Source organism: Bufo gargarizans, chromosome 3, assembly GCF_014858855.1.
Source record: "Bufo gargarizans isolate SCDJY-AF-19 chromosome 3, ASM1485885v1, whole genome shotgun sequence".
Lineage (NCBI taxonomy): Eukaryota > Metazoa > Chordata > Amphibia > Anura > Bufonidae > Bufo > Bufo gargarizans.
In genome coordinates, this window is record NC_058082.1 from 517,286,184 (window position 1) to 517,430,362 (window position 144,179).

Here is a 144,179-nt window from a genome sequence, read left to right on the forward strand (position 1 = left end):
TTAGTAAATATGATGGGGTTATATGGCTGCTGTGCTCCTCTGCTCCTTCTCTTGGTCGGTTGGTTCCAGAAGAGGAGCACACATCACTGTGAGTACCCACTACACCACACTTAGCCCCCAGATCACCCCCTTCTTGCCCCTGTCAATCACTAGTGAAAGGAAAAAAGTGATCAGTGCAAACTGTCACTTTTTTTTTTCACTGGTATTGACCGTTAGGTTTCAGTATAGTTTAGGCCCCTTGGTTAGGTAGTTTAGGGATCGGTTAGCGCCCAGCCCACCGCACCGCAGTCCGTTATTCGCTGATTAGCGTATCGCTAATCAGCATTTGTACTTTTATAGTATCTGGAAGTGATCAAAACTGATCACGGTCAGATCTATAATTGTATTAGTGTCACTTTAGTTCTCCCTCCACCCAAAACGCAGTGTTTGCCCGATCAGGCCTGATCGGTCGCCCACACGTGCGTTCGCCCACGCCCGCCCCACCGCAGTGACAAAAAAATAATTTTTTTTTGATCGCTGCACACTCACTTTACACGCACTGCGGCGATAAAAAAATCAGTTTTGATATTTTTTATCAACCGCAGCGGCCTCTGGTACTTCGCTAGTCTCCCCTTTGTAAGACAGGCTTGCTTTTTTTTTCTTGGGTAGTCTCAGGGAATACCCCTAAATTTAGTTGCCCACATGTCAAACAGGGGGTATTCCTCTGAAGAGGCCTACAGGCTTCTGACCCAGTCGGATGAGGAGTGGGAACCCTCATCTGATGAATCCAGCGGGTCAGAATACGAACCTGTAGAAAGCAGTGGCTCTCTGACACAAAGTTCGGACGAGGAGGCTGAGGTCCCTGATAGCAGCAGGCGTACCCGGCCCTGTGTCGCTAGACCGCAGGTTGCGCAGGATCCGCTTCAAGAGCAGCAGAGTGGGGCTGGTGCTGTCGGATTACGTGGTGAGGCATACACCAGCAGCCCAGCCCTTCCTGGACCTAGTACCAGCACTGCCGTACAACCTGGTGAAGTAGCGAGCACCAGAAGGGCAGTTGAAGCTGGTACGGTGGCACGTGCAGTAGTGACCCTGTCGCAGCCACCGCAAAGACGTGCCCGTAGAGCCCCTAGAATCCCAGAGGTGCTGGCAAACCCTGATTGGCAGTCCCCAACTTCAGCCGCACCTGTAGTTCCCCCTTTCACCGCCCAGTCTGGAGTTCGGGTTGAGACAGCTCAGATCGGTTCGGCCCTGGGATTTTTTGAGCTGTTCTTGACTGCGGAGCTCTTAGACTTAGTTGTGGCAGAGACAAACCGGTATGCCACACAATTTATAACCGCTAACCCGGGAAGCTATTATGCCCAGCCTTTCCGGTGGAAACCAGTCCAAGTTTCCGAAATTAAAACTTTTTTGGGCCTCCTCCTCAACATGGGTCTAACTAAAAAGCATGAATTGCGGTCATATTGGTCCACGAACCCGATTCATCACATGCCCATGTTCTCTGCTGCTATGTCCAGGACACGATTTGAGACCATCCTGCGTTTCCTGCACTTTAGTGATAACAGCACCTCCCGTCCCAGAGGCCACCCTGCTTTTGACTGACTCCACAAAATTCGGCCCCTCATAGACCATTTCAACCTGAAATTTGCAGATATGTATACCTCAGAGCAAAACATCTGCGTAGACGAGTCCCTTATACATTTTACCGGGCGCCTTGGCTTCAAACAATACATCCCAAGCAAGCGCACCCGGTATGGGGTCAAATTGTATAAGCTCTGTGAAAGGGCCACAGGCTATACACACAAATTTCGTGTCTATGAGGGAAAAGATCAGACCCTGGAGCCGGTCGGTTGCCCTGACTACCTGGGGAGCAGTGGGAAGATAGTCTGGGACTTGGTGTCACCCTTATTCGGCAAGGGGTACCATCTTTATGTGGACAATTTTTACACAAGTGTGGCCCTCTTTAGGCTTTTTTTTCTAGAACGGATTGGCGCCTGTGGTACCGCGCGAACTAGTCGCGCGGGCTTCCCCCAACGGCTCGTTAGCACCCGTCTTGCAAGGGGGCAGAGGGCCGCACTGTGTAACGAAGAACTGCTCGCGGTGAAATGGAGAGACAAGCGTGACGTTTACATGCTCTCCTCCATTCACGCAGACACGACAATCCAAATTGAGCGAGCAACCCATGTCATTGAAAAGCCCCTCTCAGTCCACGACTATAACCTTCACATGGGAGGGGTGGACTTCAATGACCAGATGTTGTCTCCGTATTTAGTTTCCCGCAGAACCAGACGCTGGTATAAGAAGGTGTCTGTATATTTAATTCAATTGGTTCTGTACAATAGTTTTGTTCTCTACAGTAAGGCTGGGAGAACTGAATCCTTCCTCAAATTTCAGGAAGAGATCATCGAGAACCTCCTGTATCCAGGAGGCTCCGTGGCCCCATCCACCAGTGTAGTTGGCCGTCTACATGAGCGACTTTTCCCCAATGTCGTTGCTGGTACCTCAACCCACCCGTCACCCCGAAAAAGATGTCGTGTCTGTAGCAGGAGTGGAATAAGGCGTGACACCCGCTATTTCTGTCCTGACCACCCTGCCCTATGCTTAGGGGAGTGTTTCCGGAAGTACCACACACAGGTACACCTAGCATAGGGATCATCTCACCAGGACAGGCACACAGGGCTATTAGGGCCCATTCACTCACAGCTGCTGCAAACGTCTCCTTTCACATGGGACAAAGTGCATAACGCACTTCGCCACATCTTTGGGCGATTTGCGCTTTGCACATTGACCCATGGGGAAGGAGAGGTAAAGGTAAAAAAGGTAAAAAAGGTAAAAAAAAAAAAAACACCAGTAAGCAAACACGTTAATGTTTAGTTCAAAAAGTTAAAGTTTACATCTTCTGTTCCAAAGTTAATAAAATTATTGCGTTGTGGCCTGTTTTTTTTTTTTTTTTTTCTTTTCTTTTTTTACCTTCCAGGTGGACCAACCGATCTACTAGCTGCAGCACCGATGTGCATTCTGACAGAAGCATTGCGCTGCTGTCAGATTACACGCAAGTCGGTGTATGCGGCGCTGCAAGACGAGATTTTCTCCTCTGCAGTGACAGATACGTTTGCCAAGGCATACGAGCTGAGGAGGAGGCGGCGGCGTTCCTATGCTTTGGCAAACACTATGAATATGTGTGTGTGTGTGTGTGTGTGTGTGTATATATATATATATATATATATATATATATATATATATATAATAAAAATCCCGGCAATGATTTATTCATCCACATCGATTGATGCGAATGGAGAAATCTGGTTTGCCAGGGCATACGAGCTAAGTGGGTATGGATGTTGGGCGGAGCTCCTATGTCCTGGCAGACGCCTTTCCCCTCCTCCTTTTTTTTTTTTTGGCAGAGATTTTTTCATCCACATTGATCGATGCGAATGAAGAAATCTGTGCCGTTCATTTTTTTCTTTCAGCCCAGAGGCTGAACGGAAAAAAAAATCTCATTACCTGTATGCTCAATATAAGGAGAATAGCAGAAACTCCTAATGCTGGCCAAACATGTAATGATTGCGGAGACCCTCAAATGCCAGGGCAGTACAAACACCCCACAACTGACCCCATTTTGGAAAGAAGACACCCCAAGGTATTTGCTGAGGGGCATATTGAGTCCATGACAGATTTAAATTTTTGTCCTAGGGGGGGCGCATGCGCGCGGCTTGCAGGGCAGACATGTCTTTGTGAGCTCCGCTCCGACCGCTGGCATTTTCCCTTCATTCGCGCCGTTCATTCGGCTCCACAAGCACTGAAAGCTCATGCAGGGGTCACAGAAGACTGCCCGAGGCAAAAGGGGAACGAAAATCCCGGGAACGCCGACCGCTTCACAGACAATACCGGAGATCTTCCGGACCACGAGGCAATCTATCATGGCCGACAAGGCAGCTTCCCCAGCGAGCCCGGCCTCATCTATTGACAGTGAACCCCGCGTGGAAGCGACACCACCGCAAGCAGGTCAGGCAGAACTATATACCAATATAGCAGCGCTTTTCAAGTCAGAGCTGTCACAGGCGGTCGCAGAATTCTCCCGCCAGATTAATGAGCTGGGGAGCAGAGTATCTTACCTGGAGACCAGGACAGACGAACTGGCTGATGCCATTGGGACTGATAGGGCGGACATTGACGCCCACTCCCTTCAGCTACAAGCTCTTGAGACAAATTGAAGACCTGGAGAACAGGTCTCGTAGGGGGAACCTACGCATAAAGGGCCTACCTGAAACCTTCCAAGACCTCTCAGGCACGATCGGCGCGCTGTTCAGCCCCTTGCTCCCACAGGCCCAACAGTCTCAATTACGGATGGACAGAATCCACAGGGCCCTGGGAAAGCCGCGCATCCCTGATACTCCTAGGGATGTGGTCCTTAAACTACACTATCCTGAGATGAGAGACTTGATCCTTAATGCCACGCAAAATTTGACGGCCATGCCGGATCTTCCACCTGAGGTACACATCTATGCGGATCTGGCTCCCACGACGCTTCGGAAGCGTAGGGAGATGAAGCCTGTGACTCAGGCCTTACAGCAAGCCCAGGTGCACTACAGATGGGGATTCCCCTTTGCCCTATCGTTCCAACTTAATTCGCGTTTGTATACGATCCATACTCCTGACGAGGGGATTGAAAAACTGCGACAAGCCGGCTTAAAGGTGGACCGCCTGGAGAAACCTGCTGCGCCTCCAAGGCCTCAGCGCCCTGCCAGAGTCTGGTCTCAGGTACCCACCACTTCCAAGTCCCCGGGAAATTGAAACAAGGGCCGGCTTTGCACACCCACGGACGGTGATGTTCAGATTCGTTTTCTACACAGTCCTCGGGAATGTTTATTCTTTATACCAGGGATGAAGTTTGATGTTGGGGCTGGTTACATGTGACTTTCTGTGTAGGGTCAATTCAGGACTTTCGCTAGGGATACAGCGAATCGGATGTAATTGTTGCCCTTCACTAACGGGTTAACGATTGTGGATCCAGGGATGATCGTTGCGTTCTTGGTTTCCCCACTAGACCCACTAATTACTGCGGGCCATGTTAGGCCTAGCCAGTTTTGCTGTCTAACAGTACTGTTGGATTTGTTTTTGTGTATGTTATTCCATTTTATTGTCTACATGGAGATCTATGCTTTCATTACTGTCTTTGCTAGGTGGTCCAGACGACCTGACATACTAAGCTTTACCTTATATTGTTGGGATAATGTGTAAGATATTATCACACAATGTACGAGGCCTGAATTCCCCAGGCAAACGTAAAACAGCATTCACGTCTTACGTTAGACATGACCCGGATGTAATATGTATTCAGGAGTCACATTTTACACCTTCCTCCCACCCCAAATATTTTCACCCCCGATATTCTAGATTCTTCTCCTCCACCTTTCGCACTAAATGCAGGGGGGGTCATTACTCTCCTACGGAACTCATTCCCGTTTCAGGTCGCTGACCAAATGACTGACCGAGAGGGACGTTATGTTATATTACTGGGGGAACATAAAGGGAAGGTTCTGTGCATAGTGAACGTGTATGCCCCAACCGAGGATTCAATTGTCTTCTTCACTGATATGTATCAGAGGCTTGAGGCATTACGGTATGATGAAATAGCTTGGGCAGGAGACTTCAATTTTGTAATGAACCCTTTACTAGACCGCTCCTCACAGCCTAATACGCCACGTCCAGCCATCTTGGGACATCAGATTTCGAGGGTTATGAAGTCCCTCTCTTTAGCTGATTCTTGGAGGGAATATAATGGGACTCAGAGAGGTTATACCTACTACTCCCCTGCCCATGGTCTGTACTCGAGCATTGATAGGATTTTAATCTCCACATCCCTTCTACCACACCTAGCCTATTGTAGACACCAAATTGCGCCATGGTCTGACCATGACATGGTTATTGCAGATGTTACCCCAGCCACCCCTACCAGCCGACTATTTACATGGAGGCTTAATGAGTCGCTATTGACCAGACCTGTGATTCGCGACCGACTTCAGGACGAATTAAAGCAATTCTTTCTGGATAATTCCGACCCAGATGTAGACCCGGTAGTAGTCTGGCTCTCTCACAAGGCCTACATGAGAGGTCAAATTATCAGAGAGGCCTCGCGTCTAAAAAAAGAGAGACATACAGCCCTACTAGATCTTGAATCTAAACTTAGCAGATTAGTTAAAGCTCATCAAAGATCACCCTCGTTATACCTACTTTTCTTTTTTTTGTTTTAAATATTTTTATTATTTCAATACAAAATTTTAAATCCTTATTACATACTCCATGAGTCCACCATTTCCAATCTGTAAGCATAATTAACAATGATTTCATACAATTATCCCTAACAGTGTTAACATTAAAAGGAAAAACAAAAAACAAAGGGGGTCTCCTAGAGGGGAGGGTACAAGGACCACCCAGCATCCATGGCTTAATAGAATAAATAAACTCTCAGCCCAAGTTCTATGTGGCTATAGGGATAGAGGTCCGAAGTCCAGACATCCACCAAGCAATGAGCGCCGCTCGCGCACGCCCTCACCCAGACACAGAAAAATACAAGCCAAGAGGTTGGCACCAGTATGACCAATCGCTTGATATTCCCATACTACCTGTAGGCGAACTTGCAGCGATCTTTGATCGCAAGCCTTTAATGAAGCAGAAACCAAGAAAAGGGGGTCCAGCAGTCTCACCACAGTGGTCGGAAACCCACTCATATATTTCACTGCCTCATCCCCGTATGATTAATCATATCAGAGCCATAGTTCGCCGTACCTTGCGTACATTAGCATAGATTTTTCATGCAGCAGGGAACTCAACTCAAATGTCAGATACTGGCAGCTGAAAAAGGAAATATAGACAGAGAACAGAGCCTAAAATCAGCTCTGTCTCCTTAAAAGAGCACACAATAGCGTGCTCGTCACGTATGATCCATCCCTGTATCCAACGGTAAGAGCCGTACCCCGAGCCGCGCCCGGCACCTGGGGACCCCCGGACTCCAAGCCGCGACCCCCCACTTACATATCGCTCGGTATTTTAAATAGCTGAGAGCTCCCAACATCATATAATGCCGGGAAGTCCCCCCTCCACCATCCTGGAGACCCGCCCGTGCTCGGATATACCTTCACATTCTTCCTCAATAAAGTACATAAGGAAACACCGGACAGATTGAATTTTCCCCAACTCACCCCTCCCACCCATCCCCCACCTCTCTACTTAAAGAGATTAAAACCGCCAAACTTCAAATTAACATGATCCTCTCGAATCAAACGGAAAAGGCACTGCGCTGGACCGCGTCCTATTACTATAAGTATGCTAACAAACCCGATAAGATGCTGGCCCGTCAACTTAAGGCTAAACAAAAAATCAACCAGGTGTTCCAGATTCGAACTAGTGCAGGCCAGGTTTCCTCCAATCCAGAAACCATATACCAGACCTTTCATACATTCTATCAAAAACTTTACACTACAGTGTCAGATAGTCAGGAACGAGTACGTAACAGCTTTATGGACTCTCTAAGTTTACCACAGGCCTCTCATGAGGCAGTGTGTGATCTTGGTAAAGAGATCGTGGGCGAGGAGGTGGAGCTGTCCATTAAAACATTAAAATTAGGCAAAGCACCGGGCCCGGACGGCCTGACAGCCCTGTACTATAAAAAATTTGCCCCCCTGCTGACCCCTCATATCACCAAATTTTGTAATCACATAATGCAAGGCAATACACCCCACCCTGATTTTTTGGCGGCCAACATAACCGTTATTCCCAAACCCAAAAAGGATCATTTATCCCCATCCAACTATAGACCAATTTCGCTTCTGAACTTAGATACGAAAATTCTCACGTCCATTCTTGCGCGTCGGTTAAACATTCTACTGCCCACCATTATAGGCAAGGATCAAGTGGGGTTCATTCCGGGTAGGGAAGCTCCGGACAATATACGTAAGATTCTTAATCTGATCCAGGTTGCAAATACTAAAAACACACAGTTAGCTGTCCTAGCCCTTGACATAGAAAAAGCTTTTGACTCTGTCACATGGGATTATCTGCACTTGGTCCTTCAATCTATGGGTATTAGGGGTCCATTTGCACAGGCCATCAGGGCTCTTTACTCCTCTCCAGTTGCATACCTTAAACTTCCGTCTATGAACCCTGCCCCCATCCAAATCCTTAGGGGTACTCATCAAGGATGTCCTCTATCTCCGGCGCTTTTTGCCCTGGCGATGGAACCTCTGGCCATTGCCATCAGGACTGACCTAAATATCTCAGGAGTCAAAGTTGGCAACACTGAGCATAAGCTAAGCTTGTTTGCAGATGACCTACTCCTTTCACTTACTAATCCCCTCATTTCTCTGCCGAACCTCCTTAAGTTGCTAAAGTCCTTTACAGAAATATCTGGGCTTCGTGTTAACCACCAAAAATCTGAGCTCATGTTATGTAACACTCCCCCTGCTTCATTACCCATATCATGGATAGGTCGGATTCATGTTATTAGAATGGTAGTTCTGCCCAGGCTGTTGTACTTATTTCGTACTATACCACTACCAGTCCCGAGTGGGGATCTCCACGACCTGCAGAGAGATGTGCTGAAGTTTATCTGGGGCGGTAAACGTGCTCGCATAGCTCGGACTACCATGTGTCGACATAAAACACAAGGGGGTCTCTCTGTTCCTGATTTCATAAAGTACTATAAAGCTGCTAGACTGGCCCAGCTTTTTTTGACACATACTAAGCCAGAGACACACCCCATATGGGTTTCAATAGAACAGTCCCTCCTCTCGCCTTGGTCGTGGAGGGCCCTACTATGGACCTCACTATCCCTACCGCTCAGGGTACGCTTTAACTCACCACTGTCCTACCAAGCCCTATTACTGTGGAGATCTGTCAGGTTTAAGCTGGCCCTACAATCAAGAATCTCTCCACTTCTTCACCTTATTGGTAATCCCGCCTTCCCTCCAGGAATGAAAGCCTCCGATTTTAGCTGGTGGATTGGCAACAAGTATGTGACTCTACACAGATTCTTGGTCAGAGGGAAATTGATTACCCTGAACGATTTTAAAGATAAATCTGCCCTCCCTAGGAGCGAATCGTTCAGGGCTAATCAAATATTCTCATTCTTCCACTCTTTAAGGATCAATAATGTGAATCTAGATTTCACTCCCTTTGAACGTTATGCTAACTTTTCTTTGTGTAGGCAAGGACTATTGTCTAGACTGTACGGATTGCTAGATCCCTCGCCGGATGGGGTTCGCCTCCCGTATATGGTGGAGTGGGGGAAGGATACACAGGTAGAATACCCTCTTTCAGATTGGTTTTTCCGTTCCCAAACCATAACCAAAAGTTCTTGGCAAACCACACTGGCAGAGACCTCTGTGAAAATTCTTCATAGAACCCATTTAGTGCCTTACAGGTTACATCACATCTATCCAGAGGTATCACCGCTCTGCTTTAGGGGATGTGCAGAGAATGGGACAGTCTATCATATCTGGTGAACATGCCCTCATGTCCAGCTATTATGGTCCAAAGTGTGTAGATTGCTTTCTTCAGTTCTGGATTGTAATTACCAACCAACCCCCACCTACTGTCTTTTAGGGGATAAGCCACCCTGGTTGACATTTGCCAAGTTCAGAGTGTCTCAGTACATCTTAATGGCTGCCAGAATCCATATAGCGTTTAAATGGAAGTCCAGTATTTTAAGCTATCAGGCAGTTTTGGATAGGATTAATAGGATTCTGTTGTATGAGAAGCTTTCAGCTATCTGCATGGACACTTTCAAAGCATTTGAAAAACTTTGGGAACCCTGGGTTTCTTCCTCCTACTCCGCCAATGTACAGCAAAGTCTGTCATTGTAAGGATGGCAATATTGTACGTGAATAATCTGGGCTTGTTGATATGTATGTTCGTATGTCGGACGCTTCTGACCTGCTCCTTATTTACCAGCTATAATAGCTATTGGATCTCCATTTGATGATTGATATTGTGCTTATTGTTTTATTTTTCTATGTTTTATGTGTGTCTACAATGTATATCATATCGCTTTGTCAAGGTGCTTTTACTTGATGATATTTTACTTTCTAATAAAGCTTTTGAAACATAAATTTTTCTCCTAAGTTAGCGGAAAGTGAGACTTTGTGAGAAGAAAAAAAATAATAATAATAATTTCCGCTAACTTATGCGAAAAAAAAAAATTCTATGAACTTGCCAGGCACCTCATTGGATACCTTGGGGTGTCTTCTTTCCAAAGTGGGGTCACATGTGGGGTATTTATACTGCCCTGGCTTTTTAGGGGCCCTAAAGCGTGAGAAGAAGTCTGGGATCCAAATGTCTAAAAATGCCCTCCTAAAAGGAATTTGGGCACCTTTGCGCATCTAGGCTGCAAAAAAGTGTCACACATCTGGTATCGCTGTACTCAGGAGAAGTTGGGGAATGTGTTTTGGGTTGTCATTTTACATATACCCATGCTGGGTGAGATAAATATCTTGGTCAAATGCCAACTTTGTATAAAAAATGGGAAAAGTTGTCTTTTGCCAAGATATTTCTCTCACCCAGCATGGGTATATGTAAAATGACACCCCAAAACACATTCCCCAACTTCTCCTGAGTACGGCGATACCAGATGTGGGACACTTTTTTGATGCCAAGGTGGGCAAAGGGGCACATATTCCAAAGTGCACCTTTCGGATTTCACCGGTCATTTTTTACAGATTTTGATTGCAAAGTACTTCTCACACATATGGGCCCCTAAATTGCCAGGGCAGTATAACTACGCCACAAGTGACCCCATTTTGGAAAGAAGACACCCCAAGGTATTCTGTGAGGGGCATGGTGAGTTCCTAGAATTTTTTATTTTTTGTCGCAAGTTAGTGGAATATGAGACTTTGTAAGAAAAAAAAAGAAAAAAAAATCATCATCATTTTCCGCTAACTTGTGACAAAAAATAAAAAGTTCTATGAACTCACTATGCCAATCAGCGAATACCTTGGGGTGTCTACTTTCCGAAATGGGGTCATTTGTGGGTTTTTTCTACTGTTTGGGCATTGTAGAACCTCAGGAATCATGACAGGAGCTCAGAAAATCAGAGCTGTTTCAAAAAGCGGAAATTCACATTTTTGTACCATAGTTTGTAAACGCTATAACTTTTACCCAAACCATTTTTTTTATCAAAGACATGTAGAACAATAAATTTGGCGAAAAATTTATATATGGATGTCGTTTTTTTTGCAAAATTTTACAGCTGAAAGTGAAAAATGTCATTTTTTTGCAAAAAAATCATTACATTTTGATTAATAACAAAAAAAGTAAAAATGTCAGCAGCAATAAAATACCACCAAATTAAAGCTCTATTAGTGAGAAGAAAAGGAGGTAAAATTCATTTGGGTGGTAAGTTGCATGACCGAGCGATAAACGGTGAAAGGAGTGTAGTGCCGAAGTGTAAAAAGTGCTCTGGTCATGAAGGGGATTTCAGCTAGCGGGGCTGAAGTGGTTAAGGAGAGCCAGTACCCTGTATTAATTCTGGTACCATTCCATATGACAACATCTAGCTATAGTACCTCTGCACATGGGAATTGTGCTGTTCCATCTTTTTCCATCACAATAGACCAAAGAGGAGCCAACAAGTTGTATCCTTTTTTGCATGAGACGGTTATAACAGCGTTGTTGTGACTTACATGAAGACTTCCATGTGCAATACCAGGCACGTGGCAACCACTTACTAGGAAAGTGATGAAATAAAAAGAGAAAACATTGAAAAAGCATCTTTTTAAAGGGATTCTGTCACCAAGTTTTAGGCTATAGAGCTGCGGACATGCACAGCTAGATCGCCGCTAGCATGTCCGCAATATACCTGTCCTATAGGGCTGTGTGCTTTTATTTTCTTTAAAAAAGGATTTTAGAGATATGTAAATTGGTCTTGTAAGGTGCCCAAGGGGCTGTACGAACCTTCCTGGTGCCCAGCCACGCCCGCCTGTGAAGGAGCCCAGCACCGCCTATGTCCTCCGAATCTCCTCTTTTCGTCACCGATAGATTGCCGTAATCTCGCGATGCGCAGTGCCGGTATAGTGTTCCTTCCCTGTGCTGCCATCAGCCTCAGGGAAGGAACTGCGCATGCGCGAGCTCGCGGCTATCTATCGTGACGAAAAGAGATTCGGAGGACATAGGCGGTGCTAGGCTCCTTTACAGGCGGGCACGGCTGGGCACCAGGAAGGTTCGTACAGCCCCTTGGGCACCTTACAAAACTAATTTACATATCTCTAAAATCCTTTTTTAAAGAAAATAAAAGCACACGGCCCTATAGGACAGGTATATTGCGGACACGCTAGCGGCGATCTAGCCGTGCATGTCGGCAGATCTAAAGCCTAAAACTTGGTGTTTCAGCCAAGGTAGCGTGCACCTGCGTTCTCATATTCACTTAGTATGGAGGTGCTGGTTCGTTTATTTTTCTTCACCATAAAACTGGTGACAGGTTCCCTTTAAATCCACTCTTGAATAAGCCTAAGATCCTTTTCTGGTAGCCTGATGTTCATATGCTGTCTCAATAACTGGCATTCTTCCACTACAAGTACCGTGCACTCGTTTAAATACTGGTGCTCTCATCCTACTGTAAGGAGACGTGTATAGTCCCCTGATTCTCGAACTTCTTCCTCATTTTGGCTCTTCAAGACACGATCTCACCCCCCTTCAACAGTGGATGGCCTTGATTAGTCCTTTACTCTTCTTCCATTACATGATTCAACTCAAACCATTCGCTTATATTTAATATGAGGACGGGACTTCATTTGCACATACACATATTAAAGAGGACCTTTATCATGCCACTTATGACATGTCTTAGTGACTAATTGCATCCCCCAATGTAATAACAATTCTGCAACATCTATTTTTATGAAGTTGTGCCATTCCTCTATTAGGGTACTTTCACACTAGCATTTAAGTTTTCCGGTATTGAGTCATAGGGGCTCAATACTGGAAAAAAAACGCTTCAGTTTTGTCCCAATTCATTGTCAATTGGGACAAAACTGAACCGAACAGAAGTCTCCAAAATGCATTCTGTTCCGTTCAGTTGCGTTCCCAGAACAGAGAGCAAACTGCAACATGTATTTTTCTTTCCGTCCTGGGATGCGGAACAAGACTGATCCAGCTTTACCCCCAATGCAAGTCAAAGGGGACGGATCCGTTTTCTCTGCCACAATAGAAAACTTATACGTCCCCCATTGATTTTCAATGGAGTTCATGACGGATCCGTCTTGGCAATGTTAGAATACAACTGGATCCGTTCATAACGTTTTTCAGTAATGGAATTATCGTATTATCAGTAACGGAAACGTTTTTGCCTTACTTCTACTAGAAGTTTCTGAATGAATTGCTAGAAGTCTGCAATAAAGGTCCATCTGGGTATTGCAAGTTGGGGGTGTGTCCCTCTCCAGTCCGCCACTGATTGGATATTGTCATACTGTGCAGTGACGCACCCCCACTGGTAACGCCCAGATGGACTTCTATTGCAGACAGTTGGCATTTCATCGATGAACTATAGTAGAGGAATGGCCCTACACAGAATGCTATTAAAGATGTACCAGAACTGTCATTGCTGCTTGGTTGTTTTTTTCAGTAAACTATAATTGATGTTGACATGTAGTATATTGACTTATTTCCATTTTTCACATAAAAGAATGTGCGGTGGCTCAGTGGTTAGCACTGGTGTCTAGCAGCTCTGGGGTTGTAGGTTTGAATTCGACCAAGGATAACATCTGCATGGAGTTTGTATGTTCTCCCTGTGTTTGCGTGGGTTTCCCCCTGGTACTTCGGTTTTCTCCCACACTCCAAAGACATACTTATCTTAGACTGTGAGCCCCATTGGGGACAGTTAGATACTAATGTCTGTAAAGTGCTGCGGAATATAATACCGCTATATAAGTGCATAAAATAAAAATAATGCTTACACTGTACTTTTGTCTGTGGCTTATTAACAATTAAAAAATATATTTTTTGAATTATTGCACTTAACTGAAAACTTTCTAAAAACATTTTCAACATAAATCTTACTATAGATAGGATACTGATTATATCTTTTTTACCAACAGAAAATTTTAAGTATGTAAAAAAAAAAAAAAAACACAATTGACAGAAATACTTACTGTACTTTATCCAGAATAAGCACAAAATTAGAAAGAAGTGTGATGCCTTCATAGAAAAGGTAAATTCCATCATTAGCAGTCTTCAAAAAAATAATGACTAGAACATAGAGGGCTTCAAATTGAGAATATAAAGATCTCGATACAGCATATTAAGGAGATGCATATATTCTTAGCTTCTTAGTATGGTTAGAAAGCATAAGCCTGGAGAGATTGTTGACTTGTGGCTCTATCCTAGAACTCTTAAGTATACAGTATGTTCTCAGGTATAATCTATGCTGAAATGTTCACATAGGAAATAACTGCAGCCTCCCCACCTGTGACAGCCTGCTAATAAACTGGAAAACCCCTCAGGGCATTATTTTTCCCCAGAATTTTTTTTTTAAATACACATTCCAAAGTAACTTTTTTATATTTTTATTTTTTTTATGTATAATTTTGCACTGTTTTCTCTGACCACTAAGCAGTCTGCTGAGATTACAGACAGCATAGACTGGAGCACAATTGCACTGGATGATTGACTAAAATTGTTGATGAAAAGAGGGCTACGTGAATTATTATTTTTTTTAGGCACTGTGGGGGCATTTGTGTGGGGAGACACTAAGGAGCCATCATGCAGTCTGGGGAGACACTAAACTATGGGGCATCATTTACCAACACTAGGGACACTATTTCTGTGTGGGGGACTCTAAGCATAAATCTTTACTGTGCGGTGGCACTAAAGAGACATCCCTTTGTGTGCTGCACAAAGGACACTGTGTGGGGAATCAAAGGGGCATTAAAGGGGGATCACACTAGTGTGAGAGCAATAAGGGAGCAACACTACTGTATGGAGGACAATAAGGAAACATTCCTACTATGTGATGGCACTAAAGGGCCATTCCTACTGTGTGGGGGTCACTAAGGAGGCATCCCTGCTATGTAGGGGCACAAAGGAGGAATTATCACAGTGTGAAGACACTAGTAATGTATGCAACACAAAAACACTAAGGGGCACCATTATTATGTGGGCACCCAAGGGGGACTGGGTATGGGCATGGATTGTCCATACACAATCCCTGTTACTTAATGTAAAAAGGAGATGTGACAATGTGAAAAATGAATTGCCATGGTGCACTGTGTGGTGCAGGAGTTGTGCCTCCTTACAAAGTTGGGAGGTATGGTGAATTAGTTGTTTCCTGTTTCTTATGTTCAGGTGTCTACTATAAAGCACATTTCAGGTAACATGGCTGCTCTCTGCTGCATAATCTAGTACATAAAATCAAATTAAAACAAGTACACCCAGAAGGTCAAAGCAACACAATTTGGTTGCAGTGTGGATTTTTATTCAGTAAGAAATAGTGTGATACATTCTCTTTAATAAAATATTTGAAAATAGTATAGAGAACACGTCTGCTCTGAAGTTTCTATTTACGTAAATACTTGTATTCTCCATGAAATAACAATTCTGTAGAATCTTTCATTAGAACTCTGAATTGTACCATTCCATTTCCTTTGTACCATTAAACCTGGGTGTTACCAATCCATTCCTCTTGTCACTGGCATGTAAGGACACAGGCTAGCACTGGCAGCATTAATTATACAATGTCAGAGTGTGTAGGGACAACCCTCATTGACAAGGGGAATGACAACACCGACTGAAATGTCATTTGTCATGACAAAAGGGGAGAAGTTCACCGCTGTGCTATTGACTGCAGTGGTCATGTGCCACACGTCAACAAGAAGTTGATATCAACGCACCAGGGAGATGAAGAGCCGGCCACGGAGCAATAGAGACCGAACCCTGCAGCGAGTATGATCACTAACATGGGTCAGCTAAGATCCACACAGAAATAACCCAATGCAGAATTCTTAACAGATATGCAGCAATTTTTCTATTTCCTGAAGGATACAAGTATTTACCTAAATACACATCTCAGAACCGCTGTCAAGTTTTTCACAACTTCAAATGTGCTATAAAGCCATGTTTAGTTATTAAAGTGCGTCTGTTATGAAACAAAGACACTTACAGCAAGGGCATCTATATAGCTTCCAAAACTAGAGTTTCAGGGCATGTATACTTTGCATGGAATCCAGCTGAAAAGGATATTTGGGAGAAGTATAAAAGGGGTTGTCCGGTTTCATGATATTGATGACCAATCCTCAGGGCAGGTCATCAATATCCGATCGATGCTGGTCTGATTCCCAGCACCACTGCCAATCAACTCTGTGAAGGGGCTGTGGCCCTCATGCAAGCACTGCATCCTTTTCACAGCGTTTACTTGCACGTTGTCCACTTTGTAGTTTCAGTGCAGGGTAATTAAAGCTGTCGGTCTCATTCAAGTGAATAGAGAGGAAGCTATAATTACATAGCACCTCTGCTACAAGGCAGACACCATGCAGGTAAACACTGAAGAAGATGCAGTGCTTGTCCAAGTCCCGCAGCCACTTCAAACAGTTGATCACTGGAGGTGCCAAGAGTCAGACTGCTACCGATCAGCCCCTTTAAGGAAGGTCCTGTCTACCAGTTACAGCTCTGATTGCTTAGAAGACTGACAAGCAGCACTCCACAATGCCTCTCGATTGCTTCTTTCAGCTTGATGCCATGCACAGTAAATATCTACTAAACACTATCTAAATATCAATAAACACTAGTGATACCTCAGTTCATGGTTAAATGGTCACTGTACTTTCACACAACTTTGCATATATCAATAATATAGGTGAATATAACAAACTGGGTAATATATCTTTTCAGAGAAAAAATGCCTTGTACTAGAGTTATCAGCTGTTTTCTGTCCGCCCACCTTTCTAAACTAACTTTTTCTAATTAGTAAGAAACTGTCTTGTGGGAATAGGACAGACTGCTTGCTCACTGAAGCATCAGATTACAACATCCTTTAGAATTCTATGGAGATGGGAGGGAAGAGGGGAAAGGGAAGGATATGCAGAGAGAAACAATCAGGCAGAAAAAAAAACATACATGATTCAGCAGCTAGCAGTTAGTTTTATATCTCACTTAAGTGTTTTATTCACATCTATACTGCGTAACACTTTTTTTATAATGTCCTATACAGTGATTCTGAGAGAGAATTAAGAAGAAAATGTGTATTCTATCAGCTCAGAGACAACTGAGAATAAGAGATGCAGCATGCAAAGGAGAAAACTGATAAATATGCCAGGTTCAAGTCATAAAATGGTCAACTATAGTGCTATCATTCATGTATACACAAATAGCAGCCTATTATGAAAAGTTATTTAAAACTTTAAGTACATGTATGCTTTCATTATTAGAAAATACAGTATTTTGAACTTGTGGATTATAGTGTGAAATGACTTATATTTTGGAGTCCATGACAAAAAAGACAAAGATTGTAAAATAAAGAACTTAACTATTGAAATCACAATTTCTGGAAAATTATGCATGATCTTCCAGGTTGCGAAAATGTGTTCAGAAGAAAAAGCACAAATCGTCTATAAAATATTTTCAAAGTTTTTCTGGAATTCTAAGGCCCTATTAGAACACATGATTTTCAGGCCAATAAGGGGAATAAGCATTCATAGGGGAGCTTGTTCCTGATAACTGGCCTATATCATATATCAGCCGATCAATGAATGAGTAAACACTCTTTTGTTGTCTGATGAGTATTTTTCATCAGGATGAAAGATGCATTATTATCGGCAGCACATTTCCCTGCATAATCAGGGGTGTGCTGTCGAAAATAAACAGAACTGGATGAGGAAAGATAGTGGTAGGAATCGTTCCTCCCAAATTCAGTTTGCATCAGGCTGGTGCAAATGAGCGTTGACAGACGTTTTAACATCCATCGGTGCTTGGACTACTCGAAACATCGGGTAGTTTAATACTACCTTAATTGACCTGGAGTCTTTAGAAGATCAGTGGGGTATATTTACTAACCCTGTAGAGTATACAAAAATTAGACGTCTATACGTCTGTCTACTTTACACCGTCTTGGTGGTGCAATTTTAGCATATGATGGCACATCTCAAGCCATGCCTTATCATACTAAACCACACTCCTTTGTAAAGTAAAGTTCAAAAGAATAAAAGCTATTCCTTTTTTATGGAAAGCTGGACGTCTCTTCTTATTTAAAGGGTTTTTGTCACTTCAATAAATAACATTTATCATGTAGAGAAAGTTAATACAAGGCACTAACTAATGTATTGTGATTGTCCATATTGCCTCCTTTGCTGGCTAGACTTATCATTTCCATTGTTACGACCACCCTGCATTCTAGCAGCGCTGGTCGTGCTTCCTGAAGTGGCAGAACCCCTTTAAAGGTTCAATGTTTAAAACACATATATGATGTAAATGTGGTACAAGCATATAGACTAGTTATTTTTGGGTGCGAATTATGCCAGAATTTTGTTGCATTTGGTGTGTTGAAGAATTACAATGGACACCTCACCAGTTTGAGTAATGCACAAGCAAGGTGGGGGTAAACCAGTAATAGTGTGGATAGCTATTATTAATTGGTTGGTTGTAGGGTTGCACTGGATGTTGGGTTGCTGATTATTCTTTTAAAGAAGAAATATCCTGGTGTACGAGTATGCATTTTATTAAAACATTTGGAAAATGTAACTAAATATAACCAAAATTATCAAAATATAACTAAATATAAATAAATATATAAAGAAACTTTATTTCATGGGAAAAATATTTAAATGATCTGACTCACCACAAGAGTTGGGTCCAAAGTTCCTGTAGAGCATGGCATACCATGTAAAGCCGCTGGATCTTGTCGGTTAACATACCTCTAGCTAAAAACAGTGCTGTACACTACATACGGTATTATTTATTATATGTTTCAATACATGCATATCTATTTAATATATCTACTGTATCTATCTATTATACAGTACAGTTTTCAGTCAGAGCTGAAACTTCTCAAGGCAACTTGCAGATTTACACTGTATGCCGCTAGTATGAAGGGAACTCATCTAATGGAAGCCGTGACCTGACTCCTGTGGTGAGTTGATCTTTTACATATTTTGCTCTTGTCATAAAAAGTTTTTTATTCTTTTTTACGTTATTTTTTCAGTGTGAAAAATACACTACACGTCCAAAGAACTGTAGGGCTGTAGCAATGCTTTAGCTAAATTGAGTTGCTCACAGGTTCCACGGATGTAAGGCTTGTGAAAGTTATTGAAAGAAGGATGGCTATTTTAGAAACATAATAGAGAGAATTTATCATGTGAAGTATATGTGAAGTGAATTTTTCTTGAGTCTGTTTCATTGCACTTTGTACCAAATTTATCAAGGCTGCATTTGATAAATTTGGTGCATCATTAAACCTATCATTTTCATCTAGGATTGCTGCTCCAGTTTTTTTAATACCTCTCCTTCAGAGTGATTTTGAACCTTTTAAAAAAAGTTGCAGTGATAAATTTAAAGGGGAAGCTAATTAACATAGCTTACCATGCCTACTTTCCCTCTCACTTTTAAAAACTGGAGGGAGTGGTGTATAAATGGAAAAAGTTGCAAAATTATGAGCAAGTAAGCCCAAAAAGTCTCAAACACCGATTTTGTAACTTTTTGAAGCCAGAATTCTGGAGTGCAGGACAAGATAAATTCTCCCCATAGTCTTAAAGGGCTTAAGTATTCATTAGGTTAAATGTTATTTCCTATTGCTATTTCACATGTAACTTTTTTGTAAAGGCTGAATAATTTGCAGTGTAGATGACCAAAATTGTACATATACAGTACTTATTAAACATTCAGTTTTTAAATAAAACAAACAGCATTAGTATAGTCCAAATGCATATTTTTGATATACAGCATATTACTTCTCTTTTCATAACTGTTAAAAGTACTACATTATCTTTGAATATATTTTAATTACACTAATATTCTATGTCTTAGTGTACGACCATATGGTCAGGTTTTTGCACCAGTTATGGAAGCCAAAACAAGAAGTGAATAAAAAAATAAAAAAAAGCAATTCATACCTGTCCTTTTCCTTTTATGATCCGCTCCAGATTTTGGTTTCCAAAACTGCATGCAGAAAACTGACTGTGTGGCCATACCCTAAGTACATTTCTTGCAGTGGTCTGCCCCTGATGCTGAGCCAAGCTAGTCCAGATATGACTAAAGGCTCCCGTTCGCTCATAAAGCCATCTGTCCAAGTCAAAGTAATAAAGTTAAGGATTATAATAATGTTTGTATCTAGATTTAAACCTGGGCCATACTCATACTTTGATTATAGAATAAGTTTATATTTAACATGTATATATGCCTTGCATTTATTGTTTTATTTTCAAAAGTCTAACATAGTGGTCCGCAGCTGAATATCTCAGTGCCATTTTTCAAAGTCCCCAAAGTTCAGTTACTGACTGCAGCTCCATGGTTGCATCTAATTTTCTTCTCCTTCGTACATGACTGACAAGCATACTTGGCCTCTGCTCTTGGCAGGACTTGCATCATTCAGAGAGAGCCCATCGACTTCAAGGTTTGGAAACAATCGACTGTCTTGAAGTGGTGATGACTGTGAAATTCTCCTTCATGAGTAACGGTTTTCATCTTCTGTTACTATCCTTTCTTTCAAATTTGTGAACCACTCGAAAAGCTTCCAAAAACTCATTAAAATCAATGCTACCATCCTTGTTGGAATCTATGCTGTGGGCCAAGTCATCTATAGTTGACTCATCTATATTGATTTGAAGGTGGGAGGTGAAAAGCTTCCATGTCTGACGGAATTCCTCAATAGATAGCAAACCTAAAGGAGATATGAAATTAGGGCTCTCTGATCTTTAAAATACAATAATTCATCTTCATAATGCTCTTTAACATTCAGCTCCTTAAAGGGATTATCCCATTATTAAAGTTAAAAAGGAAAATCAGACATACCGTAATTTAGATATCAATCTCTAACAAAACTAGAACCAGCCATGTATCTCACATGGATCCAGACATCTACCCATTCCTTGCTTCAACTGGTCTGCTAGTTTCCCTTCAGGCTGGAAGCTGAGATGGTGTGTCCTTTCTCAGAAGACATGTCCTTTCTGCTGCAGCTCTTTCCCTGTAACTAGCACAGCTAGCTTCTAGTAGTAGATACAGCTGGTAGCATTTGAAGGATGGAACTGAGCATGTGCGACCACCTCAGTGATGTTAGTGAGATGAACCGACAAATAAGGAAATGCACAAACAGCAGGTGGCACTGTACAGATACACCTACATCCATGATCATTGATACACCATTGATAAAAGATATCCTATGTTATATATATATCCACCATTGAAGGTATTAACAATTCAAGAAAAAATGTTGAGGAGCCATCTTTATAAATATATATATACATATATATTTATAAAGATATATATTATTTGTAGATTATTTTGGACATGCTCAAATGACTACATATAACCCACCTATCAAAGTATCCTCAGCACCATACATTATTTGCCGCATGCATTACTTAGAGTGAACGATTCTAAATTAATTTAATCCGATCCGAATTTTTCAAAAATTCTAGTAAAATCTAAATATTTGGCAATTCAATTTAGGTGAATTTCTCAAATTAGCCTACACCGTTTTCCAGTCAGAAGGCAGGAGAGATGGAGGTGGATCACATGACCCCAAGCAGTGTGTGTATACACACCGGCAAGCATTTGCTGCCAAACAGCAAATAATTTTCGGATCAGTTAAAAAAAATATGAAATGTAAAACAAGCAATAAACTATGCATATTAATCAATGATTGATTGCTATCACTAAATTATTGGCAGGTGTTAAAAAATCTAGTGAAATAAATGTAATAATCCAGGGCAGCTTGATGCTGTCTGTCTCTTCTTGGGATGGGTTTTGCTCATATGAAAACGACACGGAGGGAAGGGGATGTTCATATTGTTTCGCATTGTACGTTTAGTCTGTATAATACAACTTAAAATACAACAACTGGCTTGAGTTAAAAAAAAAAAGGTTGACATTAATTGCATACAGTCATAGAAGACCCCAGAATGCCATCCAAAACTTTTCAGGGTAATTGGAGCACTCTTGATGTGGGAGGAATTTATTTGGCTGACTTAGCTGAATTGCTCGACTGATTTGGCTGAATTGAATCCAAGTCGAATTTCAAGAAATTCGTTGATCACTACTCACTTTTATTTGACTAGATTATACCAATTAGAACTACTACTATTGACATGGAACTTCTAAGTTATATTAACCCTTTCCTGACTCTTTTCGCTCCCTGCCTTCCCGGAGCTATAACTTTTATTTTTCTGTTCACATAGCCGTATGAGGGCTTGTTTTTTTGCGGAAGAAGTTGTGCTTTCTAATGCCACCATTTAACATGGCATCACTGTATTCTTACTCACATAACTTATTTATAGTTATGTCTATAGAGATGTGTGTGGGCAAATTTTTTGGGGGACAATCTTGAGGTTTTGCTAATACTATTTCAGGGTGTGTATGACTTTTTGATAACTTTTTTTTTAAAGTAAAGTGATGAAAAAATTGTGAATCGGACATTTTTTTCTCTATTATGTCAGTATTATCAATTATATTTGCAGTGAATAAGAATAGAAGAAAGCCATGGTATATAGTCTAATTTAAGAGCAAATACCTGAGTGATCCTTGTCAATTATGTTGAAGATGATCTCAAGATCTGTTTTGTATCTGTATAATGTCTCAACCAAACTTGGCTGAACCTAGTGGGAAACAGCATATATATTACATAATGCGTTAAAAAATTAAACAGTATGAAATAGGCAGCATAAAGCTTTACATATCTGAATTAGATTCCCATAGTACATAAATTCATATAGTGCAGAATCATATTAGTTAGTTCACCATATCAGTTTCCAATGGGAACATTTTCACACATTGAAATTTGCATGCGGAATATTGGAGCAGGCACTGAAACCAAAATTCCACTGTCGGTCGAGTGGTGCGCACTGAAGTTTGCGAACTGGCAGCCTAAAGTTGTGACCGCGTCAAGAGGGTCTATTCAGTTTTTGCCATGGTATAGGTGGCGAATATTGACAGTGGGCCCTAAAAATAGAAGGTTATAAAAACTAAATTCAAACTTTCAATGTTGCTAATTATTCTATTTGAAAATATGAGATTTGGTGATAAACATTTAGACTACTCTTTGGGGGTTTTAATACAGAATTGTTTACTGTGATTTTGATAGCTGACTCAATATCCTCATATATAATTTTATTAAAGTATTAATTTTGCTTCATAAAATGCAGCAGGCGCAGTAAGTAAAGGACAAGCTCCTGCTGCCGGCTTCCTTCCTTCGGAGCAGGAACGCGTCGTTCACTCACTGCGCCTGCGCCAAATACTAAATGGGACAGCACAGGATTTACGGGACACTGAGGAGAACTGAAAAGTCAATCAACTGGACCTGGGTGTGCCAAAGGGTGCGTAGACCGAGCCTCTGGGTGCTGAAGCAACTCCCTAATAGCACCCAGAGGCTCATTAGCATATTTTAAAAGTCTTTATTTTGAGAGAACGGCTGCAGGCAGGCAGTTATAAAGCATACTGTTATGTACTGCTGACATTAGCACATCGCTAATGTCAGTCAGCTACATAACATTATTTCTCATGACAAAAACCCTTTAAGCAACCAGAATCAGACTTCCTCCATTCCTTCCAACCGTTCTTCCTCATTTGGATTTTGTATTGATAAATTGTTTCAAATTTTATGAATTCCATATTGAGATTTGGCATAATACATAGCCAGAAATATAAATCAATATGCTACACTTACTTCTTTAATGGATTTTTGAATTTGAAGATCCTCAAAACACGACAGATATTCTACATTTCCATCAGAAGCCAGTCGTGCAAGTCTCGAGCGCAATGTCCTCCAAGGTAGACCCAGATGGAGTACTGCCTCCACTGCTTTCGCCCAGTCATTGATGGAGATTTTTCCTAGTAAATGTATAATGATTTATGCTTTGATGGTCATATAATTTAGTTACCTTACCGAAACGGCACCTGAGATGTATATTGCACAGTTAGTCGCCTTTTATGTGCTTTTAGAAAAGTACTTGTTTTTGCGTAATGTTTTTGTGTAATTAGTACAAATAAATCAATAAAAACAGGAGCATATTTAGTTGTATTCGCCTAAATTAGGTAACGTTAAAATGTATATCTTTTTTTCGGCATACACTCGTACTACACATGTAAAATTTTGATATATTGTTTTAAGGGACTGTGGCATATTCCTCACTTTCTCTTAGCCTTTTTCCTCTATTCAGTCTCCTAAATATTTGTTAACCTTCTCATTCATAAAAAAAACTAACTCTAGATTAAACAATAAAATACTAGAAACTGAGAAAAGGGTAAACAGAAGCATAACATTTACCATAATGACACAGAGGGGAGGATGATAACCAAATTTTGCAGGCTACACACAAAATGTTGACTGCACTATATCTAATATACTGTACATCTATAACTGCCTACTGAGAGATTTCTAGTTGAACTTTTTGGTTTAATACTTTTCTATATTCTTCAACTGCCTACTGAGAGATTTCCAGTTGAACTTTTTGCTTTAATACTTTTCTATATAAGTATAAGAAAGAGATAAAACAAATTAACAAATTATTTTATATAGCACCATTTTAAATAACTACATGGAACTTTTACATGTAACTAGAAAACAAAATCATTTGCCATGGAAAATAACCATTGTGTTTACCTGTACCATCTGGGTCACACTCTTTAAAAGCTTTCATAAGGTCAGAACGATGGGCAAAAAATTGCTCTTGTAGAGCTCTAAGAGCAGAATCTTCAGCAGCATTTATTCTGATGAGAGAAACATATCAAGGGTTAATTTATCTCTCTCAATAATTTGGAAGACAGTTACTGCCCTGTATGTTAGATTAGACTGAACTTTCAATTAGCTACAGTATATGTACCGGTAAGTGTATGTTTCCTACCAAGGGTAAACCAAGTCTATCAGTTTCATTCCGGCACTCACAAAAAAAATAAAAAATCTATGCCTAGGAGAAAAATTTAAACTTTCAATGGATGTACATCCTTCATACCCATCACCAAATCCTTGAGATGAATATATGAGAAGGTCAAAGGTGTTTCTGAGATCTTTTTACTGATGACCTATCCTTTAGATAGCAGAAAAAAGAGGGTTACAGCAGTATATCCGGTGTATCTTTTATTGAAGCCTTGAGTGCGTACAAAAGCAAAATTACGTTTTGGCTAAATAGTAGCCTTCATCAAGCATGTATACAATGAAAATAGCAACCATAAATACTCATAAATGACCCCTCCCACCACATGGTGGAACCAATCATCTGAAAGTCTCAACCCACTAATCACATCTGTGCAATTAAAAAACAAACACAGCCCAATGTCTAATCAAAACTGTCTGTGCCTAGTTAATACAAATGTGTACCTTATATATAACAATCGCCGTCTGGCAGTCTCGAGTGTATCTGAACTCGATATCGGCGTCTGGCCAGGTGCACTGCGCATGGCCCGTGACATCATCGAGAGCTGCCGTCGCAGCGCGCATGTCCATGACGTCACCGCGTTGCCATCGCAACACCTGACGTAAGATGAATGCGCACACACCTCCTCCTGAATTCCCACGTGATCGGCGTATACATGCCTTCAGCTTCATAGAGGGCGCACATAGTGCGCGTCATCGAACATAGTCCCGGACCACATGACCATCGCATGATGACAAAGAAGTCACCTGATCACAATGCATCTGCCGTCATGCAGATGTCACTCTATAATACATCATGTAAAGTAGATAAGGGGATCAATATATATATATATATATATATATATATATACTGTATCCGGACAAAACAATGTCTATATAATATATAATTAATTATATGCCTATATAATAGTGTACTATTGGGCCCCATTTTAACCCACCATAGTACCTATCCGCATCACATGATTATACCATGACAAAAGGGGACAGTATACTTCCTATCATCTAAATAGAACCCAATAAGGAGCACAGTACCACAGCCAGACTCCAGATCGGCAAGAAAACCAAAAGTGAGGGATGAACCCTACAAGAGCGTAGCAAGCAGGTACATAACACGCCGTGAAAGGGAAGCATTGAAAACATTGGAACAAAACAAGGATATCACAATCAAACCGGCAGATAAGGGGGGGAGCTGTGGTTGTTATGGACACGGACAAGTATATTGGGGAGATACGCAGGCAGTTGGATGATGGGGAGGTGTATGAAGTATTGGGACATGATCCCAAATGGGAGATTGCCAGGGTGGTGAATGACCTAGTAGACACAGCCCAGGGACGGGGCATTATAGATCAGGATTTATGTAAATTTTTTAAAGTACAGTATCCCATCACCCCCTGATATATGTTCTCCCTAAGATACATAAGCGTTTGATGGATCCCCCGGGTAGACCCATTGTGTCTGGCAGGGGGTCTATCTTCAGCACCATTGCCATATTTTTGGACAGACTACTTCGAGTCCATGCAACCGCAGCTCCCTTATACATTAGAGACACCAGACACTTTTTGACCAAACTGCGTGACATCACTTTACCCGCACAGTTCTATCTGGTCAGTTTTGATGTGGTATCATTGTATACGTCGATCACACATGAATATGGTATGAATGTCATCGATGTGGCTCCGGCCGGCACGGGACTCACTCCTGAGGCTCGCTAGTTTGTTCTCCACCTCTTGGAGTTGGTCCTAAGGAGGAATTACTTCCTCTCTGGGAACACTGTGCCGGCATACATACATAATTCCTCTGGGTAGCCATCTTATATGCTTCTGGCCTATGTAAAAAGCTGTGAACTCTCATCTTTCTGAAGCCTGGGTCGCCTATGATATAGATGGACACTTTTATTACCACTACTCTGTAAGGCCAGCAATAAAAGGTCATAAAAGCTACACCAGGCCCAGCTCATCCTGTCCAAGATCAGCTCGCTGTCAAGCCTGGCTGGAGCGTGACGTCATTAATTTCCAGGTCTGGTTTGAGGAGAGCTAATAGCCCTTAATTAGCTCTGGGCATAAAACCAGTCCACTTTCATATTTCATTTAGGAATCAACTTATGCCCTTTCTGACACCAGATCCAGGCTCTACAGAGTATTGTGGTTAATTGGGTATCAAATATGACTAGAGGATGTGATTCCTTAGCTGACCTATGGGTGGTAGAAGAACTACAGGTCCCAGCATTACCGTGTGTGGTCTCATTCTGTAGGTAAATAAATAAGGATCGCAAATATGTATTCTGTATAAAAATATGCCGATGTATCAGGGAGATACGAGCTTAAGTATAATCCTAAAAACACAAAATGCAATCGCACACTGCAACCAGCTCTCTGCCCTACCTTTATGCTGGATATAAGAATAAGTATAATCCTCATTGTAGGAACTGAACTTTGATGGGGTCATAAAACACTTGGGGGCCAATCCCTAGGCTTCACAGTCACTCTGCTGCCATTGGCTGACAGGAGTAAGTCTCCTGCCCATGGCAGAGTTCATAAAAACCCATGCACAAGGACAGAGGAGAGAGACCCATGGAACATCACCAGACACTTAATTGGACATTGACGGCATATCCCTGTATCAGAAGAACTTTGAGGGTCTCCCCTGATACATACTGAAAAGGGGTTTGCAAGGATTCAAAAAGGACATATGAACGACCATCTGAAACCCTCCAGAGAAACTAAGTATTCTTTCATCTTTTTCCCTTTCATTTGAACTGTCGTGATTATTTATATTGTTATTATTATTCTGTAGATTTATAGTCATTTTCATTAGACTTGTATGCACTGCTTTTTACCGCTTATTAAAGATTATAAAATCTAAATAGCCAAGTCTTCCATATTCTAAGCTGCTGAACAACGTACCTTGCCTTTGAAGAGACGTTACCAGGTAGTTAGTTAAATTGCATTTAGGAATTGTAGCTGGGGGTGATTGACTGCGGTTGGTCAGTAAGTGATATCCGGTTCATCCACTGATCTGTGTGATAGTGAATGACCCGGATAGTCGGCTCGTGGACCGGGAACCCACGTGGTGGCAGTTACCGAAGTATAGTGGGGGGGGGTTAGCCGAGTGGTAATACCCCGGTCACGTGAGGTCTCTGTGTGTGCGCAGACTCCGTCACAGACCACTACGTCAGAGCTGTGGGATCTGGAGCGATCGGTTCCATAGTTCGTGACATTTTTCTGGTGGCAGCTTACGGGATTTCTGTATGCTTAGAATATTAGTGCATGAAGTTATGTCCATAACTCTGTACTAAAGGATTGAAAAATTCTGGAAGACGAAGCACAGTGCATTAGTTTTGATAGAATAATAATTCACGACAGTACCCTCCCCTCTCTCTTGTTTTCTGTCCTATCTTTTATTTGGCAATAATGTCCGAATCCGTGAATTATGACGCCCTGAGCGTGGCTGATATCACAGCTCTGTGTGAGCACAAAGGCATCCAAGTATATGGGAAAAATAAGACTGTCCTCATCCAGGAGTTATGTGCATGGAGGAGTCAAGAGTCATCCCTGCAGGATTCAGAGAATGGAGGAGACTCTGGGGCCCCTGAGCCAGGTGACCCCTTCCAGAATGAAGATGATGAACTGGGAGGAGGACAGCCTGCTGGGGCTTGCAGTCCTCTAGCTGGACATAACTCTGTCTCTATGCCATCCCAAAATGGTCAGGACCAACTAATGCTTAGTAACCCGGACTTATATTTTCGGCTGCTGGAGGCACGTCGGGCAGAGCGCCAGGCTGAGCGCGAGGCTGCAGAGCGCAAGGCTGAGCGCGAGGCTGCAGAACGGGAAGCTGTCCGCAGGCATGAACTGGACATGGCCCGAGTACAGCTTCAGGGGTCCGACCGGCATGCCACATCCACAGGTCCATCCCTGATGGTCAAGCCAAAACTGCCTGTGATGGACTCTGAGAACTGTGACATTGATCTTTTCCTGCATGCTTTTGAAACCTCATGCCAGCAGTACCAGGTACCAGAGCCACAGTGGGCGGGACATCTAATGTCCGCACTGAAGGGCAAAGCTATGGAGGCCCTGGTCGGACTACCATTAGCAGAGCGTACCAGTTACGCGGTCATCAAAAAGGCTATTCTGGTCAAGTACCAGCTGACTCCAGAGACTTACCGTTTACGGTTCCGGTCCCTGCGGAGAGGGCCCGGAGATACTTTTATGGACCATCTGGGCAAGTTGCAGACCACCTTCCAACAGTGGTCTGATCCCCTCACAGAGGACACCAAGCAGTCCCTGGCGGATCTGATGGTCCGAGAACAGTTTGTCTCCAATTGCCCCACAGATGTGCAAAAATATGTATGTGAGCACAAGCCGAAGAGTGCGCGAGAGGCGGCCGAGCTAGCCGATGAATATGTCGCCATGCCCAGCACTCGGGCATTCAAAGACACTCTGTCCCGTCTGGGAGGAACCTCTTCATCTGCTTCTTCCTCCCGGCCAGCTTTGTCGGTTCCTGTCCAGCGACCCTTTCACAGGCCTGCACAAAGACCGGAAGGAGTCAAGCCAGCACCGACAGACGTGCGCAAGTGCTATGCGTGCGGCAAGCCAGGACACCTCAGCCACTCGTGCCCGGAGAAGAAGACAGCACCCCCTGGCAAGCTTGCCCGCAACCCATCATCTGTGCTGTTAGTGAATGGAGCTGCAAGACACACCGCAGACAACCTACAGTCGGTTACTGTGGGCAACCGATGCACCACAGGCTTCCGCGATACAGGAGCCGAAGTCACACTAGTTCGGCCTGAACTAGTGGATGACACAGACCTTATTCCCGGCAAAAGCCTCACCATCACGGGAGTTGGGGGGGTGAGCCCTAATGTTCCCCTAGCTCGTGTTTTCCTTGATTGGGGGGCTGGGAGTGGAGTAAGGGAGGTGGGAGTCTCTGCGGAGATCCCCACAAATGTTTTATTAGGCACTGACCTAGGACGATTGGTCTCGTGCTACGTGCCCCCTGGAAGCACACAGGACTCACCCGTCCCTATGGAGGTCCCTGGACATACCGAGGTACTGTGCAAGGATGTTTGCGTAACATCAGATAACCTTGGGGATGGACCTCGGGAGGTGGGAGGTGGGGTGTGTGGGAGCAGTTCTCCTATGACAGGAGATGTAGAGGGGATGGCGGGTGTATGTACACAGGTAGCAAACATGTGTTTAACTGATTCAAGTTGTGCAAATGTTAAATGTGATGACATTATTGTGCCTGTGTTGCCCGTCACTCGCAGGGCTGCAAAAGCCGCAGCGGAACGCTCCATTGGGGAAGAGCAAGTGGAAGTGTCCCCTTCCACCGGTTCGGACCCCGTGGACTTAACCGCGTCAGAGCCTCAGCCACTGTCCCTGTTCGCCACAGGACAGCTGGCTGGGACTTGTAGTGCCGCCTTTGAGCAGGCCCTGCGAGATGACCCTACCTTGGAGCAGCTAAGAGGGTTAGCTGCCAGCCCTCCCACTGAGGGAGACAAATACCGAGTGTGTTGGGACAATGGGAAACTGTATAAGGAGGACATCTCCCACAGTGACAGTAGGGTGGGGCCACTCAAGAGGCAGCTCATTGTACCTGTGCAGTTCAGGGAACAATTACTGCTAGTGGCTCATGAGATCCCCTTAGCTGGTCACCTGGGAATAACCAAAACAAAGTCCCGGGTGATGCAGAATTTTTTCTGGCCTGGCCTCGGGGCAGATGTCGCCAAGTACTGCAGGTCCTGCGACATCTGTCAGCGAGTTGGCAAAGCAGGAGACCGTCACCGAGCTCCATTGAATCCCTTACCGATAATTGATGAACCCTTCAGGAGGGTGGCCGTGGACATCATTGGTCCACTGGCCATGCCCAGCAGTTCGGGTAAACGGTTCATATTAACCCTGGTGGATTACGCGACGCGCTACCCGGAAGCAGTGGCGTTATCCTCCATTAGGGCGGACAAGGTTGCAGACGCCCTGCTGGGGATCTTCATGAGAGTGGGGTTCCCAGCTGAGCTTCTCAGCGACCAAGGACCTCAGTTCATGTCTGAACTAATGCAGGGGCTCTGTAGGAAAATACAGGTGAACCATATCGTAGCCAGCCTTTACCACCCACAAACAAACGGCCTCTGTGAGCGCTTCAACGGGACATTGAAGCAGATGCTGAAGACGTTTGTGGAGGCGCAAGGGAAGGACTGGGAACGATATCTACCTCACCTGCTATTTGCCTACAGAGAGGTTCCCCAGGAGTCAACCGGGTTTTCGCCCTTCGAACTCCTGTATGGTCGACGGGTAAGAGGTCCCCTAGACCTAATCAGAGAGTCTTGGGAAGGCAAGGTTGCCGGAACTGAAGTCTCTGTAGTAGACTATGTCCTCAGGTTCCGAGACAAAATGGAGTCGCTGGTAGGTCTGGTACAGGAGAATATGGTACAGGCCCAAAGCAAACAGAAGCAGTGGTATAACCGCACTGCCCGAGAGAGAATCTACCAGGAGGGGCAGAAGGTCTATGTCCTGCTGCCAATGCGGCAAAACAAACTGAATGCCATCACAACCTCGGATGCTTACCCCATGCCCAGGATTGATGAACTGTTAGATAAGTTGGCAGGAGCCAGCTACCTGACAATCATGGACCTGAGCAGGGGGTATTGGCAGATTCCCCTGACCTCGGAGGCTCAGGAGAAGTCGGCCTTCATCACCCCTTTCGGCTTATACGAATTTACTATAATGCCGTTTGGGATGAAGAATGCGCCAGCCACCTTTCAAAGGCTTGTGAATGACTTGCTGGAAGGACTAGAAGAATGTGCTGTCGCCTATTTAGACGACATTGCCGTGTATAGCCCCACGTGGAAGGAGCATCTGGTGCACCTGTCGCAAGTACTGGACAAACTTGCTGCGGCTGGACTAACTGTTAAGCCTAGCAAGTGCCAGCTGGGCATGAATGAGGTCACTTACTTAGGCCACAGAGTAGGAGGAGGCACACTGAGGCCTGAAATAGAGAAGGTGAAAGCCATTACGAGATGGCCAACACCTCTCACCAAGAAGCAGGTCATGTCTTTCTTGGGAACGGCCGGGTACTATAGGAAGTTCATCCCGAACTATAGCGCCCTGGCCAAGCCTCTGACAGACTTGACCAAGAAGAAGCTGCCCAGGATGGTGTCATGGACGCCGGAATGCGAGCAAGGCTTCCAGGCCCTGAAGGATGCACTAGCCAGTGCTCCTGTGCTTCAGGCCCCAGATTTCACTCGGAAGTTTGTGGTCCACACGGATGCTTCCGCCTTTGGTCTGGGTGCAGTCCTGAGTCAGGTGAACCAGGCCGGGGAGGAGCATCCTGTACTATACCTGAGCCGTAAGTTACTGGCCAGGGAGACCAGCTACTCCACAATAGAGAAGGAGTGTTTAGCTATTGTGTGGTCCCTGCAAAAGCTACAACACTACCTGTATGGACGCAATTTCACAGTGGTCACTGATCACAATCCCCTCAGCTGGTTGGCACGTCTCGCAGGAGACAATGCGAAACTGCTGAGATGGAGCCTGATTTTGCAGCAGTACAACTTCACCGTGCAGCACAGAAAAGGTAGTTTACATGGAAATGCCGACGGGTTGTCGCGGCAGGGAGAATCGTCCGGAGACGGCTGGGTTGCTGGGGAATAGGCTTGTGGCCATTTCCCCAGGCAACCTTTTAAAAGAGGGAGGTGTGCCGGCATACATACATAATTCCTCTGGGTAGCCATCTTATATGCTTCTGGCCTATGTAAAAAGCTGTGAACTCTCATCTTTCTGAAGCCTGGGTTGCCTATGATATAGATGGACACTTTTATTACCACTACTCTGTAAGGCCAGCAATAAAAGGTCATAAAAGCTACACCAGGCCCAGCTCATCCTGTCCAAGATCAGCTCGCTGTCAAGCCTGGCTGGAGCGTGACGTCATTAATTTCCAGGTCTGGTTTGAGGAGAGCTAATAGCCCTTAATTAGCTCTGGGCATAAAACCAGTCCACTTTCATATTTCATTTAGGAATCAACTTATGCCCTTTCTGACACCAGATCCAGGCTCTACAGAGTATTGTGGTTAATTGGGTATCAAATATGACTAGAGGATGTGATTCCTTAGCTGACCTATGGGTGGTAGAAGAACTACAGGTCCCAGCATTACCGTGTGTGGTCTCATTCTGTAGGTAAATAAATAAGGATCGCAAATATGTATTCTGTATAAAAATATGCCGATGTATCAGGGAGATACGAGCTTAAGTATAATCCTCATTGTAGGAACTGAACTTTGATGGGGTCATAAAACACTTGGGGGCCAATCCCTAGGCTTCACAGTCACTCTGCTGCCATTGGCTGACAGGAGTAAGTCTCCTGCCCATGGCAGAGTTCATAAAAACCCATGCACAAGGACAGAGGAGAGAGACCCATGGAACATCACCAGACACTTAATTGGACATTGACGGCATATCCCTGTATCAGAAGAACTTTGAGGGTCTCCCCTGATACATACTGAAAAGGGGTTTGCAAGGATTCAAAAAGGACATATGAACGACCATCTGAAACCCTCCAGAGAAACTAAGTATTCTTTCATCTTTTTCCCTTTCATTTGAACTGTCGTGATTATTTATATTGTTATTATTATTCTGTAGATTTATAGTCATTTTCATTAGACTTGTATGCACTGCTTTTTACCGCTTATTAAAGATTATAAAATCTAAATAGCCAAGTCTTCCATATTCTAAGCTGCTGAACAACGTACCTTGCCTTTGAAGAGACGTTACCAGGTAGTTAGTTAAATTGCATTTAGGAATTGTAGCTGGGGGTGATTGACTGCGGTTGGTCAGTAAGTGATATCCAGTTCATCCACTGATCTGTGTGATAGTGAATGACCCGGATAGTCGGCTCGTGGACCGGGAACCCACGTGGTGGCAGTTACCGAAGTATAGTGGGGGGGGGGGGTTAGCCGAGTGGTAATACCCCGGTCACGTGAGGTCTCTGTGTGTGCGCAGACTCCGTCACAGACCACTACGTCAGAGCTGTGGGATCTGGAGCGATCGGTTCCATAGTTCGTGACAAACACCATTTACCAACAAAAGTGGGGTGTGGCCATGGGCTCCAACGTGGCACCAACTTACGCCAACATGTTCATGGCTGAGGTGGAGAACAGGCTGGTATATTCATCTCCCTTCATGCAATGGGTCCTGTGCTGGTGGCGCTACATCGACGACATTTTTATGATTTGGAGTGGCTCCATCGACTCTTTGAACGACTTTCACCAACAACTGAATAGTGGTGTACCTGGCCTTCAATTCACTGTGATGACATCCCGGGAAGAATTACAATTCCTTGATGTCAGGGTATATACAGAGGGATGCAAGGCTAAAACAGATTTAAATCAGAAGCCCACAGACAGAAACAACCTATTGAGGCATGACAGTAATCATCCCCGACGCATGCTAGATTCTTTACCTTGGAGTCAGATGCTGCGAGTTAGGCGAGTAGTGTCAGAAGATGATGTATTTGTAAACCGGATCGATGAGATGTGTAATAAATACTCCATAAGGAGGTTCCCGGTAGGTTATTGCAGAATACTACGGACAAGATCTCCCTGGTTGACAGAGAGACCACATTCCATACTACCTCAAGTAAGAGGGATATGGGACATATGCCGTTTGTATCCATATATGGCGGCCATAGTGCTAATATAGCACAGGTCTTGAGAAAAGAATGGCATATTCTGCATAGAGGCCTACCCATGATCCGGGAATTTGGCAGTCCGCCATTGATGGCATACAAGCGAGGTACTAACCTTCATGACATACTGATTAAAATAGATATAGGCGACAGGGGTAGAGGTGGCCAAAGTTATTTGAAGCCTAGAAAGACAGGAAACTTCCCATGTCTAGGTTGTTGCAACTGTGGAAACATGCTCAAGGGTAATACTTTTGTCCACCCATACAGTGGAAAAAAGTATAACATTTCACCCCTACACATGCCGGTCTAAATTTGTCGTCTATATGATCTAATGCCCCTGTAGCTTAGTCTACGTGGGAGAAACAACTATGGAAATCAGGGAACGCATTAACAAACACAAGAGTACAATAGGGAATGAATTGATGGACAAACCGGTGGCAAAACATTTCATTGAATGTGGTCACTCTGTCAACCAGCTGAGATTCCGGGTCATAGATTTGGTTGACATTCCGAGAAGGGGTGGTGATAGAGAACGCATTGCATGCTGAGAAAGAAAGAGTTAAAATGGATTTTCACATTACAATCTTTTCAACCCCATGGGCTCAATATCGAATTTAATGTGAATAGTATAGATAGGTAGGATATTTCATGAGTTATTTGTCCAATTCAGTATGCAGTATAGCACCTGATAGTATACAGAACCCCACAGTATACAGCACCTCACAGTATACAGTAGAGCAGTATAGCCCCCCCACACTATACAGCCCCCCACAATATACAGCCCCCCACAATATACAGCACCCCACAATATACAGCATCCCACAATATACAGTAGAGCAGTATAGCACTCCACAATGTACAGCTCCCCACAGTATACAGTCAAGCAGTATAGCACCCCACAGTATACAGTAGAGCAGTATAGCACCCCACAGTAAACAGCACCCCACAGTATACAGCACCCCACAATATACAGTAGAGTAGGGGTGGGCAATATAGGCGATATGCAATATAAATTTGTGCCACGATATGGATTTTGTGCATATCGCCTATATCGGCGGACCGCGATATGATCGCGCTCTCTGAGCGCACCATGTTCTCCTGAGCTGGCACAGTGGAGAAGGAGGGAGTCCCTCCCTCCCTACTGTGCGCGGCTGCCGCTGACCACCAATGAGAACAGAGGAGGAGGAGGGGAGGGACTGACAGTAAATCATTGAGTTTTCACGATCTCAGTGAGATCGTGAAAACTCAAATCCGATGGTATATTCTAACCCCCAGGCGTTCACATGGTGACAGGGACGCTTGCCTGGGGTTAGAATATACAGGGCCACGCCGCTCACAGGAGTACATTTATAAACAAATCAGTAACTTTAATCATTGCTGATCTCTTTACTGGATACCTTACTCTGTCTTAGCTCAGGTAACAGCAGGCAGTGCAGGCGGGCGGCGCTCACTCACTGACGTCAAGTGCCTGCTCCTCCCACTAGGCGGCGCGGGTACGTGACGTCAGTGAGTGAGTGCCGCCTGCCCGCACTGCCTGCTGTTACCTGAGCTAAGACATAGTAAGATATCCAGTAAAGAGATCAGCAATGATTAAAGTTAAAGTTACTGTACTCCTGTGAGCTTCGGGGAGGGGGATCTGTAGATGTTACTGTTTAGGGGAGGGGAATCTGTGGATGGCACTGTTTAGGGGAGGGGGATCTGTGGATGGCACTGTTTAGGGGAGGGGACTCAGCTCCCTGCTGTTGTGTGCACAAAGCACAGGGCAGCAGGGAGAGTGTAAAGTCCTATTCACCCTAATAGAGCTCTATTAGGGTGAATATGACAAGGGTTCTAGCTCTTAAGGAGGCTAATAGTTATTAAATAAAAAGTAAAAAACTGAAAAAAAAAAAGTTTAAACACCCTCCCAATATAAAAACAATATATTGCGATATATATCGCACATGCTTAAAATTATATCGCAATATAGATTTAAGGCCATATCGCCCACCCCTACAGTAGAGCAGTATAGCACACCACAGTATACGGCACCCCACAGTATACAGCATCCCACAGTATACAGTAGAGCAGTATAGCACCCCACAGTATACAGCACTCCATAGTATACAGTAGAGCAGTATAGCACACCACAATATACAGCACAAGACAGTATACAGTAGAGCAGTATAGCACCCTACAGTATACAGCACCCCATAGTATACAGTAGAGCAGTATACAGCCCCCCACAATATACAGCACCCCAAAATATACAGCCTCCCACAGTATACAGCACCCCATAGTATACAGTAGTGCAGTATAGCACCTCACAGTATAGTAACCCACAGTATACAGCCCCCCACAGCATACAGTAGCTTACAGTATATTAGCATAACAGCCCCTGTCACCTTTTCCTGATGTAATCTTCACAAAAAAAGCTCCACAGTTAAGGAAAACTTCTCCTGCAGCAACACTTCTGGTAGACAGGACCTTTGATGACCTCATAGCCATGTGACCAGTAATATTGCTAGGTTACTGGTCACATGGTGATGATGTCATCTAAGGTCCTTTCAGAATCACAGCTCTCACAGTTCGCTGCCTGGAATGCCAGCAGGCATGCATGGCAGCACCCCCCTGTGTAGCTGACAGCCTGACACCCGGGGCAATGGCTAGCAGGGCTCAAGAGGGAGCTTCCTTGGACCCCCCAGGAGCAACTGGGCCGGGGCAGCTGCCCCTTTTGCCCCTTGTTAAAGACGGCCCTGTACGCACTCAAGGCTTCAATAAAAGATACACCGGATATGCTGCTATAACCCTCTTTTTTCTGCTGTTCTGTGGACTGCCGTGGATCTGCGGTCTTGTTGCGGCTGATGCATTCCGGAATTGGCCGATGAGGTCCGTTTGTGCTGCTCTACATTTCTATTTGTATGCTATCCTTTAGATAGGTCATCAGTATCTGATAGGTGGGAGTCTGACACCCAGGTCCCCTGCTGATCTGCTGTTTGAGAGAGCACTGGTGCTCGCAGTAACACCACGGCCTTCTCCCTGCTCACCAAGCACAGCACCATCCATTTGATAACTGCTGTGCTTGTATCGCAGCTCAGCCCTATTCACTTCAATGAGGCTGAGCTACACCAAGGTTATGTGACCAATGAAAGTGAAATCACATGGCCTAGGGAAAGCTGATTGGCAGGGATTCCCAGGTGCTGGTCCCCCACCGATCAGAAAATAGTTGCCAAAAGTTTAAGTATTCTGCAACTCCAAAAGGAAGCTATTTTTCATAATTCCCACATGTTATGAATTATGTGATGCTTTCTTATCAGTGGCCTATAATTGTATGCTAAATATTCATATAACAATATTGTAGGTGATGATGACACCCGGGACCCCCCACCAGTCATCTGTTTGAAAAAGCACTAGTTCTTGCAGTAGCGCCATGGCTTTCTCACAGCTTTTCCTAGGCCAGTGATAGTGAACCTATGGCACGGGTGCCAAAGGTGGCACTCAGAGCCCTCTCTGTGGGCACATGCACCCTGGAAAAAGTCTATCTGATACCAATATGCCTTAGACTGCCACTCATCAGCGCAGGACATGCTATGAACAGCACAGGCAGTGCATTGAATGCAGGCAGGCTATTATAGCTAAATGATAAAGTACATGGAAGATATATTATATTGGACTGTAGTATTCAGGTTAAATTGCTGTGTTGGCACTTTGCGATAAATAAGTAGGTTTTGGGTTCCAGTTTGGGCACTCGGTCTATAATAGGTATCACTGCCCTAGGCCATGTGCTGTCATGTTCATTGGTCACATGGCCTAGGCGCCGCTCTACCCCACTGAAGTGAGCTGTGATACTAAGCACAGCCGCTGTTCATGTACGACGCTGTGCTTGGTGAACTTAGAGCACCGGTGCGTTATCATGCAACTGATTGGCGGGGGTCCCTATTGTCGGATCCCTACCGATCAGATACTGATGACCTTTCCACAGGATAGGTCATCACTAAAAAGATCTCAGAAAACCCTTTTCACACAGGCAAAATATAACTTTTTTTTTTTGATGAGTCATGGCAGAAAATTAACCATGGTTAGTTTATGGTATGTGATGTTTTAAATTCTACATTGAATAGTTTCACAAATTTTGTAACTTGTATCATTTTTGTAACTATCAGGCTATGTCAGGACTTAGGCCGTTCTTAGGCCCCAATTTATCATGCTTTCTTTCCAGAATTCAGGCTTCAAAAAAGTCGCAAAATAGGTCTTTTGCAACTTTTTCCACTCACCTTTTTGCATTCTTACGCCACTTACTCCAGTTTTAAAATATGGTTGGGAAAGTGGGTGTGGTTAGCTATGTTAATGAGCTTATTTATTTTATTTCAAATTTATCAACACAGACTCAAGTAAAACTGACTCTATATATCACCCTCATGATAAATTTCCCCTTACGCTGGTTTCACGAGCGAGTGTCACGCTCCGGACTCGCAGCGCAGCTCCTGTCCTGAAGTTCCAGCACTGCCAGGGTCACATAGCTTCATATTGATTTATGATGCTATGTAACCCTTACAGTTCTGGAATGTATTGGATAACACTGGCAACATTCAGTAGATCACCCTAGGTCCTGTTTCTGGCAAACAGCTGATTTTGCAAGGAAAAACTGCGGTCAGCCAGGCATTTCCCCAGAAGCTACAGAGGAAATACAGTATTACTTAGCAGCCATTCAGAGGAATAGCTCTCCTTGTAATACAAGGATGGCAACAGTCTGCCAGAACAGCAGCCAGTCTTATAGACTGGCACCCAATTCTGGCTCATAAAGGGATTCCCAAGCTGGGACCATCCTTTATGATGTTTATATACCCTAATAAGGCATGTGGACCGGTTTTGTCTTTATGAGACATCCCATTTAATCCCTCTAGTTTCACCAGAGAGTTTCAAATGTTAATGGTCCAGACATCAAAGTAAAATAGTAGAAGTCCTGGACCCAGGATTTTTTTTTTTCTAAAGCTTGTTTGTCGGGTCTGGAGATTGTTGTAGATGTGCCTGGAAAATGTGCTGGTCGAATTAGACAGATTCAACCATGCCATGCAATGATGTAGAAGCCCTTGTTGCTGACAGTAACAGAGGAAACCTGACTCCCAATGGGGAAATCAAATTTCTACAGATTGCAGATGTGACAATGTAAATGCATATTGGTTGTTGGGAATCCAAAAGTCCTTCTTAACATAGTAATATGTAGGAAAGTTTTGTAAGTGACAAATCCCTGGTAAATACAAAAGGTACAGGGGCAAAGCTATAGGGGGTGCAGAGGTAACAGTCGCTACCAGGCCCAGGAGCATGAGGGGGCCCAAAGACCCTTGTGCCACATTAGAAGACACCAGTATTATAGAAAGTTCGTGCTGGTCAAGTTACACCTCTGGCTGAAGGGAAGGGGTTAGGTCAAGAATTTGGCATTTTTGCTGCCATCTCAATTTTTGCCTCAGGCAGGATGAAGGCTATGTGCTTCCCTACCCCTGGCCACAAAGCACTGAGGGAAGAGGGCCCAAGCAGAACTCTTATACCAGGGCCCATGAGCCTTTAGCTACGCCCCTGCAAAGGTAAAAATATAAAAATAATAAAATGCACTCTTACCGTTGATGAAGTGTGAGTTTACGTGTGCACTTACTGACTTGATATTGCACAAAGCGTGGAATTAGATCTGGACCCAGCTTGAGATATGCCCCTCTGTTACTTCCTTCATCATAGTAGTTAGATGCAGAAAATATGGTTATAACCTAAAAAGAAGAATCAACAAAGACTAAACACTGGTTTAGTGCAAAGTTAGTCCACTGTTTATGTTATTTTCTAGGCACAAGTAGTAATTAGCAATCAGTGTGCCTCATATGACATTTTACAGATAACTCAACCCAAGTATTGGAGCTGTGTGTCGGTGACTAAATATAAGGTGCAGTAATTTTCAATATTCTACTTCAAATTCTAATACCAGTCACAGTCCCAAAAAAGAGAGTGGCACTTTTTCTGGTAAAAAAATAAATCTGAGACTTATTTTTTCTTACCCTTCCATTGTGGCTTAACTCGTAACCTTCCTGTTTGCATTCATGTGACCTGATCAACATTTTTAAATTACATTGGTCAAGTAATTTTTGGGTTACATCTGGTCCAAAGTAACAACCTCCACCTCGAAAACTGTTTGGTGAGCAGCCATATTGGTTCCTGGGATCACTCCACAATATGTCCACAACCTTAACCAATAAAGGACAAATGTTAGTACAGTATGCTATTTATCACTCTAAAATTCAGCTACTAGCTAATATAACTTGAACATATTGGTGCAGATTCACTCATGTGTCTGAACCTAGAACCTGCCTAAAAAGTGAGCCACAATTTTAGAGTAAAATTCTATCTTAAAGTAAGCCAACCAATAGTTGGTACAGAGATGGACAAAAGTGTCTATCCCTGCACCACATTTATCCTCCAGCTTGAGCTCCTGTGATAAATCTGGTGTATATCTAGATAGCCTTTATATGGTTATGCTATCTACAGGCTTTGTGAATGTTCCTTAATGTTTGCAACAGGAAGTAAAAATAAAAATTAATAAGTATTTAGAAATAGGAATAGGGAAAAAACTTCTAACATTGAGTAAATATTCAATATACCTCCATGTAATACCATGACCCACTCACACTAGTTATTACACAGTGCATCCATTTTCCTGAAGTGTTCCTTTTACTCCTGAAATACCTCTTTAAATTGGCCCAACTATCTCAATCATGTTCAAAAGAAAATTGTTACATTGAAGCAAGGACAAGGCAATTAGAAAACAGATCATCTATGAAAGGAAGACATTTAACAAACCTGTTTCCATTCCTTTAGTTCAGTGGCTGTTAATTCTGGAGTCGTATCAGGCAACTGAATACTTGAATCCAAGTAATTTATTTCTAGGATGGCACCATTTCTGAATTTTTCCGGCAATCCACCAGTGTGCTGATGAGAACTTGCAAATATTTGTGGAGAGAGGCACTTGTCAGAAACTTGATGTACTCCATGGCTTGAAGATCCTATATGTCCGTCAGAATTTTTAGAAGCTTTACAGCCATCTATATTCAACCGATTACCATTATGTATAAGATTGTTTCTTTTTGGATCTAGCCTTGGAGGTCTCAAAGCTGATTTATACTGAAATTGAAAACAAAAACAGCCTTTTTAAAGAGAAGGCTGAAAAACAGTTAGCTGCCTCTTTGGTATATAGACCCTTGAGGGGAGCAAAGTATAGTTAGGCTACTTTCACACTAGCGTTCGGGCGGATCCGTTCTGAACGGATCCGCTCATAATAATGCAGACGGAGGCTCCGTTCAGAACGAATCCGTCTGCATTATTTTTAGCATAGAACAGCTAAGTGTGAAAATAGCCTAGTACGGATCCGTCCAGACTTTCAATGTAAAGTCAATGGGGGACGGATCCGCTTGAAGATTGAGCCACATTGTGGCATCTTCAAACGGATCCGTCCCCATTGACTTACATTGAAAGTCTGGACGGATCCGCACGCCTCCGCACGGCCAGGCGGACACCCGAACGCTGCAAGCAGCGTTCAGCTGTCCGCCTGTCCGTGCGGAGGCGAGCGGAGCGGAGGCTGAACGCCGCCAGACTGATGCAGTCTGAGCGGATCCGCCTCCATTCAGACTGCATCAGGGCTGGACGGCTGCGTTCGGGTCCGCTCGTGAGCTCCTTCAAACGGAGCTCACGAGCGGACCAGCGAACGCTAGTGTGAAAGCAGCCTTAGAAGCAAAGAGAGAGATTTGGATGTCATCTACATATACATGATTTTGAAAACTTGAAGATTTGCCCAAGGCCAAAGATGCAGATGTAGCAGAGAAGGGCACATAGTGCTGAGTCTTTTGGTCTGTACATAGTACTGTGTCTTAGGGAGCTGAGGCTAAAAAGTGGGAGAGACATGCATAGAAAAGCTGATGCTTGGCTTCTGTTTGCTTCATTTACTAACTTTTACGCCTGTTTCCAGGTATATGTGTTAGCAGAAAATTATTCCATTATGATGAGGCACATGTCTCATCATAGATTAGCTTAATCTTACATCAGCGCAATGTGTCATTATTCATAGAAAACTTTTCTTTGAGGATTTTCTGTTTTTGGTTTTCATTTTGGTAGTGTTATATCATTAAAATATAATATAAAATATTGTCCTTCTGTAGCAGTCAACACAAATGATAGGACCTTCTATATACAGTAATGAGAAAAAGAAAGTAATGAGAAAAAGAAAGTACACCCTCTTTGAATTTTATGGTTTTACATGTTTAATTAGATGGGTAAATTATTAGCATTATTGAGTGCCGTAAAATGCTTTTCCTATTACGCAACACGTTTAATAACATTGGTATAATAATGGCGTTATTCCTGCAAAATTGCTTTAGCTATAAGTACCCGTTATCTTGCAATAACATGCAACTTGTTTAATAACATAGGTATAATCCACAGAAATTGTTTTTAGAAGAAAAGAATGTGCAATTGCTCAGCGTTTGCAGCAGAATAATATTGGGGTGCTGGCAATAAGAAAGATAAACTTGCCAATCATAAAGAGCTACATTAAAGGCTTGTGTCTGTAATAACTTTTTGTCAGACACTTGACACCCTTCCAGGTTCCTGAATTCTGCCCCTGATTGGCCGATCAGGCCAGGGGCGGATTGGAAACCTAAAGTGGCCCGGGAAAAAAATAATTAAAAGTGGCCCCATGTTGTAGGAGGGTCTAAATTGACAGGGGCAAAAAAAGTAGGGGGGTCGGCAATACCATCGCGCAGAATACCATATACCACAGTGCAGCCAATATATTGCCCCAAGAGCTGTCCCTCTGTGTTGGCCATCAATAGTGGCCATTTTCTCTCCTCCTCCTCCAATTGTCTGATTAAGACATGGAGCAGGGTGAGGAGGTAAGATGCGGGAAATAGTTTAATTCGGGAGAGAATGTCGCTGACCAGGTACAAGAATACCTGATTCTCACAGAGCTAATTACCACTGAGAGCTTATTATGTACCCAGCCAGCGGCAGAGATGAAGGCTTGGCGGCCCCCCGGGCATCAGCCCCACCGGGAAATTTCCCTGTAAGGTCTATCGCCAATCCGCCCCTGGATCAGGCTGTCATCCTCTGAGCCAGTCAGGACAAGCCGTCCCGCCACTGTGCCATATAATCTTCCATCTTCTTCCTCCCTCATAGTTTTCCCCGCCATTATCCACAGTAAAATTCTCACGGGATTCTTCTGAAACGAATAAAAAAATCTTCGGATACCACTGTGGGCTGCGTTTTTTTCTGGCTACCTCTCAGCATATGTGCCGTGCTGCAGCCGGATCTCTGGCCGGTGCCCATTATAGTGAATGGGGCCGGGGGGACTTCTGGCAGCACACATGTGCAAACGGTAGTAGGGATCCGGCAGGCTGTTCCCCTGCCGGAACATCCTGCCGGAAAATCTTAACGCCAGTGTGAAACTGGCCATCCATATTTCTTTCTTTGCTGGCGGGATTCATTTTTCCATCACTTTATACACTACTGGTTTCCATGGTTACAATCACCCTGCAATCCATCAATAGTGGTTGTGCTTGCACACTATAGGAAAAACTGCCGGCCTCTCTGGTGGCCGGGACCTTGGTTGCGTACATAGGCTAGTGCTTTTTCCTATAGTGTGCAAGCATGACCACTGCTGCTGGATTACAGGGTGATTGTAACTATGGAAACGAGCAGTGTATAATGTGATGGAAAAATGAATCCAGCCAACAAAGGAAGCAATATAGACAATCACAATACATTAGTAAGTTCCTTGTATTAACTTTCTCTACATGATAAATGGCACTTGCTGAAGTACAGGAAGAAATAATGAGATAGCATGCATACCATTTTTTACATTGAGATGCATACTCGTATATTCGGCAGAATTCAGTCTCATAGCAGCATAACTTGGATGGGGCTGCCACCGTGACAGGGTCTGTGGTAACCCATAGCAATAGCATTACTGCAAAGCATACACTTCTTCTAGGGCTACTTTCACACTAGCGTTTTTTGTAGATCCGTCATGGATCTGCAAAAACTCTTCCTTTACCATAATACAACCGCATGCATCCATCATGAACGGATCCGGTTCTATTATGTCTTCTATAGCCATGACGGATCCGTCATGAACACCATTGAAAGTCAATGGGGATGGATCAGTTTTCTATTGTGTCAGAGAAAACTGATCCGTCCCCATTTACTTACATTGTGTGTCAGGATCTGTCTTGCTCCGCACCACATCGCGGACAGAAAAACTCTGATTGCAACGTTATTCTGTCCGCGATGGGAGCGCAACTAAACGGAACGGAATGCATTTTGGTGCACTCCGTTTCGTTCAGTTCAGTTTTGTCCCCGTTAACAATGAATAGGGACAAAACTAAAGCGTTTTCTTCCGCTATTGAGATCCTATGACAGATCTCAATAGGTAATTGAAAACGCAGATGTGAAAGTAGCCTAACAGGGGTTGTACAGTATTTGCTTTCAAGCATCTTAGATGCAGCTTCTAACAACCAAACCCAATACTAATTATTGATCAAGTAAGTCAAATTATTCCCACCTCTATGTCCTGTTCTGTATTTCACCCACCTTGCTTCTTTCAATAGAAGTGAGGAAATCCAGATCTGTCGTGTCTGCTATCCCTCCATGTAAAATAAGAACCTTGCTGTCAATAATGGTACCAAGGGGCAGCAGACTGTATATGTCTTCGAGTAGATGCAGTATGTTCTTAGCATGGATCTGCAGCAAAAAATATTTCTATGTAACATTTTAATGAAGAAAGGAATATCAGCATGGATACATTTTCATTGCACGTTTCGATCATAAAATGCTATACTATAAGCGTGCTATGAGTAAGATCTGTTGATGTTATATAAAGTATAGAAGATTTTATACCGCTCACAGGAGTGATGAATATATCTTTCTTAATGTTTGAAGCTTTCCAGCTATTTTCCGGGCACCCAGAAGACTACAATTAAGAAGCCAGGTGAGCCGACTACAAGTATGTACTTGAACTAACATATTTTAATGTTCTGTCAGTGTTAAATATATATAGGTTTATGTTTATGTACTGTAAACTTAAAGGGGTGGTCTAGGATTTTACTATTGATGGTTTATCAGAATATTTATTACAGTTCTGATAGATATAGACATCAGATGTCAGGTAGTCACTAGTGTAATTGAATTAAAATATAATCACAGAGTACCTTTACCAGTGTAAAACGTAACCTTTACCGATGATCATTAAAACTCAGATTGTGCCCATAAAAAGCAATAGACAATAAGGCTGGGCAAGACAAGGAAAGGAAAAGTATCTCACCCTCACACTTGCCCTATAAAACTACAAGCCCTGCCTAGCAAAACGGAATGGCCGCCCGATAGGGGCGATCCCGTGTCAGGAACCTCCTGGTAGGTCCTATATGTCCCTGACAAGGGATAGATACCGCCACCCAAGAAGAGACCTATTATAACTACAGTCGAACAGTAATATCATTGGTCAATGTACGTATCAGAAAATAATAAAGTTACAACATAAATAAATAGTGGCACATAATACATATATGCTCCCAAATAACCCAGTGGCGTCTAAGTTTGATCACCAGTGGAAAAAAGGAGCACATACCAAATGTCCCAGGAATGCAAACTTTGTCCCGACGTGTTTCTCCAAACCGTTCTCTGGGGTCAGTTCATCAGAGGACCACATATCACAGAAAAACTCCACAAAGCAAACAATACAAAAATGGAAGCAATGATATATGTGTGAATCAGATTAAACTATTGTACTAATGCCCATATGATAATGGTGAATCCCATGGCCAAAAAGAATAACAATTCCCACAAATTTGGAACCAAATATAATACGTCTGCATCACACATCTAATGTTCACAAAGCTGGTACTAATAAGCCCCTTTTAAAGCATACCGCAGACCAGTTAAATACTGATAGTAATAATATGGCTTTATAAATAAAATTGGAAAAACAGGAGGAAAGGCTAATCAAAGTAATCGATCGATATAGCAGAGAGGGGGGAGAATATGGTCATACTTCCCTTAATCCCAACTGAAATGCCAGGCCTGGAGAGGGTATGATAATTAGGTCATTCTGGGTCAGCACAGGAACATTGGTGGTGCAGTGATGGTCATCTAGATGGAAAGTCCTGTCTCTGTCCATACCTACATGCAGTAAGCTTCGCTCTAAATACCCACGCACCGAAAACCAGAAGTCGGCAGTGGAACGCAAATACAGGAAGTAAATTACAGATTTACTACAGGAGGAAGGACAAAGAAACCATTGGGCATACAATTTATGGTACAGATGGCAAAGCCACTGTACCCTACTAATACAAGAAGATTGTTTGACTATTAAAAAGTAATATTTTACCATAATCAAGTGTCACTTAATACCAGCTTATAGGACGGGGGATGGGGAGGTAAAATAGGGGGAAGGTTACTATCCCACATATTTTAAGATATATATATAATGGGTGCAAAATTTGATTATAAGTAGCCCCTTACCTCACCTATAGATAAAAAATAACAATAGACAGACTAGTCAAAAAAAAGTCATTATTTAAATGAAACACGTAAAATCAATATATTCATTAAGGCCACAAGGGGTTATAGTATTCAACCTATATGTCCATCTGGCTTCTTTTTGTTTCAAAATGGTGTCAAGATCTCCACCTCTAATATCTGTTCTAATTGTCTCTAACACACGAAATGTCAGAACTCTTATCATTGGAATAGCCTGTCTATATTTAATTGGTGGGTGCCTGACAGCTGTTTCAGGGTAGCTCTGGTGACGAAACTACACAGCTCCTTCCACTGTATAGTGGATGAAGCATGTTACTGCAGCACTGCTCCCATTGAAGTGAATGCAGTAACCAACTGTGTCCGCTACACAATAAATGGTGCTGTGTAGTTCTATCACACCATCTGAGCCAGGATGTTGGCATTCTGTGGGTGCCCTGCTGTTCTGTAGGGCTCAGGCACCAGAACATAACATCTGGATACCAGGTCTGCTTGTCAGGGGTTGGATGTTTATTTATTAGTGGTGGCAACTGTCTGTAGGAAATTAGGGGTATTATTATTTATTCAGGGAGCAAAAGGGGCCTGAAAAAGTATTCATAGGAACACAGGGGGCACTTCTATTTATTCACTTGGGCATCTATATACACAGAACAAAAATATAAACGCAACACTTTTTGTTTTTATCTCATTTTGCATGAGCTGAACTCAGAGATCTGAAACATTTTCTGCATACACAAAAGACCCATTACTTTCAAATATTGTTCACAAATCTGTCTAAATCTGTTAGTGAGCACTTCTCCTTTGCCGACATAATCCATCCCACCTCACAGGTGTGGCATATCAAGGTGCTGATTAGACAGCATGAATATTGCACAGGTGTGCCATAGACTGTCCACAATAAAAGACCACTCTGAAATGTGCAGTTTGATCTCACAGCACAATGCCCCAGATGTCGCAACATATGAGGGAGGGTGCAATTGGCATGCTGACTGCAGGAATGTCTACCAGAGCTGTTGCCCATGCAATGAATGTTCATTTCTCTACCATAAGCCGTCTTCAAAGGCATTTCAGAGAATTTGGCAGTACAACCGCAGACCCTTGGCCACACTGACTGGTTTTCTGACCCCCCCCCCCCCCCATAAGGCAAAACTGTACACATTTCAGAGTGGCCTTTTATTGTGGGCAGTCTAAGGCACACCTGTGCAATATTCATGCTGTCTAATCAGCACCTTGATATGCCACACCTGTGAGGTGGGATGGATTATCTCTGCAAAGGAGAAGTGCTCACTAACACATATTTTGACAGATTTGTGAACAATATTTGAGAGTAATGGGTCTTTTGTGTATGTAGAAAATGTTTCAGATCTTTGAGTTCAGCTCATGCAAAATGGGGGCAAAACCGAAAGTGTTGCATTTATATTTTTGTTCAGTGTATATTCAGGGGGCCATTAATATTTATTAAGGAGGCACAAGGGGGATTTATATTTACTTAGGGGGGCATTTATATGCATTTGGGGGCACAAGGGTAATTATACTTATTGAAGGGAGCACAAGGAGCTATAAAAGTGAGGAGCCAAAAAGATGTCTCTGTTGCAATCTCTGTAGACACAAGTCATGGATGGAAGTAGTCGTTATGGTGGTCTCAGATGGAGAAGACAGGAAAGTGAACCATTCCAATAAGAGACATTAACTGTAAGTCACTGGATATAACTGCACTGTATGGTGGTAATTTTGGTCTTTGTACAGTGTTTTGTCTAGTATCAGTATGGTAATATTAGTCAGCCACTATTTAGTGATATTGGTAGAGATCATGGTGTGGTGTTACCTGGGTTGGGGTCCCACTCAGGCAATGGATGTGTTTTTGCCTCACCAATTTAGTTGACCACACGGGAATGAATGGACACACATAGCAATAACAGCAATGACAACTGACTGTCAAAGCTGGACTTCACAGTGATCAGTTGACCACCTGGGACAATTGGACAACCCCTTTGAAGAGTTTTATGTACTGTATAATGACATAAAAACTTACCTTGTACTTTTGCATTACTTCTTTTGTGAACCCATACCTGAATAAAAGGACGTAACAATATAAATGATAAATACATAACGTATCTCAATTCTCATATTGCGGCATATTTCTTCCATGTCAAGAGACATAAAAAAATGTATTTTTATTAAAATATTTTTCACAGTATTAGAAGTGAAAGTGTTATACTGGGATACTGTATGTCATCACATGCTCATCATTGATGGTTTGACTGCCAGGGTCTCCACCAATTCTCAGAATAAAGCACTGGTAGATAAACCCATGATTATTTAAGAGGGGAGTGGACCAGTTATGTAGTGGATTTATTATTTTTCGTTGGCTTGTACAATGCGTAACCTACGAAACACTATATTAAAGTATACAAGAACTTGATTTTTCTGATGACCACAAGTTACCCCAGTATGCTTAGATCTTGAAATAAAGACAAGTTATGAGCCTATCTTTCATAAAATGCTATATATTTGTGGTGAATTGATCAGTTAGGCATTTTATGTCAAGTGGCTATTCCTGAAATGTCGCTGATGTTGGATTAATAAGGCCCCTTTCACACGAGCGAGTTTTCCACGCGGGTGCAATGCGTGACGTGAACTGAATCCTGACCCATTAATTTCAACGGGTCTGTGTACATGAGTGGGTTTTTTTTCACGCATCAGTTCTGCGTTGCGTGAAAAAACGCAGCATGTTCTATATTCTGCTTTTTTCACGCAGCCCTGGCCCCATAGAAGTGAATGGGGCTTCAGTGAAAAACGCATTTCATCCGGAAGCAAGGTCGGATGCAAGTTGTTTTCACTGATGGTTGCTAGGAGATGTTGTCTGTAAACCTTCAGTTTTTTATCACATGTGTTAAAAAAGCATCAAAACGCATTGCACCCGCGCGGAAAAAACTGAATGCAATTGCAGACAAAACTGACTGAACTTGCTTGCAAAATAGATCAACTTCAGACAGAGATACCTCCAAAGTAACCTTTAACTGAAACAAGAGAGTTACAACATCCCTCAAATCATACACCTCTCTCAATTAACCTCTTAAGGACATAGGGCGTACAGGTACGCCCTTGTGCCCTGGTACTTAAGGACACAGGGCGTACATGTACGCCCTGTGCATTTTCGATCACCGCCGCACGGCGGGCGGTGATCGGAACCCCGTGCCTGCTCAAATCATTGAGCAGGCACTTGGAGCAAATGCGCCGGGGGGTCCGGTGACCCGCCCATGTATGCGATCGCAGAAAACCGCAGGTCAATTCAGACCTGCGGTTTTCTGCGTTTCCGGGTTATTCGGGTCTTTGAAGTCCCGATAACCCGGAACAGGATGGTGATGGTGGTGTGATTTCACCCCACCAATCACCATCCAGCGATCCTGAGTGGTGATGGTGACATCACCACTCAGGATCGCTTTCTGATTGGTCTGTGGGCGGTCCGGCGGCAGATTCAAAAGAGGCAGGCGCTCCTCTCCTCCTCCTTTTGTGTTCCGGAGCCGGAGGAGAGAGGAGCTGCCTGCACGTGTCTGCCACCGCTGCCTGCACCCCGATCTGTGCCCCCCAGGACCCGATCTGTGCCCCCCAGGACCCGATCTGTGCCCCCCAGGACCCCATCAGGTACATAGGGACAGCTAGGGAAAGTTTGGTTTAGGCAGGGAAAAAAAAGGGAAAGTTAGTTTTTGAACTTTGATTGCATCACCCTAAGTTAGGGTGTCTGGGGTCCACAGCACAGCTGTGTGACCCTAGACCCCCCAGGGGTGCTGCCACTTGCCCCCCCCCCCTGCCCCCCCCCCACCTTTTTTGGGGTGCATTTTTTTTTTTTTTCGTGTACGCTGACTGTGGCCGGCACTTAGTGTCCGGCCACTGTTAGCGCATCGCACACCCCACCGCTGATCAACTTCGGACGGTTGATCAGCGGTTTTGAATTTTTTTCCCCACATTTTTTGCCCTTTTTTTTAGTTAGTTTATTTTATTTTTTTTCTGTTAGTTTTAGGGTGAGTTCGTGAACACCCGTGCCCCCACACACACGCACACAAAATAAAGAGTTACACACACGCACATATACACGCAGACACACACTCCCCTATGGCCCGCCGGACGTTCTCGGCCGAGGAGGCATACGCCCAGATTGCCTCTGACTCCGAGAGTCCCAGTGAGGATGAGGATGACCCCACATTCCTGTTGTCATCCGCATCCTCCTCATCATCTAGCGATGATGATGAGCCCCCAAGGCGGCGGAGACGCCGCCAGGCGGAGCAAGGGGACCGCCATGTTAGGGACCCTGTGGCCCACACTAGTACGAGCAGCTCTGGGGCTCGTACTGGTTTCCCGGCCCACCAGTTAAATCCACCGGAGCCCCCTGCCGGTGAACTTGTCTGGTGTAGCCCAGAGCGATACGAGCCTGTGATTCCTGATTTTGTAGGCCAATCAGGAATCCAGATTTCCACAGTGGGCTACACTGAATATGACTTTTTTTGTCATTTTTTCAGTGACCCACTGGTAAATCTGATGGTGGAGCAGACGAATCTGTACGCCCAACAGTTCGTCGCTCAACACCCGGGCTCCTTTTTGGCCAGGCCCGGTGGCTGGACGCCGGTCAGTGCAGCCGAAATGAGGACATTTTGGGGCCTCGTGCTGCATATGGGCCTGGTCAAAAAACCCAGTGTCAGGCTGTACTGGAGTGGGGACGTCCTATACCAGGCCCCACTTTACAGTACAGCCATGACACGCTCCCGGTTTGAGGCCATCCGGAAATGTCTGCATTATTCCGATAATGCAGCATGTCCCCCCCGAGGTGATCCTGCCCATGACCGTCTGTACAAGATACGGCCGGTCATCGATCACTTTGGGGCCAAATTCATGGAGGCCTATGTACCTGGAAGAGAGGTCGCGGTTGATGAGTCTCTCATTGCGTTCAAGGGGAGACTCATTTTCCGCCAGTATGTGCCCTCCAAGCGGGCGAGGTATGGCGTGAAGCTATACAAAATTTGTGAGAGTACCTCAGGGTACACTTACAAATTTCGTGTGTACGAGGGGCGAGATTCCCGGATTCAACCCCCAGAATGTCCCCCCACTCTGGGTGTTACCGGGAAACTTGTGTGGGACCTTATGTACCCACTGCTGGATAAGGGTTACCACCTTTACGTGGATAACTTTTATACCAGTATCCCCTTGTTCCAGTCCCTTGCCGCCAGATCCACGTCCGCTTGTGGGACCGTGCGGAAAAATCAACGCGGCCTCCCTGCCCACCCCCTCCAGGTACCTATCCCCAGGGGTGAGACCCGTGCCCTTACCACTGGAAACCTGTTGCTGGTCAGGTATAAGGACAAGAGGGATGTCCTTATGCTGTCCACAATTCATGGTAACGGCATCACCCCTGTCCCTGTGCGAGGTACCGCGGCAACGGTCCTCAAGCCCGATTGTATCGTCGCTTACAATCGGTATATGGGAGGAGTTGATCTCTCTGATCAAGTCCTCAAGCCATATAACGCCATGCGCAAAACCCGGGCATGGTACAAAAAAGTTGCGGTCTACTTGGTGCAGGTTGCCATGTACAACTCTTTTGTACTATCCCGAAGCGCTGGCAGCACAGGGACATTCCTCCAGTTCTATGAGGCAGTCCTCAAGGCCCTGATCTTTTCGGACCGGGAAAGAGCAGGCCGGAGTACCTCGGGAACTGTAGGTGCCCGGATCGTCCCTGGCCAACACTTTCCAGGTGTGGTCCCCCATACTGGAAAGAAGGGACGAACCCAAAAAAAGTGCAGAGTGTGTCGCAGGAGGGGGATACGGAAGGACACAACTACTCAGTGCGACACTTGCCCCGATCATCCGGGCCTCTGCATTGACGGTTGCTTCAGGGAGTATCACACTTCCATGGAGTACAAAATTTATATCCCAATTTAGCACTGACATCGGATAAAAAAAACTGGTTCTCAGACTTGAGACACCCAAAAAAAACTAAAATAATTTATTAAAAGTAGACATATTAGGTATCGCCGCGTTGGTAATAATCTCCTCTATAAAACTACCCCATGACCTAACCCCCCAGATTAACACGGTCAAGGAAAAAAAAAAAAAAAAGGTGCAAAAAAAGGTTTTTTTTGTCACCTTACATAATAAAAAGTTTAATAGCAAGCGATCAAAAAGTCATATAGCCCCCCAAAAAGTGCCAATAAAGCCGTCCACTCATCCCACAAAAAATGAGCCCCCACATGAGATAATTGGATAATTTTTTTTTTTACAAAAATGACCCTTAGACTTTAGAGATACCCCCAAAAAAATTTGAATCAAAAAAGATAATATAGTCTAAAACCAAAATAATTGTAAAAAAAGTTGACTTATCAGGTATTGCCGCGTCCGTAAGAATCTCCTCTATAAAAATACCCCATGACCCAACCCCCCAGATTAACACGGTCCAAAAAAAAAATAAATAGGTGCAAAAAAATAATTTTTTTGTCACCTTACATAACAAAAAGTTTAATAGCAAGCGATAAAAAAGTCATATAGCCCCCAAAATAGTGCCAATAAAACCGTCCGCTCATCCCGCAAAAAATGAGTCCCCACATGAGATAATTGGATAAAAAAAAAAAAAAAAATGACCCTTAGACTTTAGAGATACCCAAAAAAAGATTTGTATCAAAAAAGATAATATAGTCAAAAACCTAAATAATTGTAAAAAAAAAGTAGACTTATTAGGTATTGCCGCGTCCGTAAAAATCTCCTCTATAAAAATATCCCATTACCTAACCCCCCAGATTAACACAGTAAAAAAAAAAAAAAAAAAACAGTGCCAAAACCGCTATTTTTGGCACTTTTCCATTTCAATCAGTTTTTTCCGGTAATAAAACAAGGGTTAACAACCAAACAAAACTTAATATTTATTACCCTGATACTGCAGTTCACAGAAACACCACATTTGTGGTCGTAAACTGCTGTATCAGTAAAAGGGAGGCCGCAAAAGGAAAGGACCGACATGGTTTCTGGAAGGCCGATTTTGATGGCCTTTTTTATTGACACCATGTCCCTTTTGAAGCCCCCCTGATGTACCCTAGAGTAAAAACTCCCCAAAACTGACCCCATCTAAGAAACTACACCCCTCAAGGTATTCAAAACTGATTATACAAACTTCATTAACCCTTTAGGTGTTCCTCAACAGTTAATGGCAAATGGAGATGAAATTTCAGAATTTCAATTTTTGGTAACCTTGCGTCACAAAAATGTAATATAGAGCAACCAAAAATCATATTTACCCTAAAAATAGTCCCCAAAAAAATGCCACCTTATCCCGTAGTTTCCAAAATGGGGTCACTTTTTGGGAGTTTCTACTCTAGGGGTGCATCAGGGGGCTTCAAATGGGACATGGTGTAAATAAACCAGTCCATAAAAATCAGCCCTCCAAAAACCAAACGGCGCACCTTTCCCTCTACGCCCCGCTGTGTGGCCGTACAGTAGTTTACGGCCACATATTGGGTGTTTCTATAAACGGCAGAGTCAGGGCAATAAAGATACAGTCTTGTTTGGCTGTTAACCCTTGATTTGTTAGTGGAAAAAATGGGTTAAAATGGAAAATTAGACAAAAAAATGAAATTTGCTAATTTCATCCCCATTTGCCAATAACTCTTGCGCAACACCTAAAGGGTTAACGACGTATGTAAAATCAGTTTTGAATACCTTGAGGGGTGTAGTTTCTTAGATGGGGTCACTTTTAGGGAGTTTCTACTCTAGGGGTGCATCAGGGGTCTTCAAATGGGACATGGTGTAAATAAACCAGTCCATAAAAATCAGCCCGCCAAAAACCAAACGGCGCACCTTTCCCTCTACGCCCCGCTGTGTGGCCGTACAGTAGTTTACGGCCACATATTGGGTGTTTCTGTAAACGGCAGAGTCAGGGCAATAAAGATACAGTCTTGTTTGGCTGTTAACCCTTGATTTGTTAGTGGAAAAAATGGGTTAAAATGGAAAATTAGACAAAAAAATGAAATTTGCAAATTTCATCCCAATTTGCCAATAACTCTTGCGCAACACCTAAAGGGTTAACGACGAATGTAAAATCAGTTTTGAATACCTTGAGGGGTGTAGTTTCTTAGATGGGGTCACTTTTAGGGAGTTTCTACTCTAGGGGTGCATCAGGGGTCTTCAAATGGGACATGGTGTAAATAAACCAGTCCATAAAAATCAGCCCGCCAAAAACCAAACGGCGCACCTTTCCCTCTACGCCCCGCTGTGTGGCCGTACAGTAGTTTACGGCCACATATTGGGTGTTTCTGTAAACGGCAGAGTCAGGGCAATAAAGATACAGTCTTGTTTGGCTGTTAACCCTTGATTTGTTAGTGGAAAAAATGGGTTAAAATGGAAAATTAGACAAAAAAATGAAATTTGCAAATTTCATCCCCATTTGCCAATAACTCTTGCGCAACACCTAAAGGGTTAACGACGAATGTAAAATCAGTTTTGAATACCTTGAGGGGTGTAGTTTCTTAGATGGGGTCACTTTTAGGGAGTTTCTACTCTAGGGGTGCATCAGGGGTCTTCAAATGGGACATGGTGTAAATAAACCAGTCCATAAAAATCAGCCCTCCAAAAACCAAACGGCGCACCTTTCCCTCTACGCCCCGCTGTCTGGCCGTACAGTAGTTTACGGCCACATATTGGGTGTTTCTATAAACGGCAGAGTCAGGGCAATAAAGATACAGTCTTGTTTGGCTGTTAACCCTTGATTTGTTAGTGGAAAAAATGGGTTAAAATGGAAAATTAGACAAAAAAAAGAAATTCTCAAATTTCATCCCCATTTGCCAATAACTCTTGTGCAACACCTAAAGGGTTAACGACGTATGTAAAATCAGTTTTGAATACCTTGAGGGGTGTAGTTTCTTAGATGGGGTCATTTTTGGGTGGTTTCTATTATGTAAGCCTCGCAAAGTGACTTCAGACCTGAACTGGTCCCTAAAAATGTCGTTTTTGTAAATTGCTGAAAAATTTCAAGATTTGCTTCTAAACTTCTAAGCCTTATAACATCCCCAAAAAATAAAATATCATTCCCAAAACAATTCAAACATAAAGTAGACATATGGGGAATGTAAAGTCATCACAATTTTTGGGGGTATTACTATGTATTACAGAAGTAGAGAAACTGAAACTTTGAAATTTGCTAATTTTTCCAAAAATTTGTTAAATTAGGTATTTTTTGGTGCAAAAAAAAATATTTTTTTGACTTAATTTCACCAGTGTCATGAAATACAATATGTGACGAAAAAACAATCTCAGAACGGCCTGGATAAGTCAAAGCGTTTTAAAGTTATCAGCACTTAAAGTGACACTGGTCAGATTTGCAAAAAATGGCCTGGTCCTAAGGTGTAAAAAGGCTGTGTCCTTAAGGGGTTAAACATGCAAGCTAGTTCCCTTTTTAGAACAAGAGAACCAGAATGTCTTACATGGTTAACTTGCCTTGTGGGATACTCTTTTAGGGGAGACCTAAAAATAAGGCCTCATGCACACGACCGTTGTGTGCATCCGTGGCCGTTGTGCCGTTTTCCGTTTTTTTTCACGGACCCATTGACTTTCAATGGGTCCGTGGAAAAATCGGAAAATGCACCGTTTGGCAGCCGCATCCGTGAGCCGTGTTTCCTGGCCGTGAAAAAAATATGACCTGTCCTATTTTTTTCACGGCCAACGGTTCACGGGCCCATTCAAGTCAATGGGTCCGTGAAAGAACACGGATGCACACAAGATTGGCATCCGTGTCCGTGATCCGTGGCCGTAGGTTGCTTTCATACAGACGGATCTGAAGATCCGTCTGCATAAAAGCTTTTTCTGATCTAAGTTTTCACTTCGTGAAAACTCATTTCCGACAGTATATTCTAACACAGAAGCGTTCCCATGGTGATGGGGACGCTTCTAGTTAGAATACACTGCAAACTTTGTACAAGACTGCCCCCTGCTGCCTGGCAGCACCCGATCTCTTACAGGGGGATATGATAGCACAATTAACCCCATCATATCCCCCTGTAAGAGATCAGGGCTGCCAGGCAGCAGGGGGCAGACCCCCCCCCCCTCCCCAGTTTGAATATCATTGTGCGGCCCCCCCCCCCCCTGTTGTTAACTCGTTGGTGGCCAGTGTGCGCACCCCCCCCCCTCCCTCCCTCTATTGTTTTAATACATTGGGGCCAGTGTGCGCACCCCCCCCAACCCCCCCCCCCCCCTCCCTCCCTCCCTCTATTGTAATCATCATCGGTGGCAGCGGAGTAGAAGATTTTCATACTTACCTGGCTGCTGGCTGCTGGCTGCTGCGATGTCTGCGTCCGGCCGGGAGCTCCTCCTACTGGTAAGTGACAGCAATGCGCCGCACAGACCTGTCACTTACCAGTAGGAGGAGCTCCCGGCCGGACACAGAGATCGCAGCAGCCAGCAGCCAGGTAAGTATGAAAATCTTCTACTCCGCTGCCACCGATGATGATTACAATAGAGGGAGGGAGGGGGGGGGGGGGTTGGGGGGGTGCGCACACTGGCCCCAATGTATTAAAACAATAGAGGGAGGGAGGGGGGGTTGGGGGGGCCCGCGCACACTGGCCCCAATGTATTAAAACAATAGAGGGAGGGAGGGAGGGGGGTGCGCACACTGGCCACGGTGGCCACCAACGAGTTAACAACAGGGGAGGGGGGGCCCACTGGCCACCAATGAGTTAAAAACAGGGGGGGGGGGGGTCTGCCCCCTGCTGCCTGGCAGCACCTGCCAGGCAGCAGGGGACAGTCATGTACACAGTTTTTTTGTATATTCTAACCTGAAGCGTCTCCATCACCATGGGAACGCCTCTGTGTTAGAATATACTGTCGGAAATGAGTTTCACGATGTAGCTCATATCCGACAGTATATTCTAACATAGAGGCGTTCCCATGGTGATGGGGACGCTACAAGTTAAAATATACCATCGGATTGGAGAAAACTCCAATCCGATGGTATAACAGAACTCCAGACTTTACATTGAAAGTCAATGGGGACGGATCCGTTTGAAATGGCACCATATTGTGTCAACATCAAACGGATCCGTCCCCATTGACTTGCATTGTAATTCAGGACCGATCCGTTTGGCTCCGCACGGCCAGGCGGACACCAAAATGACTTTTTTTTCATGTCCGTGGATCCTCCAAAAATCAAGGAAGACCCACGGACGGAAAAACGGTCACGGATCACGGACCAACGGAACCCCGTTTTGCGGACCGTGAAAAAAAACGTCCGTGTGCATGAGGCCTAAGCATGAGTATTGTATGCCAGGTGACACTACTCTTGGTTTCTAGAAAGAGTATATGCAAATCACATAAGAATAATTAAGATATGTGATCTGAGGTATGCTTTTCACGGAAACCAAGAGTAGTGTCACCTGGCATACAATACTAAGTAAGATTTTCTCTTGAGGAATTCTGATTCTCCAGTCCTTTTAGAAAGATAACTAGCGTGTATGTTTCATTGAGAGAAGTGTGTAATTCTGTTGTAATTCTCTTGATTCACTTACAGTTGAATGTTACTTTGGAGGTTTCTCTGGTTTATCTGACATTCAATCAAAATGGTATCTGTTTTTGCTATACAGATGATGTATGCTCAGGTGAATAGGAGGGAACTATAATTATATCTATTTGCTGCTGCACAGCAAGTAGGTAAAAAGTAACAAGAACACAGCAGCAATATGAGCACTGCATTATTTTCACACAGTAGATTAGCAGAAATGCCTTCCTGCCCTTTAAACATGCTTAGGTAGCACAGCTAGAAAAACGGCTAGGCCAGCCTCACATCCACAACCAGTTCTTTCAGGAAAAAAGCCCTTAATCAGAGAGAGAAAAAAAGAGAAAATTTCTAATGGCAAGGCCTTAGGGGGAACCTCTGGGTGGGTTTTATTTCTATTATGGAGACCAGTTGATACACGTGACAACTATTGTAGGCTACAAACTACTTCTCTGGATTTCTGGGTAAAATAAATGCAAATTACCACGTCTAACCTCTGCTGGCATCAGATAGATTTAGTAAAGCTAATTTGAATATCTTTCCAAGAAACCCAGCTGCGAAAAATAGAATCTGTCACCGGTTTTATATTGTCCTATCTGAGGGTAGTGAAAGAGCAAAATCCTGGGTCACTTACTTGTACTGCCTTAATTGTCTTTCTTAAAATCAATTCCGAGCAGCTTCAGCACAAGCTGAGAGCTGAAGTCCATTCAGTACACTGCATAAACTCAGGAGTCTTCATATTCAGAAGCTCCTGTCTCTCCCCACTCCTGCTGATTGAGGGCTCTCTTCCTATGGCAATTAGTGGTTGGGACAGGTTGAGATGGGAGCTCATGAATATTGGGACTCCTGAGCTCGTGCACTGTTCCTAGTGGTCTCCAGTGGTTTGTTCATCTGGAACTTCTCAATACTGATGTTATCAACACAACTGGCTTAATTCAAGTAAATGACCCAGTATCAGGATCTCTGTCACCAGTTTATACTACCCTAAGATAGGCCAGCATGAAGCTGGTGACAGATTGGCTTTACAATTTTTTTTAGGTACAATTCAAATGACATGTAAACTTTACAAACATGTTAATGGATGTGGTACCTCAGATTCATGATGGGGTCCTCGTGGTTGCCTCTATTCAAATGTAAATTATTTGGGTAGACCAGGAGGAATGCAAAGAGGATTATTAGTATTTCTATAGAATTCTTCCCTCTGTCTACAAAATCTCCGTTAAACAGATACGAATTTTCTGGTGAAGGGAGACCATTCTGCAGAACACAATCACAACATACATGAAACAGATGAGGAATTACAAAGGGAAACACGATAATCAGCATCACTGATATGTGTGCAGACAAAAACTTGACATGTTGTCCATAGTAATCAAATGCTGCATCATATATTGATGACCTATCTTGAGGCTGGTTAACTGACTCTTTTGCACAAAATACTGTATATTAGACCCCCCAAAAAATTATCAACTTCCCCAACTGTACATAAATCAAGAATTTTTGTACCTTGTAGAATATTAGCAGCAAATCATCCAATTTTCCATGAAGGTCACCTAATCATAAAATGGATAAATAATTGATAGTAACAACAATACCGCATTTTAAAATGAAGCATTTTAAAGTACAAAATTACTAATTACAAGGGTGTTTCCATAATTTAAATAGGTGTTCCCATGTGATAGTGTATTATGTCATCACTTTATGATCAGTGGGGATCTGACCTCTAAACAATCCTGAGAATAAAATGAATGCGGCTCTTATTTAGCACTGCACTCCCTTGTAGGTTTTCCCTGCACGGCGATGCTCCTGCCTACCGAGTTGTGCAGGGACCTGCAGTAGGCTCCATTCACTTGAATAAAGCTCTGCTACAGTTCCTTGCACAGTGGGTGCAGATCTCTGTATCCATGTCATGTACAGGGTTCAGGCTTTCTTAGTATATTATATCTGATTTTTATTTTTTACATTAATAATAGGATAATCCATTTAATTCCCAGGATTAGTGAAGGGTCCCAGAGGTCAGACCCACACCAGTCATAAAGTGGTGGCATATCATAACAAAGGCCATCTCATGTTCCTGCCTGAAACTCACACTTCAACTAAACCACCTTATTGAGATATATATTATACAGGATGGCCCATGAAAAAGTAGCCTGCCTCCAATATCTCCAAAATAAACTGCCTAATAATAAATCTGTCTTAGTTGTCCATAGAAACCAATCAGAGTTCAGCTTTCATTTTTTCAGAGCCCCGTAGGAACTGAAAGCTAAGCTCTAATTGGTTGCTATGGGCAACTAAGACCGTATTCAGAGTCTGGTTCGGAAATGGCATGAAACAGGCTCTGTTTTCATGAAGAAACCGAGGCCTCCATCAATTAGGATGGCTGAAGTTGTACATGAAATTCAGGAGAGGACTGAAAGTAGCCCCCAAAAATCAAATCGAAGACTGTCTCAGCAAGTTGGTGTATTACGAACGACATGTCAGCGAGTGCTGAATTCTCTGAACCTGAAACAGTACCGAATAACGTGTGTGCAGGAACAGAAAGAGTCTGACAAAGCTAAACACATGAATTACTGGACTTGGTTGCTGACTATGATTGCTGACAGACATTTGGACCCATTGCTGTACTTCATGATAGACGAAGCTTGGTTTCATTTATCAGCTCATTTAAATACCCAGAATACGAGTTACTGGTCCGCTGAAAATCCCCATTTCACTCACAAAACACCACATCACAACCAGAAAATTGGTGTATAGTGCGTAGTGTCAGGAACACGAATAGTGGGTCTAATTTCCTTCAGATCAACTGTGAATACTGCAATTTACCTGGACATCTTTGAACAGTTTTACAACCAACTAACTCCAGAAGATAACATGTCCTGCTTTTTCCAACAAGATGGGGCAACATGCCAAACCTCACAGAACTCACAGGAATGGGTCCATGAACTGTTTACGGAGGAGCGAACTATGAGCAAGGGGATATGGCTAGGCTTTACCGAATCAAGCTTCGGATCAGAGATCTGAAGTTGATTCATTCACACACTTCGGTGTTAATGCTCTCTGAGATCTGTCTCCATACAGCATTAAAATGTATTGCCTCAGTGTAGGCAAAATTTGTTTCACCCGAAGTTGAGAAATTCAGTATTCATTTCAGCATCTTTAAAAAATGTCAAATTAGGAATCGAGGTACCCGCCAGTACCAAACCCGACTTTGGATTCCTAATTTTAAATGTTTTTAAAGATGCAGAAATGAATACCCAATTCATTCGCCAAAGTCTCACGCGACTTCAGGTAAAACGAAGTTTAGCTTCAAAGAGCCAATGCATTTTGCTGTACGGAGACGGCATTAAAATCGAAGTGGTTGACCGAATCGACTTTGGATCAATGATCCAAAGCTTGATTCGCTCAACACTAGGTATGGCCACCAAGTTCCTCAGACTTGTCCACAGGTGATTTTTATATGTGGGGAAATTTAAATCAGAAAGTGTCCACCAGGGCTGTGGAGTCGGAGTCGAGGAGTCAGAGTCAATTTTGGGTACCTGGAGTCGGAGTCGGAAGTACAAAAAACTGAGGAGTCGGAGTCGGAGCATTTATCTACCGACTCCACAGCCCTGGTGTCCACTAACAATCCACATCCCCTGGATGAACTCGAGGAGAACATCACAAACACCATCCACAGCATCAAAAGCAGTACCAGACAACATAAACCGACGTGTCCAAAGATGCCTAGATGTGAACAGGGACCACTTTCAATATCTTTTGTGACTTGTGGGTAATTAAAGAAAAAAAAATCCACTTGCTCGTTCATCTTGTCATACGGGTTATTTTTTGTGGGCCACCCTGTATAAAGATATGTAAAACAAAGAATCTTTTACTTTACATTATTCACTTAACAATATCCATCTGTACATTGCCAAGCTGAAGCTGCTCCTCCTGTCAGTGACATTACATGAAGCTGTATGATAGGTTCTTCTGAGTCCGGTCCACAGACAATACTCACCACATACGGTGATCTGTTTAGAGTATGATGTGGTTAAATGAACAATGTTTGGCATTTGCTTTAGGAACTTTTTGACTTCATGGAAGAGCTGAAGGACATACCGGGCATGAAGTTGCTGAAATATGAATAATTCATACTGTAAAATATATGTAATTATGTCATGCAAACCATTCTATATGGTATCATTTACACATATCTTTTGACGGTATATGTGTTAACCCTTTCACGTCAATGACGTACAGAATAATACATCATATAATTAAATAAGTGTCGAGAATAGAATATTAGGGCTACAGCCTTGGTTTTGGTATAATTTGAAAGCTTTGCTCAGGCTGCAGCTTTCATTTGAAGTTCTGGACCTCCATGACATTGTAATGTGCCGGGTGATTACTTACACAAAATATAAGGGTATGGAGGGCAAAATGTTAATTCTTTATTTGTATATGTATACAGGTGAAAATTGCTGATGAACCCCTTGCAGAAAAAGGTTTAAAAGAGTTGTCCAGTTTGCATCAACATCCTTTAAATTAGTCATTTATTAAAGTAGCTGCAATTTTTTAAATGTATTTCCTTTTCTCTTATTGCTCCTATCTCCTGTTGTGGGCTGTGGTCACATGACCATGTCCATGCAGCTCTTTCTTTCTTACTTCCTGTGATGTTATGTTCATGGATGTGTCAAAGCAGTAACAGGGGCAGTGATGGGAGAGTGTCTATGTAACTAGCGAGGTGGGAGGAGCTATAAACTAGCTGGGCGTTGTTAGGGGCGGTGCTGGAGCTGTGGTTGAGAACGGAGAAGAGCATCATGGGTTTGGTTGGATACAGCAACAGGAAGTTTTACATACAGGATCGAAACAAACCAGAGGGATTTGTCTACATTGTGGAAACAGGTTAGAAGGTGCAAGTTTAGAAAGAAGAAACCATGGGGAAGATGTACATGAGGTAAGCAACTACATGAGCATATCTGTTAAAAACCATAGCAATCCCGGAAAATCTCCTTCAGAAAGAGGTGTGGAACTGTTCTGTTAAATAAGGGTCATTTGGCAACTATGCCACATCAGGACATATAATATACAGTTTATTTGTACTACTGGAGTAAAAAGTAAAAAAGTACACAATAATATCTACAATTTTTATGAGATAGGTGTGGGTGACTGCAGAATGTGTAATCATGCTCCCTGCACCATTTGGCCAAATATAACTGATTTGTTAGATGTGTGGGTGGTTACAGGGAATCTACCACACACAACCTTTGAACAGATGTGTCATTGTTTTTGGCACAAATCATCCATGTTTTTCTAATCCTCTAATACCTCTGCAAAGGGGTTGTGCCAAGATTTAAATGTATCCTCTTGGATTAAGATAATGAGTACAGCACTGGATTATTTTCAGAAGTCCCTTAAAGGGGTTCTCCAGGAATTAAGAAAATAAAAACAAATAAGTAATACCTAATTATAAATATATTGCCAAATACCTTTCATTAGTTATATTGGCTCATTTTGTCTGGGGAGCAATCATTAGGAGAAATAAAATGTCTGCCATCCTATTAGTACACCTAAAACCTGTCCACACAGGAGGACAAGTTACTTCACAACACTGAGCTAAGAGCTGCCTCATCCTCCTCTCTTACATGTCAGGGATTATGCTGCTGAATACAGTTTAATATGATCTTCAACTGAATATCTGTAGGAACGGAGTTCAAGAGGATTAAAGGGGTTGTCCAAGTTATGCTAGAATGTAGACAAAAGCAGGGATTGTAATAGCATGACATAAATCCAGTACTCACCCATTTGACCCCCTGCTAATTCCCGTACTGCCACTCCTATGCCTCCCACATGTCTTTGTTTACTTGGCTGCAGCAGTTACATGCCCATACACAAACATGACCACTGCAGCCATTCACTGCCGTAAGTGGTATACAGCAAGAGACCACTGATTGACTGCAGCAATTTCGCCTGTATATGGTCACACTACTGCTGCAGCTAAGTAAACAAAGGCATTGGAAGTGGCAGGGGGAATCAAACTGGTCAGTATTGGACTTTTTGTTTCTTACCACAGTCTTAGCCTTTGATCCCATTTTTTCATAACTCAGGTAACCCCGGGATCAGGTGGGCTCTACTGGTAGGAACCATACAAATGCCTGTCATTTCCATGGATGCATCTGATCAGTGGGCTTACCTTTTCTTGCTTGAAATCACGGAGGAGTGTATTTGTGTCAGACACAGATAAAGGGAATGAAAGACGTGGGCCGTCATAAGACTCCGTAACTTCAATTGTTTCATAGAGCAGAAGGTTTTTTTGCCCTTTGTTTGAAGAGTTGAAAGTTATATCAGAAATCAAGTCTGGAAAATCAAGCATTTATGTCACATTTATTATGTCCTATTCTCTGAATTTTGTTTAATGATTTGGAATCTGACTCATCCTTACACATGATCTAAAACACAGGTACTTTCCGACTAGTCTCAACAATCCACAGATTTTTTTAGAAGGAACCTCAATGCTGGGTTCGTCACTCAATTTTGTATATTTACTGAATATCAGAGCAAAAATGCATTAAAATAAATATGCATACAGCATACATCTGTGCTCAAAGCAACACAAGATTCAATTGTCAGCCTCAAAGAGGAAGCTCCTATAATCGGGAATTCATAGGGGCTCATAGCAAAGTGAAGAACGAGTCCTACTTTCTTGACAATAAACAGAATTGTATTAATGCAATCAGCAATATAACTACTTGAGTAGCAGCCATAGGATCAATAGTAATTTTAGTTCTAATGGATAACCCACATGATGGCGTTAGACAACAGAAAGACATCAAAATGTTATTTTTTTTTCAGCAGAAAAGGGTACAATGGAAGAGATGGTGAGGGACTAAGAGTGACAGAATCTGGCTTAATTTGAGCCAAAAAAGCATAGATACTGTACACCACAATTATATGCTTTAGACACTTTTTGGAGGAATGACTTAGTGGGTAAAGGATATGACTTATTGGGAAAGAGGTGCGGCCAGAGTATGTGACTTATTGGAAAAGAGGGATGTACCAACTATATTTTGGTAGCAACATTTTGATGCAAACTAAGGCAATCAATAGGTTTTGTAAAGTTAGACAACAGTGTCTAAAGGTGCACCAAATTTATCATCCAGTATGAGCAACTTTGATAAATGTGGCGCATCTTTACACTGTCTAGTCTAAGTTTACACTGTTTAACGGGAAAGGTGGGTGAATATACATTGGCTCCGTCATGGCGGAGCTGTACTCAACTGATGATTGTGCACTCAGCCTCTTTGCACTTTAGTGCACTATTCCAGTACCCATAGCCCATAAGCACTGGACAGAAGAATGCTACATGCTATATTTTTCTGTCCAGCGATGGAAGACCCAGCATCAAAACTGTTCCATAGAAAACTATCGGATCAGTTCTGGCATCAGTTTGCCTCTGGCATTTCAGTATTACAGCAGAGCAGATGGTTGTATATGCAGTATGAGACAATATTAGTAAATCTGCCCCAGTATTTCTGTATTTGAATAATCCCCTAGGCCTCTGCCACAGCGGGGGACTTGCATATCTGTTATTGTGGTTTATTCTATAAAAACATTTGCATGCCCTACTGTGCTAGAAGCATGTTATCACAGCATTGGCTTGGGGACCTTACTTTTAAAGAACACCTGTCAGCAGGATCAACCCCACTAAACTATTTATACTGCCTGGTAGATTGCCTACTGATTAAAATGATACATGCCTTGTAAAAATCGGTTGCTGTGCTCCTGCGAAAAAATACTTTTTATTTTATATGCAAATTAGGGCTTTTGTGCACAGAGGAGGAGGGAGGCTAGCCATTTAGTGCACTTCAGCTCTTCAGTGCTTGCCCCGCCCCTCAGTGCTCGGAAGTACTAGCCTACATAAAGAATAAAGTGTTTTTTTTTCTCAGAAACACTGCAATCAGTCTTCCCAAGGCAGTTATAACTTTAGTCAGAAGGATGTGTAAAGGTGCCATTGATCATGTGACAAACAAAAAAAATGCCGCAGATTGCCTGTGTAAGGCCTCTGGCACATGAACGTGTGCACCCTGTGGCCGTGCTGCAGCCCGCAAATTGCGAGCCGCAATGCACAAACACCCACCGCGGGGCAGGCGCAGCGGATCGTGGACCCATTCACTTTAATGGGTCCGATATCCGGCTGTTCCACAAAAAGATAGGACGTGTTCTATCTTTTTGCGTAACGGAAGTACGGGACGAAACCCCACAGAAGCACTCTGTAGTGAAGTGAATGGGTCCGCATTCGTGATGCGGAATGCACACGGAACGGTGCCCGTGTATTGGGGATCCGCAAATGCGGTCCACAATACAGCCACGGAGCGCACACGTTCGTGTGCAATAAGCCTAAACAAGGATGTTCTGCCGGCTAACAAGGAGACTGCTTGGGGGTTAATGATTGTAGTAATGATCAATCATCCCATACAGCATTATCATTGGTGCCTGCAAATGCACTTCATGTGTGGGAAATGATTAGAAATAAACTTCCTCCTGATCAGCGCCCTGCCGGCCTATCTGGTAAATCTTACCTGGGCCTGGGTGTTGCTCATTCAGCTGCGCATAGTGATCAATCATGAATGTAAAAAAGTTGGAGAGCTGGAAAACAAGATAAGTTAAAAGAAGTGAACATTAAAATAATAACTAAAGCTGTACATACACGAAAGGCTCTTTGCACATTAAAGGGGTTGTCCAGGTTCAGAGCTGAACCTGGACAGCCCTCCATTTTCACCCCGGCAGCCCCCCTGACATGAGCATCGGAGCAGTTCATGCTCCGATGCTCTCCTTTGCCCTGCGCTAAATCGCGCAGGGCAAAGGCATTTTTCAGAGTTCCGGTGATGTACCGGGCTCTCCATGGGGCTCACAGGAACCCCAGTGACGTCACCGGCACTGATGGGCGGGATTTGGCTCTGCCCTAGCCAGTAAAACGGCTAGTGCAGAGCTAAAGCCCGCCCCTCAGAGCCGGTGACGTCACCGAACACACTGCTGGGCGGAAGTTACTGCCCGGCAGTGTGTTATTAAAAACAAAAGAGCCTGTGCTCTGCGCGATCTAGCGCAGGGCACTGGAGCGCATCGGAGCATGAGATGCTAGGCTCAGGGGGGCTGCCGGGGTGAAAATAAGGGTATGTCCGGGTTCAGCTCTGAACCCGGACAACCCCTTTAAGTTAAGCCCTACATTTGGCAAATATGCTGGAAAAAACTCCATTTGCTGAAACTGGTCTCCGTTTCCTGGTCCCATACTGACACACAGGAAATGCCTGCTGATTGACTGCAGTGGGCAATGATTGGTCGAGTGAGCATTTCGTGAGTGTCAAGAGGGATCAGAAAGGGGAGACCAGTCCCTATATCCCCGGTTATGTTCCTTTAGGACTCATTACTTGTTACCTATATTGAACTGTAAAAATACATTGTCGAGAGGTCAAGCTAACACCTGAGCCATTTGAATATAACTACCTCATTGCCAGTGTATATCTGATATATTCTTATGTCTTAATGGCGCTTATTTTTATATACGCTTGTATTTGAATGTATGTTATTTAAGACTTTATGTAAAACCCTTAATATAAATAATTTTACAACAGAAAGGGGAGACCAAGAGTGGCCCCGGTAAGTGTCGGAATGGTGTGGTGGGAGAATTTACAAGGTTAAATAAAAAATGTTAGTAATAGTGTAATAACAAATTACATATTCAGAACCCCCCCCCCCCCCCAAAAAAAAAAAACAACACCTTTTATTAGTATAAAATACATTTTTTAATAAAAAAAAACACTAAAAAAAAAATATTTCCCACATTAAACAAGGCCTCAAACAACTATGTCAATGAAAAAAAATATATATAGAAAAGTTACAGTTGCTGAAACAGAGGGGCAAAAACTAAAACATTTTGCTAACCACTAAAGCCTTTTCAGGCCAGGTCATGAGGTTAAAAAATGCCAGCGGCTGGACAACCTGGAAAGGAACCCAGACAATATGGGAAGGACGGTTAATGATTGTCATGTAACCCCTGTTGGGGTAGCATTGTGTGCAGTGGATACTGCTGCTAATGCCAAACAGGGATTGACAACATCAAGTATTAGCACTTTTTCTCCTGAAGTGCACTGGACTACAATTCCCACATCCACTTGTTTCCCTATGCGATTGCAACCAAAAGGAGAAGAAGTTAAAGAGGTTGGCCAGTTTCCTATACTGATGACCTGTGCTTAAGATAGGTCATCAATATCAGATTGGCAGGTATCCGACTCCTGGCACCCCCGCTGACCAGCTGTTGTAAGATAACATAGTGCTCATGCGAGCACTGCATTTTTTTCACTACCTGCTCCTCATTGACATTGCAACGGCAAGCAGGTATAAAAACAGCTCCTCCATTCACACTTAAATGGGAAGAAGCAGTAGGAGGGGTGTAACTGCTCCTTCCCATTGAAGTTAATGGGATGGAGGAGCTGCTGCAGTACCCTAGATGGGGTATCTGCAATTCTTTGTTAATGTACTGTTAAGGTAGTAATGTGCTACATTATATGTCATGTATTATGCTGGAGAGAGATGATTTTGGAGAGTTTTATGGCTAGAACGTTAGAGTTAGCAAGTTAACAAGCGTAAAGCATTACAGACTTTGCTGCTGCAAAGGGGAAACAAGGTAAGACACCTGAAGCACCCTTAGATTCATGGATTCATGGTTGAGAATTTTTAGTCAGCAAAATGGTCAGCATACAGCATTCTTAGGCCTGAATGCAGTGGAGGGATAACGAGTTCAGACACCTGCACACTTCAGAGATAATTTTGGCCAGTTGTATTACACTGACGAGCAAAAGGGTAAAACAGTTTCGGACTTTTGATTTTCAGGCTCCATATTTCACCATCCACTACAAGCCTCAAACGTGAGATTACCAGCATTAGGCTTCTTTCACACTGGCGTTTTGAATTCTGTTTGTGAGATCTGTTTCAGGAATCTCACAAACGGTTCAAAATGGATCAGTTCAGCCCCAATGCATTCTGAATGGATAAGGATCCGTTTAGAATGCATCAGTTTAGCTCCGTTCTACCTCCATTCCGCTCTGGATGTGGACACCAAAATGCTGCTTGGTGACCAGGATTGATGGTGGTCTCTATATGTAAGTATTCTCCAGGACGAGTTACTTCGTGCACTCAAGTACTATTGCAGCGTCCCACTATGCACTGCTTAAAAGCACTTTTTGACCTTAATAATGTATTAGGTTGTAATGTATGATTTTAGTACTATTGTATCTGTAAAATTCCTGTTACCAGGCAGATTATACATCCCACCACTAGATGGGGATATAGTTCAGGTCTTATATATACCTAGGTCAGGCTTAGTGAGACAGATTAGTTGAGACCAGAGATAAGATCAGATTAGTTGAGTAAAAATGTAGTCAGAGAAGAGAGCAGATCTGAGGGAGTCAGATCAGATTAGTGGGAGAAAATGTAGAGTGAAGACTTCATGACACAGATTAGTGAGTGGAGCCAACTTCGCTAGGGGGTGATACTCAGATGTGAGGCGCAGATGAGCGTTTTCCTTCTGTGGCCGGACTATAGACTTGCATCCCTGACCAGTAGGAGAAGAGTTTGCCTCCCTGGAAAAAAAATTTTTTCCTTAGGAATCATCGGTGATAAGAGCCATTATTGAGGGCCACAGACACCTTTGCATGGTGGAGGATTTATAGCTTCTGGCAGCCACACCATACTTCTGAGAGACAGTTGAGTTTTCCTGTCTAAATGTTGAGCTTGTAGGGAAAGGACAAGGAATAGGATCCAGCACATCAATAGAAACCAGGTACACCTAACCCACTGCTCCAAACTGAAACCTGAAAAGCCTAGAAACAGTGGATTTGCAGAACCAACTCTGTATTATCAAGACTGCATTTTTGTACTGCTGCAACCAAAGACATCAAAAGTAAAAGTTGTGAGTTGCATTTCACCACTGTCTACCTCATTATTACCATTATTGGTTATACCACCATTAATGGTACTGGCGTCACGACACAAGCCATCAAGGGACAAGCACCCTAAGCACCCCTAACATCAAGGGCACCTCAACTACCATCTTGGCTGATGCTTCCCTACACAAAGCGTGCCCCGGAGGATTTTGTGCTGTCCACCTCAACACTGTGCTGCCAGCCCAGGGAGACTTTCTGCTAACCGTGAGTAAACTGATGAACTGTGTGTTATAATTTGGCCCCTCATCGGTCCACCGTGCACCTCACGTGTTGCCCCTGCGCTACTGGCTGGCTGCACTATGGGTATGAAAAGGACAACATAGTGTTTCAGCAGGACAACGACCTGAAGCATACATTGAGATTGGTGAAGAAATGATTCAATGAAAATGAAGTTGAGGTGCTGGATTGGCCCCCACAGTCCCCAGACCTCAACCCAATCGAACATTTGTTGGTAGAGTTGAAGAAAAAGCTGTATTCCTACCCAAGTGAATCGACCAGTATGCACCAACATTGGGAACGTGTGGAAGAGACCTGGGAACAGATTTGACCGAGAGCATGCCCAGAAGGATTCAGGCAGTGTTGAAAGCAAAAGGTGGATTTACAAAATACTAACAAAATAATAAAAATTTTGAATTTTAGTAGCAAAACAGTAACAATGCAGTTACCTGACAAGAATCTTCATAACTAATCATATACTAAATACCGTATTTTTCGCCCTATAAGACGCACTCCCCCCCCCCCCAAATTGGGGGGGGGAAAAGGCAGTGCGTCTTATGTGGCGAATACTTCAGTTTGTATACCGCCGACCGCATGCTGCGCAGCGCGGTGGCGGGTGTATTAGTAGGCATGGATGAGGGAGGAGGGGCCGGCATCCAGCTCTGTAACTACAGCGGGCCCGGTGCAGTCACTGTATTCTGCTACACCGGGCCCGCTCACTGTAGGAATCCTAACTGCAGGCAATGCTAACAGTAGTCTTTTATGCAGCCTGTACTTACGATACTAACTTTCCGGCAGCCAGCAGGCAGGAGGCTGAGCTGGTGGGCGGGCGCTGAAAACATAACTCACTATGTCACGCGCCGGCTCCGCCCACTTTATGAATGAAGAAGGGAGAGCCGGCGCGTGACATAGTGAGTTACGTTTTCAGCGCCCGCCCACCAGCTCAGCCTCCTGCCTGCTGGCTGCCGCATAGTTAGTATCGTAAGTACAGGCTGCATAAAAGACTACTGTTACGGTACCTTGTCTGCTGTTAGGATTCCTACAGTGAGCGGGCCCGGTGTAGCAGAATACAGTGACTGCATCGGGCCCGCTGTAATTACAGAGCTAGATGCCGGCCCCTCCTCCCTATTGGGGGTCATTCTATGGATAGCACTGTTATGGGGATTTGTTGATGGCACTGTTATGGGGGTCTGTGGATGACACATAGCGTAAAATGCTATTTATGTGTCATCAACAGATCCCCCATAACAGTGCCATCCACAGTGCCCCCCATAACAGTGCCATCCACAGTGCCCCCCATAACAGTGCCATCCACAGTCCCCAATAACAGTGCCATCCACAGATCCCCATAACCGTGCCATCCACAGATCCCCATAACCGTGCCATCCACAGACCCCCATAACAATGCCATCCACGGACCCCCCATAACAGTGCCATCCACAGATCCCCATAACAGTGCCATCCACAGATCCCCATAACCGTGCCATCCACAGATCCCCATAACCGTGCCATCCACAGACCCCCATAACAATGCCATCCACAGACCCCCATAACAATGCCATCCACCGACCCCCCATAACAGTGCCATCCACAGATCCCCATAACAGTGCCATCCACAGATCCCCATAACCGTGCCATCCACAGACCCCCATAACAATGCCATCCACCGACCCCCAATAACAGTGCCATCCCCAGATCCCACATAACACCATTAGGCACACCTTTTGGTTCAAAATTTTTATTTTATTTTTTCCTCCTTAAAAACCTAGGTGCGTCTTATGGGCCAGTGCGTCTTATAGGGCGAAAAATACAGTTGCAAGTCCACATTGAGAAATGGATATTGCAATAGTTCCAAGAAAAGGGCCTATCACCTCTATATGCTGTAGAACGGGCACACAGGGTGCCCACTAGACCGCTCCCCCCAGGGAGAACACCACATCCGATCCTAGTTAAAATACTTCACTATAAAGATAGGGACACTATATTAAGACAAGCATGAGGTCATCTGGATTTATTAATTAATGGAGTACAGATATCATTCTTTCTGGACTATTCCACTGAGGTCCAGAAAAAAAGGGCATGCTTCCTCGATATTAAAAGGAGATTGCGGAATCTTCAAATTCCATGATGTTCCCGGTGAAACTGAAAGTGGCGGCCATGGGGAATATGCAATTTTTCGATGATCCGGAAGAGGCGCTTAAATGGCTGGATCTACACGAGAACCAACTGAAAACAAAGGACACTGGCACCTGAAGATAAGATTTTTTCCCTTTTGGGCGCGTCCCACCTTTTGTATGGTTTGTCGCATTCCCTTCTCCCTTCATGTTCTGTTTCATTTCCTTTATTACAGCGGTAAAAGGAAATACAGTTTCCGGGAGGTGCAGACCCGATTGGGACTTGATGTTACATTTCAAAGGTACCAACAGCAGCCTTGATGCAGGAGAGTGAGTAGCATGTGAGACTTTATCAAGAGACTCTAGTCCGTGTGACTGTAGGCACAGGGCTGGGCTATGCTGCAAGTTCCGTTGGACATGTTTGGGAGAGTTTACTCAAGTTGGACGGGATATATGGTTTATTACTAGATAATTCGCTTGATGTTTTCTAGTTGGGGGTTAATAGGGGTGGGAGGGAAGGGCTAACACACTTCAGCATTGATTGGTTACCAAGGGTCGTGCAGAAATTGATTGGCATATGGATACAGGTTAATAGGAGGCATAACTACTGGAAAACATTCAGAAATGACTCATATGACTAAGATAATAAGCTGGAATGTGAGGGGAATGGCCGTGCGGCAAAGCGCCAAAGTATATGTACTTACTTGACGCGTTTTTATACAGCTATATACTGCCTACAAGAGACCCGCTTGACCAAACAGTCGCTACACACTGTGCTGAAGGCATAAGTGGGCTTCTTGGGGCATACAGTGTTCTCCGCGCATTCTAAAGGGTTAAGCATCTTTTTTTATTTAGTTTTTTACTTTCTTTATTATTAATTCAATATTAACAAACAATTTATAACATTAGCATAATTTTTCAAAGTAAAACCCACCCTACGCCAATTCCCTTCCCCTCCCATCCCATGATGTGTCCTACTTGTCCACCAGCCCTTGGTAACATGACCGAGGAATGGTAGAGGAAGAGATGGAGAGCGGAGAGAGCTCTATGGGTTCCATTTTTCCCAAATTCTGTTCCATTTTTTTTTTCTATAGCTCTTTGCTTATACAAAATATGTATCTCTTATTGGTCTTTACCAAGTTTAACCATGTGTTAATACTAGGGGCATCTCGCGCAAACCAAGAGCGTGCTATTAGAAGTCTTGCCAAAAACATTATCTTAAACAAAAGATTATTTTTATATTGGTGACAACCCACCTTGGCTAGAACCCCCAATACCCAACATTCAGCAATAAAAGGAATCCGAACGTTCGGTTTTTCTCTATATACTTGTCAATAGTCTCCCAATATTGTTTCAGCTCTGGACAAGACAAGAACATATGCAAATACTCTGCATCAGAAACATCACACCTAGGGCAATTAGAATGATCCCTAATACCACATTTATTAAGCCAGGAAGGAGTGACATAAAGTCTATGTAAAATATAAAACTGCACCAAAACATGATTGAAATTATGTGATACAAGTTTTAGATCCTGAGCTAACTTCTCCTGATCCTCCAAGTGTGTCATTAAACATTCTTTTTGCCAGGCCCCTCTGACAAGGGGACCAGATACCACCAAATCGTGCTGTAATTAAACTTTTATAAAGTTGAGAAATCATATTTTGCCCAAAATTCTCTATCAATTCGGTAAATTGTGTACAAGTGTGAATTTGCAACTGATCTTAACTGTAAATACTGAAACCATGATCATTTCTGTGATTTTTGTCTTTGTGATAATACCGTGAACAAAACAATATCCCCACTTCCTACTACCTGTGTCAAATAAAAAATATTACCTTTTTGCCATTATAAATCTTTACTTAATTCAGCTAAAGTTTGTAAGTGCTTATTGTACCACAGCGGAGTACATCCAATTGACTCTTTCACCCAATACCAAAGTCTAATCAAATACCATGATTTCATATACAAATTCCTGACGGATTTAAATTCTCTGTTGGGCTCGGTCAACTGATCCGACTCCAGCAGTGTAAAAATATTATCAAAAGGAGATCTATTCACTAAGTGCTTGCAGAGCGGACTATCCATTCACTCTCGAAGAAAACAAAGCTGAGCGGCCAAAAAATAGCGCCTGAAGGAAGGGAGATTAACTCCTCCTCTCTCCAAGGGCTTATACCAATAATCTAATTTGAGTCTTCCACGTTTTCGCGCCCATAATAAGTCCCTAATAATTATTTCTATCAATTTAAAAAAAATCTATCCCCAATCCAAACTGGAGAATTCTTAAAGACATATAATATCTGGGGAAGGATCACCATGTTAACCAGAGATAACCTATCAGCCTTCGACAGAGATAAACGGAGCCGTGTTGTTATTTTGGACCTCAGCTTATTTATCAGTGGAATCAGATTAAGCGAAATAAAGTCTTCCACCCTAGGAGAGATTATAATACCTAAATACTCAAAGGAATCATACATTTTCAGAGTATTCATAGGGGCCTCATTAGGGAGTGAAAGGTTATCTAACGACATAAACCTATTATCCAGAGGCATAAGGGTAGTTTTTTCCCTGTTTACATCCAGACCAGAGAGCTCTCCAAATTGGTGTATCGTTTGAGTAATGTTCAGCAGAGTAGATTGTGTCTGTTGAACATAAAATAAGATATCGTCTGCGTAAAGGGAGATTCGATCTTCGATTCCTAGTACCCCAAACCCCCAAATCTTAGGGTCCTGTCTCACTCTAACAGCCAGGGGCTCAATATAGATGTCGAATAAGAGCGGAGACAGTGGGCATCCCTGGCGAGTACCTCTGGTCATAGGGAAACTTCTTGTAAGATACCCATTTATATTCAATCTTGCGGTAGGGGAACTATACAAAAGTTTTATCATACCGATAAACCTGGGGCCAAATCCCATCCTATGAAGCACTGTCCACAGGAAACTCCATTCAACCCTTTTAAAGGCCTTAGAAGCATCTATAGACAATATAGATCGTGAATCACCTCCAGACGTCTGTAAATTAGTAAAAAGACAATGTAAATTATAATGAGTCCCTTTACTAGGCATAAAACCATTCTGGTCTGGATGTATAATTGATGTCATAACAATAGTTAACGTCATCGCCATCGCCAGGATCTTAGAGAAAAGTTTAACATCTGTATTAAGAAGAGAAATTATTATTATTTATTATTAAAGCGCCATTCATTCCATAGCGCTGTACATATGATAAGGGGTGCACATACATAATACAGACAATTGCACTAATCATAAACAAGATGAGTTACAAACTGGTACAGGAGGAGAGAGGGCCCTGCCCGTGAGGGCTTACAATCTACATGGTATGGGAGAAGGACACAGTAGGTGCGGGTTGAGTTGGTCATGGCGGTATAGAGGAAGCAGGGTCGCGGGTAGTAGGTTTGTTTGAAGAGGTAGGTTTTCGGGTTTCTTTTGAAGGATTCCACTGTAGGTGAGAGTCTGATATGTTGGGGTAGCGAGTTCCAGAGTATGGGGGATGCACGGGAGAAATCTTGGAGTCGATTGTGGGAAGAGGAAATAAGAGGGAAGGAGGTCTTGTGAGGATCGGAGAGTGCGTGTGGGGGTGTATCGGGAAAGTAGCTCAGAGATGTAGGGAGGGGACAGGTTATGGACGGCCTTGTATGTATTTGTTAGTACTTTGAAGTGAATTCGTTAGACAATGGGGAGACAGTGAAGGGATTGGCAGAGGGGAAGAGGCAGAGGAGTAATAGGGTGAGAGGTGGATTAGTCGGGCAGCAGAGTTGAGGATAGATTGGAGGGGTGCGAGAGTGCTAGATGGAAGGCCACAGAGGAGAATGTTGCAGTAGTCTAGGCGGGAGATAATGAGGGCATGTACAAGCATTTTTGAAGATTCAAAGTTAAGGAAAGCACGGATGCGGGAGATGTTTTTGAGTTGGAGGCGGCAGGTGGTGGAAAGGGCTTGGATGTGCGGTCGGAAGGAAAGGGCAGAATACAAGGTCACTCCAAGGCAGCGGGCTTTGTTGACTGGGGAGAGTGTGCAGCCATTGATCATGATAGATAGGTCTGTTGGGGGGGTTGAACAAGATGGGGGAAAGATTATGAATTCTGTCTTATGCATGTTAAGTTTAAGAAAGCGAGAGGCGAAGAAGGATGATATAGAAGATAGACATTGTGGGATTCTTGATAGTAAGGTGGTGATGTCTGGACCAGAGAGGTAGATTTGTGTGTCGTCAGCGTAGGAGTGATACTGAAAGCCATGGGACTCTATGAGCTGTCCCAGGCCAAAAGTGTAGATAGAGAAGAGCAGGGGTCCTAGACAGAGCCTTGCGGGACACCAACAGAGAGGGAATGAGACGAGGAGGTGGTGCGGGAGTGGGAGACGCTAAACATCCGGTCTGTGAGGTATGATGTGATCCAGGAGAGGGCCAGGTCAGTGATGCCAAGAGATGAGAGAGTTTGCAACAGAAGGGAGTGGTCAGCAGTGTCGAAGGCAGAGGACAGGTCAAGGAGAAGGAGGACAGAGTATTGTTTCTTGGTCTATTGGGGTCTTTACCCTTCTTTAATACCAATGTAATAACAGCCTCTGTCATTGTTTCTGGAAGAGATCCCTCCTTTGAGTCAATTGCCTCCTCCGAGATAACACTCTCTAAATCATATAGATGACAGAAATAATTTATAAATATTTCCATTATTCCCTCCTGATCCTCAACAATAGTCCCATCTAAAGCACGAATACTGCGTATCTCTTATTTTGGATCCTGGCTAGCTATTACCCTAGCCAGCATCTTCCCAGGACTCCCGGCCTCTGAGAAATATTTTTGTCCCATATAAAATAATCTCTGTTGCGCTTTATCCAGAAGAAAATCGGAGAAAGCCTGGCCTGTCCGCTGCATAATTTCTCTAGCTTCCTCTGATTTTAACTTAGTATATCCATCCATCCCAGCCACGGCTGCTTCCTCTAGTTCTTTTTGCTTCATGGCATAATGTTTACTCAAGTTAGCAATTATGCTGATAAAAATCCCTCTCATAACTGCTTTGAATGTATCCCAAACCAGTTGAGATTTAGCTGAGAAGGCATTTTTATCCCAAAAGAAAGAAATCTCATTTTCTATCTGTTTATGATTATTAATAGCCAATGGGGATTCAGTCTGAATGGGGGTTTCTGCCTAAAACTATTCCTGCCCGTGCACAGCTCTATTAGGAGGGGTACATAATCTGAAACAGATCTGGTGTCATATTTTATACGTTTGATACAATTTATATATCCTTTATTTATCAGGGCCAGATCGATTCTAGACATAGATCTTCCAGACTTGCTTACACAAGAATACGCTCTTTTTCCTTTGAATAAATAGTGCTTATACTGTAATTTGGAAGGTGTGCGAATGATTTTGGTGGTGATATATATTTCCCCCCGTTCTCGGTGGTTCCCATGCGATTTGTAATAGATATCTTGGCTCTATATGCAGGGACCCCATGAATGAGAGTAGGAGATTTTAACAATGTGCCTGACGAGGGGGTGGATAGATGTAGAGCACTTGGAACTGGTAGACAGCAGGGAACATATTCTCTTTATAACATTATGATGGAGGTAGGTTTGTTAGATATCTGGAGATTGGAGCACCCAGCGAACGCAGCTATTTATGTAGTTCGTCCACTTACTCTTCTCTATGTTTCCATTTATACACTCCTTGGAATACCTACCTAGATCCCTGTCGGACCATTCCCCTTTGAAGGTTGAACTGTCCCTGTCTACTGGTACTAGGTTGGGACCCAAGATGTGGAGATGTAATGCTTTCTGGTTGCAGGTTCTGGGCGATATGAAGGAAGTTGAGGTTGCATTGAGGGAATATTTTTCCTTTATTGAAGGTATGGCACCAATACACACTATATGGGATGCTATGAAAGGTTTTTTAAGAGGGATATTGATCCAATCTATCTGCAGGCATAAATCCCAATCTAGGGAGGTAGATGTCGGCATGCATGAAAAGGTAAAGGAAGCTGAGTCGACATTTTTTACAGCTCCCTCATTGACTTCTAGTATACACTTAAAGGAAGCGCAGGGAAATCTGAGATGTCATCTGTTCCAAGTGGCAGGCAGAAAGAGACAATTTTTTAAACAACGCTTCTTTGCAGAAGGAGAAAAAGTAGGGCATTTACTATCAGTCATTTCCAAAGCCCAACAGTGGTCAACCTGCATTACTGAACTAGTAAATTCTCAAGGACAGAGTAGGAAAGGCACAGGGGAGATCTCGGAGAACTTCTACTCCTTATATACATCTAAGACCTCCTGCTTAGATGCAGAGATAGTAGATTTTCTGGATCAATCTGCCTAAATTATCGTCGGAGGCTAGGGAAATGTTAGAAGTCCCACTAAGCTTAGAAGAATTAGAAGCAGCACTGAATACAATGGCAAATGATAAAGCCAGGTACTGACGGACTTCCGATTGAGGTATACAAAAAGTTTGACGGGGTGTTGCTCCCTGAGTTGATGAAGGTTTTTCAGCACTCCCTAGAGGTGGGCTGTCTCTCTGAATCAATGCAGGAAGCACTCATTGTGGTAATACCTAAACCTGGGAAGGATCCCAAACTGCCGGATTCATACAGGCCCATTTTGTTTCTTGCGGCACGCTAAGATACTGGCCAAGGCCCTAGTGATGAGACTATCCAAAGTGATATTGTCCATAATACACCCAGATCAGACTGGATTTATGCCCAAAAATCCACTTCTATTGACATATGTAGAGTCTTTACCAGTCTGCGGATAATAGGGAAGATAGGGCAGTCCTAGCACTCGACGCTGCTAAGACATTCGACAGTGTGGAATGGAGATATTTGTGGTGCATATTACGCGGAATGGGCTTTGGTCAGTGTTTTATTAAATGGGTGCAAACATTGTATTCAGACCCAAGTGATGCATTAGAACTAATTGGAGGGGGGGGGGGGGTTCCTCAATTTTCAGGCTAGCTAGAGGGACCCGGCAGGGGTGTCCACTGTCCCCTTTACTATTTGCAATAGAATTGAACCACTAGCGGAATAGTCCACAACAAAGTAGCTATGTACGCAGACGACACTCTGCTGTTTTTGGGGGATAAGTCGATTTAGATACTACTTATTTATTCTCAGCCCTCTGCCCTGCTCCTGACGAAGTGTCCAGCCCAATGGACACAAACGCGTCGAGCGGGCTGAGGAGTAGTTAGTGCTTAGGTAGCTTTGCTGTAACATGCTCTGGTATCCTGTGAATGCCAGACTCTATTAGGGCTTTCTAACTGAGTGTTTCTCTTAGCGGCTTTACTGATACCGCAGTATAGAGTACACTGATAGAATAGAGCATTCAACAGCATTGTACTGTGCGGCATCCCACTGTTTTTGTTACTTTGGAGCCTGAGTACACTTTCTGCTCCCAGGTATAGGGCCCCCTGACAGCGGCTGAACAATACCGCTTATGGGAGGCTTTACCTTTCTCAGCGGGAAGGCACAGTACACAGACTGAACCAGTAGTGAAACCACCCTGTAATCACTGAGGGGTTGTTTTGTTCAGCACTGGTTCTCAGCTTCTATGCGGATACTGGGACAGGTGTTTACCGCTATACACACCTACCCATGACCGTCAATTCGGTCTGGGAATGTACCAGTCACAATACACTGGGCAATATATATAATATATACTACACAGATGGCCCTCAGTAGTGTTGTGACAGTGATATTGGAAAATGGATAATATATGCTGTATCCCACTTTCCATACAATTACATCCCACTATTGCCTGTCTCTGTAATAAGAGAAATATCGTTTTGCCCTTTTATACTTTAACTTCCAATAAAGATGTATTATTTTATTTTAAACCGCTTATCAGGCAGTGACACAGTTGGATAGATCCGGACACAACGGACATGGCTGGCCAAATATTACGTCACAAAATAGGTGGGAGGGAGCTCCTGTAGGTGCTGGAGGGGTCAGGAATACCGCTAGTGGATGAACGTAATCCACTTGTGCGGCTGAAGAGGAAAGTATGGGAAAAGTCTAAACAATTGAGAGGAGCTATCGGAGCCACAGAGTTTACTCCCTTATGGAATAACCACATGCTTCCTGAATTTCTCCCTTTGAAGGGTTTCCAAACATGGCAAAACAAAGGGGTGACCAGATTAGACGACCTGCTAGACAAGGGGGTTCATAGAACATTTACTAATCTACAGGAGACCTATAGCCTACAGAGAGGTAGCTTCTATTAATACTTGCAAATAAGGCACACATTTAACACTATGGTTAAAAACAGTAGTGTTGTGATCCATAGAGATGCCACTTTACATTTAATGATCAGGGGAAGAAATAAAAAGGGACTAATAGCCACAATTTATCAAATGCTCTTAGATACATTCCTAGAGTCACATCTATTATCAAGAATGAGAGGTTGGGAGAAAGATGTAGGTGAGAGATCCAAAGAACAATGGGAAGACATCTTAGAGGCCATACCCAAAACAGCACTGAGTGAAAGTGGGAAATTATCGCAATTATTTATTATACATAGGGTTTACAAAACCGCTGTATTTTTACATTGTATAGGTATCAGAGCAGACGCAAAATGTCCAAAATGTCAGATGGAAACAGCAGACTTACAGTCATGTGAAAAAATTAGGACACCCTTTGAAAGCATGTGGTTTTTTGTAACATTTTTAATAAAAGGTTATTTCATCTCCGTTTCAACAATACAGAGAGATTAAAGTAATCCAACTAAACAAAGAAAACTGAAGAAAAGTCTTTTCAAGATCTTCTGTAAATGTCATTCTACAAAAATGCCTATTCTAACTGAGGAAAAAGATAGGACACCCTCACATGTATTCCCTCTTAAATTGGCTCAGATCTCACACAGGTATATCACACCAGGTGCACATAATTAGTAGATCGTTACTCTGCATGTTGAATGAGGCTTGCCCTATTTAAACCTCAGACATTTAGTTTGGTGTGCTCCTGACTGTTGAAGTGAGAGTGAGCACCATGGTGAGAGCAAAAGAGCTGTCAGAGGACTTCAGAAAAAAGATTGTATCAGCCTATGAGTCTGGGAAGGGATTTAAAAAGATCTCAAAAGATTTTGAAATCAGCCATTCCACTGTCCGGAAGATAGTCTACAAGTGGAGGGCTTTCAAAACAACTGCCAACATGCCCAGGACTGGTCGCCCCAGCAAGTTCACCCCAAGAGCAGACCGCAAGATGCTAAAAGAGGTCTCCAAAAACCCTAAAGTGTCATCTCGAGAACTACAGCAGGCTCTGGCTACTGTTGATGTAGAAGTACATGCCTCTACAATCAGAAAGAGACTGTACAAGTTTAACTTGCATGGGAGGTGTGCAAGGAGGAAACCTTTGCTTTCCAAGAGAAACATCGAGGCCAGACTGACATTTGCCAGAGATAAAGTTGACAAAGACCAGGACTTCTGGAATAATGTTCTTTGGACAGATGAGTCCAAAATTGAATTATTTGGACACAACAGCAGAGGACATGTTTGGCGTAAACCAAACACAGCATTCCAAGAAAAGAACCTCATACCAACTGTGAAGCATGGAGGTGGAAGTGTCATGGTTTGGGGCTGCTTTGCTGCAGCAGGACCTGGTCAGCTCACCATCATAGAATCCACGATGAATTCTACTGTGTATCAGAAGGTGCTTGAAGAACATGTGAGACCATCAGTTAGAAAATTAAAGCTGAAGCGGAACTGGACCATGCAACATGACAATGACCCAAAACATACTAGTAAATCAACCAAAGATTGGCTGAAAAAGAAGAAATGGAGAGTCCTGGAATGGCCAAGTCAAAGTCCAGATTTGAATCCCATTGAGATGCTGTGGGGTGACTTGAAAAGGGCTGTACGTGCAAGAAACCCCTCAAACATCTCACAGCTGAAAAAGTTCTGCATTGAGGAGTGGGGTAAAATTTCCTCAGACCGATGTCGAAGACTGGTAGATGGCTACAAGAACCGTCTCACTGCAGTTATTTCAGCCAAAGGAGGTAACACTCGCTATTAGGGGAAAGGGTGTCCTATCTTTTTCCTCAGTTAGAATAGGCATTTTTGTAGAATGACATTTACAGATTACAAAATCTTGAAAAGACTTTTCTTCAGTTTTCTTTGTTTAGTTGGATTACTTTAATCTCTCTGTATTGTTGAAACGGAGATGAAATAACCTTTTATTAAAAATGTTACAAAAAACCACATGCTTTCAAAGGGTGTCCTAATTTTTTCACATGAATGTATAAAACATGCTGAGGCAGTGCCCAAGCCTGGAAAGTTTCTAGACGGGTATACTAGAACTGATTTAAAGATCCTTCTCAACACGGGTCTCTCGGGAGCCTAAAATATGTATCTTGGGATATATGACTGAGATTGGAGAGGATGAGACAGATAGGATAGCAATAGGAAGGCTACTATATGTAGCCAGGAAACTTATAGCATTACATTGGATTCAAGCGTGTCCCCCGGGTTGGAAGAATTCCGAAATAAAGTAAACACTATGCTGATGTATGAGAAAATAGTATTTTTGAAACGTGGTTGTCCTTATAAATTTGAAAAGCCCTGGAATTGATGGCTGAGCAATAACGGATATCTCAACTAGTCGGCCAATGCTGGAGTGTGGGGGAGGGAGTTTGGAGGTGGGGAATCCTTTCAGTATGGGTTTGGTTTGGGAGGGCTTTAGGGCACTCTATATAATATATTTGCAACTGTTTACAATATTTGAAAGAAGTTTATATTTTGTAATCGTATGGTAACAATAAGTAGACACAATTTGTACTTGATTGTATAAAATGTACTTTATTGGTTTATATCATAAATGCTAATAAAAAATGATCTGATTTAAAAAAAATAGTTGCAAGTCCAACTTACGTACAGTACAGACCAAAAGTTTGGACACACCTTCTCATTCAAAGAGTTTTCTTTATTTTTATGACTATGAAAATTGTAGATTCACACTGAAGGCATCAAAACTATGAATTAACACATGTAGAATTATAAACCTAACAAAAAAGTGTGAAACAACTGAAAATATGTAATATTCTAGGTTCTTCAAAGTAGCCATCTTTTGCTTTGATTACTGCTTTGCACACTCTTGGCATTCTCTTGATGAGCTTCAAGAGGTAGTCACCTGAAATGGTTTTCACTTCACAGGTGTGCCCTGTCAGGTTTACTAAGTGGGATTTCTTGCCTTATAAATGGGGTTGGGACCATCAGTTGCGTTGTGGAGAAGTCAGGTGGATACACAGCTGATAGTCCTACTGAATAGACTGTTAGAATTTGTATTATGGCAAGAAAAAAGCAGCTAAGTAAAGAAAAACAAGTGGCCATCATTACTTTAAGAAATGAAGGTCAGTCAGTCTGATAAATTGGGAAAACTTTGAAAGTCTCCCCAAGTGCAGTCACAAAAACCATCAAGCGCTACAAAGAAACTGGCTCACATGCGGACCGCCCCAGGAAAGGAAGACCAAGAGTCACCTCTGCTGCGGAGGATAAGTTCATCCGAGTCACCAGCCTCAGAAATCACAGGTTAACAGCAGCTCAGATTAGAGACCAGGTCAATGCCACACAGAGTTCTAGCAGCAGACACATCTCTAGAACAACTGTTAAGAGGAGACTGTGTGAATCAGGCCTTCATGGTAGAATATCTGCTAGGAAACCACTGCTAAGGACAGGAAACAAGCAGAAGAGACTTGTTTGGGCTAAAGAACACAAGGAATGGACATTAGACCAGTGGAAATCTGTGCTTTGGTCTGATGAGTCCAAATTTGAGATCTTTGGTTCCAACCACCGTGTCTTTGTGCGACGCAGAAAAGGTGAACGGATGGACTCTACATGCCTGGTTCCCACCGTGAAGCATGGAGGAGGAGGTGTGATGGTGTGGGGGTGCTTTGCTGGTGACACTGTTGGGGATTTATTCAAAATTAAAGGCATACTGAACCAGCATGGCTACCACAGCATCTTGCAGCGGCATGCTATTCCATCCGGTTTGCATTTAGTTGGACCATCATTTATTTTTCAACAGGACAATGACCCCAAACACACCTCCAGGCTGTGTAAGGGCTATTTGACCACAAAGGAGAGTGATGGGGTGCTGCGCCAGATGACCTGGCATCCACAGTCACCAGACCTGAACCCAATCGAGATGGTTTGGGGTGAGCTGGACCGCAGAGTGAAGGCAAAAGGGCCAACAAGTGCTAAGCATCTCTGGGAACTCCTTCAAGACTGTTGGAAGACCATTTCAGGTGACTACCTCTTAAAGCTCATCAAGAGAATTCCAACAGTGTGCAAAGCAGTAATCAAAGCAAAAGGTGGCTACTTTGAAGAACCTAGAATATGACACATTTTCAGTTGTTTCACACTTTTTTGTTATGTATATAATTCCACATGTGTTAATTCATAGTTTGAATGCCTTCAGTATGAATCTACAATTTTAATAGTCATGAAAAAAAAGAAAACTCTTTGAATGAGAAGGTGTGTCCAAAGTTTTGGTCTGTACTGTATGAGATAGCCAAGATGATGTCTATAAAATAATGGTAGTCTCACGTTGGAAGCTGTAGAGGATGGTGAGATATGGAGCCACACAGACAGTTAACATAAAGGGCACCCCTAGACTACCATCAGGCAAGGAGCCCACTAATACAGGGAATGCTCCGAGGAAATATAGGGTGCCCCTTCGTGACTGCACCAACCCCAGGGAGTGATGGCCTGAGTGAGTACATCGTGACACATCTCATTAACGCCACTACAACTCCCATCCTCTGCACCAGCTCCTCAGGGGCTAGCTGCACTACAATTATACCTGCTCACCACTGCAATGTCAACTGTGAGCAGGTCAACAGTGAACAGAATGCAATGCTCGCACAAGCGCTGTGTTCTCTTCAAACAGATGATCGCGGGGAGCTGGGAGTTAGACTCCTGTTGATCTGATATTGATGACATCTTAAGTATAGGTCATTAATATAGGAAGCAAGAAGAGACTAAATGAGCTGAGCAGGGGCTTGGTGGAGAAGCCCAAAAAAGAAAAGCAGACAGAGGGCACATGGCTAATGGTGGCTCCATGTTTGCAGAGTGCAGGGAGAGAGGTTAAATGGGTTTTTCTTAGATATTTTAACTTATGACCTATCCACTGGATAGGTCATCAGTATCTGATCATTGGGGGTCTAACACCTGTTCGAGAAGGCACCGAAACTGGCAGTTGGGCCACTGCTTACCAGGCATAGCAGCCGCTGACTTTTTCTAGGCGATGTGACGTCACTTTTATCAGTCACATGGTTTATATGCAGCTCACCCCCATTGAAGTGAATGGGACTGAGCTGTGATACCAAGCACAATCGCTATACAATGTACGACACTGTGCTTGTTGAGCTGAGAGAAGGCCGTGGCCCTACTGCGAGCGCCAGTGCCTTCTTAAACAGCTGATCGGCCAGTGTTCTGGGTGTAGGACCCCCACCGATCAGATACTGATAACCTATCCAGAGGAAAGGTCATTAATTACAATATCTTAGAAAACCCCTTTAACAGTGACAGCCACATGCAAGGAGCAGAAAAGTAGAGTCCTGACAGCCTTCCAATTCCTGAAAGGGGAGGACTTGGCTCTAGAGAAGCACCAGTGATGTCCCATAGTTTTTAGAATTGCCCACAGTACACTGGACTGCTTCAGAGGAGTATCTTACCACCCACTCCATTTTCTGGCATATAAATACTCAATTTTCTACCACTAGGGGTGTTATTTACTTCAGTGTGTACCTGTGTTGTACTATGTGATATTACCTTGCACTTGATATATAATTGCATTTCTCCTACTTAACCCTTTATAGTTCAAATGTGCTTAAATAAATCCACCGAGTTGTTTTATCATTATAACTTGTGAGTGTGTACTGAGCTCAAGTTGGGGTTTCCTGAGTCGACCACTAGAAGAAGAGGAAGACCTTCCTACATTCCGGAAGAGCTCCCAGCAACATTAAAGAGGAGGCACTGCACCATGGTGAGGTGAAAACTACTAGACACCCTGCTTATAGAGGTTGGTACCAATAGGGGGGTTTCAGTTAGAGAGTACACAACACTTGTAGCTGTAAACTTTTGAAAATGTAAGATGATTATTTTGTGCTTATTATATATATTACTATATAATTTAGTGTTTAAGAGAATGAAAATGCTACTGACCTGAAGCTGGGCCTGTTCTTCTGCATATTCGATAGACTGAAAAATATTAAGTGTGTAACGCCGTCTCATCTCTAATCTCGCCATATAGAAACGATACCATCTCTGTATCAGAACTGCTGCTTTAATTGCTAATGGAAACAACCAGAGTGGTTTGTTAATACAGAGAACACAAATAATTGTAGTAAGATAACTCATAGTAGGATATCTGTGTCATAAAATGTACACAAATGGAGCAGTTCTAAACTTGAATGTGATATCACATTATGGCACATTATGATATCACAAAAGCCTCTGAAAGCCATTGAAAAAGTCAATTAAGGCGAGATAAGCAAGTTTAATACAGGAAACAGGCTGCGTAAGTAAGCGTTATTTCCCATTATGACCTTTTTTTTGCTCCTGACAGGATCTCACTGCATTATAATGATTCATAATGCTGTGTGTCCCTACTAGACCAGTATCTACTGAATTACACTGATGGAATTTTGTCAGAACAATTCAGTAGATTCAAGGTCTGGCAGGGACACACAGCATTATAAGTCATTATAAAGCAGGGTGATCCTGTTAGAGGAGCATGTGTTTCTCGCATTGAACTTGCTCGTCCAGGGTGCCGGAGAGGCCTGGGGTGAGTGTGCATATGCTTTAAGGGGACAGTGGCTGAAGTACTATGCAGAAGCATGGAGGCAGCAGCATGGTGAGTAGTGTTGAATCCATGACCACCAGGGACAGTGTCACAGTGCAATTCAGTGTGACAGTTGTGGTCGTGTAGGCTGGCTGCATGACGTAACCTGTGTATACTGGTTGCTTTGGGCTGCGTGCTGGCTGCGGTGTCTTGTGTGAACTATGCCCGTGTATGTGTGTACGATGCATGCTGGTGGTGGCCTTGTGTGTACAGGATCTGAGTTTGGATGCAGGGGTCTGTTTGTATCACAGTGCGGTTCTGTTACTCCTTGTTGCTGTGTAGGCTGGCTGCCTGTAACCTCATACTGGCTACAGTTGTCCTGTGCATGCTGGTTGGTGTTCCGGCATGCTGACTACAGCATTCTGTGACTGGTGTGAACTGACGCTTGTGATTGTATGTTCTGTGCTTCTTGTTAATCCTGGTTCTGATGGGATTAAGATTCCTTGGTCTGTTCCTGGGTGAGGCTTATCAGGTGCCCTAGTTATGCAGCTATATCTATCTGTGAGCTGTGGGGCTTGAGGTCAGTCTCTTCTGCCTTGCTGAGTGTTGCACCTTGCTCCTCACCCAGGAGGTCAGTCTGTCTTGTGCCTTACTGGGTGTAGCCCCTTGCTGCTGACCCAGGGGGTTTGCCATCTGCCTTTGTTTGTGGTGTCGTCTGGTAATGCATTGTTGTTGTTGCCTTGTCTGATTTTCTGTACCTATCCTGTGTTGTTGCTATCCTTGTCCATGCCTTGCTTGTTCTTCTGTACCTGTTTTCTGTCTGTATCCACTCTGTTCCATGTCTAGCCTAGCAGTGCTCTAACTGTGTCTGATAGCCTGGCAGTGCTTAACTGCTTTTGATCTAGTCTGTTCCTTGTCTGTCCTGCAGTGCCTTACTGCTTCTGTTCCTGTGTTTGTCTTGCCTTCGTGAGAGGGCTCCTGGGTTCTCCGGAGGGAGTATCTCTTGTCTGTGTGCAGCTCTGCCTGAGACCGCTATGCTTCCATTCCGCATGGGGTCCAGGCATCTGCTTCCGTGCTGGTTCCCGTTTGTCTTGTTGTCTGTTCCATGCCCTGTGTTTACTTGGGTTCCAGTACTGTCGTCTGTTTCCGCTGGTGGTATCCCAGCGTGGTTCTCTGGAGGTAGGGGCCAAGTGTACCGGGAACTTCCTGGAGGTGCGACCAGTGAGCCCTATACCCAGTTCATCCCCACCACCAGGGGCTCTGTGAAGAACGTGGCTCACTGGCTCTCCGCCCTCTGGGTTTTTCCTCTGGTCTGCCGGTGAACTTGGTTCTGTGGTACTGCTACCACTATTGCTTAACCTGCTTTACTGTCATGTTCTTTTAGTACATGTGTAATAAGTACTCTGTTGGTTCCTGGTCTGAATCTTGCCCGTGTCCTGTTTGCAAGACGTCCCGGAGGTCTGCCTTGGGCCCCCGGCATGTGACAGACAGCAAGGCGGCAGCCATGTGCAGCTGTCCTAACACAGCCCTATTTAATTTAGTATATGTATGTGTATACTGTATACTGGGATATAGTGCCTAACCATAATGGAATGCAATGGTCTAGGGACCCCTGGTCAAAATTACTGTTACTGTGAAGGGTTAAGCAAGTTGACGATTAAATGATCTCCAAAAGGCATAAAGTTAAAGATGAAACACCAACTTCAACATTTTAAGCAATATCAGTGAAAAAAGAAAAGGAGTACCTTGCAAAAGTTTGGAAATCCAAGAAGATTTGAGCGCTCAAATAACTTTGACCGAGGTCTAAGACCATAAATAGCCTGTTAGGGTTAAGGTTCACAATCATTGTTAGGAAAGGCCAGGTGATGCAAATGCCAAAGCTTTAGAAATACCCAGACTCCTCTAACTTTCCCCCAAAAAACAGCAGCCATGGGTTCTTCTAAGTAGCTGCCTAACATTCTGAAAATGGTTGAGACCAACAAAGCAGGAGAAGGCTATAAGAAGATAGAAAAGCGTTTTTAGGTTGTCATTTCCTCTGTTCGAAATGTAATGAATGTATTAAGAAATGGCAGTTAACAGGAACAACAGAGAAAATTTCAGAGATAGCTGCCCGTAGGAGTGCTAGAAAGGCAAATCAGAACCCGCACTTGACTGCAAAAGACCTTCCGATTTAGCAGACTCTACAGTTGAGGTAGATTGTTCAACTGTTCATAGAAACCTGCACAAATATGCCTTTACCACAAAATTCAGTCAGAAGTTTGCAAAAGAACATCTAAACAAGCCTGATATATTTTGGAAACAGGTCCTGTGGACCAATGGGGTTAAAAAAAAACTGTTTGGCCCCAATGGGCAAAGTTATGTTTGGAGAAAAAAGGGCATAGAACACCATGGAAAGAACACCTCTCCAACCATTGAGCACAGGGGTGGATCAATCATGCTTTGCGATTGTGTGGCAACCAATGGCACAGGGAACATTTCACTAGTAGAGGGAAGAATGGATTCAATGAAATTCCAGAAAATTCTGGAAGCAAACATAACACCAACTGTAAAAAAGCTGAAGTTGAAAAGTGGATGGCTTATACAAATGGATAATGATCCATGATAATAGACTACCTTAAAAAGTGCAAGCTGAAGTTTTCACTGAAAATCTGTGGCTCGACCTCAAAAGAGCAGTGCATGCAAGACGGCCCAGGAATCTCACAGAACTGGAAGACTTTTGCAAGGAAGAATGGATGAAAATCCCTCAAACAAGAATTTTAAAATTCTAGGCTGGCTACAAAAAGCGTTTACTAACTATGCAGCATGGCCAAAGTTTTGCTTGGGATCCTTTTTCTTTTTTGTTATTTAGAAATTGTAAAAGCTGAAAAAAAAAAAATTGTTTTTGCCTAAAATATAAAGGGTCATCTTTAACTTTATGCCTTCTGGAGATCATTTAATTTTCAACTTGCTTAGGGTACTTTCACACTAGCGTTTTTCTTTTCCGGCGCTGAGTTCCGTCCTAGGGGCTTAAATCCGGAAAAGAACTGATCGGTTTTATCCCCATGCATTCTGAATGGAGAGCATTCCGTTCAGGATGCATAAGGACGTCTTCAGTTCAGTCTTTTTTACTGATCAGGCTTTTCAGAAAACCGTAGCATGTTGTGTTTTTACCTCCGGCCAAAAATCTGGAACACTTTGACTGATCCGGCATTTTTCCCATTGACTTGCACTAATGCCGGATCCGGGGCCGTGTTTTCCGTTAAACCGGATCCGGCTTTTGCATGTTAAACCCGAAAAATGTGAAAAATATTAGTCCATAAATCAGTTTTTTCCAGTGCATTTTTTCATTGTGATCAGAATCCTGATCAGGATTCAAATGTAATCCACAGTAACAGTGCCCAAACTTTTGCATGCCACTGTAAATACACAGAACACACACACGGCAGCGGACATGTGAATAGGAATAGAAAGTCATCACTTCCAATCTGAAAAGGGTGGGAGCTGCAGAGCTGGAACATTGGTACTTTCAAAAGGTGAGTGATGTTTTTTGTGGGGGAATTTTCTTATTTTTTTTAAACCAGCCTGCTGCAAGTTAGTCATTTTTCATTTTTGTTGGACTACGCCATAAGTTGTGATCACAAAATGTGCAAACCAAGACTTTCAGCTATACTTAATGATAGTTTGTTCTTCTGCTAGTAATAAGCTGTATTTTAACTATAACTTACCTGAAGGCAAGAAGTAAACACAAGGGATAGAAGCAGGCAAACAAACAAGTGCTTACCACAATAAGAGACAAGATAGCATTTGTTTTAGCTGTGTAATAGGTCAAAACTGATGCCAAATAATAAAATAACCCATACCTCAGAGTACACACTTGTAATTTCTTGGCTCACATTCTCTCCAGGTACGGAAATATGAACTAACGTTATTTAACCTTCACAAGGTCCTCTGAAATCCTAGCATGACTGCTTCTTTAACCAACCAAGACCTTCTTTTCTTCCAATCAATCTTTGTACAGTATAGCGATAGAATGGCATAGTCATACTTAACAATTCTTAAAAATTTCACTTTTACTCTAGGAGAAAGTGACATGCCAAACTTCTCATGCTCTCCCTAGACCTGAATTCATATACTCAGACAATACCCACATGCCTACTTTATTGGGCGTCTAGGAGGTCTGTTTTGGCAATGTTCTGGAAATTAAAGAAGGACAGGCAAGTAACAGTATCAGTGCATTAAAGTATATTGTATTTACCATGGCTGACCATCATTCAGGAGCCTCAATCATGGAAGCATCAAAGTGTTTGCCACAGCTCCACCCTAGCCGCACCTCTGGTCACACCAGCAAAACCAAACATGATTATAACCTCAAGACAATACTGACCATGAGCAAGTAAGGGAAGGACACCCCAAACTGTTCCAAATAGTGAAGAATACATACAGTATAACCTATTATACCTTTTTAATTTCCCTAAAATTCAGAACCATGGTACGTACAGTAGGTCTAAGTGAACAGAGAATTGTTACTTCTCTACCTTCTGACCACAGCCCTCACAATTTATTTCCTTAACATTAGTACAATTGCATTTTTCAAAAGGTTTACAAGCCTAAATACAAAAAGAAATGTTAAAAAGTATCCATATACACACATACAGCCTATATTTAAAATATCTTACCATTGCAAAGAAATAAAATGCATGTTAAGTACTTACCTTTTTCAGATTTTTTGCCTTGATATTCAGTCTTGACCGATGTCCCACATCCCATGGTTTCAATATCAAATCTTTATGGCTCGTACAGTCCAAGGCTACTCACTGATGTTGTTCTAAGTCCCCAAGCTTGTTTGCCTTTAACCGCTTTGGTCTGTAATACAAAAGGAAGGAGGTGTGTCAGACGGGAGAAGAATAGTGAGAAATTAAATTACATGGATTAGCAGTGTGGTTTCAAAGGGACTGCTGCATAGAAATAATTAAAGCTTGTTATGAAGCATCTCACATGATGAGGATCTTGTAAACCAAATTGTCCCAGAAACATCTGCCTGACGTTACATCACTGAAATGTATAATGTCTCAAATCAAAAACATCCACTTCATCAACTTCAATGTGCATCTAAACTTACACATTTCATGTTTATTTTATGTGAGGCAAGGGAAATTTGTATAGATGCATAATGCAGTGCTGTCTGGCAGCAACTTTCATTAGTATGTACATATTGTCCAAGCAAGAACAGAACCAACATATTTAGTTCTCATGACCGTATCCATTTTGGCATTTGCAAACTGAGGATGCGCAAAATATAGATACCACCTGTGTGCCATCTGCATTTTTTGTAGGACCTTTTGATTTCAATGGGTCAGTGGACCACATTTTGCAGACTAGAGTGGGACATGTTCTATGATTTGCATAACGGGCATATGGACTTCTCTTCGTATCTGCATATTAAAGACTGCAAATTGCAGTCCATTGACCCATTGAAGTCAATGGGTCCTCCAAAAAATGCAGATGGCACATGGGTGGTATGTGTGACAGGTCTTAGAAATAATTAACTGATGGAGGGCTGAGATTTAGAAATGAATACACAGGGCTCCAGGGAGCAGAGATATAAGGTGCTGTTTGGCACAGTTTTGACACTAGAGATCTGAGATACAGAAAAGAAGTAGTCACCAGCACGTTCATTTACTAACCAAATACAGCTATAGTATTTTAATAGTCAAAAGCTAGTACTGGGAATGTAAATCCCTGGTCGTGACATTCACTTATCCATATCACAGGTAATACTGAAGATTCCTGTTCTCTACTAATGAACGCTTTGGTTGTTTCCTTGCGCCGAGGGATATTTCATCTTGACAAATATCACAGACATGGGCAGCTACAGGAAATCTCTAAAGTACGGGCCCAGACATACAGCCCTATGGATCTTAGGTTTCTGGATGATGTGGGTTGGGAGATTGTGATTTTAGGAATTAAAGGTGTTGTCCAACCTCCACCATCATTGGAGTTAAGTGCCTGAATCTGCTCTGCCTAAAGAAAGCTACTTACCTAGTCACCAGCACTCCATTTCTGTTCCGAGGATCTCATCCCTGCTGCTTCCAGACCCCTATGAACTGGAGGTGTGACATCCTGTCCATCATCACGTGGCAGCTGCAGCCATTCACTGGCCTCAGTACTACTTGGGGATATATCAGTGCTGAGGCCTGTATGGTGCCACCTGCTGTTTATTATTTTACTAATTTTCCTGTCCATCTCAGTAACATTGGTAAAATGGATGGACACACTCAGTTCCATCCTTCAACTGCCACCAGCTCTATCTTCTGTTGGAATCTGTGACAGCTTGGGTACAGTCATACTTTCAGTCTTTTTTATGCAGTTTTTGAAGCCAAAACCAGGTGTGGGTCATAAAAGGAGAAATATTAATAGCAGATTATAGTTGTTTTTTGAATCAACTCCTTGTTTTGGCTTCAAAAACTGCATTAAAAAAATCTGCAAGTGTGGCCGTACCATTATAGGGAGAAAGCTGCAGCAGAAAGGACACACCTACTGTCAGAGGACATACCCCCTGAGATGCCAGCCTGAACAGAATCTAGCACATACATTGGAGCAATGAATGTGGAGATCTCTGGATCTATGTGAGGTACATTTACCTATGTGAGGTGATTATTGCTTTGTTAGAAAGAGACCACCATGTACTATATTTTTTCTTTCTGGCTACTTTTGACCAATGTGTCTGGAAGATAACTTTTAAATACTTTCGTATGCTTCATATATACTTGCACATGATGTTACATTCTGCATTGTAAATACATACATATATTGAAACACGAAATGTAAAGATAATTCTGCTGGTCCAAACGTGATTTAGCAGAGCAAGATAATCTTAAAGGGGTTCTCCGGGAATTAAGAAAATGAAAATACTTAAATATTACTTAATTATAAATATATTCCCAAATACCTTACATTAGTTATAATGGCTCGTTTTGTCTGGGGAGCAATCATTCGGAAAAATTAAATCACCGCTGTCCTATTAGTACACACACAACCTGTTCAAATCACACAGGAGGACAAGTTACTTCACAACACTGAGCTAAAGAGCTGCCTCATCCTCCTCTCTGGTCTGCTTGTCAGGGATTATGATCCTGAATACAGTTTCATATGGTAATCAGATGAATCTCTGTAGGAATGGAGTTCATGAGCAGATGTGGCTAATGAGCAGCAGCACTTGTGTGCAGTCTCTATTGCCACAGTCTGTCCTGTCTGTCCTCTCTGGACTTCATGTCTCCTGATGAACTCCATTCCCACAGATATTCAGCTAAAGTTCGTATCATCTGTATTCAGGAGCATAATCCCTGACAAGTAGGAGAGGAGGATGAGGCAGATCTTTAGCTCAGTGTTGTGAAGTAACTTGTCCTCCTGTGTGATTAGGGCAGGTCTTGTGTATACTAATAGGACAGCAGCCATTTTGTTTCTCCTAATCATTGCTCCCTAGCCAAAATGAGCCATTATAGCTAATGTAACGTATTTGGGAATATATTTATAATAAAGTAATATTTACGTATTTTCATTTTCTTAATTCCCAGAAAACCCCTTTAACCACCTCCCGACCGCCCATAGACTATAAACGTCCTGGGCAGTTGGGGTTATCTCTGATAGGACGTTTCTGAACGTCCTTTCAGAGATGGCAGCTGCACGCTAAACTAATCCTGGGTGTCCCTGCCTTCTAGATCGCTGTTGTCACGGCTGAGGATGGGGAAAACCCTCAGCCGTGCGATGCCAGAAGATGTTAACGGCTGCTCGGCCAGGACGAGAGAATTAGGGAGCAGGTCACCTCCTAACGCATCCCTAATCCGACCCTAACTCCTAGCTGCATGAGCCGACCTTGAAGGTAGGAGGGCCCATGCTCAGGAACCTCGGATCCCTACTCACCCTCCGCCGGTCCCTGAACTACGAGTAGGGTAAGACGACCTGTTCCTTCTGGACACGGAGGAACATGAGTCTCACTGGCCAAGCTGCAGGGAAAAGGGGAACACAAACAGTCCTATGGATATGACAGGTGAACTGCACTAGTTCCAGCCACCTGCCACAGCCTTGCTGACTGGATCCCTGTGCTGGCAAGCTGAAGTCCACACCATACAAAATGAACTCAGCACACACACATCCACACACAGGAACCCAGATCCATAGCTGCACCGAATAACAAAGGAAGACATCAAGTAAACATCACACATAAACCTATGACCACAAGGGTGGCCCCCACTGGCAGGTGGAAATACCAGGAGGGTGTCTCCAGCAAAGCATGGCTGAAGCACCCCTCAGCTTCTGATCTCCAACAAGGCTTTATAGGCCCAAGTAGTCACACCCACACAGACACACCCAGTGTTCACACACACAGAAGGGAATTAACCCTTCCAACACCAGGGCATGTAGTGAGACCACATAAAGGGAAATACACACAGATACTCACTGCAGCTGTTACCGATGACAACGACATGTGTGGCAAACGTGTCCTGGGAGCCGGCCAAAAGGCCGAGACACTGCCACCACATGTACATCAAACCAAACGTTGCCACGGGCAGCTACAGTGAAAGGAAAATGTCAGAGTGCACAGCAGACATTCAAAGTGCATACATACACGCACACAACTCCAAGGCAACCGCACGCATACCTGTTGTCCGCGGCAACCGCACCTGAGGCAGACAGCAAAGTGCCCCCAGCTGCGGTTGACACAACAAACCAAACCGCGGGCAACTGTATGCGGCTCCCAAAAAGTCACGGCCATAAACATGGTCGTGACAGCTGTATACACAGTACTGAATGAGCGCTGTGTATACAGCAAGGAAGCGATGTGCTGCTTTCTGCCCCGGTCCAGTGGCCATGTCACGGCCGGGGCCGGGGGAGTGCAGGAGCTGTCGGGTCTTCCATAGACCACGATCAGCCCTGCGGCTGTACAGCGCTGTACAATTCAGTACACCCTCTGGGTGGTGTTTTCCCACTGTAACTGGGGCTACTATGTCAGCCCCAGTTACAGGAGAAATCAATAGTAAAAAAAAAAATATTAGTTAAATGTCCACCAGAGGTCTTGTAAGACCTTATGGGGGGACACAAAGTGTAAAATAAAAAAAATAAAATAAAGTGTTTTGAAAAAAATAAAAGTTTTACATAAAAAAAAACTATTTCCCCCAAATCAGTTATTGAAAAAATGTTAAAAATAGAAGAAAAAAATATTATTTTACATATTTGGTATCACCGTGTCCGCAATGACCGTCTCTATAATAATATCATATGATCTACCCCATCGGGAGAACACCGTAAAAAAGAAATAAATAAACATTGCCCAAAAACAGATTTTTTTTAGTTAGCTCACCTCCCAAAAAACATAATGTTAATCAAAAAGTCATATGTACCCCAAAATGGTAGCAATAAAAACATCACCTCATCCCGTAAAAGATGAGCCCCCAAACTCCATTCACTTCTATAGGGGTTACAGAAATAGCAAAGCCAGCACTTGGCTATTTTCGGCAGTCCCATAGAAGTGGCATGCGCCCTCCTTCACTTTGTGGGCTCCGTTATAAAGATAGATGCGGGACCTATAGGTGGTACATGCACCTATCAGACGTTGGGGACATATCCTAGGGACTCTGAGATGGCAGGTGCAGCGTATTTGAATGGAGGAGGCTAAGTAATTCCCCTGGCCCGGCGATCTTATGGACAGGGCTTCCGTGAGGACAGCACAAAGGTCTTGACAAACAAGGGGGCATACCTAATAAATATAGAAAATGGAGCAGAATGTTAATAAAGGCTATATTAGTAAGTGCAATATACGGTAGTCATCTTACAAATACAGTGATCACCAGCAGCCAGAAAGTGGTCAACCCCTTTAAGATTATTTCCAAAAGCATCTTAAAGGGGACGCCGGATATCAGCGGCTTGATTATGTACACCAGGTTGGAACTGCCACACCTTGCCTGGTCAACAAAGATCCGTGGCTCCTGTTTCTTTGTGAAAGTATTTATTCTTTGCAGCTTCGGATTTGACACGGACTGCTTCCTGGGATTGCTGCCAGCCTTGACTTATAATTGCAGTGAATGAACTTTACCAGCCCACACCTTGGATTTGTGAAATCACATTTTGACTTTTGGTTCATATTGTAAACTACAAACTCTCTTACATTCAGACCTAGGTCAAAGGTAATGGTGACGCAGTGAGTCTCCACTTCTGTAGAGGCCTGCCCATGACATAGATCCCCAGAATTGTTAGGCTACTTTCACACTTGCGGCAGAGTGATCCAGCAAAACGTATGCCATCTAATGGCATTTGTAAGTCTGATCAGGATCCTGATCAGTCTTAAAAATGCCTGATCAGTCAGAAAAATGTATTGAAATGCCAGATCCGTCTTTCCTGTGTCATCCGGCAAAATGGATCCGCCATTTATTTTGTTCACCTTTTTTTCGGTCTGCGCATGCGCAGACTGGAAGGACGTATCCGGCATTCCGGTATTTTCAATGCCGGATCCGGCACTAATACATTCCTATGAAAAAAATGCTGGATCCGGCATTCAGGCAAGTCTTCAGTTTTTTTGCCCGGAGATAAAACCGTAGCATGCTGCGGTTTTATCTTTTGCTTGATCAGTCAAAATGACTGAACTGATACATCCTGAACGGATTACTCTCCATTCAGAATGCACGGGGATATAACTGATCAGTTCTTTTCCGGCATTGAGCCCTTTTGACGGAACTCAGTGCCGGAAAAGAAAAACGCTAGTGTGAAAGTACCCTTAGCAGAAGCAAGTAAAAACTGGTTTATATGGAAAACAAAAGAAATATGAAGTAAGGTGAGTGGTAGTAATGAGGGTCCCAAAATTGCAGCGTTATGCCTCATTCACACGTCAGTGTTCAGTCAGTGATTTCCATCAGTGATTTTGAACCAAAACAAGGTGCAGCTCTAAACACAGAACAGGCGCAGATCTTTCCCTTATACTGTACCTTACCTCTGTTGAGGCTCCAATCCTGGTTTTGGCTTATAATCACTGATAGAAATCACTGACCAAACACTGACGTGTGAATGAGACTTTACCATATAAAACATAAGTACACATACAAGTTCACATTCATATGAATAGCAAAATGAACAAAAGGAAGCCAACGGAAGAACAGACATTCCCACAATAGTAGAGTTTAGATTGACATTTATGGTCATCTTATCATCATATGGCTCAGATGTATCAATTCCCCAAGAGTCTGCATATACATGATCTCTTACTAAATTAACCAATCAGTGACCACAAATATGCCTTTTTACTGACAAAGGCGGTTTAGACTAGACAGCTGGCTTTAACCAATGATTATACAGTTGCAAGAAAAAGTATGTGAACCCTTTGGAATGATATGGATTTCTGCACAAATTGGTCATAAAATGTGATCTAATCTTCATCTAAGTCACAACAATAGACAATCACAGTGTGCTTAAACTAATAACACACAAAGAATTAAATGTTACCATGTTTTTATTGAACACACCATGTAAATATTCACAGTGCAGGTGGAAAAAGTATGTGAACCCTTGGATTTAATTACTGGTTGAACCTCCTTTGGCAGCGATAACTTCAACCAAACGTTTCCTGTAGTTGCAGATCAGACGTGCACAACGGTCAGGGGTAATTCTTCACCATTCCTCTTTACAGAACTGTTTCAGTTCAGCAATATTCTTGGGATGTCTGGTGTGAATCGCTTTCTTGAGGTCATGCCACAGCATCTCAATCGGGTTGAGGTTAGGACTCTGACTGGGCCACTCCAGAAGGCGTATTTTCTTCAGTTTAAGCCATTCTGTTGTTGATTTACTTCTATGCTTTGGGTCGTTGTCCTGTTGCAACACTTATCTTCTGTGGAACTTCAGCTGGTGAACAGATGGCCTTAAGTTCTCCTGCAAAATGTCTTGATAAACTTGGGAATTCATTTTTCCTTCGATGATAGAAATCCGTCCAGGCCCTGACGCAGCAAAGCAGCCCCAAACCATGATGCCCCCACCACCATACTTCACAGTTGGGATGAGGTTTTGATGTTGGTGTGCTGTGCCTCTTTTTCTCCACACATAGAGTTGTGTGTTTCTTCCAAACAACTCAACTTTGGTTTAATCTATTCACAGAATACTTTGCCAGTACTGCTGTGGAACATCCAGGTGCTCTTGTGCAAACTGTAAACGTGCAACAAATTTTTTTTTGGGACAGCAGTGGCTTCCTCTGGAGTATCCTCCCATGAAATCCCTTCTTGTTCAGTGTTTTACGTATTGTAGATTCGCTAACAGGGATGTTAGCATATGCCAGAGACTTTTGTAAGTCTTTAGCTGACACTCTAGGATTCTTCTTCACCTCATTGAGCAGTCTGCACTGTGCTCTTGCAGTCGTCTTTACAGGATGGCCACTCCTAGGGAGAGTAGCAGCAGTGCTGAACTTTCTCCATTTATAGACAATTTGTCTTACCGTGGACTGATGAACAGCAAGGCAGGCTTTTGGAGATACTTTTATAACCCTTTCCAGCTTTATGCAAGTCAACAATTCTTAATTGTAGGTCTACTGAGAGCTCTTTTGTGAGAGGCATCATTCACATCAGGCAATGCTTCTTGTGAAAAGCAAACCCAGAACTGGTGTGTGTTTTTTATAGGGCAGGGCAGCTGTAACCAACACCTCCAATCTCATCTCATTGATTGGACTCTAGTTGGCTGACACATCACTCTAATTAGCTCTTGGAGATGTCATTAGTCTAGGGGTTCACATACTTTTCCCCCCCTGCACTGTGAATGTTTACATGGTGTGTTCAATAAAAACATGGTAACATTTAATTATTTGTGTGTTATTAGTTTAAGCAGACTGTGATTGTCTATTGTTGTGACTTAGATGAAGATCAGATCACATTTTATGAGTAATTTGTGCAGAAATCCATATCATTCCAAAGGGTTCACATACTTTTTCTTGCAACTGTATGTACCTAAAATGGTGCATTAAAAATATAACTTGTCCTGCTAAAAATAAGCCCTCATACAATGATGAAAAAAAAGTTATAGCTCTTGGAAAGTTATCTGGTTGGCCACTTTCTGGCTACTGTTGATCAGTGTGTTAGTAGGGTATGCCCCCTTGTTGGCCAAGGATTTTGTGGTGTCCACACAGAGGTCCTGTTCATAAAATGGCTGACGATAGATGGTCCTGTGACCAGGCAAATCACCGCCATGTGATGTCTTCTCCATTCTAATACACTGTATCTGCCATCTGCACTTACACTGTTGGGAGCTTAGTGCAGTGTGTTAGAATGGAGGAGACTGTGTGTTTGGTTACAAGACGCTCCATTCGCAGCCATCTTATGGACAGGACCTTTATGCAGACAGCACCGAAGTTTGCCCAACAAGGGCACATGGCTTATGAAATAAAGTAAATGGCACAGAATATCAAAGAAAGTGCCATATAGTGATCTTACATACACATTGATCAACAGTAACCAGAAAGTGGACAACCCCTTTAGATGTATATTGTTACACTTCCTTATTAGCTGTGTAACACTTAGCACTTTAAATGACAGGACCAGGTAGTGAAAACATCATCACTGCCTGGCCCTGTGAAATCAAAGTGCAGAGGGCGCGGCAGTTGCAGAGAGAGCAGAGCCTCTCTGCAAGCAGAGCTCATTTGGGTATATTAAAACATTAATATTAATAGCAATGCGGGCACATATGAACATAAGACCAAGTGCATGTGCAACAGGTCAGCCAGTTTCATAGGTACAAACTGCTGACAGAAGCCCTAAATATCCAAAAAAGACAAATAGTAAACAGTTAAGCTGCACATAAACCTGGCACAATTATAAGGTTAATCCATCTTACCTTAAAGGTGGCCTCATCTTGCCCAGATCTATTAGATTTCAGAAGATGAAACATAAGTACTGTTCCTGATTTGCTCTTATAGACTTTCTGTAAATTGATGGCTCAGGACAATCAAGAACAGAAGGTAATGTAGTCGATGATTCTGGAAAGTAATGGTTTAAGACTCAGCGGTGTATCGACTTTTTATAGTCCCAGCAACACAGAAAATGCTTCTGTCTGCCGATGCCTCTGCTGTAACATCAAGAAGACAGCTGGATGATGGATGTGGGAAATGACAGGGTCATATCTGGTATCCGACTGTGTATTGTGATTGCCTTTAACTTACTGAATCAATTGAAAGCACAATCAAAGCCTAAGAGCCTGGAGAATATTGGCTGTACACGAGCAGCCGCCATGTGATCACCTCTCAATCCTTTCATGCAAGAGAAACTGCCTGCATGCTGACAGAAACAGAATTAACCCTTGGCATTTATCATGTAGGGAAAGTTAATACAAGGCACTTACTAATGTATTGTGATTGTCCATATTGCCTCCTTTGCTGTCTTGATTCATTTTTCCATCACATCCAGCAAGGGAGGCAATATGGACAATCAAAACACATTAGTAAGTGCCTTGTATTTACTCTGTCTAAATGATAAATGCCATTTGCTGAAGTGAGACAACCCCTTTAACTAGACATAAGACCTCGTTTATGAAAACTGGCTAAAGGAAAACTGTCTTTGTTGCCGACAGAAACTAATCAGAGCTCAGCTTTCATTTCATAAACTGCAATGGTCAAGTGAAAGCAGTGTTGTGATTGGTTGCAACAAAGACAGTTTTCCTTATAGACAGTTTTGATAAATGTGCCCCATAGAGTTTCTATCTGTGCATGGAGTTTGTGGGGGGTCATTTGTCAGACTGGTGTAAAGTAGAACTGGCTTAGTTGCCCATAGCAACCAATCCTATTTCTCCTTTCATTTTCCAAAGGAGCTGTGAAAGGTGGAATCTGCTTGGTTGCTATGGGCAACAAAGCAAGATCTACTTTAAACCTGTTTTATAAATGACCCCCTGTATGTTCTCTCCGTGTTTGTGTGGATTTCCTCCAGTTTCCTTCCACACTCCCAAAAAAATAATAAATAATATATATATGTATACAGTGATGAGCAGCAATATTTGAAATCGCAATATTTAGTGAATATTTGGGCGAATATTTGTCATATATTCGCTAATTCGCGATTTCATGATCTCCAGTCATTATTGTATTGATTGCAAAAATCGGCAATCGATAAATTTGCGATAAAAAAATTCGCGATAAACACTACTCCTAAAGTCAAAGATATTGTAGCCTTCTCATTGGCCACAAGCAAGAAGCAGTGATGGATCATGGGTACTGATGAAAAAAAAAATCTAGATTATTTGCGATTACGAAGATATAGCACTATATTCTAGATAGTCGCGAATTCTCGAAGTGCCAATATTCGCGATTAGAATATATAATCAACACTATATATATTTATATATACTGTATATATATATACAAATGAGCAAAACTGGCTTTTTAGAAAATTGACCATAGTGTGTGTTGGGGGTGAGCACCTATCTGCCACACAACTATCCCTGCACTTTAATTTCCTGTGAGAAAAGCTAGCTCATTACAAATGTTTGTCATTGTCATAGTGTGTCGGCAGGGCTTGAACCAATGACATTAATTGAACTGGATACAGTCCTATAATTGAAATGTCCAAATATGTCCTGATCCAGGAGTGTGTATGTGTAGCTGATGCTGTGCGGCCCAGGTTGCCTAGCTGGGGTGCACCAGTAGATCTGTTCCCCGCACTGTGCCGCGCGCTGTGCTGTTTTCTGGAAACTAAGAGGTCCCCTGATAAGACTTAACGCCATAGTTAAGTGGAAACGTGTCGGGACACAGCCCACAGCATTAGCTACACAGACACACTCCTGCATCAGGATATTCTGAACATTTCAGTTATCCAGGGCTCTGCTGTAGGCAGTGAGTAGGGAAACTCCAGGGCAATCACTCCTGGAAAACCAGATCAGGTGTAGGGCATTTAGGGATTACAAGGGGCAGCCAGATTGTCACAGGGCGCCGGCTTAGCGGTCCGTCCCTCCAGTGCCGCCAGCGCCCTGCGATAAGTTCGGAGCGAGGACTTGCAACAGGGGGGCGGAGAGGACCCGACCCCGCACGCGTCCTTAGCGTGGCTGGCGTCCTCTGCTCCCATAGTTACTGTCAGGGGCGTAGCTAGAAATGACTGGGCCTCAAAAAAAATTATGGCCCCCCCCTCCCGGATCTCCCACCCCCACATACCTATTGGACCTCCCACCCCTTCCAGAGCTCCCACCCAAACACCCCTCCAGGACCTCCCACCCGAACATCCCCCTAAGTGTCGTCCACAGATCCCCCCCTTCAGTGTCGGCCACAGACCCCCCCTTCAGTGTCCTCCACAGATCCCCCCTTCAGTGTCCTCCACAGATCCCCGCTTCAGTGTCCTCCACAGATCCCCGCTTCAGTGTCCTCCACAGATCCCCCCTTCAGTGTCCTCCACAGATCCCCCCCTTCAGTGTCCTCCACAGATCTCCCCTTCAGTGTCCTCCACAGACCCCCCCTTCAGTGTCCTCCACAGATCCCCCCCTTCAGTGTCCTCCACAGACCCCCCCTTCAGTGTCCTCCACAGATCCCCCCTTCAGTGTCCTCCACAGATCCCCCCTTCAGTGTCCTCCACAGATCCCCCCCTTCAGTGTCCTCCACAGATCCCCCCCTTCAGTGTCCTCCACAGATCCCCCCCTTCAGTGTCCTCCACAGATCCCCCCCCTTCAGTGTCCTCCACAGATCCCCCCCTTCAGTGTCCTCCACAGATCCCCCCCTTCAGTGTCCTCCACAGATCCCCCCCTTCAGTGTCCTCCACAGATCCCCCCCCTTCAGTGTCCTCCACAGATCCCCCCCTTCAGTGTCCTCCACAGATCCCCCCTTCAGTGTCCTCCACAGATCCCCCCCTTCAGTGTCCTCCACAGATCCCCCCCCTTCAGTGTCCTCCACAGATCCCACCCCCCCCACCAAGAGCCGCTTCCTACCTAATTTATTAACTTATTAACTGCACTTACTTGCCTCTGTGGAAATTGAAGAGAAGCGCCGTAATCTCGCACAGGCGCACTGGCAGAGGCCAGGAAGACGGTGCATGCGCACTTCGATGCCTCTGCCAGTGCGCCTGTGCGAGATTACGGCGCTTCTCTTCAATTTCCACAGAGGTAAGTGCAGTGCGGTCTGCGGCGCTGGTGCCAGCCTGGCTCCACCTCCGCTACGCCCCCGTTCCGGCCCCCTCCACCGCGTCCGCCTACCTCATGTTCCGGCAGTGCCACTCACTGTCCTCTCCTGTCTCCTCCTTCCTTAGCTTCCGCCTTCCCCCCAGCCAGGCTCGAGCCGCGGACCGCCCGCGCCCCGCCCACTACACTGGGCAGGCGGTCGGGCCTGGCTGCTGGCTGCCTGTGTCAGACTCAGTGTTAATAAAAAAAAAAAAAGGATGCGGTCCGGACGGGCCCCCAGTGGCGTAGGGCCCCATAGCCACTGCTATGGTTGCTATGGCGATCCCTACGCCACTGGTTACTGTGAAGAGTCTGAGCGCCGAACTAGGCACTCGGCGCTCAGCTGTATGCAGGGGGATGGGTCATGTGACACTGGCCACGTCACATGACTCCTTCTCTCCCCTATTTAACAGGAAGCCTTCTGGCCACAGGTTGCCTGTGATTAAGGTCCTATACCTTGTATAGATTCCTTTTACTTTTGCTACTAGGTATTAGTATTTCGGCTCGTTTCTTACTTCGTCCCTTGATTGCTCCTCTTGTACTGTCGCTTCTCTTGGTTTTTGACTTCTGCTTGACTTTGACGTGCCCTCGCTTGCTCCTTGCGTCTAACTTGCTTCTCCTGGTATTGACTCCTGGTTTGTACATTGACGCTGCTTCTGCTTGTCCCCTGGTACCGCCTTGACCTCTTGGTTTTGACCTTGCTAATTTGACCTCTCTGTGTTTGTCTGTTTTGTTTGTCTCTCCTGCACTTACGCAGGTTAGGGATCGCCGGCCAGTTGCGCTCCGTTGCCTAGGACAGGTAAGTGCAAGTAGGCAGGGACAGAGGTGTGGGTGGAGTCAGTTTTCACCTTCCCCACCCCCTTCTCGTGACACAGATCTTCCCTTCCTGGAGTATTTATTTTACATGGTAGCCAGTTTCTACTGGATCCGGTAAGACTGTTCCTCTTTTGTATATTTTTTTTATTTCAAAAGGTGTTTTGTTTGTTTTGACCCATGTATTTTATCTCCGCTAATTAAAAGCTACATTTTAAATACTGGTTTTCCTAGTAGAAGCATGCTCCATGTTATATATTCACTTAAGAGACCTAGCAATCTACTAAACGGTGTGTCCCAATATTTGTGTCCATATAGTATAGTAACAATCTAAGGCTACTTTCACACCTCTGGTGTGAACTCCGTCGGGGTGTTCCGGCAGACAATACCGGGAATCGTAGCATGCAGTGGTTTGTGTCAGTCCGATCCTCCACATTGTCTGCCGGAATGTGTACAGATCTCCGCCGGATCCCATTATACTTAATGGGGCCGGAAGGCATTCTGTCGGCATCCAGCAGAGCCAAATCCAAAAATTCTGGGTGGCTGTTCACTGCCGGAACAGCCTGATGGAATTCACACCGTGGGTGTGAAACTAGCCATAACCTACAGTGATCTCTTTAACTAAAATTGATAGGTGGAAATTTATTATTCCAGCCACTCCAATTTTCTGGCATAAATTTTATTTATTTTTTAAATCACAAAACTAGTTTCGGACAGGATGTTCAGAAATGTCCTTACTGAGCAAAATGTGGACCACCCAGTCTATGGGCGGTCCGCAAGTGGTTAATAAGGTGTATCCCTATAGTGACCAAACAGTGCTGATAGTGTCAGAGAGACCCTATTAACAAAAGGAATGGTGATACCATACTCTCAATTTATTAGGGTCTAGTTTAAGCAACAACACAATATAAAGTTCAGATTGAAAAAATCTCCATAATTATTACTTCTTGATTTCTGAATGGAAGTAATTACTAAAACAGAAGTGGCAGGACTGCTTAAAAGTTCTCTTAAAGAAGAACTCCCGCAAAAAATGTTATTCTCTGACCTGTTAGAAAGGTACATGATTTAATCTGTTGTGAATGTGATCTTCTAATCAGTGACTGTATTTGTGAACTATCCCCTCCCTTCTGATCCTCAGCTGTGTCATGTGACCAGCAATCAGACTTTCCAAATAACACAGCATCTTACGTTTGGACAGGAAGTCAGTTTCTCTATTTATTCCTATGGGAGCCTCAATGTCAGTGTCACAGGAATGAATATAGAAATAACTGACTTCCTGTCCTGTGTCAATTGGAGATCAGAGAGGTGGTCATATGGCACAGCTTAAATTAGAAGGAAAGCGATAGCTCACAAATACAGTCACTGATGAGAAGATTACATGGCAATCATACAGCATATATGTCCCATACACATTACACATTCAACTATAAATACATTAATAGAAAAAAAAACATAACTTATGGAGTGGAGATAACAAATGGCCAAGGCCTGCTTATTAACTCATAAATAACCAGTAACTAATAACACATTTTAGAGCCTAGAGCCTACTCAGACTCAAACCATAATAATATTAACTTCAGAGTCCATCCTATACACAGGATGACCTATGTAAAACTACCCACCAGGCACAAGCCACCTGGCACACCAACAGGTATTTCAACCATAGCCTGAAGGTTAAGATTGAGAATAACACAACTGATATCAGAAAGGTGAGTACCATCATGAAAATACAGGCCAGCCTCTCCACTCTCCAAATCCACATGACGAAAAGAAACCCCCCCACAGTAACGGCATAAAACGGGACATAACCCGATTTATCCTTTTCCGGACTTTATCCTTGAATTTCAAATCAGGATACACTTGCCAACACCACCTAGAGATAATTTCAGAAAAAAAATCAAACGGGTATTTGGGAAGAGAAGATGTAGATCGGTCATAGTCCTTTTGATCTTATAGACAAAATCCATAGTCTCGCCACACCCAATATCATTTTCTCCTAAATGAATAACAATAATGTCAGGGTTAGGAAAAACATAATGTAAATGTAAAACCAGATCAATCAAACCTGCCTAACGGAGACCACGGACTCCAGCCCAGAAGACCTTGATGGCATCCGAAGGTAATGATAAATTCACGCCATAACAGCGCTCTGCAGCCCTCCTATGTGCCAAATGGATATAAGAGTAGCCCAGAATCCAGACAGCTTGACCTGCAAAAACTAATGAGAAAATTAAACAATCAATAAGTGTGGTTGACTATAAAGTTTATATCTATTTGAAGACCACCTACCAATTTGTCTAATAACGGATTCATGCAGACCAGCCAGTGCAGCTGCAGTTGCTGCACCAATCCGAAATGAATGAGACGAGAAAATTTTTGCACCGAGTCCCACGTCAGTTAAACACTTCGCTAAAACAGCCCTGAACTGAAACTGAGACAAAGGAGATATATCCCTGTGTACCAGAAAAAAGGAATCATTACCAGGGGACCTGATAGCTAAATATTGTAAAACTGCTGTAACAGGGCAAATAGTCTTATCAGACACTGCACCAATATGCACATAACAACCTACTCCCGCCTGGTCCGTCTTAGACTTCTCAATAAAAATAACCAGAATGTGAACGTTTAGAACGTGGCAAATGTTCGCCAATATGCAAGGCTCCAAAAAATAATAAAACAAAAGCTGTAGAAAATAGCGATGCCTCAAAGAAAGAGAAACAAACCTGATGGGTAACTTTACATAATCTCACAATAATTAAGGAGATACAGGACAACGACTGTTAGGCAAATGACCTTTAGATATGTAACTCTTCAAAAGCTATCTAATTAAGAAATACTCAAAAATTGAGAACCAAAAATCTTATGAAAAAACAAAACACCAGCTAAAATCCTACAAACTACACTACGTGCAGAATTATTAGGCAAATGAGTATTTTGACCACATCATCCTCTTTATGCATGTTGTCTTACTCCAAGCTGTATAGGCTCGAAAGCCTACTACCAATTAAGCATATTAGGTGATGTGCATCTCTGTAATGAGAAGGGGTGTGGTCTAATGACATCAACACCCTATATCAGGTGTGCATAATTATTAGGCAACTTCCTTTCCTTTGGCAAAATGGGTCAAAAGAAGGACTTGACAGGCTCAGAAAAGTCAAAAATAGTGAGATATCTTGCAGAGGGATGCAGCACTCTTAAAATTGCAAAGCTTCTGAAGCGTGATCATCGAACAATCAAGCGTTTCATTCAAAATAGTCAACAGGGTCGCAAGAAGCGTGTGGAAAAACCAAGGCGCAAAATAACTGCCCATGAACTGAGAAAAGTCACTGGAGTGCCCAAAAGCACAAGGTGTGCAATACTCAGAGACATGGCCAAGGTAAGAAAGGCTGAAAGACGACCACCACTGAACAAGACACACAAGCTGAAACGTCAAGACTGGGCCAAGAAATATCTCAAGACTGATTTTTCTAAGGTTTTATGGACTGATGAAATGAGAATGAATCTTGATGGGCCAGATGGCTGGAATGGTAAAGGGCAGAGAGCTCCAGTCCGACTCAGACGCCAGCAAGGTGGAGGTGGAGTACTGGTTTGGGCTGGTATCATCAAAGATGAGCTTGTGGGGCCTTTTCGGGTTGAGGATGGAGTCAAGCTCAACTCCCAGTCCTACTGCCAGTTTCTGGAAGACACCTTCTTCAAGCAGTGGTACAGGAAGAAGTCTGCATCCTTCAAGAAAAACATGATTTTCATGCAGGACAATGCTCCATCACACGCGTCCAAGTACTCCACAACGTGGCTGGCAAGAAAGGGTATAAAAGAAGAAAATCTAATGACATGGCCTCCTTGTTCACCTGATCTGAACCCCATTGAGAACCTGTGGTCCATCATCAAATGTGAGATTTACAAGGAGGGAAAACAGTACACCTCTCTGAACAGTGTCTGGGAGGCTGTGGTTGCTGCTGCACGCAATGTTGATGGTGAACAGATCAAAACACTGACAGAATCCATGGATGGCAGGCTTTTGAGTGTCCTTGCAAAGAAAGGTGGCTATATTGGTCACTGATTTGTTTTTGTTTTGTTTTTGAATGTCAGAAATGTATATTTGTGAATGTTGAGATGTTATATTGGTTTCACTGGTAAAAATAAATAATTGAAATGGGTATATATTTGTTTTTTGTTAAGTTGCCTAATAATTATGCACAGTAATAGTCACCTGCACATACAGATATCCCCCTAAAATAGCTAAAACTAAAAACAAACTAAAAACTACTTCCAAAAATATTCAGCTTTGATATTAATGAGTTTTTTGAGTTCATTGAGAACATGGTTGTTGTTCAATAATAAAAAGTAATCCTCAAAAATACAACTTGCCTAATAATTCTGCACTCCCTGTATAAGCCAATTTTTGTTTGAACAGCTCCAAACAAAAAGTCAACGCCATCGATTTATTAACTTCCACAGGAGAAACTGACAAACCAGAGGCAAAATGATACAAGCACAGCCAAGCCTATACATAGCTCTTCTATGTTGCTGTAGCCACAGAACGACTCAACAAATCCAACGCTAGGACCAAATTAGTCCCCAAAGGTGCTCCGGACAAGGAGTCCCAAAAATATTGTCCGACAGCACCAAAATCCGAAACTGGTCCTTCTGAAAACGTGACAAAGAATCAGCAATTTTATCAATACCCGGGATATGCACAGCCTTAAGCCAGATATTCAACTTCAAACAAATTAAAACTAAATGACGTAAAAGTTTATTAAACAAAGGACATTTAGATGACAAACAATTAACAACAAACATTACGCCCTTATTATCCGTGTGCAAACGGATACACTTATCTCTAAAATTCTGTCCCCAAAGCACTAATGCCACTACAACTGGAAACAATTCTATCAAAACCAAATTATATTATACAGCATTCGCAGCCTAATATCAATGCCATGCAGCTACACACCGTCCCAAAGAGCGCTAAAACCAGAACTACCTGCAGCATCTGTAAATACATTCCGCTGTACCGCGTCTATAAAATCATCTTGTCACAAAGACTTACCATTAAAATCTTGCAAAAAACTCAACCAGGGTACTTTCACACTAGCATTTTTCTTTTTCGGTATTGAGTTCCATCCTAGGGGCTCAATACCGGGAAAAAAACTGTTTTATCCTAATGCATTCTGAATGGAGAGCATTCCGTTCAGTATGCATCAGTTCAGTCCCTCTTATTTTTTTTGACCGGAGAAAATACTGCAGCATGCTGCATTTTTCTCTCCGGCCAAAAATCCGGAAAACTTGCCGGATTCCGGATCTGATCTGCGTATGGGCAGACCTTTAAAAATGAGAAAAAAATTTAGACCGGATCCGTTTTTCCAGATGATAACCGGAAAGACGGATCCCGTATTGCAATGCATTTGTCAGACGGATCTGCACCCAGATCCGTCTCACAAATGCATCCGTTTGCATCCGGATTGCTGCAACGGAACTGCCTACCAGAATCCTCTGCCACAAGTGTGAAAGTAGCCTTAAAGTAGCCTTGACATCCTTGCATAAAGATACATGGAAACAAGGATTGCGCAATCCCGCAATACGACCAGACAGCTGTCTGCAAAAAAACTCTTCCCATAGGCATGATTCGGCAACAAAATGCTAATAAACCTAACAACAAAAAAACTCTTCCCATAGGCATGATTCGGCAACAAAATGCTAATAAACCTAACAACAATTGAACTTCTCTAAAGCCCCTTTCACACAAGCGAGTTTTCCAAGCGGGTGCAATGCATAACATAAACGCATTGCGCCCGCACTGAACCCTGACCCATTCATTTCAATGGGTCTGTGTACATGAGCGTTGTTTTTCACGCATCACTTGTGCGTTGCGTGAAAATCGCAGCAAGCTCCTCTTTGTGTGTTTTCCATACAACGCAGGACCCATAGAAGTGAATGGGGCTGCATGAAAATCGCAAGCATCCGCAAGCAAGTGCTGATGCAGTCCGTTTTTCACGCATGGTTGCTAGGTGACCATCGGGATGGGGACCCGATCTTTATTATTTTACTGTATAACATGGTTATAAGGGAAAATAATATCATTCTTAATACAGAATGCTTAGTAAAATAGGGATGGAGGGGGATAAAAAAAAAATATTAACTCACCTCATCCACTTGTTCGCGCAGCCTGGCTTCTCTTTTTTCTTCTTCTTTAAGGACCTGGGTGAAAAGGACCTTTGATGGACCATGTGATGAGCCCAAAGGTCCTTTTCTCCCAGGTCCTCAAAGAAAAAGAAAGAAGAGAAGCCGGGCTGCGCAAACAAGTGGATGAGGTGAGTTTAATTTTATTTTTTTTTTTAACCCCTATATCCCAAATTTACTAAGCATTCTGTATTAAGAAAGCTATTATTTTCCCTTATAACCATGTTATAAGGGAAAATAATATAATTTACACAACACCGATCCCAAACCCGAACTTCTGTGAAGAAGTCCAGGTTCGGGTCTGGGTACCAAACATGCAGATTTTTCTCACGCGAATGCATTAAAACGCTTTGCACTCGCAGGGGAAAATCGCACATTTTCCCGCACGTCTCCACAATGCCCGTGTGAAAGGCCTAAACATTAACACTATACCGCAACAAAAAATTCCTAATTAACAAAACTGCTTTTACAATCTTCTCTTCTGGTAAACGAAACTCCCCAACACCTGAATCAATAACTATCCCTAAATATTCAACATAACTAGAAGGTAACACTGTCTTCTCTGAAGCAAAAGGAATGCAGATGAATCAGCTGGAGTAACAAATAAAAAAAATTCAGATAATGCACCATGCCTCCTTTCATGGAGTGCACTGCAACAACCCATTCTAAAAAGGTGGAAAAAGCCTCAAAAGAAAAACACGAAATAGAACACCCCATAGGTAAACATCAAAATAAAAATCGCCTTCAAAACAAAAACCTAATGAATTAAATGCAGCAGGGTAAATTGGAAGGAGCCTAAATGCAGACTGAATATCAGCCTTAGCCATCAAGGCCCCCTTACCAAAAGATTTAACAACCAAAATCGCCATATCAAATGTGAAATAACAAGCACGCGACAGGGATTTATCAATCTCATCATTCAGAGAATTACCAAACAAATAAGACAAATGATGAATAATTAGGCTGTCACCGCCACTTCTGTGAGAAGGTCTGTTAGATGTTCTTCTCTACCTGCATGAAGTTCTTTGTTTTGGTTTCACTTTGTCATCTCCTTTCCGTCTCACAGCTGTCACCTATTTACACTAATTGTCTCCCTTTATATTCCCTCCCATACTGCCTCACTTTGCGGTTTATACTTCTTCCTGGATTGTGTTCACTGCTGAAGGCTGCTTCCTCAGATAAGTCTGTTTCCTTTATTTGTGTTTCCTTGCTGGCTTTATTCTAGGTGACCCTGACTCCGTCCGTATTAAGTGCAGGGAGCCGGTGGTCGTGTCCCCTCACTATTATAGGGTTTTCAGGTGTCACATAGTATGAGGTACGTGGACATGCAATCGTCTACCATAAAGACCTTTGCATGGGCATAGCAGTCAGGGAGAGCTCTAGGGGTTTTATAGGGCTCACCCATATGCTCCTTAGTTGGGGATCAAGCCAGTCGGATGTTTATTTATAAGTCCCAGCTTTCTGCAACACCATCCGTGACATTATAAACAGCCATAACCGTCTTAAGCATGGATCCGGTTTCAGCCTTGATTGACCGCATGCAGGGTCTTTCGCTGGAGGTAGCAGATCTCTGGAAAACTGTGTCTCAGTTTCAGGTGACCGGTTCTGCTAGCGTTCATGGAGTTTGTTTCGAGCCTAAGATCTTGCTTCCGGATACGTTCTCCGGGGGTAGTGAGAATTTTGTTCGCTTTAGAGAGGCTGGCAAACTCCATTTTCGCCTACTTCCCCATTCTTCTGGTGATGAGGAGCAGAGGGTGGGGATCATCATCTCGCTGCTCAGGGATAACGCTCAGTCTTGGGCCTTTTTGCTGCCAGTCGGGGCACAGCCCCTCCGATCAGTGGATTAATTTTTTGTAGCTCTGGGGCAGATATATGATGACCCGGATCGTATTGCTCTGGCTGAATCTAAACTGCGTATTTTATGCCAGGGTAAACAGTCCGCAGAGATATATTGTTCAGAATTTCGGAGATGGGCAGCTGATACTGGTTGGAATGATGCTCCACTCCGAAGTCAATTTTGCCATGGTCTTGCCATGGTCTTTCGGAAAGATTGAAAGATGCATTAGCTTTTCATCAGAGACCAGCCTCGTTAGAATCTGCCATGTCTCTAGCTGTTCGTATTGACAGGCGTCTTAGAGAGAGAGAGGAGACTACTCCCGCGGAAATTGAAGTTTTGCCATTTACTTGTAGTTCCCGTTTTCTCCTACCTGCCAGGGTGGCGCTAGACAGCAAGAACATTGTGGAGAAGCTGTCAATCTCATTGATAATCAATTTGCAATAACGCATGGTTTCCAGGTATGCACTTTGGAAAAGGATATACCTGTTTTTGCTATCGATTCCGCTCCACTTTCTCAAAGATCATTAAAGGGCATAGTTCCCAATATCCGTTTGACTGTGGGTGACGCTCATGTTGAGGATATGTCATGTTTCATCTTAAGCGGATTACTGACTCCTCTAGTGTTGGGGCTACCCTGGCTCACTAAACATAACCCCACCATTGATTGGCAAGCAAGGCAAATAAATGGTTGGAGTGAGTTTTGCAGAGAGAATTGCCTCACGGCGTCTCTTTCAGAGGTTTCTACCAAGACTGTGCCATCTTTTCTCTCTGAATATTCGGATGTGTTTTCCGAGAGTGGTGTCCAGGAGTTGCCCCTGCACCGGGAGTACAACTGCCCTATTAATCTCATCCCAGGCCCCAAACTGCCAAAATCACGTTTATACAATCTCTCCCAACCTGAAAGAGTCGCTATGCGTACTTATATCTCTGAGAGCCTGAGAAAGGGACACATCCGACCCTCAAAGTCACCTGTTGCTGCAGTTAGTTTTTTTTTGTTAAGAAAAAAGATGGTTCTTTAAGACCTTGTCTGGATTTCAGGGAGCTGAACCGTATCACGATTCGTGACCCATATCCGCTTCCTCTGATCCCGGACCTGTTTAACCAGATTGTTGGGGCTAAGGTTTTTTCTAAGTTGGATTTAAGAGGGGCATACAACCTAGTCAGGGTCAGGGAAGGGGACAAATGGAAGACGGCCTTCAATACCCCTGAGGGTCATTTCGAGAATTTGGTTATGCCTTTTGGTTTGATGAATGCTCCGGCCGTCTTCCAACATTTTGTGAACAGCATTTTTCATCATTTAATGGGGAAATTTGTACTGGTGTATCTGGATCACATTTAGATTTTTTCTCCTGATATCAAGAGTCATCGAGACCACCTACGTCAGGTCTTTCTTTTCTACGTCAGGCTGATTCTGCGGGATAATAAATTGTACGCTAAACTGGAAAAATGTGTGTTTGCGGTTCCGGAGATTCAATTTCTTGGTTTTCTTCTCTCCGCTTCTGGTTTTCGCATGGACCCTGAGAAGGTCCGTGCTGTGCTTGATTGGGAGCTTCCTGAGAATCAGAAGGCGCTGATGCAGTTTTTGGGTTTTGCCAATTATTACAGAAAGTTCATTTTGAATTATTCCTCTGTTGTTAAGCCACTCACTGATATGACTAAAAAGGTGGTCGATTTTTCTTCGTGGTCGGTAGATGCGCTTAAAGCCTTTTCTAGTATCAAAGAGAGTTTTGCTTCTGCTTCCATTTTAGTACAACCTGATGTCTCTCTACCTTCTATTGTTGAGGTGGACTCTTCTGAGGTGGGTGTGGGTGCGGTCTTATCTCAGGGTCCCTCTCCTGCCAAATGGCGACCGTGTGCCTTTTTCTCAAGGAAACTCTCCTCTGCAGAGAGACATTACGATGTGGGAGATAGGGAGTTGTTGGCCATCAAATTAGCTTTTGAAGAATGGTTAGAGAGAGCCAGACACCCTATTACCGTGTTTACAGACCATATGTCACGGCCATGGCCATGACCGTGACTCCTGAACCGCATGCGGTTGTCAGCGGTTCAGTTTGGTTTTCAATCACAGGTGAGGGCAGTGGTATTTGCCTCACCTGTGGTTGCCGCTGGCAACGTTATGTATGTGGCAGCTTTCTATGCTGTGCATGCGGTTGCACCTAGTACCTTTCTGTTAGGCGTGTGTGTATGTGTGCACTGTGTTTTATGTATTCTGGTGCTGGAAGGGTTAACTCCCTTCCCAGTGTGTGTCACTGGGTGTGTTCGACTGTGGGGTGTGGCTTCTTGGCCTATAAAGCCTCACTGTTTGCTCAGGTCTGTGGGTTGTTTCAGCCATGCTTGCTGGAGCAGCCTCTTGTGTTTCTATCTGCCAGTGAGAGCCACCCCTGTGGTCATAAAGAGAATGTCACTTTATGTTTTATGTCATGTTGTATGTGATGTCCATGTGATGTACTGTTGGGACCTTTGTTCGTTTGGTTTGTGCAGCTAATGGTTCTGGATTCTGTGTGTGCTCTGGGATCCAGTCAGCAAGGCTGTGGCAGGTTGGTGAAACTCCTTAGTTCACCTGCCATTTCCATTAGTCTGGTTCGGTTCCCCTCTTTCCCAGCAGCTTGGCCATTGTGACTCCTGCTCCTCCGTACCTTGAAGGAGTAGGTCGTCTTACCCAGCTCCTGCTCAGGGATCTGCGGAGGGTAAGTCAGGGCTCCGAGGTACCTGCGCATGGGTCCTCCTACCTTAAAGGTCGGCCCATGCAGGTAGGAGTTAGGGTCAGGTTAGGGATGCTTGAGGAGGTGACCTGCTCCCTATCCTGTTCTCCTGGCCGAGCAGCCACAACATCATCGGGCATCGCACGGCTGAGGGTTTTCCCCATCCTCAGCCGTGACACCATAAGAATCTGGCCTACTTTGAATCGGCCAAGCGTCTGAACCCGAGACAGGCCAGATTGTCTTTGTTCTTTTCTAGGTTTAATTTTGTTGTTACGCTCCGCCCTGGGGTTAAAAATGTGAAGGCGGATGCCCTGTCACGTTGTTTTCTGGGAGGGGGGAACTTTGAAGACCCGGGTCCCATTTTGGCTGAAGGGGTGGTCGTCTCTGCTCTTTATCCTGATTTGGAGGCAGAGGTTCAGGCAGCCCAGGCAGAGGCTCCTGATCTTTGTCCCCCTGGGAGGTTGTTTGTGCCTCTCGCTTTACGACACAAGGTTTTTAAGGAGCACCACGATACTGTCCTTGCTGGGCACCCGGGGAGCAGAGCCACATTGGATCTCAATGCTCGGAGATTCTGGTGGCCGGCTCTTCGTAAGACGGTTGGGGGTTTTGTGGTAGCCTGCGAGACCTGCGCTCGTGCCAAGGTCCCTCATTTACGGCCATCGGGTTCTCTCCTCCCGTTACCCATTCCTTCCCGTCCTTGGACGCATCTGTCCATGGACTTCATTAGGGACCTGCCTCGTTCCTCGGGGAAGACTGTGATTCTTAGCAAAATGGCGCATTTCATTCCCTTTTCTGGGTTACCCAATGCTAAGACACTGGCGCAAGCGTTTGTTGATCACATTGCTAAATTGCATGGCATTCCTTCAGACATCGTTTCTGATAGGGGCACGCAATTTGTTTCCAGATTCTGGAAGGCCTTCTGTTCTCGCTTGGGGGTTCGGTTGTCGTTCTCTTCTGCTTTTCACCCGCAGTCGAATGGTCAGACCGAATGCGTCAATCAGAATCTGGAGACATATCTGCGCTGTTTTGTGGCGGAGAATCAGGAGGATTGGTGTTCTTTTTTGTCCCTTGCTGAGTTTGCTTTTAATAACCGTCGCCAGGAGTCCACTGATAAGTCACCATTTTTTTGTGCATATGGGTTTCATCCGCAGTTTGGGACATTCTCTGGAGAGGGGTCTTCTGGTTTACCTGATGAGGAGAGATTTTCCTCATCTTTGTCATTTATTTGGCAAAAGATTCAGGGTAATCTGAAGAGGATGAGTGAGAGATATAAGCGTGTGGTGGATAAGAGATGTGTGCCTGGTCCGGACCTGAATGTGGGTGATCTGGTGTGGTTTTCTACAAAGAAAATCAAACTGAAGGTTCCATCCTGGAAGTTGGGTCCTAAGTTTATTGGGCCTTACAAGATCTTGTCCGTCATCAATCCCGTTGCCTTCCGTCTTGATCTTCCTCAGACTTGGAAGATCCATAATGTTTTTCACAGGTCCCTATTGAAACCTTATGTCCAACCCACTGTACCCTCCTCTTTGCCTCCTCCTCCGATTGTTGTTGATGGTAATCCTGAATTTCAGGTCTCTAGGATTGTGGATTCTCGCATTATCCACGGTTCTCTCCAGTACCTCGTTCTTTGGGAGGGTTATGGTCCTGAGGAGAGGATGTGGGTCCCAGTGGCGGACATTAAGGCCACTCGTCTTATCAGGGCTTTCCATAGGTCTCATCCTAAGAAGGTGGGCTCTGAGTGTCCGTAGAGGGAGGGGTACTGTCACCGCCACTGGATTGTGTTCACTGCTGAAGGCTGCTTCTGCTGATTCCTCAGATAAGTCTGTTTCATTTATTTGTGTTTCCTTGCTGGCTTGATTCTACTGTAGGTAGACTCCATCTGTATTAAGTGCTGGGAGCTGGTGGTTGTGTCCCCTCACTATTATAGGGTTTTCAGGTGTCACATAGTATGAGGTACGTGGACATGCAATCGTCTACCATAAAGACCTTTTCATGGGCATAGCAGGCAGGGAGAGCTCTAGGGGTTTTATGTGCCGTGGATACCGGGGGTGACAGTCCATAGGCTCTTCCCAAAATTGCTGGAGCCTTGTTGGCTGCAGGGCCCTCTTACCTGCAGTCTCATACTTTTGTTCTTCTTATGTGTACTATCTTCCCCTGAGGAGTCGACACTACAGAAATGTGCCACGTCGGGAGGTCTGAAGGAACGCGCGTATATATATTTTTAGTGCTAGTCATCAGGTCCCCAACTAGGGACAGGTATCCGGACGGGGTCGCCCCTTTCGGGGCGAGTGCTATGTGTAGGTAGGCAGTATGGGAGCAGTCCCCTTCCCCTCTTTTTAGGGCAAGATAGGGCACAGCTCTATCATTGCCTCCTCTGACACCACGTCACCACGGGACGTCCTGTGATTCGTGCAATACCCAAGTCAAGTTGATCCTAGCCATTTGGTTGGTCTGGTAACACTGCGTGCACCCACACAGGTGTAGCAGATTTACTTTCTTACTACCAGTATTGGGGTACCATGTTTGGACCCCTCAATTGCATGTTTGTTATGTTGATGCATCCTTGTGGTGTATTTTATTGCATATCGTATTAAAAGTTATATATTAATGAGCATCTCCCCCCCCCCCTTTCTTGGTGGGCCCCCATTTATTTTGCATCTTGGAATATTAGTAAGGCAGGTTTATCTGAGCCTCATTTCATTATCTGTTGTTTTCTTCTGGCATCGCAGGATTCATGGCAACAGGGTTTGACGCAGAGAATTGGCTACACGAGGCCAAAGACATTTTTTCTGATAAACAATTTCATTAGAAAAAATATTTACCTTCTTTTCACACAGCCTTTGTGGGCCTCACATAGGTCTACAAAGAACAAATCACGTCCTGGTGGGAGGTGCAAAGTCTGGCTAACTATATTAAGAACAATATCGTCCCTAGGGGGCTGCGCATTTCTCTCCTCCCAGCAGCTCGTTCAGGACATCCTGGTTTCTTAACCAAATGGGAACAGGAAGCCACCAACAGTTCCCTTAGACTGACGAAGCTGCTGTTAGAGGAAGAAAAAAGCACACTAGCCACTCTCAATCAAAAATTGACAGAGTATACAGAGGTGGTGCAGACCTTCTCTCAGGAGATGGAATTTCAAAATAAAGAGAAACAGCTACAATTAACTCTGGAAAAATATCAATACCACCTGAAAGAGAAAAAACACCGGCAGTTCATTAGGGATCTCTCTAACTTCAAAGAGAATCGCATATACTCATCCCTGAGCAACACTAAAAGGGAGGCGATACCAAGTAACTCAGAGAGATCCTCTACTGAAACTGAGTTATCAGACTCTGACAAAGAGATAGGTTCTAAAACGAACAAGTACCCCAATAGGGGCAACTCCAGAAGGGGTAGAGCCCGGGGCTCCTATAGGGGACGGGATAACCGTTTTTTAGGGCAATTCAACCAGACTTTAGAATACCCGTTGCGCAGCCGCACACAACAACCTCCAGCATAGTCTTGGGACCTCAAGTGGTTAATCTATCTTCGCGTCTCCTTAGCCAGGACGAGATTAGGACTTTGGAATTGGGTCTATCCTTTGTACCCACTCCCAAATTTGACAGATTTACATCAGTAAAGGACATTAACCTTTTCATTCGTAAACTGAAGTGGCATAAACACTTCAAACACATGGATCGGCGTCAGTGCCTTGAATTAGGGATCCCCATTGAATTGTTGGGGAATGTACAACTTCTGCACTCCCTGAATATGGAAGAGGGGTCCATTCAGGGCAAGGGCCCCTTCACTAACTTGAAGATGAAGAGTACAAAAATGCCACCCACTGCGAATGAACTGTCTTGTATTGACGTGTTTCTCAATATGGTCACCGAAGATCTGGAGGACCTCAGAGTGTCTACGCATTATTCTAACTGCGCTGAGTCTGTGACCACTGCCATCTCCACACTAGCAGATGATCCCCATGTCATCGTTAAACCGGCTGACAAGGGGGGTAATATAGTGGTCATGGACTCAGTGCAATACAAGAATATGTGTAAAAGCATATTGGCAGATAAAGATACCTATGAAATTTTGGATAGGGACCCCACTGATGGCTACAAACGGGAATTAAAAATGATTCTGGATGATGCAAAGGCTGCTCAAATCATCATAGCGGACGAGTATGCCTTTCTTTATCCAGCACATCCCCGTCGATCGACGTTCTATAGTTTCCTCCCTTAAGTTCACAAAGGGGTTAGCCCCATCAAAGGGAGACCTATAGTCTCTAGGGTGGACAACCTCAATCAGAATCTGGGGGTTTATATTGACCGGGTACTGGCACCCTTTGTGGTGGCTCTCCCATCCCACGTCAGAGACACCACTGATCTCCTCGAACGTTTAGAGGGCTTGACATTGGAGGAGACTTGCTTTCTATCCAGTGTTGATGTGGAGGCTCTATATTCCTCCATACCACACCGGCTTGGCTTGACAGCTGTTGAACATTTCCTTCGATCCCGAGGTTGTCAGTATTGCGCCCACAGCCAATTTGTCTTCCGCATCATTGAATTCACCTTAACCAGAAACTTCTTCTCCTTTGACGGCAGGACCTACCACCAGTTTAGGAGTACTGCGATGGGGAGTCGTATGCAAATCTATTCCTGGGCTGGTGGGAGGAGACTCTGGTCTTTAGGGAAGATGAAGAGGTGGAGAATTCTGAAATTGGTCTGTGGGCGCGATACATTGATGATATTTTCATCCTCTGGAATGGGGACCAGATGGGCTTCAAGGCCTTTGTGCGGCATCTGAACCACAATGAGATTGGGATGCACTTTACGTGTGAATCGCACCCTACGAGTTCACACTTCCTAGACATTAGAATCACAAAGAATAACAGGGGTGAACTGGATACTTCCATCTATAGGAAGGCCAACTCCACGAATTCCCTCCTGAGATGGGAAAGTAATCATCCTCTCCCACTCAGGAGAGGGATCCCGAGGGGTCAATATCTTCGATTGAGACGTAATTGTTAAGACAAGCATGAGTTTGTCAGGCAGGCAGCTGACTTGAAGAGGAGGTTCTTGTCAAGGGGATACCCTGACTACGTCCTCAGGTCTGCATATCAGGTAGCCCTGTCCCGCCCAAGATTCTCTCTGCTAACCCCCAATCAATCTTCCACCCCCGAGGCCAAAGTGGTAAGAATTATTACTAACTTTGACAGGGGGTCTAAACAAGTCAAACAGATTATACAACAACACTGGGAGGTCCTCAAAGCGGACCCTGACCTGAGCGATGTATTAGGAGTTAAACCACAAATCACCTACAGAAGGGGGCGCAATCTGCGTGACAAACTCGGGCTATCACAAGTGTGGCAACTGTGGAGCGTGTAAATTCATACACACTACAAAATCATTTGTGAGCTCAGTTACAGGCAAACAATACTCTATCCCATATTTCATTAGCTGCAGGTCCAGAGGGGTTGTATATCGCATCCAGTGCGAATGTGGGATGGAGTACTTAGGAAAAACGATACGCAAATTTAGGAGGAGGATAGGGGAACACCTGGGGGACATCTCACATAAACGGGATACCCCTGCTGTCCAAACATGTACATACAGCCCACAATGGTAGTGCCCAATTGAGATTTATGGGCATTGACCTCGTTAAGCCTCCATTCAGGGGAGGGGATTGGGATAGGAATCGCCTCCAGAGTGAATCACGCTGGATCTTCTGTCTGAAGACCTCCGCCCCCCTGGGTCTCAATGAGAGGCTTGATTTCGGCTGTTTCATCTAACAACCCTCCGAGGTTTCCTGGGGGTGATCAGAGTACTAATTACTTTATTGGTACAATTTTCATAGGTTATATGGCCTAAAGTTTTTAGCCCTTTCAGTGTTGAACCTTGTCCCCTTGTGTCCATGCAAAAAATGTCATCATAATCTTGCTGCGATTAGACGCGCTAGATTGATAGCCCTCTGTATGGTTGCCTATCTATTGTTATTGTTTCCTAGGCAACCTCCCTGGCTGCGTCTCCATGATTGTGACTGGCCGCCTATATCACATGGCGTCGGCGTCTGACGTGTGACGCGCGGCGCATGCGTGTGACGTCAGACCCAGGAGCAGACGATCGCAGGGCAGTCCTTCCAAGCGAGTGGCGCATGGGTCTTATTTAAATCCCACAGAGGTATGTATCAGTGTGGCTGGTAGATGTTTAGTATATTCCCCAAAACTAGAGGGACACTACCTTGAGTGAGGACCACCATATCCTCATACACCGACTAGCAGAGGAACATCTATCCCTCTGCAGCACTGCATCCCAATACCGGGGGTGACAGTCCATAAGCTCTTCCCAAAATTGCTGGAGCCTTGTTGGCTGCAGGGCCCTCTTACCTGCGGTCTCATACTTTTGTTCTTCTTATGTGTACCATCTTCCCCTGAGGAGTCGACGCAACAGAAACGTGCCACGTCGGGAGGTCTGAAGGAATACACGTATATATATTTTTAGTACTAGTGATCAGATCCCCAACTAGGGACAGGTATCCGGATGGGGCGAGTGCTCAGTGTAGGTAGGCAGTGTAGGTAGGCAGTATGGGAGCAGCCCCCTTCCCCTCTTTTTAGGGCAAGATAGGGCACAGCTCCATCATTGCCTCCTCTGACACCACGTCACCACGGGACGTCCTCTGATCCGGGCAATACCCAAGTGTCACCGCCAGACATCTGAGAAGCTCTGACAGACGTTCTTCAGAACCTCCTGCTTGAGGTTCTTTTGTTTTGCTTTCGTTTTGTCATCTCTCTTAGCTGTCATCTAGTTGCACTGATTGCATCCCTTTAAATCCCCTCCCATACCGCATCACTTTGCGGTTTATACAACTTCCTGGAGTGTGTACATGCTGGATGCTACAACTAATGCTTCTACAGATAAGTCTGTTCATTGATTTGTGTTTTCCTGTTTGCTTGATCCTAGGTGACCCTGACTTCCTCCGTATTAAGTGTAGGGAGCCGGTGGTCGGGTCCCCTCACTATTATAGGGTGTTCAGGTGTCATACAGTCGAGGCACGAGGGCATGAAATTTTCTATCATAGAGATCTTTGCATGGGCTGAGAAGACAGGGAGAGTTTCAGGGCTTAAATAGGGGTCACCCTTTTGTTCCTTCGTTTCGGATCAAGCCAGTCGGATCCTTATTTGTAACTTCTTGTTTTCTGTTACACCATCCGTGACACCAAGTCAAGTTGATCCTAGCCATTTGGTTGGTCTGGTAAGACTGTGTGCACCCACACAGGTGTAGCAGATTTACTTTCTTACTACCAGTATTGGGGTACCATGGTTGGACCCCTCAATTGCATGTTTGTTATGTTGATGCATCCTTGTGGTGTATTTTATTGCCTATCGTATTAAAAGTTATATATTAATGAGCATATTCCCCCCCCCTTTTTTCTTGCTGGGCCCCCATTCAAAATACAGATCGCCCCACCAAAATGAGCCCTCACACAGCCCCATACATATAACTACAAAAATGTTATAGGGGTCAAAATATGCTGATAAAAATATTTTTTATTTCTCAAAGGTTTTAACTTTCAAGAAAAAAGCTTTGTCAGAATTGCTTTTTCCCCCCAATTTTACCCCGTTTGTAAAAAAAAATTCTGCTTCTCACTACAGTATGCAACCGTAAATGGCGGTATGCAACCGTAAATGGCGCCATTAGAAAGTACAACTTGTCCCGCAAAAAATAAGCTCTCATAAGGCTACGTGAACAGAAACATAAAAACGAAAGTGCAAAAATGGAAAATCTCAGAATCCTCTAAGGGTTAAGTAACTAAGCATATAAAGAAAAACTGCTTAGAGGTGATCTCAGGGACCAAATGTTAACAAATTAATTACCTACTAAATATCAAAACCCCCCCCCAAAAATAATCCTCTTTAACACGATTAAAGAATAAATAATTTCTTCTAAAGAATCAGACTTAAAAATTATGACAAAGACTTTATGTATGCTAGACAGGTAAGATTAAGAAAAGTAATGGTTATCCACGGAAATCACAGAAGGAAGCAACAACAAATCTCAAGAGGTATAATTATTACATATTAGTACTGCCAGATATTCCTGCTTAATTAATGGTACACTATGTCCAAAGACAGCTCATCTTAAAGTGAAAATGTCACCATGAAATTGCAGTACAATCTGCAGGCAACATGTTATAGAGCAGGAGGAGCTGATTGATATATAGTTTTGTGGGAAAAGATTCAGTAAAATGTGTAATGTATTAATTTAAATTCCTGCTTTTTCTGGGCTTTGAAGTCAAGGAGATGTCCTATCAAGTGATTGACAGCTATCTCTGTATACACAGTCATAGAGGGAAGGATGTCAGTCACTGATAGGACCACCTGCTTGACTTCAAAGCCCCCCAAAAAACAGGAATTTCAATTAGGCCAGGTTCACATTACTGTTTATTTTTCCGCTCTTCTGATCCATCAGAAGAACAGAAATATAAAGAAAAAAATGGATCCTGTATTTTAAGCATCTGTAATTTTACACGAAAAAAATTGTTGTGCATGCATTGCTACAGGTGCACATATACAGCATACCGTAGTTATTACATAAATACACAAGCACAAAAAACACAAATGAGCAAACGTTAAAAGGAAGCCCTTGGGCCTGTAACAGCTGTGGGGTCTAGTGCCATTGGAGATAAATCACTAATTTAAATGCTTACAGTTTTCCCATATTTTGTAACACGATAGCTGTTTCACGGTGGATTCTAAGGTACGGGAATAAATAGGCTTAGACAACAAACAAGTGAATAACAAGTTTACTAAGCAGTGATAAAGGCATATACAGAAAATACTGACACAGATCACATATGGCATAAGATACAGAAACAATAACTTAACCTGCACTCAGTTCTCAGCCAATACCCAAGATGACCTACACCTAAAATCTGTGGAATACAAAGAGACAGGTAGTAGTCTCACAGATATCATCCTTGGAACTTAAACTCTTTTTGTATGTAGCTATCGTTTATACCTTCTAGCCCAGTAGCCTCTCCTAAAAGGTCTCCAGGTCTCTCAGCCCTTAGCAATGCGGCATAGTACCAGTTACCAATCCTGGTAACTGTAAAACAATGGAGTCCTGTATATGCTCACTAAACTAGCAATTAATAATGAACCCCCTAAGGACCAGCACCGTACATGTACGGCGCAAGGTCTGCGGAGCTCTGGGTAGTGATAAGGGGGGTTCGGGGCACCATGGCTGCTCTTACCGGCAGGCAGCCATGCGGGGAATGGGCAGCATGGTGCTGCATCGCTCCCCTGCAGCTCCAAGCGCTGCGATTGGCCAGTCAATGAAGACTGGCACATCGCAGCGCTGGAACCTGAAAAAAGCTTTGGGTCAGGTGGGGATCACAGGGAGGTGACCGGTGCTGAACTGGTCAGCACCGGTCTCCTCCGAGGTGAGGCAGGGGACACCTGTGTTTGGGGTCCCCTACCAGTGCTGCAATTGGCTGGAACAACGCTCTAGCCAATGGCAGCGCTATAGCAGCTGTGGGGATTCGCTCTGGTAGTTTGCACTAGCGGATGCAGTATATAGGCAAAGTACACGGTTCTTGAATCAAACAGCGGTGTTTATTCACATATTGGTGTATAACAAAATGCAGATAAGGTGTATCACAAAACTCAGGTGGCTTGGTGTTTGTTCACACACAAGGAAAGTCCATAAACAATAAAAGTCACCTTTTCTCCTGGGTGTTAAGTCACACCCTGTTAGCCATTCAGCCTCATCAAGTCCATAGGCGGCCTGTTCGCCTTTAGAGGGGCCTGAGTCCTCCAGCCCGGCTCAAACCTCAAATCCCAGCACAGCCCTAAGTTCACAGCACACAGACTCCTGAGCTCCAGTGTCAGAGGGAGGTAAATCCACACAACTGGCAGTGCTGGCTGGTTTTTGGAACATCAGGAGTAGTCACCCACACAGCACTTTGACTACTCCCAGTAACAGCCGTCCTGGATCAGCTTTAACAGCCATGCTAAATCTTTAGGTGTCAATTAGCAATGGCTGCTGCTGCCGCCACATGAAATACCGGCTCTTACTTTACCGAGGCCAGGAACCTCGGTCACACATACCTTCCATCCACGATGATTCCAGGTGCCTTCTTACATACCCCCCTCCCCTTTGTTCAACACTGAGGCGGTGAACACCTGCCATACAGTATACACAGGACAGGGCATCCTCGTTTCCCTGCAACCGGCTTGCCCTGTGTTCCACGGAGAACTTAGAGTTCTGTAAGGACAGGAAGCACCTGGTGAGGAAGCACCTTATACTCTGGCATTTCTCTCTTTGGCCTCGCTCATCCACTTGAGAGGGGAGTGGTCAGTAACCAGGCAGAACTTTCTCCCCAACAAATAGTAGCAGAGAGACTTGAGTGCCCACTTGATAGCCAGGCACTCTCTCTCCACTATGCTGTACCTGGTTTCGGCTGGGCTGAGCTTGCGGCTTAAAAAGACAATGGGATGCTCCTCCCCGTTGACTCCCTGAGAGATTACTGCACTGAGGCCTACTTTGGAGGCATCTGTCTGTACCACAAACTCCCTATTGAAGTCGAGCGTCGCCAAAACTGGTGACCCGCACAGGGCTGACTTCAAAGTGGAAAAAGCCTCTTCCGCCCACTCATCCCAGCGAACCATCACTGATTTTTGTCCCTTCAAGAGCTCTGCCAAGGGTGTGGCTATAATGGCAAAGTGGGGAACAAATATAATGTAATAGCCTACAGATCGGGGCCAATTTCTTATCGCCTCTATTTTGTTTACTTGTTGTTTGATCACTCCACGCCCAATGACACACCCCAGGTATTTTGTCTCCTCTAACCCTATCGCGCATTTTTTGGGGTTAGCGGTTAGTCCAGCCTCCCGAAGGGTGTCTACTACAGCCTAAAATTTGGGCATGTGACTTTCCCAGTCGGTACTATGGATGATAATATCGTCCAGGTAAGCCGAAACGTACCGACGATATGGTCGCAGCACAATGTCCATTAGCCTTTGGAAAGCGGCGGGGGCGCCAAGCAGACCAAAGGGTAACACTTTATACTGGTACAGCCCCTCTGGTGTGATGAAGGCTTTTTTCTCTTTGACAGCCTCCGTTAGGGGTACCTGCCAGTACCCTTTGGTGAGGTTCAAAACAGAAAAATCTGGGCTTGTTCTAACCTCTTAATCAGCTCATCTACCAGGGGCATGGGATACGCGTCAAACTTAGATACCTCCGGTTAATTTTCAAAAATTGTTACAAAACCGCAACGTCCCGTCCAGTTAAGGTATCAGTACTGGCCCACTCACTTCTAGACTCCTTGATAACGTCTAGTTGGAACATTAGTTGTACTTTCTCAGAGATGGTCTGTCGTCGAGTCTCGGGTACCCAGTATGGTTTCAACCGGATTTTGGCCTGAGGCTCAGTGACAATGTCATGCTGGATTATGGAAGTGCGTCCAGGGAGGTCTGAGAACACATGTGTTCCTGCTGACAAACTCCCTGGCCTTCTGAGTCTGTTTAGAGGAGAGGCTGTCAGAAATCTTCACTGTGGAAACCGCTTCTCTTATATCAGACTTAGGGGCCGGAACCTCTCCCTCTAGAAAACTCGGCCGTGGGCTATCGTCAGTCCTGGTCTCCCCATCCTTCCACGGTTTGAGTAAATACACATGGTACACCTGCTCCGGCTTCTGTCGCCCTGGCTGTTGTACCTTATAGTTTACTTCTCCAACCTTTTTGAATACCTCGTAGGATCACTGCCATCTAGCCAGTAACTTACTGTCCACTGTTGGTACCGGAACCAAGACCCATTCTCCCAGGTTAAAGTTCCAGACCCGAGCCTGCCGACTTTGAGCTCGCTGAGCTGCCTCTATATGTTCTGGAAGGCAGATTTTGTAAAACCAGTCCTGCAAAATCTGCCTTCCAAAACCCATATGGTGTTCCCCTCCTTCTATGTGCTCCCGTTCGGCCAAACAGTAGTTTACAAGCACATATGGGGTGTTTTTGCAAACTACAGAATCAGGGCAACCCATATTGAGTTTTGTTTGGCAGTTAACCCTTGTTTTACTCCTGGAAAAAATTGATTATATTGGAAGATTTTCCAAAAAATAGAAATTTCGAAATGGTTTCTCCATCTGCCATTAACTCTTGTGGAACACCTAAAGGGTTAACAAAGTTTGTAAACCCAGTTTTGAATACCTTGGGGTGTACTTTCTTAGATGGAGTCACTTTTTTGAAATTTCGATTCTAGGGGTGCAACAGGGGGGCTTCAAATGGGACATGGTATAAACAAAACCAGTCCTGCAAAATCTGCCTTCCAAAACCCATATGGTGTTCCCCTCCTTCTATGTGCTCCTGTTCGGCCAAACAGTAGTTTATGACCACATATGGGGTGTTTCTGCAAACTACAGAATCAGGGCAACCCATTTTGAGTGTTGTTTGGCAGTTAACCCTTATTTTACTCCTGGAAAAAATTGATTATATTGGAAAATTTTCAAAAAAATAGAAATTTCAAAATTGTTTCTCAATCTGCCATTAACTCTTGTGGAAGACCTGAAGGGTTATTAAAGTTTGAAAAAACAGTTTTGAATACCTTGAGGGGTGTAGTTTTTTGGGAGGTTTCTATTATCTAAGCCTCACAATATGACTTCAAACCTGAACTGGTCCATAAAAAGTGGGATTTTGAAGATTTCTGAAAAATTTCAAAATTTGCTTCTAAACTTCTAAGCCTTGTAACATCCAAAAAATAAAATATAATTCCCAAAATGCTACAAACATGAAGTAGACATATGGGGAATGTAAAGTCATCACAATTTTTGGGGGTATTACTATGTATTACAGAAGTAGAGAAACTGAAACTTTGAAATTTGCAAATTTTTCAACATTTTTGGTAAAAATTGAATTTTTTTATGCAATTTTAGCAGTGTCATGAAGTACAATATGTGACGAAAAAATAATCTCAGAACGGCCTGGGTAAGTCAAAGCTATTTAAAGTTATGAGCACTTAAAGTGACACTGGTCAGATTTGCAAAAAATTGCCTGGTCCTTAAGGTGAAATAGGGCCTTGTCCTTAAGGGGTTAATTCTCAAGGGGCTCCTAAAGTGTTAACAAAGTTTGCAATAGTTTAAGGGGTGTAGTTTCTAAAATGGGGTGATTTATGGGTGGTTTCTAATATGTAAGCCCCCAGAAAGTGACTTCATAACTGAACTGGTCCTGAAAAAATTGGGTTTTGGAAATTTTCTTAAAAATTTTAAAATAAACTTCTAAGCCTTCTAACGTCCCCCCCAAAAAATAATTTCATTTTCAAAATGATCCAAACATGAAGTAGACATATGGGGAATGTGAAGTAATAACTATTTTTGGAGGTATTACTATCTATTATAAAAGTAGAGAAATAGAAATTTGTAAATTTGCTAATTTTTTATTTTTTTGTAAATTTGGGATTTTTGAATAAATAAAGGCGAAATATATTGACTCACATTTATGACTATCATGAAGTACAATATGTGATGAGAAAACAATATCAGAATGGCCTGTCAATATCAGAGTGACACATGTCAGATTTTCAAAAAATGGCCTGGGCCTTAAAGGGGTTGTCCGGGTTCAGAGCCAAACCCGGACATACCTATAATTTCACCCAGTCAGCCCCCCCTGATGTTAGCTTCGGAGGATTTCATGCTCCGATGCTGGATTGTGCAGGGCAAGGGTTCTTTTATTTGCAATAACACGCTTCCGCCCAGCAGTGTGTTCGGTGACGTCACCGGCTCTGATGGGCGGGCTTTAGCCTTTTTACAGGCTAGGGCAGCGCTAAAGTCCGCCCATCAGTGCCGGTGTGGGAGTGGGGGTCAGACCATCATTGATGACCTTTCCTCAGCTTATGCAATTAATTTACCAACAATGATGGTCTGACCCCCACTCCCACACCATTCAGCAGTTCCCTACAGCCTCTGGTGCTGGCACTAGCACTTTCAATGGAACAGGAAGCACAGCTCCGTTTAAAGTGTAGTAGGTTACTGCAGCTCACATCCCATTCAGTTCAGTGAGAGCTTAGCTGCAGTACCCCGGCACAGCCACCACACTTTGAACACAGCTGTGTTTCATTGAAAGTGCTAATTCCAGTGCCAGAGGCTACAGGGAACGACTAAACGGTGTGGGAGTGGGGGTCAGACCATCATTGATGATAAATTTATTTAAGCTCTTTGCGGATTGCGGTTTAAATCACCGCAAAGAGCTTATGTACCAATATTAATAAAAGTCTTTGTCAGCTCTATGTTTGCAGGGTGAGGAGGGAGGGAAGATCCTGTGCACAGCATTTGTCTCTTCAGTGCCTGGAGAAGAGGAAACCCTTCAGCTGCTTAGTACCTGAGGCAGACCCTCCAACCATGAGTCTGTGCTGCTTATGGTAGAAGGGATTAAACAGCAGATCGGCAGAGCAGGTGGGTGGCTTGTCGCTCCAACCAGCACAGCTTACAGTGACGCTTCCTGCACAGACGCAGACCTGCTCCTCCTGCTCCCTAAAGCTTGTGCACAGAACGTCATCAGAGCAGGGAAAGAAGCTGACATCACAGGTCATGTGACACTAACGAGAGGGATAGGGCAACTGTAGACAGGGCTGTCTTTAACAAGGGGCAAAAGGGGCAGCAGCCCTGGGCCCATTTGCTCCTGGGGGGCCCAAGGGTTGGGTGTCAGGCTGTCAGTTACACAGGAGGGTTCTGCCATGCCTGCCTGCCGACACTCCGGGCAGCGAACTGTGAGAGCTGTGATTCTGAAAGGACCTTAGATGACATCATCACCATGTGACCAGTAACCTAGTAATATTACTGATCACATGGCTATGAGGTTATCAAAGGTCCTGTCTACCAGAAGTGTTGCTGCAGGAGAAGTTTGCCTTAACTGTGGAGCTTTTTTTGTGAAGATTACATCAGGAAAAGGTGACAGGGGCTGTTATGCTAATATACTGTAAGCTACTGTATACTGTGGGGGGCTGTATACTGTGGGGTACTGTATACTGTGGGGTGCTATACTGCTCTTTTGTATACTGTGGGGGGTTATACTGCTCTACTGTATACTATGGGGTGCTGTATACTGGGGGGCTGTATATTTTGGGGTGCTGTATACTATGGGGGGCTGTATTCTGTGGGGTGCTATACTGCTCTACTGTATACTGTGGGTACTGTATACTGTGAGGTACTGTATACTGTGAGGTGCTATACTGCACTACTGTATACTGTGGGGTGCTGTATACTGTGGGAGGCTGTATATTTTGGGGTGCTGTATACTGTGGGGACTGTATACTGCTCTACTGTATACTGTGGGGTGCTATACTGCTCTACTGTATACTGTGGGGTGCTGTATATTGTGGTGTGCTATACTGCTCTATTGTATACTGTGGGGTGCTATACTGCTCTACTGTATACTATGAGGTGCTGTATACTGTGGGGGTGCTATACTGCTCTACTGTATACTGTGTGGTGCTGTATACTGTGAGGTGCTATACTGTATACTGTGGGGTGTTGTATATTGGGGGGCTTTATACTGTGGGGTGCTGTATACTGTCGGGTGCTATACTGTATACTGTGTGGTGCTGTATACTGTGGGGTGCTCTACTGTATACTATGGGGTGCTATACTGCTCTACTGTATACTGTGAGGTGCTGTATACCATTGGGTTGCTGTATACTGTGGGGTGCTATACTGCTTTACTGTATACTGTGGGGAGCTGTACATTGTGGAGTGCTATTCTGCTCTACTGTATACTGTGGGGGGCTATATATTGTGGGGTGCTATACTGCTCTACTGTATACTGTGGGATGCTGTATACTGTATAGTATGGAGTGCTGTATACTGTGGGGTGCTGTATACTATAGGGTGCTATACTGCATATGCATTGAGCAGGACCGTGGTACAATGGCCAATGATGCAGTGGGTCAGGATATGTGTATATTAGTTTATGGTTTGTTCGTGACGCCAATTGCAGCTTGCGCAGGTACTGTAGCAGGGCCCTTTAAGATGTTATAACTCACGCACCAGATGAGGAATGCCAGAGGGGGACAATGTCTCTGTGTAGTGTCAACGGTGTCTCCTACCTTGGTACGGCTGGACTCCTGGATCCTGGCTCACTTGCAATAAAATGAGTGTTGTTAATAGGAGTAATTGAGGAACTTTGGTAATAGTAAATGAGATCCAGACTGGTAATATAATCCAACTTGTCTTTACTGAATGGCAGCTTTAAATCCATACGAGTTACAGCAATAGTCTTGGGTCCCAGCAGGTATAGGCAATGTATGGCAGGGATCAATATCTCTTCTGCTTCTATACTATGTGCCTGGAGAATCTGGCAGGTATTTATCTTCTGCTCTGTCTGTCTTCTGCTTGGTGGGGGCCTGACTAGCTGAGGAGGAATTTGGCTTCTCCTGGACTCTGGATATGTACTCACAGCTTGGCTCACAGGAGATGCTTCTTCCTGGAGGCTGGAGGTGGCTCCTTTTCTTGTGAACCAGCTGAGGCTGATGGCTCAGGCTGGGAAGAGTGATCTTTGGCCTCAGCCGAGGCAAGATCCTGGATTGGGATCCCTATTTTCTGGGAGCTCCTACCAACATAGCCTACCCCAGGCGGGGGTAGCTGGTACACTAACTAAACTTCCTTCTCCTCCCCATGAGACAGGACATGGGACCAGCCCACTTCTGCTCACAGAGGAGGGGGGGGGGGCTAAAACTGGAATGAACTATTCCAGTCTAGCAATACTAGGGTATAAAAAAGGGTATAAAATGTTATAAGAGCAACAGGCTATCAAGTAACCTGAGAAAGGGGATAAAACACTGAACTTGGACGTGAAGGGGTTAAGTGCTGGGGGGAGTCCTAACTGGCATGACCATCAGGATGAGGACTAAACAGGCAACCTGAAACAAAATGTTAAAACACACAAAAGGCCAACAGGTCCTCACCCATCAGGAATCAGTCCAAGGAGTGGCTCCCAAATGTTACTGTTATTATTTTTTGTTTATAGGGGACACCTTTTACAGAAAGGTATCCAGCTCCTCCTCACTACTGGAGCTGAATCGCATGAGAGGTTGTTCCTGCCTCTGATGGTAACTCATGGTGGCTGCAGTTAAATTGCATACGGCCATCCGGGGCTTCTTGGAGGCACCTCACCTTGCCCGCAGAGCCTGGATCTTCCTGCCAGGTCTCTGGGGTGATGGCAGGGGTGAGTGCCTTGTCTAGCAACGTGACACCGGCAGCAAACGGTCCCTGTATGGAACGCATGTGGGTATACTCAACTTGGTCCCCCACATAGAGATTGTGTCGGGCCTGGGGCAGGTAGTGCCTTTTAACAGAGCGCCGGCCTACAAACACTTCTGAGCCGGAGTAATTGTCCTGCAGGAACCCGACTCCTCGTTCCACTGAGAACCACAGGACGGTTCCGGTTCGTCTAATTAGCTTGGGATCCCCTGGCTGGGGGTCATCCACCACTTGTTTGACCCACTCCTCAACGGTGGACTTGTATTCCCAAGCCGTCTGGGCGAAGGCGGTAATTTCGTGGGGCACCTCGGGGTTCAGGCTTGCAAGCTTGGTAGAAGTGGCACTGGGTGGCGGAGTGGATACGCCAGCCACCCCAGTAGGTGTCGTCTAGGCCTGGTGATGGTTGCTGGGGTCACAGTACGCATGCAGGGGCAGACGCGGACGGGGCTGGGGCCTCAGGGAGCGTGGCAGCTCCTACCTGTGGTTGCGGCCGGTTTCGGTGCCGTCAAGGGGTGTCATCTCCATCTGCATCACCATCTTGTCGATGGCTGTGGTAGCTGCGTCAGCGGCATCCTCTGCGGGAATAGGCTTGACGTCGCCTCCCATCTTTACTGACACATCGTCTTCCACAGGGGTGCTTGACTGTCACGGCTGAGGATGGGGAAAACCCTCAGCCGTGCGATCCCAGAAGATGTTATGTGCTGCTTGGCCAGGACGACAGTATTAGGGAGCAGGTCACCTCCTATCGTGTCCCTAAACTGACCCTGACTCCTAATCATATGAGTCAACCTTGAAGGTGGGAGGACTCATACACCGGATGCCTTGGGGTCCCTGCTAGCCCTCAGGATTGCCCTGGATCAAGGAGCAGGGTGAGACAACCTGTTCTTCCTAGGCACGGAGGAAAAGGAGTCTCACTAGCCAAGCTGCAAAGGGAAGAGGACATAAACGGCCTATGGATATGGCAGGAGGCTGAAAAGCACTTCCACACCTACCTGCCACAGACACACAGACTGGATCTTGTGCAATACAGCAAGTGTCCACACCCAAACACCAGTGGACACAGCACACACACAAACACACAGGAACCCAGATCCATAGGTACATAACATCACAAGGAAAACATCAAGTGGACATCACATAAACTTAAGAATGACAATTAGTTTGTTTTATGACCACAAGGGTGGCCCCCACTGGCAGATGGAGTTCACAGGAGGCTGCTCCAGCTAAGCATGGCTGAAGCAACCCACTGAGCCATGCCAAACACAGAGACTTTATAGGCCAAAGTGGCCACACCCACACAGACACACCCAGTGTCTCACACACACAGAAAAGGGAGTTAACCCTTCCACCACCAGGGAAGGGAAAACACCACTTAAAGGGGGAAGTGCACACAATACATAAAACACAGTGCACACCATACACACACACACACACCTAACATAGAGATAGTCAGGCGTAACCGCATGGCACTGCAGCAAGCTGCCTAGCATCGCTCAGGCTGCTCTGCTGACACATACACAACACAACACAACTAGTTGCCCGCGGCAACCACAAGTGAGGCCACACACCAGCGGCCCTCACCTGTGGTTGAACACCCAAACTAAACCACAGGCAACCGCATGCGGTTAAGGAGTCACGGTCATAGCCATGGCCGTGACATTGACTTGGCGGAGGGATCCACTGCCTCCAGGAACTTGATCAGGTCCGATCCTTTCTCTGCAGGGACCGGGATGTGATCAGCGGCCTTCTCCAGAACTTCGGGGATGCTGGCTAAGGTAGGCGATGCAGATTCTTTGTCCACGGAGGGATCCACTGCCTCCGGGCCGGTACCAAAGATAGAAGGTCCGCATCGCTTTAGCAGTTGGGAGACCTGGATCTCCAGCAGGTATTCTGGTTAGACTGGCTCTCTCCCAATGGACATCTGGTTCCACTTAGGACGGGGGTACGCCATTGCTGCCTCTTCAAATGAGCAAACTTCCAGATCTAAGGGTGGAGCCCAGAGGGAGGAGTCTTTATCACCTCAGCTCACAATAGAAAGTTCACAGGGGGCAGTCTTTAGTTTTCCCACTTCCAGGGGGGCATCTTCGCGCTCTTGAGGGGGCGTACTTTTCTTTTCCCGCTCCTGGGCATGAAGAAGAAGCACCATTTTGCGAATATGGCGAATTTAACAATAGCGAATTAACCCTTTGAACGCTGGAGCGCACGTTTAGCGCTTTCTAGCACAGCAATACAGCAATAAAGTCACTTTCAGGGTTTTTGCACAATTTGCAGCTCCTGCAATGTTGTAGAATATGCGGCTGGATCCGTTCACATACACAATTGGATTCGGTTCTGTTAGCAGGGGTGGCACACAATTCTATCCGATCCTGTTCATGACGCCACTTATGCAATGAGCAGGACCCTGGTACAATGGCCAATGATGCAGTGGGTCAGGATATGTGTATATAAGTTCATGGTTTGTTCGTGACGCCAATTGCAGCTTGCGCAGGTACTGTAGCAGGGCCCTTTAAGATGTTATAACTCACGCACCAGATGAGGAATGCCAGAGGGGGACAATGTCTCTGTGTAGTGTCAACGGTGTCTCCTACCTTGGTACGGCTGGACTCCTGGATCCTGGCTCACTTGCAATAAAATGAGTGTTGTTAATAGGAGTAATTGAGGAACTTTGGTAATAGTAAATGAGATCCAGACTGGTAATATAATCCAACTTGTCTTTACTGAATGGCAGCTTTAAATCCATACGAGTTACAGCAATAGTCTTGGGTCCCAGCAGGTATAGGCAATGTATGGCAGGGATCAATATCTCTTCTGCTTCTATACTATGTGCCTGGAGAATCTGGCAGGTATTTATCTTCTGCTCTGTCTGTCTTCTGCTTGGTGGGGGCCTGACTAGCTGAGGAGGAATTTGGCTTCTCCTGGACTCTGGATATGTACTCACAGCTTGGCTCACAGGAGATGCTTCTTCCTGGAGGCTGGAGGTGGCTCCTTTTCTTGTGAACCAGCTGAGGCTGATGGCTCAGGCTGGGAAGAGTGATCTTTGGCCTCAGCCGAGGCAAGATCCTGGATTGGGATCCCTATTTTCTGGGAGCTCCTACCAACACAGCCTACCCCAGATGGGGGTAGCTGGTACACTAACTAAACTTACTTCTCCTCCCCATGATACAGGACATGGGACCAGCCCACTTCTGCTCACAGAGGAGGGGAGCTAAAACTGGAATTAACTATTCCAGTCTAGCAATGCTAAACTGGCTATATACCTGATCACACATTGCTGCCACCTGCTGGTGTACAGGGAAATTACAGCATGATATATGAAACAGGCCTAGAAATACATTAAATGACATTAATGACAATATACTTATATAGACGGACAATAAAATTACACTTAACATGTTGTAACATCCCGAAGTTTGGTAACATACTTCGGGATGTTACACATACTGTGGGGTGCTGTATACTATAGGGTGCTATACTGCATACTGTGGGGTGCTGGGGTACACTGTAACACTAGGGTGAGCCGAGCCCCTGTCTCCTTCCTGCAGAGCGGTGCCCACTTCTAGCCTGAGCCCAGCTGCCCAGAGTATTGATCCTGAGCTGGAGTCTTCAAAACTGGAAGTATTTACAGTCATTCAGGGGTGTGGACTTGTTTTTGTGTGTGTGTTGTGGTGGAGGCTGTGATTGCATGCTAGGGTGTGGGAAGGCGGGATCCAGGGGGCCCAAGTAAATTTTTGCCCAGGGTCCAATCAATATTAAAGACAGCCCTGACTGTAGATTAAGTAAGTGAACTGAAAACCCCTTACATTTGTATTGTTAGAAACATACAAAGAACAAAAAAAATATAACCTGGACAACCCCTTTAACAGTCATTGTCTATAAACTCTGGCCCAAAAACAGGCAATTATTAACACACTGCTGGATTGTCAGACCAGAACTAACATTCAGACTATTAGTGAGTGTCTTTAGTGGAATTATAATAACTGTAGTAAAATCAGACAGGTTAAAAAACAGTCCGTAATGGCCAGGAGTCTAAACCTAGAAAGTCGAAAAACCAAAGGTGCAGGAGACCTCAGCCTAAGCCAAGGACCTGGAACCAGAGACACAGAGCACGGTGCCTAAGCAAACAAGTATTCTCAGATTGCCACCATTAAAACATAGCCTTTATCCTAGTTAAATTAAAATAACCCTCAGATAAATAAAGAAAAAATAAATATAATAAAAATATCAAACAAATAATAAATAGTGAAAATGAGGGGAGTAGTTTTGCGTAGGTGTAGACTGGTTATATTCTGGGACACTGTCCCTAAGTCTCACCCTATACTTGATACCCTACATAGGCGTGCGCACGGGGTGTGCCGGGTGTGCCTGGGCACACTCTAATAGGTTCGTCACCATGCGCACTGCCCCCCAGCCTATTTCCCTGTCTGTTTTGCTGGCTGCCGCCGCCCGCCGCGCTGTCAATTCATTTACAATATCTGGCTGTGGGCTGCCGGCGGGCGGTGGCTAGTATTCAAATAGGGGGCGGAGTCCCGGACCCGGCAGAGGCAGAGAGGGAGTGCGTGCTGTGCGGCACAGGCTGAGTTGACGTTGACGTCACGTCACGCTGCATCTGAATAGTAGTACCCTGCCTGCGCGCCTGGCCGTCTGCTAGCTGGTGAGGTGAGGGCTGGACATAAAAAAAAATGATGTATGTACCCCCCCGTCCCACAGTGCTACGAATCCTCTGTTGTCGTCTGTATTATCCTGATACCCCTCAGTTATATAATATATCTGAGGGGTATCAGGGTAAATCATACAGGGGATAATATAACTAGGGGTATCAGGGTACATGAGGGGAAATATAACCGAGGAGGGCTAGGCTACTATCAGACATTATACAGGGGTAATATAACTTATCTTACCCCTCACCCCTGTATTATGTCCCTGATAGCACTGCTCACTTGTATTACCCCTGTATAATGTACCCTGATAGATACCCCTTAGTTATATTACCCCCTGTATAATGTACCCTGATACCCCTCAGTTATATAATATAACTGAGGGGTATCAGGTTAAATTATACAGGGCGGGGTAATATAACTAAGGAGTATCAGTGTACATTATTATACAGGGGGTAATATAACTAAGGGGTATCAGGGGACATTATTATACAGGGGTAATATAACTTAGGAGGGCTATCAGGGGACATTATACAGAGGAAATATAACTTATATTACCCCTGTATAATGTCCTTGATAGCCCTCCTCAGTTATATTACCCCTGTATAGTGTACCCTGATACCCCATAGTTATATTACCCCCTGTATAATTTACCCTGATACCCCTCAGTTATATTACCCCTGTATAGTGTACCCTGATACCCCATAACAGTGTGTCATCCACAGGTCCCCCATAACAGTGTGTCATCCACAGGTCCCCCATAACAGTGTGTCATCCACAGGTCCCCCATAACAGTGTGTCATCCACAGGTCCCCCATAACAGTGTGTCATCCATAGGTCCCCCATAACAGTGCGTCACCCACAGACCCCAATAACAGTGTGTCATCCACAGATCCCCCATAACAGTGTGTCATCCACAGGTCCCCCATAACAGTGTGTCATCCATAGGTCCCCCATAACAGTGTGTCATTCACAGATCTCCCATAAAAATGTGTCATTCACAGATCTCCCATAAAAATGTGTCATTCACAGATCCCCCATAAAAGTGTCATCCACAGATCCCCCAAAACAATGTGTCATCCACAGATCCCCCAAAACAATGTGTCATCCACAGATCCCCCATAAGTGTGTCATACACAGATCCCCCATAACACTGTGTCATCCACATATCCCCCATAACAGGGCACCTGCGCACTATGGAGAGACTGAAAGGAGGGGAAGATCCGCGGAAGCAAGCAGAGGACGGCACAGCAGACGACTGAATGGCTTCTTTTGTAAGTAAATTATTTTATTATAGTGCTGAAACTGCTGTTTCTCTCTTTCTCAGGTATGAAGCAATACCGAGGAAGAAAGGAAAACTCTTGAAAGCTTGTCTTTTAAGTATTAGGATAGTACAATAAAAAGGTACCCCTGCATACCGCAATACTCTCCTATTTTGTAATCTTATTTATATATACTTATTTAGTTTTTTTCAGTAGTATGATTATATGGTGGAAATTATTAGTGCCCCCGCCCCCATTTTTGACTGTGGTATATTATGTGCCCCCCCCCCCCCCCCTATATATTGTTCCTAGGCGCAGAGGCGGAGTCACGGCAATGCTAGGGTGAGGCCCAGCCTGTGTGTATATGTGTGTGTGTGTATATAATTATATATATACATATACACACACACACACATATATATACATACATACATAAATACACAAATACACACGTGCGCGGGGCGTGTGTTTTTGTGCTTTAGGGTGCACACCCTAATGCAATAGGCTGCGCACGCCTATGATACCCTACCTACCAAACGGTCCTTTTATACTTGCGCGCCCGATGTCAGCATGGTTAGAAATAATAGGCTAAATATCCTGAAGATTGTTGGCAGTAGCCAACTCATCAGAAAGAGGGGGTCTAGGTAGACCTGGCGTCCGCGGTGGAATCGCTCATTCTACTGCCAACTATCTTCAGGATATTGAGCCTATTATTTCTAAACATGCTGACATCGGGCACGCAAGTATAAAAGGACTGAGTCATCTGTATATATGCTAACCCAAAATGTGATATTGGGTATTTAAGAATATAAAGACAAAAAAGGATAAAAGCTCCCTGCCTGTACGAATCTTATATGTGATGTACATAAGGAGGGGGGGTGGGGGGTGAAGGGAATGAATCTGACATCTCAGATATTTACACTGAAAGTTGGCATTATCTTGTTTTGCCTTATTTGATCACAATCTTTCTAGCTGTTAGACTCATTTGTATAGTCTTTTTGGAGATACTATTTGTTTATACTCTCCTATCAAATAATAAAAAGATGTCCCCTGATGAGCCCTGTGATAGAATGGGCGAAACGCGTTGGTCTGGGTCAACATTAATCAAAGCAATCTAAAAACTATCTGATGTCTTTGCAAGGCACCATTTGGTGATGCTTGCAAAGACTTGTGTGGAGCCGATACACTATTTCTAGTGGATGTTATATTTTTGGAGGCTTAATATTTATTTTTGGTTTATTATTTTTGGTATTTATGGTAGCCTATTTGCCAACTTGTAGTAGTTGGTTCTCCATCCCTCTATCAGGGCCATCCTAGGGGTATATAGGAGGCTCCTGATACTGGATCGCCCCTATCAGGGTGGACATTCCGTTTTGTAGGTAGGGTATCGACTATAGTGTGAGACTTAGGACGGTGTCCCAGAATATAACCAGTCTTTACCTACGCCAAACTACTCCCCTCATTTTCACCATTTATTATTTGTTTTATATTTTTGTTATTATATTAATTTTTTCTTTATGTATCTGGGGGTGATTAAGGCTATTTTTTAATGGTGGCAATCTGTGAATACATCACTCATAAGCGCATACAGAAGAGGGAGATCACATGCAGATGATGAGGCTTACCATAACCAACCAGATCAGGAGAAGGAGAGAAAATCGAGACCAAGTGAACGCAAGAAACAGACAGTCCTTAAAACTGTTCCGTATGAGCTACATCTTTAAATACTGTAAAGGCAGCCGATTCTAGTGCGGAGCGGGAGGAGGACCAGCAGGGGGGAGAGGGGAGAGAGCAGAGGCAGGTTCAGTCTCTATAAGTATTCAAGCACGGTTCAGTAATTGTCCCTCAGGGAATAAGCAAAACTACAACACGTGTACAGTCCATGTCTCAGGATAAGGGCTCATTCACACGACCATATGAACTGGTCCGAATCCGTTCCGCAAAGGACCCATTCATTTCAATGGGGCCGCAAAAGCGGGTAGTACACTGTGTGCTGTCGGCATCTGTTGTTCCGTTCCGCGGCCCTGCAAAAAATATACAACACGATAAGAATAGGCATTTCTATAATGGGCCGCCCGTAGCATTCCTCAAATTGCAGAACGCACATGGGCGGCATACGTGTTTTGCGGATCTGCAATTTGCGGACCACAAAACACAGCGCGGTTGCTTGAATGTGCCCTTAGTGAGAGGTTCTCGACTATAATAATGAGCAATGCAAGTGGCCGGAACCGAACTGGCAAACCTGTGAAGAAATAACTGGGACAGGTCCCCGCTCAGAATGTCTCCTTCCACATCCACACTGCGGTTTCTTCTGCCAACTCTACCAGCCGCATCAGGACAGTCAGCCTCACTCCTCTGTAATGTCACTGGTCTGGGGAGAAAAACTGCCTTAATTTTTATTTTACTTCCTATAGCGCTGACATATTTTGCAGTGCTTTATAAATGTTAGCATTAAGCTGTCCCCAATTGGGCTCACAATCTAAGATCAGTATGTCTTTGGAGTGTGGGAGGAAACCCACGCAAACACGGGGAAAACATACAAACTCCATGCAGATGTTGTCCTTTTGTTTGCCTTGCCCTATCAATAATGGCCTCTTGGGCTGACACTCCGCAGTGCCATACTGATGGGGGATGATACCACCTACCTAAAACCACCAGAACTGAGGCTGCCCCACACATACAATACAACATAACAGCTCTGTTAGGCACACATAAAATAATACAATATATCATACAGTCCCACAGTAAGGTGGCTGTACACCGCCAAACCACCTTATAATAAAATACCCTCTGGGAGAGGGGGGCTATGGCTTGTTTTCATCTGTTTTTTGGGGAGACAGAAAAAAAATAAGTTCGGGTGGAGCTTGTATTTAAAGGGGGTGGTTCAGCCATTTTTAAGTGGTGGCCTATCCTCAGTCGGAGCCAGAACCTTACTGCTCCTTAAACATAGTGGCGGACAGATCTGTTCCCAATGCTGCCAACTACAATGTTACTTGTGTTCTGTAGCTCAGGCGCCAACTTCTGTCAATGGAGCTACACAGAACAGCTGATCGTGGTGGTGCTGGACCTTGATTTCATTCTTGCCCATTTTCAATAGAATTCTGGACGCGGATTCCGCACAGAATCGCAGTCAAGAAAGGACAGGACGCTTCTTTTTTTTGCGATGTGGTTTTTAAAACCGCATGTGAAAAAAACAACAACACTGAAAGCAATGGGGAAGTTCTTCATGCGTTTTTTTTTAATAGGATTTTTGGTGCGGAATCAGAGCCAAAATCCTCCTTGTGAAATTAGCCTAAGGCCTCTTGCACACAAACTTATATATTTTTTTCCGTTCCGTTTTTTGCGTTCCATATACGGAACCATTCATTTCAATGAATCTGCAAAAAAAAAACACGAAGGTACCCTGTATGCCTTCCTTTTCTGTATTTCCTTTACATTCAAAGATAGAACATGTCCTATTATTGTTCGTATTACGGACAAGGATAGTACTGTTCTATCAGGAGCCAGCTGTTCCGTTCCGCAAAAAACGGAATGCACACGGACGTCAACCGTATTTTTTGCGGATACATTTTTTCTGGACCGCAAAATACTGAAAAAGCCACACGGTCGTGTGCAAGAGGCCTAAAGGCCCCAATCTCCTCTTTGAAGCTCTGCTCATTTTGTAAGACGCTTAATTTTTTTTTGCCCAGTGTCCTCTGAATACACATTTGGGAGCAAGGGCTGCTTCTAATGGCGTAGCATTGGAGCCCCACATACAGTTACACTACTCGATAGGGTTGCCACCCAGCCGGTAACTCACCAGCCAAGCCGGTCATTTAGTGTCCCTGCCGATACTGGTAAATAATAAATGCCGGTATTTTCCTATATGGACTGTTACTAATGAGTGCTTCCATTGTACAGCCTTTAACTCCATTAGTGCCACCAGTAATAGTAATGCCCCCATTAGTGCTCCCCAAAATGAATAATGCCCCCTTCTCGGCTTGTGCAAAAAAAAAAAAAATTTGATCGCGCCGCGGTGAACACTCACTGCTCACTGGAAGCTCGGGACAGGACCCTCGCTCCAGTGTGATGATGTTTCGCAGGTCCTGTCCTAAGCTTCCAGTGAGCAGCGAGTGTTCACCACGGCGCGATTAAATGGAGGAGGTGAGTCTTTTTTTTTTTTTTTTTTTGCACAAGCCGAGAAGGGGGCATTATTCATTTTGGGGAGCACTAATGGGGGCATTACTATTACTGGTGGCACTAATGGGGCATTGTTAATTCTGAGGGGCACTAATGCAGGCATTACTATTACTCAGGGAACTAATCAGGGTATTACTGGGAGCACTAATGGGGCACTTAATTCTGGGGGGCACTAATGGGGACATTATTTATTCTGGGGGGCCCTAATGGGGGCATTACTATTACTGGGGGCACTAATGAGGGAATTACTATTACTCAGGGCACTAATGGGGGCATTACTATTACTGGGGGCACAAATGTGGGCATTACTATTACTCAGGGCACTAATCAGGGTATTACTGGGAGCG

General features: G+C 43.9%; 1 protein-coding gene across 1 annotated transcript; it reads right to left on the minus strand.

The window, feature by feature from the left end:
- Positions 1 to 20,530: 20,530 nt before the first annotated feature.
- On the minus strand, positions 20,531 to 101,796 carry PPEF1 (protein phosphatase with EF-hand domain 1). Its single transcript, XM_044287658.1, has 18 exons — positions 101,691 to 101,796; positions 92,546 to 92,696; positions 87,236 to 87,363; positions 67,325 to 67,391; positions 64,939 to 65,102; positions 62,764 to 62,878; positions 60,273 to 60,319; positions 59,857 to 60,023; positions 49,278 to 49,314; positions 45,305 to 45,454; positions 41,711 to 41,845; positions 41,525 to 41,653; positions 40,726 to 40,911; positions 40,301 to 40,443; positions 24,767 to 24,873; positions 23,831 to 23,994; positions 22,679 to 22,763; positions 20,531 to 20,830 (listed from the first exon to the last, which is right to left on the minus strand). The coding sequence occupies exons 2-18, from the start codon at positions 92,598 to 92,600 to the stop codon at positions 20,631 to 20,633; spliced, it is 2,079 nt and encodes a 692-aa protein (XP_044143593.1). The 5' UTR covers positions 92,601 to 92,696; positions 101,691 to 101,796; the 3' UTR covers positions 20,531 to 20,630.
- Between the last annotated feature and the right edge of the window lie 42,383 nt (positions 101,797 to 144,179).

Coding starts and splice junctions, on each gene's coding strand:
- PPEF1 (XM_044287658.1), bottom strand. CDS start 92,600: ATGGGATGTGGGACATCGGTCAAGACTGAATATCAAGGCAAAAAATCT. Junction 41,654..41,710: donor TAGGATCTTCAAGCCATGGA/GTACATCAAGTT, acceptor AGTTCTCATCAG/CACACTGGTGGATTGCCGGA. Junction 40,912..41,524: donor AACTAAAGGAATGGAAACAG/GTTTGTTAAATG, acceptor TTATTGGTTAAG/GTTGTGGACATATTGTGGAG.